The sequence below is a fragment of the Nyctibius grandis genome, chromosome 2 (genome assembly GCF_013368605.1).
Source record: "Nyctibius grandis isolate bNycGra1 chromosome 2, bNycGra1.pri, whole genome shotgun sequence".
In the NCBI taxonomy this organism is placed as follows: domain Eukaryota; kingdom Metazoa; phylum Chordata; class Aves; order Nyctibiiformes; family Nyctibiidae; genus Nyctibius; species Nyctibius grandis.
In genome coordinates, this window is record NC_090659.1 from 109,384,060 (window position 1) to 109,528,238 (window position 144,179).

A 144,179-nucleotide genomic window follows, 5' to 3' on the forward strand; every position below is an offset into this window, starting at 1 on the left:
AACCCATTGAAGAGTCCACCCATCCAAGCCCCGGGCAGCCAGTTTGTCCAGGAGGATGCTGTGGGAGACAGTGTTGAATGCCTTACTGAAGTCTAGATAGACTACATCCACAGCCCTGCCCTCATCTACTAAGCGGGTCACTTTGTCATAGAAGGAGACCAGGTTGGTCGAGCAGGACCTGCCTTTCATGAATCCATGTTGGCTGGTCCCAATGCCCCGATTGTCCTGCATGTGCTGTGTAATGGCACTCAGGATGATCTGTTCCATCACCTTGCCTGGCACCGAGGTCAGGCTGACAGGCCTATAGTTCCCTGGATTGTCCTTCCGACCCTTCTTGTAGATGGGTGTTACGTTTGCTAATTTCCAGTCAGCTGGAACTTCTCCAGTTAGCCAGGACTGCCGGTAGATAATAGAGAGTGGTTTGGCAAGTTCATTTGCCAGTTCCTTCATTACTCTAGGGTGAATCCCGTCCAGGCCCATAGCCTTGTGGGTGTCCAACTGGCACAGCAGGTCACTAACTGTCTCCTCCTGGATCATGGAAGGTTCACACAGCCCCCCGTCCCTAACTTCAGGCTCTGGGGGCCGAGTCTCCTGAGGACAACCGATCTTGACATTAAAGACCGAGGCAAAGAAGGCATTGAACACCTCTGCCTTTTCCTCATCCCCTGACACTACACTACCCTCCTCATTCAGCAAGTGGTGGAGGCTCTCCTTGACCCTCCTTTTGCTGTTGATGTATTTGTAAAAGCTTTTTTTGTTGTCTTTGACTGTAGCAGCCAAATCGAGCTCTAATTGAGCTTTGGCCCTTCTAATCTTCTCCCTACACGACCTGGCCACGTCCCTATAGACCTCCCAAGTTACCCGACCCTTCTTCCAGAGCAAGTAGGCTCTCTTTTTTTCCTTAAGTTCTAGCCTAAGTTCTCTGTTTAACCAGGCTGGTCTTTTTCCCCGACGGCTTGCCTTCCTACAGACTGGGACAGCCTGCTCCTGAATATTTAGCAATTCCCTTTTGAAGCATGTCCAGCCTTCCTGGACTCCTTTGCCCTCCAGGACCGATTCCCAAGGGACTCGGTCCACCAGCCTCTTAAACAGGCTAAAGTCTGCCCGCCGGAAATCTAAGGCAAAAGTTCTACTCTTGCCCCTCCTTACTTCCCCCACTATCAAAAACTCTAACATTTTGTGGTCGCTATTCCCAAGACGGCCACCGACCCTCACATCTCCCACTAGTCCTTCTCTGTTCACAAACAACAGGTCAAGCAGGGCCCCTCCTCTAGTGGGCTCATTTACCACTTGCATGAGGAAGTTGTCGTCCACACATTCGAGGAACCTCCTAGATTGCTTCCTCTCTGCCATGTTGTATTTCCAGCAGACATCCAGCAAGTTGAAGTCACCCACGAGTACAAGGGCCGGCGACCGGGCGGCTTCTGACAGCCGCTTGTAAAACGCCTCGTCCACCTGCTCATCATTCTTCTTGTGATGGTTCTGTCTCTGCTCGGAGTCAGGTGGTTGAGAGGGATGTTTGCTCACTCTCTAACTGTGCAGGGATGCAATACGACAGAAAGGGCAGGACTGGTGGGATTCCTGAAGATGAAGCAGCTTGTAGAGAGGGGCTCCCAGCAGGGTCTGTTAGCTCAGTGGTCTGAAAGGGAGTGACTCTTGAGACAGAAGGACTTGCCTGCAGGATTGCATCTTCGATTTTCCTGGAATATTTTAAAGACTGAGTTCTCAGCCCAGCTGTCCAAGCGACATGGTCAGGGAAGTGGTGTGATGCCATCAGTGGGAATCCTTTTCACATTTTGGGAAGAGGAGGAATTACCTTCAGGTGTGGAAGGAAAATTACTTTTAGAGTAGGGGAATTTGGAACTTCAGTAAGGCATTCGACACTGTCTCCCACAGCATCCTCCTAGACAAACTAGCTGCCTGGGGCTTGGATGGGTGGACTCTTCAATGGGTTAAAAACTGGCTGGATGGCCGAGCCCAGAGAGTGGTGGTGAATGGGGCAAAGTCCAACTGGCGGCCGGTCACTAGCGGTGTTCCCCAGGGCTCAGTTCTGGGGCCGGTGCTGTTCAATTTCTTTATAGATGATCTAGACGTAGTGATTGAGTGCACCCTCAGCAAATTTGCAGATGACACCAAGCTGGGTGGGAGTGCCGATCTGCTGGAGGGTAGGAAGGCCCTACAGAGGGATTTGGACAGGTTAGATAGATGGGCCGAGACCAACGGCATGAGGTTCAACAAGAACAAGTGCCGGGTCTTACACTTCGGCCACAACAACCCCATGCAGCTCTACAGGCTGGGGAAAGAGTGGTTAGAAAGCGGCCTGGCGGAAAGAGACCTGGGGGTGCTGATCGACAGCCGGCTAAACATGAGCCAGCAGTGTGCCCAGGTGGCCAAGAAGGCCAATGGCATCCTGGCCTCTATTAGGAATAGTGTAGCCAGCCAGTCTAGGGAAGTGATCGTCCCTCTCTACTTGGCACTGGTGAGGCTGCACCTTGAGTACTGTGTCCAGTTCTGGGCCCTGCACTTCAAGAAAGATGTTGAGGTGTTGGAGCGAGTCCAGAGGAGGGCGACCAAGCTGGTGAAGGGTCTGGAGGGTCTGACCTACGAGGAACGGCTGAGGGAGCTGGGGTTGTTTAGCCTGGAGAAGAGGAGGCTCAGAGGTGACCTTATTGCAGTCTACAACTACCTGAAGGGAGGCTGCAGGGGAGTGGGAGTCGGCCTCTTCTCCCGGGCAACTAGCGATAGGACAAGAGGACACAGCCTGAAGCTTCGCCAGGGGAGGTTCAGGTTGGACATTAGGAAGAATTTCTTCTCAGAAAGGGTTATTAGACATTGGAATGGGCTGCCCAGGGAGGTGGTGGAGTCACCATCTCTGGATGCGTTTAAGAAAACTCTGGACATGGCACTTAGTGCCATGGTCTAGTTGACATGGTGGTGTCAGGGCAACGGTTGGACTCGATGATCGCAGAGGTCTCTTCCAGCCTGGTTGATTCTGTGAACCTGGTTGATTCTGTGATTCTGTGATTCTGTGAAAGACAACCCTCACTACTGCTAGGTCGCCTGATTCTGGTGCTTGAATTGTTTTCTTCCCTGGTGTTAAGGGGCCATGAACAGATGTGTCCAACAGGAACTGGTCAAGTTTGGCAAAGACAAATGCAAAGTCCAGTTCCTGGGGCAGAACAACCCGATGCATTGTCACAGGCGAGGGACTGACCAGCTGGGTGGCATTTCTGCAGAAAAGAAACTGGGTTCCTGGATGACAACAAGCTGAACATGTGTCAGCTCTGGGACGCGGCCCAGAGAGCTTGTGCAATCTCTGTCCTTGGAGATGTGAAAATTTGGCTGGGCAAAGGCCTAAGTCACTTGATTGGAGTTTGAAATTTGTTCTGCTTTGAATGTAGTTGGACTACGTGAGTTCCTGAGGTCCCTTCCAACGCAGATTGTTCTGTGACCACAACTCACCTCCAATTTTTTCTTATTTTTTTTTTGTTTTTTTTTGTTTCTTTTCCCCGACCCTTGTCAGCAAGTCACTCACCTGTGTGGTTCCCTCACTACTCCGCCCCCGTGTCTCTGTTTGTCTTGCTTCAGACTGATGCTCTTCCAGTGTCTGTGCTGCTGGCACTGCCACGCTGGCTGGTTGCTGCAGCAGGGAGGGGAGAGCACGGGGAGCAGCAGAATGGGGCCAAGAGCTTCCTGTGCTGTTCATGGTCTGATTCCCTGTAAAGTTCCTTCCCTGCTGCAGGGGACAGGTGCTGGCAGTCTGGCACAGGACCACGGTTTGAAGGGGGTTGTTCTGAAGTCAAGGAAGGGAAAGAGAAATATCATGGAGCAGTGGGAGGGAAGAGGTGACACCTTCTCTGTCTGCTTCTGTCGCCGTATTGACACCTGGTGTCACATCCCAAGTCTCTGGAACAGGCGAGCATGGGTGGCACATGCCATGTGAAGCAGTATAGCTTGCTGGAATTTCATCCTGCCCCTTGTCTTTGCACTTCTCTCATGTGAAAATATATCCAGACTTAAAAACTGTAGAAAGAAATGGCCACTTCTAATATTGCTAATGGTTTTACCTGTATCCTTCTAATTTCCTGTGGGTGTAAATACACGATAGCCCTTGGTGCAGGGAGTTTCACCTGGTACTTTGTTTGAGTGCTTAGGGTTGGCTTGGAGGCCACCAGGCTGGACCTGTGTGCCTCCAAGTTCCTCCTAGGCTGAGGAGATTGCTTTGTGGTGTGGCTGTAAGCAAGCACTTTGCTGGCCCTAAAAATGCCAAGCCACAAAGCTCTGTGTTAGCACAGCCAGCATGTACACAAGGTGGACCAGCTTCCTGGGAAAGTGCAGGATCTCCTTCAGCCAGGCAGCTACCACGCTAATCCTTGTGCTAAATCAGGCAGGTAGGTTTGAGACCCACCCTGGCGCTGCCTTCTGCCCAAGACTGCCACCCACAGTGGGCTGCCAGACCCTTCTGCCTGGCTTAACCCCAGGAGGGGGAAAATGGCTGAAAATCCCACAAGGAGAGAGATGTCCCGTATCGCATTACGTTAGACGTCTCTGTCTCCCAAGTGCAAGGTCAAGACACCATCTGAATTTCGCCCTCTTGATGTCTCTTCAGGAAGTGTGGCCATTTGCCGTGGGCCACCAGGGTTCTGCTGCATCTCTGGGGGCGGCTGGTTGAAGACCTGGTCTTCACAGTTTTTCTGTCTGCAGGGACATGTGGAAGTTCAGATAACAGAGCTACAGACTTTGCAAAGGTTTCTTGACCCCCATATTACATTGAGTTATGTGAGAAGCAGAAGGAAAAATACAGTCCTTTTTCTTGGCAACAGATACTTTCACTGCTATAGCATGTTTTCAGAATTTAGGGCAAATTCTTCCAAAATGTCCTTCAGCAGGTAAAGTTCGCATGGTTTTCTGCTCTACAGAAACAGGTACGTTACTGTGCAGTCAGAACCAGCCTGCTGTGCTGGACAAACGCATCCCTCTCATTCCCTGTTCCTGATCTGAGACTGAATTGTGTTCAAGGCCAGGTTGGATGGGGCTTTGAGCAACCTGATCTAGTGAGAGATGTCCCTGCCCATGGCAAGGGGGTTGGACTAGATGATCTTTGGAGGTTCCTTCCAACCCAAACCATTCTATAGTTACAAATTCTCTCATTACAATCTGATTCCTTGTTTTGCTCCTGAGGCAACTCTAGCATTCCTGTCCCACTGCAGGCAAGCTGGAACAAAAGTGCTTTCCCTCAGTTTCATCCCATTTGTCCAGGTCCAGCCTATGTATCAGCCGATGCCTGTCAGTTACTCCCTGCTTCAGACAGACACAGTGGTGCTACTTCACATAGAGTAAAGCCACCAGGACAATGGTTGAGCATGCAGCCAATTTACAAAAAGAGATCACAATCCGTATGGTGTTGTGTTCCCCAAACCCTCCTCGCTATTACCAGAACAAATGAGGAGACGGCAAAGAACCCCGCGTTTACCTTGTCTTAATACAGACGAAGGTTTTGCAGTCTAAGGTAAAAGCAAACTTTCAGTGGGTGTCTGTGTGCATGACTTTCTCTTAAGTGGTTAGAGACAACGTCCCTGACAAATCTTACCAGATGTGATTACAAGATGCTGCGCCAAAAGTTACCATCACATCTGGATGCTGTCAGCTGAGCTAGATTTAGCACTTTGCATTGCAGCTACTTGCTTCAGCGGTGCCCTGGGTCTCGGTGCCATTTCAGCGGGATTCAAAAAAGAAATGACAGAGCTCAACTACGTGCTTAGGTTTCAGCTTAGGCATGTGGTAGTAGATCCTTTTTAAAAATTCTTCAGGCTGTTGCTGCTCACTTTTTTGTACTAATCCCCACTGGGGGGATGTTTATTTTATTAAAGATGTCTTTGAATAGAGACTGTGAGAATAAAGAATTAGCAAAAATTCTGCTAGTCTGACATAGTTTTAGTTTCTGAAATTCAGTAGAGAATTGTGTTGCTGCAACTTGAGGGTGAAAGAGGAAAAAGAAGATAATTTTATGCCATATTACTCTTCTGCCCTTTCCCACCCCCCTTTCTTTGTTCTTAAAGGGCTATTTTAATCAAACAATCACAAGATTGCTACAAAGCCATGAGCTCCAAATGTCACTGTTTTATGGGCTGGAAAAATGAATAAGTAATTTGTTGCAGACAATACTGTGTACTTTGCTCTTCCCCCCGTCCAGCTTGGACTGCAGTGACCATGGGGTTTTGTGCCTGCAAACTCATCTGCAGGATCCTGTGGCCAGCCTGTTCTGCCTGCAAAGCCACAGCTGGGGGAAGTCGGTGCGAAATTGCACTGGTTAGCAGGAGGTTTGGTAATGCAAACGTGCAGCCTACCCCTCTGAACTCTGTTACGACCTGGTCGCAACTAGTTCATAAATCCCTTGGAGTAAATTAAGGTGAAACGACACCAAATAACTGGTATGAAATGAAGAACAATTTATTAATACAGGGAAAGTAGCATGGTCATAAGCGTCCGGGGTTTCTAACGGCATTGAGAAAAGAGAGGAAAAGAAAAGGAAAAAAAGAAAGAAGATAGAGACTATGAGAGAGAGTAAAACAGATCACCACCCTTGGATCCAGCGATGTAAGTTGTCTGTAGAGTTGGTAAATTGCTTGCAAAGTTGCTCCTCGCTTGATAAATCGCTTGCAGGATGGGTCCTCAGGTGGGAGGTGGGAAGTTCTAAATACTAAATACTTTAGGTCATTTGCATGTGAGATAGCAGAGGGTGGTAACATCCCTCTTGTCTCCCCTCCTCTGCTCGCTTCTCATGCTAATTGGGACGCCTGTGCATTTGTAGTCAGATTGTTCTCGAAATGAGTAGGTGGTCCCCCAAGGGGTGTCTGGTGGTTGTGATCCCCCCTAATTGTGGTGTCTGCTCTATGACCCTGCTTCTGCACAAGTGTGGTTGATGCCTTGCAAAGTTGTTGCGCATGTAGATTGGCCCCAAGGAAAAGATACCATCCGGCCTCTTCAGGACTTATCTCTTCCTCCAGCCAGAGTTGTAAATCACACCAGTTAAGGCACATCAGGGGTATTGTTCTGTTCCCAAGGCCCTTATCTCTTGCAGGCCTCTAGCACCCATCCCCTCCTCCAGCCAGAGTTGTCAAACAAGTTGTTTAAGGCATACAAACTCTGTCCGTGACACTCTCACACATCTCTGCCCTATGGAAACTGATAGGACAGCCAAGGATTTTCTTCTTCTGAAACTCTGGGCTATTTATACAGTTAGGTTTTGGGTTTTCTCAATACCAGAACACTTCAAGACAACTTCAGTGGGAGTCATGAGATCTCTGCCACTTAACACAGGAAAGGCTACGTCTTTCCACCAAAGACATGTCCTGATGCTGTCCAGAATATGGACTAAGAGTGTGTTCCTCACCAGCACCTCTCCCATGTGCCTGGACAGCTGAGTATAGAGAAATCATGGTTCTTCTGGTCAAAAAAAGAGGAGATTTCTTTTCAGCAGCTTGACTCTGGCAGATGATATAGTGGTATCCCTCACAGCTGACCCTCCCTTTAGATCCCTGGTCTGTTGGAAGGCATGCCCAGTTCAGGCTGTTTCCTATATAATGCAGTAAGCGTATAAAGCTTGGGTGTCGCCTGATCAGCTCTCGACGGGGGACCCTAAAGAAAGCAAAGAAAGGTGGGGAACTGGGGCACTGTTTGATAGGCCCTACAGAAAAAAATATTTTGGAAGAGGAACCAGTGGAGAAATTGTTTCACATGCTGTTAGTAGTGAGGTTCCTGTGCTGGAAGAATATGAAAGAGCAAAATAGGCCTGGGTAGGAGGAATGACGACAAGAAGGGGATTAAGAGTAGGCAAGTGTGTTTAAAGAAGGTAGCTGCAGCAGCTCCCTCAAAAATTGATGAGCCATGGAGCAGCTGAGGTGGAAAGATATAAAATGTTGTCCTAAGCGTAATGGGCACTTTGACTTTATACTTGAAAAGCTGCAAGTGAGAGATTGGAAAGGAGGAAGCTGTTGGTCAGGGCATGAAGAGCAACGCTGAACATATGTTACCAGTCTCTTCTTGTCCAACGTGGTGTAACAAAGGGGAGGTAGGGGATGGAAAGTAGGTGGGGTTGAAAACTCTTGAGTCACAGACAGGGATGAAACTTGTGTAGCTGGGAAGGTAGAAACAGCAAAACAATGCAAATAGCTGATGGGGGGTATTACAAAGTGCCCAAGGGTGAGGCATAGGATCATAGAGAGAATCAGGTTGGAAGGGATCTCTGGAGCCATGTAGTCCAAACTACTGCTCAAAACAGGCTTAATTTCAAAGTTTGAGCAAGATGCTCATGGCTTTGTCCAAAATAACCTAAATTTTTTTTCGAAGATTGTGATTCCACAGCTTCTGTGGGCATTTCTCCACTAACCTTGATGCAAGCCAAAGAGGTTTTTTTCTGCTAGTGCTGATTATCAGTAAGAAACTTCTTCCATGGAGGCCTTTGTATTACCAGTTCCTGAAGTAATCCACGCAGCTCAGAGGAAGCACTTTCTATTACATTGCCATATATCCTACAGGGTGGCTAGCGCTGGGCGTTGTGAAAATGTTCCTGTTCCCTTGTCCAAAGACTAGAATAGAGTGCAATGAGTTGATGTTAGCTATCTACATTGAAGTCCTCCCTAACTTAAACAGGGTTAAGGGAAAAACAATTATTAAATGTTTATAAAATCTAACCAATGAAGGTGTTAATGCCAGAAGGGAGAAACCATGTTTAATGCACTTTCCCAAATTCAGACCTGAAAGATTTCTGTCCTCTTCTCTTCACCCACATCGCCATGGACCACTTGAGTTCTTCTGAGTTTTTCTTTTGAAGAAAGAACCATGAAAAACAGTGCTAGCTTTTATGCCCCAGATCTTATTTGGGACTTGCTTTGGTCTTCATTGAAATAATCTCCCTCCATTTACTTCCTGGAATTCTATATTTTTGATTTCCCTGACTTTTAATATTTGTTCCTCTGTCTTTCTTTATACCTTGGGAAACGGTGATGTCCTGTTCTTACGCCAGGACTGGGCATCTCCTTCCCTCGACAGAACAATTACAGAATATGAAACTTTTCCATGCGCTGAACCTTCTAGTCCATATGAATATAAACACAGATGTGCTTCATACATACAAGTAAGATTAAGGTGTGCATCTTGTGACTGGCTTTTGACTAAGAGAGTGGATTTCCATCCCATCCATGTTGTTACTGGATATAAGTAACTAGCTCACATTTCAGTCTTTAAGAGCTATAAGGCAGCGTAGGAAGTCAGGAAGTTACTTTAACATACTAAGAGATGGAAAAGCAGAGAGATTATAAGAATAAGTTATAGGGAAGAGCTTGGTGAATAGAAACCACAACTTAATAACAATAGAGCATGACAGCAGACAGTGGAGACTAATAGTGATCAGTTAAATGGCATGATCCCAGTGGGAACAATTAAAGTAAATGTCTATCAGAAATATTAAATATAGGCTAGAAGAACAGCAATCAGTCTGAGTGATAGGAAGATGCTGGTGTGCATGCAGGATGAAGAGACCTTCTGAAAACAATACAGAAAGTCATCTGTGGAGGTAAGTTTCTCCTAAGCAGAGCTCAGGCATGCTCCATATAAAGTGACCAGCAATGAGCATGTTTAGGGAACCATGTGCCAGACATTAATGTCATGCAGCTGTCACTGCATATAGCAAATGTTCTGCTTTATACGAAGTATTCCCCTGACACAGTATGGGAAATACTGGGTGGATGGGGAGGTATCCCAAACACTTACACTATGAGAGATTTAGAGTGATAACATTTTCCATACATCAGCAGATTTCCAGGTTTACCAGAGTCTGGATGAGTTTTCGTCTCAGAATTCCAGTTCAGATAGATAGCTTATACCTGTAAATATCACAGAAACATTTTCCATTTGCAAAAGGAAAATGGTAAAGCTTTGTCTAGAAATACTAAAGAAGATTAATAGTTACTGTCTTCAGTGTGCTTTGCTTTGTGTATTATTCTTGCTGCTACAATTAAGGATTTCTTGTCATTACCACTTTCCGTGTGTCACTGTGGTTTTCTAGAATTTATTGGGGAGAAAAGAGGCAAAGACATTTCATTCATCATTGCAAGTTCCTTTTATATGTGTTAATGCACTTTATATGAAGTGATTACACTGACAACAGCAGCATTTGGACCCTTTTTTATTATGCAAATAACTTGCCCTGCATTAACTAATATGTGTCCCCCTGGGGCAGAATCAGAATTGCATCACTTTGTCCAAACTGCTCTGAAAGATCATACCTGACATCTCAAGTATCCACAAATAAATCATTTTCCTTCCCTTGCCTGCCTCCTCACCAGATATTTGCTACAGAGATGCTTGTTGAATGCAGACAACTTGTTCCTGTGCCTGACAGTGCTCTCATCATCCACAAGCTACATACAGATTTCTAGGCTGAGCCACCTCACCTAACTTAAAAAGACATTGGTGTTGATGCCTACATCTCAGGTCAACAGCAAAACTCTCTGAATAGTTATCAGAGACAAAATGGGACTTTATAATGTTATTTATCTGACTGACTTTATTTTGTACAAAATATTCAATACCTCTTCTGTCAGATGGTTACAAAATTAAGACTTTTTCTTAGCCAAGATTTTGAAGCAGCATTGCAGCCTCATCTTCACTGACAATCATTTTACTTTTGAGAATGCCAACTGTTCTTCTTTTGAAATCTTGTTCTCCCCTTCCTCCTATGATGCTTTTCCTTCCTGAGTCTGCTGCATTTCTCATAACTTTTTGCATGTCCTTGAGTGCGTCCATCTGTCCTTCCTTCCTTCCGACTCCATAAGGCTCTGCCTCTTGTTCTTCTCTTCTTCTTATATTGATGTAGTTTCATCCACAAACAAAAAAATTAATTAGCATTGGTATGCAGACAAGCTACAAGTCAAACTCTCCATTCCAGACTTTTTTCCTTATGACAGATTAAAGTCATGGTCCTTTCCCTTGGCTACCTGGCAGGCACAACTCACTGTGACTAAAACAAAACTAAACCTCCAGTTGTAGGTTTTTATGACTTGCTTGCTGCAACATTTATTTTACTTTGGCCTCAGCAATGTAATCTTACCACATTTATATCTGGTTAGATACCTATATCCATTGTGCTGCTGCAGAGGTTATCTTTCCAGCTTCTCACTTTCATTGTTTTGCCACTCTCTTTATGTTCCTCCACTGACCACCTCTCTGTCACATCCTCTTTTTCCATTGTTTTCAAGGTCTTTGGGATGTATCATGAACCACAATGTTGAGTGAAAGGCAAGGAAGGTCATAAGAAGTCCTGAAAGTGAAAAAAAAAATAGTGTACGTGATACAACAGCCAGCAATACCAGCTTTCTGCATCTCAGACTTCTGGGGTGCTCCTGTTCTTGCCCAGTGTGTGCTTGTCTGTCTGTCTGTGTCTGTGCATGCAGGACCCTAGATGAGAGTGGCAGGTTCCTCCAGGCTCATCTGATCCCTGCTTTACTTCAGACCACTTCTTATGTCCTCATCCTTTTTTGGGCACAGAAGGCAACCCTTCAATACTGCTCTCCTTGTTCTTGTTTCTTCACACCTTCCCAGGAACTGCTCTTACACTGAGAAAATGCCTGTATTTCACGTGCTTTCCCAGTAAAGGGGGAGAGAGCTCTACTCTTAGCTTTTAGTGCTCTGATGCACCCCCCCATGCAGAAGCAGCTCTCGTGCTTTATAGCTGTCAGGGACCCCCGGCTGTTTAGGGCTACTGTGGAGGGGCAGCGTGTGCCGGTTCAGGGTGCTGTGCTGCTTGGCCTGGTGCTCATGTGTGCACTGTCTGCACTTGGTGCAAAAGGTAAGTAAGACTCTGGAAGGTTTTACTGATGGCTTTGAAGTTCTGGTGGATGGACCCCACTGTTCCCAAGGTAAGAGCCACTCCTGCATCAGTGTTACTCCCTTCTGGGCTGAAATTGGGAGGAAAGAAAAGCTTAGTTTTGAACTGTAAATAAGCAACTTGCCCTGTGGTCACTTCAATTCACCAGATTATCCAAACTGCTTGTGAGTAGTATGAATTTATGGGCATAACTAGGCTAGATGATGCCTGAGCTATAGTGAAACTTAATGAAATATAACAAGGGCAAGTGTAGAGTCCTGCATCTGGGCAAGAACAACCCCATGTACCAGTACAAGTTGGGGACAGACCTGTTGGAGAGCAGCGTAGGGGAAAGGGACCTGGGGGTCCTAGTGGACAACAGGATGACCATGAGCCAGCAGTGTGCCCTTGTGGCCAAGAAGGCCAATGGCATCCTGGGGTGTATTAGAAGGGGTGTGGTTAGCAGGTCGAGAGAGGTGCTTGTCCTCACCTCTACTCTGCCCTGGTGAGGCCACATCTGGAGTATTGTGTCCAGTTCTGGGCCCCTCAGTTCAAGAAGGACAGGGAACTGCTAGAGAGAGTCCAGCGCAGAGCCACGAAGATGATTAAGGGAGTGGAACATCTCCCTTCTGAGGAGAGGCTGAGGGAGCTGGGTCTCTTTAGCTTGGAGAAGAGGAGACTGAGGGGTGACCTCATTAATGTTTATAAATATGTAAAGGGCAAGTGTCATGAGGATGGAGCCAGGCTCTTCTCAGTGACATGCCTTGACAGGACAAGGGGCAATGGGTGCAAGCTGGAACACAGGAGGTTCTGCATAAATATGAGGAAAAGCTTCTTTACGGTGAGGGTGACCGAACACTGGAACAGGCGGCCCAGAGAGGTTGTGGAGTCTCCTTCTCTGGAGACATTCAAAACCCGCCTGGACGCGTTCCTGTGTGATATGGTCTAGGTAATCCTGCTCCGGCAGGGGGATTGGACTAGATGATCTTTCGAGGTCCCTTCCAATCCCTAACATTCTGTGATTCTGTGATTCTGTGAAGTATCAATATAATTTCTATACGGGTCATCTAAGCCCCAGCTCTTTTACTCTAGCGAGTTGCACAGATTATAGTAATTTATGTCAATGCATTTGGTCACCGAAACCCTGGATTTGTTGTTTGCTTTTATTTTAATGGGAAGCTTTTGCATGTAGATGGGTTGCTGTGGTTAATAGATAGCTGAGCTAATGTAACCAAGCATAAGAGTCATAAGTAAAATTGTGGGCTGCAAGGAAAATTAAGACATTTCAAAAAATATAATTTGTTTTTTATTTGTTCAAAGGAAGACAGGGTTTAAGGTTGCAGTATCCCTGTTGTACTTCTGCACTTGAGCAAGCCACCACTGGGGCGTAAATACTGTAAAATTATTAGAAACTTTGCAGTGACTTTAAGCTATATTAAAGGTAACCTTGTTTAAATTAGTCTAACCTGTGACTTTGCCATAATATTAAATATCTAGTATTGTGAGAGTTGACTCTCAAAACTAGACATTTTTCCTGTCAACCATAGCTGTGGCTTTGAAGAGCCGAGGATAACACAAGGAAGAAGCTAGAGACAATCCAGTGGGATTTCTTGTCCTGTCTGTTTCTTCTTCCCTTTACTTCCAGTAAATAAGATGGTCTAAGCATTTTATTTTAGGACTTCATCAAAAGCCTCCTAGGAATTGATGGAGAGTTGCCCCTCTGTCTTCTGCAAGCTCTGGATTAGCCTCTGAGGAAGGCGGCCTAGCCCATAGGGCTGGATGTGCTGGGTGTGGCATAGCATGAGAGAGGAGTGGAGGAGCTCCTAGGTCTGAGGGCATCAGGACCTCACTGTAGGCAGCCCCTCCATATAGGCAGCTTTATGGAGATACACCTGGGCACCGACTGGATCAGAGGCATAGAGATGGCTCTCTGACACGACACTTTTTTCACCCCCTTAAGCAGGCTATGCCTGTACTTTATCATCACAAAACAGCAACCCCAATGACAGTGGTAGTTTTTCCTTTGATTTTACAAAAGCAAAGGCAAGAACTTTCCAATTCACAAGCAAATAAGGTGAAGAGAGATGTGTCATTGCAATATTAGTAATTACATTTCTCCTTCCAATGCAGAAACACTCTGTGTTATCACTCTAATGTGATGGCAAGCTTACCTTTGTTGGAAAACTAATGCCCTTTATCTAAAGAATAAAAATAAATTCAATCTTTTATCACAACAATCAAAGATATCGAATGATGTATTTATTCTTAGCTATGTCTTTGTCTTATATTCCTATTGAAATTTAAATTAAAAGAAAAACTACTGAACTAAAGCATAAGACAGTAGAATAAATTAGTGTGAAATATATATTTTTGTAAAAGATTTTGTGCTTCTTCAGGTGATGTTCAGAATCTAGATCAAAACTGAAACAGTGTTTCCAAGGCCTAGTCAGAGTTTAGAAATTATTAACATTAAAAATAGCTCATAGTCTGTTGCTGAGCCATTCTGTCTTCTCAGCTAGTTTGTCTTTGACGCCTTGTACAAAGCACAAGATGGAGAAGCACATTTCTTATCGCATTCTACTGCTCAAACACGCATCAGTCCTTAATGTCAGGCTTCTCATACCCTTGGATGAGTTCAAAGTATAAACTTTCAACCAAGGAACTGCTAAAGCATTTATCTCAGGGAGACAGAGTCCTTTACAGTATGCTGCAGCTCTCCTCGGCAATCATCCCAGCTGCAATCTGGCAATATCTAAAGCTCTGTTAGAATAATTACAGTGAATCCTGCACTCCTGCTATTGGAAGGCAAAGCCTGCCTTCAGTTTTCCATTTTCAAAGCTCCCCAGCTTTTCACACTGCCTTATTCTTCTAGTTAAAGTTGGCAAGGATGAGAAACAGAGAAAAGGTTGTTATTCCTTTTTTCCCCCCTTGCCTCTTGATTAGTTTCCAAAAGTGATTTGCATGGGATGTAGTCTTGATACATACTTTTGTTCTCTCTAAATCTAGCAACACAAATCTTCTGTATTTCTTTTCCTCCCCCCCAATGAATCTTCTGTGCCCAGCATCCCTTTCTGAGGCCTAGTTTGTGTGTGCTGTCCATCTTTCCATCTTCATTAATGTACATGTTTCCTCTTTCTGGCCTCATGGCCTCTAAACTCTCACCCACATCAGACTTGCTAATATACCACTACTGAAATAATCCCTTGCCTCACAAGGCAAGTAATGCCATGCCTGAGTCCCTTGATATCCTCATACTTTATATTTCCCATTCAAATACTCTCCTCGGATTATTTGCTCCTCACTGCAGGACATTATGCGATGTTTCCCATATCCGCATTTTTTTACTTCTAACCAGCTCCTTTTATGGCTCTTTTTTAATCAAGCACTGGCTTTTAAAAGGATATTGGCCATCCTGGGGAGGGCTCTATGGGAAGGAATTATGTGAGATGTGAACCGTAGAACCTCAAAGAGAAGGCCGTCTCATCATCAGTTCTGCACTCCTCTGGGGGGTGATTAACTCACCAGCCTTGCCGCTGGCCAAATGCTGCTCGCTTGTTGGATGAGTCCTTAAACCCTCTCTTTGTCTTAGGTATCCACAGAGGAGCAAGCATGACCTAAGACCTGACTTCCACAGACCTGAAAGGAATTACTCTTAGAATTTAATGATTAAGCTTTAAGCCTACATGAATTTTCAGAGAGCAATTTTCCATTCCTGAAATCACAGAATCACAGAATCACACAGAATCACAGAATGTTAGGGATTGGAAGGGACCTCGAAAGATCATCTAGTCCAATCCCCCTGCCGGAGCAGGATTACCTAGACCATATCACACAGGAACGCGTCCAGGCGGGTTTTGAATGTCTCCAGAGAAGGAGACTCCACAACCTCTCTGGGCAGCCTGTTCCAGTGTTCGGTCACCCTCACCGTAAAGAAGTTTTTCCTCATATTTATGTGGAACCTCCTGTGTTCCAGCTTGCACCCATTGCCCCTTGTCCTGTCAAGGGATGTCACTGAGAAGAGCCTGGCTCCATCCTCATGACACTTGCCCTTTACATATTTATAAACATTAATGAGGTCACCCCTCAGTCTCCTCTTCTCCAAGCTAAAGAGACCCAGCTCCCTCAGCCTCTCCTCATAAGGGAGATGTTCCACTCCCTTAATCATCTTCGTGGCTCTGCGCTGGACTCTCTCTAGCAGTTCCCTGTCCTTCTTGAACTGAGGGGCCCAGAACTGGACACAATATTCCAGATGTGGCCTCACCAGGGCAGAGTAGAGGGGGAGGAGAACCTCTCTCGACCTGCTAACCACACCCCTTCTAAAACACCCCAGGATGCCATTGGCCTTCTTGGCCACAAGGGCACACTGCTGGCTCATGGTCATCCTGTTGTCCACTAGGACCCCCAGGTCCCTTTCCCCTACGCTGCTCTCCAACAGGTCTGTCCCCAACTTGTACTGGTACATGGGGTTGTTCTTGCCCAGATGCAGGACTCTACACTTGCCCTTGTTATATTTCATTAAATTTCTCCCCGCCCAACTCTCCAGCCTGTCTAGGTCTCTCTGAATGGCTGCGCAGCCTTCCGGTGTGTCAGCCACTCCTCCCAGTTTTGTGTCATCAGCGAACTTGCTGACAGTGCACTCTATCCCTCATCCAAGTCATTAATGAATATATTGAATAGTACTGGTCCCAGTACTGACCCTTGAGGGACTCCGCTAGACACAGGCCTCCAACTGGACTCTGTCCCATTGACCACCACTCTCTGGCTTCTTTCCTTCAGCCAGTTCACAGTCCACCTCACTACCCGATCATCCAGACCACACTTCCTCAGTTTAGCTGCGAGGATGCTGTGGGAGACCGTGTCAAACGCTTTACTGAAATCGAGATAGACCACATCCACAGCTTTACCATCATCTATCCACCGGGTTACGTCCTCATAAAAGGCTATCAAGTTGGTTAAGCATGACTTCCCCTTGGTGAAGCCATGCTGAGTGCCCCTAATGATCCCCCTATCCTTGATGTGCCTAGAGACAGCATCAAGGACAAGTTGTTCCATCACCTTTGCGGGGATGGAGGTGAGGCTGACCGGTCTATAGTTACCCGGGTCCTCCTTCTTGCCCTTTTTGAAGACTGGAGTGACATTCTCTTTCCTCCAGTCCTCAGGCACCTCTCCCGTTGCCCACGACTTAGCAAAGATGATGGAGAGTGGCCTAGCAATGACTTCCGCCAGCTCCCTCAGCACCCGCGGGTGCATCCCATCAGGGCCCATGGATTTATGGACGTCCAGGTTGCTTAATTGGTCCCTGACCCAGCCCTCGTCTACCAAGACAGATTCCTCCTCTATCCTGACTTCTTCTGGGGCCTCAGGGGTCCGGGGCTCCTCAGGACAGCCTCCAACAGTATAGACAGAGGCAAAGAAGGCATTCAGTAACTCCGCCTTCTTTTTATCCTCTGTCTCCAGGGCACCCACCTCATTCATCAGTGGGCCTACATTGCCTCTAGTGTTGGTTTTACCTGCAATGTATTTGAAGAAGCCCTTTCTGTTGTCCTTGACCTCTCTTGCAAGGTTTAATTCCAAGGAGGCCTTAGCTTTCCTAGTTGCCTCCCTACATCCTCTGACAACAGACTTATATTCCTCCCAAGTGGCCAGCCCCACCTTCCATGATCTGTACACCCTCTTCTTCCACTTGAGTTTGCCCAGCAGTTCCCTGTTTAACTATGCAGGTTTCCTGGTACCCTTTCTTGACTTCCTACCTGCTGGGATGCTCTGATCTTGAGGTCGGAAGAAGCAGTCCTTGAATGCTAACCAACTATCTTGGGCCCCCTTACCTTCTAGTACCCTGTCCCATGGGATTTCCCCTAGCAATTGCTTGAAAAGGCCAAAGTTGGCCCTCCTGAAGTCCAGGGTTGCAATTCTGCTAGCTATTCTGTTCCTGCCACATGAGATCCTGAACTCTACCATCTCATGGTCACTACAACCAAGGCTGCCCTCAACCTTCACCTCTTCAACCAGACCCTCCTTGTTAGTGAGGATAAGATCCAGCAGCGCTCCTCTCCTAGTTGGCTCATCCACCATTTGCATCAGAAAGTTATCATCAATGCACTGGAGGAACCTCCTGGACTGAGGATGGCTGGCTGAGTAGGCCTCCCAGCAAATATCAGGGTAGTTGAAATCCCCCACGACAACCAGGCCCTGTAATTGCGAGAAAAACAGATTCTTTTCAGGCATCCCAGACTGGGAAATTTTGACATAAAACCCTTTAGTAAATACCCTGTCCAGTAACTAGCCTAATGCTGTTTTTAATTTCCCATAAGAACCAGTTTCTGGCAGTTTCTAGCATGACCCTTTTCTTGAAGGGTTATGCCCTGTAAGAGAGCATGGTTTCTTTGAGGAATGCTTCCTATTGCATTTTTAAAATTGCTACTCTAATGATTTCTGCTGGTGTACTCACTTCACATCTCACTTTCCTCGCTCTGCATCCCATATTCTGAGGAAGAAGATGTTTTATTTATCACTGCCTCTCACCAGGCCACCAGAATGAGAGGATGTATTTAATCTGTCCCAATTGTCTGGTTCCCCGTCTTCCTTCAGATTGCTTCCTCTCAAATTGCCTTGAAGTTAAATTACTGCAAAGACATTGGAAACTAGCATCCATATTTAGAGCATAAGAAATATTTTTTGAGTCCTCCAACCAGTTTAATATCTTTTTTCATTAATGAGAAATGAATTAGACTCTGCTCCAGTACCAGCGCTCTCTGCTCTGGCCTTTATGAACTGGGATTTGCAGAGAGAGCCTCAGATGGTGCATTAAAAGGCACCTGGTTCTGGTAGGTGGTTGGTTTGACTTTCTATGGCACTGGCAAGACAAGGCTGTCACCTGCAACTTTTAGCACTGCATGTAGGCCTAAAGGCAGTGCCTATTTCAAGCCTGGTCACCATGTGAGGTTCCTGTCAGAAAGCAGATGGTTACTGCTTCTGGCGAAGTGCAGCCAGCGCTTCTGGGGGTAGCTGAGATCCGAGAGGGATGCAGCAGTCCTGCCCCTGGGCTTGACTTGGTTTCACAGTTATGTAGACCAGAGGAAAACATCTGTTACGGTACTTTCCCCTCTGCTTCCTCACAAAGTAAGGTGGTCTCCTTCTCATCTAGATTAATGTAAGCCTCAGAGAAAGAAACAAAGTTTCTAAGGGAGTCAGAGCATCACGTTGCCTGTATTCAACTAAAATTAAATGAAAAGAAACTGAATTGCATACTAAGATATCTCTAGCCCATATCACCTTGTTCCGCATTGCAAATATGTTTAGTGAAAGCAGTGATTTACCACGCCATTCATTAAAGATTAATTTCCTTGCATGAATGGTTCTTGTATCAGCGTATGAGGCACATTTTTGAACATGGGCTTGAGTTTTTACTATAAAAGATCTCTAACCCTTCTTTCTGAGGCAGTTCTTTTAAGAAGATACTAAAAAAACCACGTTTATTTCTCATGCATTGTTTTTTGGGTCTCAGGCTGTATGTGGCAAGGATGTAAATTTGGTGATCTACAGTGAAAAACACTCACACTGATTCCTTTTAATGAAGCAATGCTGATTATGAAGATTTAGCTTATCTGTATGCTTTGAGTTAGAGGAATTACTGTGATTAGTTCTGGCTCTTTCTGTTGATATGTCACAGATTAAATAAACACAAAGTCTGGCAATCTGTGGCACTATTCCCGTTCTCTCTAATTTTATGTTACAAAACCTGAAAGACATGGAGCCAGCTTGCAGGCCACAGTTACACTTACCACACCTGGATCCCTAGTAGGAGTGTTGTTAGGATGGCCAGAGCTCTTGCCTCACCTCTGCTCTTCCCAAGTAAATCCTCTCAGTTGAGTCAATCCACTTGGCATGCCAGGTAGGCTCCTGGGGGAACAGGCTGGAGAAAATACAGGGGCAGAAATCACTTCTCGCTACCCTAATATGTGCTTGGCTTTATAAGGCCTAAAGGCATTATAATAAGGCATTATTCCTGTGTGACCAATCCCTTTCTGAATCCACCACCCAGGCAGGATACCCTGCAGGGTTGTGTGTATCTCTGCCTGTGTCAGCAGCTCCCTAGGATGCTTCTGACAGTCAGGGTGAGAGCTTGAAACCACTTGAGGGAGAAATATCGAGTGGATCTTGACTATGAAAGATACCATGTTTGGTCTTTCCCACTCTGAAACTCCCAGGACATAAGAGGCCAAAGCACACACCGAAGGAAACACAAGGTCCTCCCACTGCATGATCTCTTTTCTGACTCAGTGGTATCTAACACTGTGACATATGCTTGAAGATACACTTGCTTGGTGTTGTCTGTGTGTTTGCAGTAACAGGGGCCTGGAGGGGCATTTGTGCATGAAAATGAGGTGAGTGGCAAGACAAGCTGGTAGTGTTGCGCTCCTCAGAGGGTTTGCTGTCAAGAACAGCGACAAAGATGGTGGCTTGGGATGTCAGGCACATTACTCAGACAGTATTTACAGCTATTTCTGGGTCAAGGGCTGAGGCAAGAATTGGATATGAAATTACCCTTCCCTCTTAACACAGTACTATAAAATAAAGAAAAATGAAAAGCAATTTCAGGAATTGTGGGGTGAAAATTGGACAGAAGTAAATTGTTCAAGCTGCTGCCAAAAGAGACAATTATGGACACTCTCTGTGGCAGTCAAATTCTCTTTACAGTTATCATTACAGTGCTGTAGTGCCTTGGAGCCCTTTCCATGGAGCTAGACCTCACTGGTCTCAAGAATTGTTTTCTGTGAGTGTTCACCATTTCTTTAGAGAAAGATATGCTCCCATCCGCGTGTGGTTTTTGATTCTCTATTGCAATGAAAGGAGGAGACTCTCCTATGATACTCCACACATGGAGTCCAGCTGGGAGTGTTGCGGCATCACCCTTTAGTTTGCTGGGTGCTGCCCATGTGAGTGTGCATTGGGCTGAGCAATAGCACTGCAGGAGAAAAGGGAAAAGACAGCTCCAAGAGCTCTGGAGCAGCCAAGGGCTGTAGCTTCTCTGTACAGAGTGTCTGCAATATCAGCTTAAGGTAGTGCTGCTCTTGTAACTAACAGGGCGATACAACTGTCTGTGGGACTAGGCTGTAACCTGGCTTATGAAACTGGCCCAGCTTTAAAAAGCAAAGATATGCTTTAATCTCACTTTAAAACCAAAACCAACCCATTGAACTGCATTGAAGCTCTGCCTAAGACTGACTTTTTATTGCATTGGTCTGATGCACAAGGACTGATAAACTAAAGTTCCAGGGTTTTAATTCCTGCCCTAGCCAGGTCACCTGAGTTAGTATTTATGTCTTGTTGTGGAAGTAGCTGATTTGAAGCTCCCTGACATGTGCACCTCTGGACCTCTCCAAATTGAGCAGGCATCAGAAAAACCTAACCATTTCTCTTAAATAATGTCTAAAAAGGTGTGCTACCAGACTCAGCAAAGCAAGGACAGGATGGGTGGTGTCTGCTTCCCGTGTACTTCCCATCTGATAAGTCTGTGTTTTCAACTTCTCAAAGGAAAAAAAAAGCATGTAAAAGCCCCACAAGAAATGAACTTAATGAGTTATCATTTCACCTAAGTAACAGCTTCCTCACAAAACATTTATTAGTAGTAGTTGTCATGAGAGAATGATTCTCATTATTACAGTCATGAAGCTGGGGTGGGGAGACGGGAAATGGATGTTTCCAAACCCCATCCCCTTGGTCTGCTGAACTACAGCTGAAGAGATCACTCGTTTTCAAAGTAGCTGAGCAAATCAACAAAATAACTATTGCTGAGGGGCAGACAACACATGATTTGCTATTGAATATGGAACAATGGGTGAATTTAATTTTCACTGCAAGCTGAGCTCTCATTTCCAAGGCAGCCTGTCAGGATCCTCAGTGTCACAGGGGCTCTTTTGTTGCTGCCAGGAGCACTCATTTTGATGGACAGTAGAAAGTTGTCTGTTTCTTCAACTGGGCCCTCACTGCACAATTCAGGCATGAACAACTAATCAGCCAGGCATTGCTATTGCATTGATTTTTGGGCAAGGTGTTCTATCATTTTATGGCATTGAGTTTAGACACAGTTGCTTTAATTTCCTGAGGAAACATAATGAAATTTCTATGAAATAAATAAGCTTTCCCCCATAATTATGTCGTTCTTTGTTTTTTTTTTTTTCTCTGCAATTTCTCCAGGGACCAACATTTTTGTTTCTTAGACAAGTAATTGAAAATTCCCGTCCCAGTCTAAGGAATCCCTCAGAATTGAATGTAAATGACTGCTCAGCAGTTCCAATGGCAACTGAAACCCATGTGGTTTTAAAAATGAACAGAATGAGAAACTAAGTACATTTTGACTTGGGTGTACCCCCTCTCTGTCCTCTCCCCAGCATCCTACTGGATATTGTGCTTCTTTAGTATGAAGACTTCAGAATGTGTTGTTAAAATCAAGGTAAGAACCCAGTGGCACTGTGGAAAAAAAGTTTCACATTCTCAAAGTAAAGAACCCCTTTTCCCTTGTGAAACATTGTCTTTCATTTAAAGAAAACTGCACAGGATGACACTGAATGGAGATTATTTTTTCCAGCCTTTTTCATATAAAAATAAAACATCAAACAGAGTGCTGAAGGCAAGCAGTGAAGGTTAGTAGCATGGAGGTTTATAACACAGGTCGGTTGGAGAGTCACCAGCTTCTTTCAGAGAAAGTGTAAAATGTGCCATTAAATGGGAAATAATAATTCATGCTGCAAGGTCAGCACCTCCCTGTAGGAGTTCAGCAAAGAGCAGTATCGCTGAAGCATTATTGTTTTATTAGCGTGTTTAATTTTGGCACTGAGAATGAGATGACTGAATAGAGGTGCCCAACTGACCATTAAAAGCGGTATACCAAGGACTTGCTCCCTAGGCTCACTGGAGATTTTTGAGCATGTGAGGAGCTCTCAGACATACTAATATCTTGAAAAAAAAAAGACTAAACTTTTGTTTTTGCCTGCTTCCTCTAAGAAAATCTTTTTCTTGGATGAGAAGAGGAAATAAGATCAAATTACATCATCCTTTCCCAAACTGCTGACCTCAAAATTAAAGTCAGCTCTCAAAAACCCCAACGGCAGAATGATCGTATTTATAAAATAGCTTTCTACTTTTTATTGTTCTTCAGTTTTTGAGATTCTAGAGTGCATTTGCATCATGGTTTCTCTCCTAAAAACAGGAGTATTGGAAATGTGTTTTTAAATGAAAATTTACAGTACCACCTTACTAATGATGTAGAGGGTTTACAGATATCAAGAATGACACCAGATACTGCAAAAGCTCACACCCTGCTTTGAGTTCTCTTCTTTGTCTGTAACTTCCTGCTGTAGAAAACAGGTTCCCTGTTCTCACTCCTGTACTGGAGGAAGAAATTGTCCACAGCTGTTGCTGTCCATGCTCTGCCACAGTTGCCAGGCTTTCTGTTCCCATGCAGCTCTTCCAGGTACTTCCTAAACTGATTCAGGCACAACTAGCCGGGTCAGCTCATGGACTATCAATTTTCTGTTTAGTTTTAATACAAATCTATTAAGCCAATATGCGTGGCTGTGGGCTGAGCAAATTAGGGAGCACCCACCTGAGATGCTCTGCTGGCTGCCTGGAGCAAGTGGTAACACTGGGATGGAAAGAAACCAGTTTGTTGGTAAGAGCACATCCCAGTCAGAAAAAAGGCTTTCCTTACTGGGCCAAAAAGGTGCTTTCCTTGCTTCTCAACCAGTCTACTTTGCTGAATATAGCTAAGGACTGAGCATAGCATTAGTCAGTCCTGCTGGAACGTCTTTTGTATCCGTTTGCTTTATAAATGGCTCCCCCAAAGGGGTTCATGTGCTGCTTTTCCAAATGGTGCCTATGAAGGTCTATCAGTTATTCTCTACCTAGTGGTGATCTACAACATGTTTTTCTTCAGATGTCGTTAACTGTCATAGCATAAATTGAACAAAGATGCAAATGCAATTTACACATTTAATACCACCATGGAGATGATGATTAAATTACCGTTATCACTTTGAAAACACACTGTCCCACGCAAATAGCTAACAAATTAGCCAAGCACTTCGCTCAGCCCTTTACCTAAATAATGTTATTACTTGGCCACTGTGAACACATTTGGTGTCAGACACATTAATAATCCTCTGATCTCATCCCAAAGAAATTATGTCTGATAAACATTTGCTTCACCTGAGATATAGCAGCCCTGTCACACACTGTCGGCCAACTGCAACTTGTAAGTGCTTGAACATCCAACTTCCCTCCTCCCACCCAGGCATGTCCCGAGCAGCCAGCACCCTGCCTTTACAGAAGCCACAGGCTAGCACAGATGCACCAGACGGGCTGCAAACAGGGCAGAAAGTGGCTGGCAGACCGTTGTGCAGGCGGGTGACAGAAATGCAGAGCACGGGGCGCTGCACAGCACTGGAGCGTGTGGCTGTCGGTTAGGCCGCATTTCCCTTGTTCACTTCCCATTAATATTGGCCCAGATGAGCAGGCCGGGGCTCACGCGAGGTAATTTCGGCCCAGCAGCAGGGGTGAGCCTGGAGGTCAGCACCCCCATCCCGGGACATCACGGTCCTGTCAGTCAAGTAGCACAGGCATCTGCTAAGCTGCTTGTGCCACGACACGTTTGCTGTGACCTTCACCTGCGAGGCCGTGGGAAGCCTTCATAGAATCACAGAATGGTTGGGGTTGGAAGGGACCTCTGGATATCATCTAGTCCAATCCCCTGCCAAAGCAGGTTCCCCTAGAGCAGGTTGCACAGGGTCACGTCCAGGCGGGTTTTGAATATCTCCAGAGAAGGAGACTCCACAGCCTCCCTGGGCAGCCTGTTCCAGTGCTCTGTCACCCTCAAAGTAAGCAGGTTTTTCCTCATATTCAGATGGAACTTGCTGTGTTTCAGTTTGTGCCCATTGTCCCTTGTCCTGTCACTGGGCACCACTGAGAAGAGTCTGGCTCCATCCTCTTGATACCCGCCCCTAAGGTATTTGTAAGCATTGATAAGATCCCCCCTCAGTCTTCTCTTCTCCAGGCTAAACAGACCCAGTTCTCTCAGCCTCTCCTCGTAGGAGAGATGCTCCAGTCCTCTGATCATCTTTGTAGCCCTCCGCTGGACTCTCTCCAGTAATTCCTTATCTTTCTTGAACTGGGGGGCCCAGAACTGGACACAGTACTCCAGGTGTGGCCTCATTAGGGCAGTGTACAGGGGGAGGATAACCTCCCTCGACCTGCTGGCCACACTCTTCCTAATGCACCCCAGGATACTATTGGCCTTCCTGGCCACAAGGGCACAGTGTTGGCTCATGGTGAACTTGTCGCCCAGAACTCCCAGGTCTTTGCCTTCCGCAGGCTGACTTTAATTTCGAAGCTGTGAGAGGAGTTGGGGAAACACTGTCATGAGACTGAGCGAGTTATGGCCGGGCACTGGCGAGACCAGAGGGGCTGAGAGCTGGCGCCCGGAGTGACCGGGGATCTGCCGCCTCACTCCAGGGAGGCCGCTGTGGAGCCCCGAGGGGTCTCGGCCCGGCGGGGAGGGCACGGTGTCCCGCGGCCCCACGGCACCGCCGGGAGGAGGAGCCGCCCCGCCCCGCCCCGCCCCGCCCCGCCCCGCTCGCCGTTGCCCGGGACGCCGTTTACGACAGTTTCCCGGGCTCGCCGTACGGCGGGGCGGTTGGTTTCCGGTGGGGACTGCTGTCCGGGTTTGAGAGCGGGCGGAGCTCGGCGGCGCGGAAGGAGCAGCGGCAGCCGGTGCTCGCGCAGGTGGGGTTCCCTTCCTGGCCCGGCCCGGCCTTTCCCCAGGGACCGCATGGCCCCCTCCCTCCCCCAGGCCGGGTGCTCGGGCGGTGTCTTGTGCGAGGTCTGTGCGCTCCTCAGGGCGGCCCTGGCCGCGGCCTCCCGCCTGCAGGCCCGGCAGCGGCAGGGGAGGGATGGGACGCCCTGGGGAGAGCCCCTTCTGCCCCGGGGGGGGCTGGGCTGCGGTACTGGGAGCGGCAGAAGGCAACCGGGAACTTAGTTTTGAGTGACTTCATGCGTTTTGCCACATGTAGCAGAAATACCGCTTGGGATTTCACTTATTACATGTTTCCGTGGTTACAGCTTTAGAAAGAGCCAAGATCGGCCTTCTTTACGCCCTCTCGTCAGATGTTTGTATACATTGATAAGATGGCCCCACCCCCACTTCCCGGCCTTCTCTAGGCTAAACAGTCCCAGCTCTCAGCCTTTCCTTAAATGAGACATAAAAGGCAACTCCTTCTCCTTGTCTTCCTGGTCTGTCTTTCCTAAAGAGTCAGTGTCCCTCCATTACAACATGCTGGTCATGGAGCAGTAATAACTTGAACAGAAGCGGGGACAGCCTGTTTTTGTGGAGCCAGGATGTTACTTGCTTGGTTATATCTTGCTGTAGTGTGAGCCGAGAATTAGGAGGCTCCCACTCACAGACGCTTTGGTAGAGTTGCTGTGACTTGGAGACCTGTGCTAATCATGATGCATTTTATCAAAAAATCTGCTTATATGCCATGTTTAGTACTTGTGCAGTAAGCTGCTGATTCTTGTAACTTGTAGGTAGAGTGAATGATAAAATAGTAAATGGCACATCAGTTAGATGACATTACTTGTTTTGAAATGTAAGGAGTGGGGGATAACTATGGAAAGAAAAGTGTAAGAGGAGGACAGGGTATGGAAAAAGTATGAGGTTTTGATGATGGGCTTTTGAGAGATGAAAGGACAAAGTAACCAGAAACCAAATCTTATTGGGCAAAGATATTTTCAGAAAAAAAAGTAGTGGGAAAATGGTCTGGATAACCTGAGGCTTACACAGTAGTAATGCCTTTTCTCAAGGCAAAGTAGGAAGACTGAGGATTTCAGGCAATATATTGTGTGGGTCCCTCCCTTGCACAGTTGTGGAACTGTTTCTGGCAATAGAAGTTCCCTTCTGTGAATTAACAAGTGTGGGGTGATCCTGCACTGTGTGCTTGCCCCTTTTTGGCAAGCAGTTGAAGGGAAATTCCTTTAACTTAGTAATAGTGAATCATACTGTCCTGCAAAAGTTTGATGTTAAGATGTCTTTTGCTCTACTTGTACTGCTGTGTGATATGTTTAAGAGTGCTCCTTTGCTCAATTCAACGTCTTGGATGTTCAGAAAATACTGTTAACTGGAAGAAAGTGAAACTTATGTAGGACACCATTATCCTACTTTACCTCTTCTCAATTGGTGCCACTTGTACAGCAAGGTATCTGGGGTAATGCCACTCTCTCAGAATCATAGAACAGCCCAGGTTGGAAGGAGCTCGAAAGATCACCTGGTCCAATGTTTTGTGGGAGAGGAAGCCAAGATGAGATTGTCTAGTGCCCTGTCCATACATGTCTTGAAAACCTCCAGTGATGGGGACTCCATCACATCCCTGGGGATGTTGTTCCAGTGATTGATTGTTCTCACTGTAAAAAATTTCTTTCTTATATCAAGATGAAACATCTTCCAGTGAAACTTGTACCCGTTGCCCCTTGTCCTCTCCATGTGGCTCCTTGTGAAGAGAGAGCCTCTGTCCTCTTTGTAGCTGCCCTGTAAGACTGGAATACTGTGATGAGGTCCACCCTGCCCCACCCCCACCCCAGCCTTCTCTTGTCTAGGGAGAAAAGACCTAACTCCTTCAGCCTTTCTTCACAGGGCAGGTTCTCCAGCCCTTTCATCATCTTCGTGGCCCTCCTTTGGACCATCTCCAGTTTGTCCACATCTTACTTGAATTGTGGGGGCCAGCACTGGACACAGTACTCCAGGTGCGGCCTGACAAGCGCTGAGTAGAGTGGGATGATCACGTCTCTATCTCTGCTAGTGATGCCCCTGCGGATGCAGCCCAGGGTCCAATTTGCCTGTGGTGCTGCAGCGGTGCACTGCTGACACCCATGCAGCTTGTTGTCCACCAGGACACCAGATCCCTTTCAGCAAGGCTGCTTCCCAGCCACACAAATCCCGGCCTGTGCTGGACTCTTGGGTTATGTTGTCCCAGGTGCAGGACCTTGCACTTGTCTTTGTTAAACTTCATACAGTTCTTGCTAGCCTGCTCTTCTGGCCTCTCCAGGTGTCTGTAAGATGGCTTGCCCTTCTAACGTGTCCACCTCACCACCCAGTTTGGTGTCATTGGCAAACTTGGTGAGGATGCTTTCAGTCCCATCATCCAGATCCTTTATGAAGATGTTGAGCAGTGTGGGGCCCAGTATTGATCCTGGGGCACCCCACTTGTGACAAGCTGCCAGCCTGGGTAAAAAACGTTGATAAATGGCTACTTTTTGTAAAAGCCTTTTACAGTCTCAGGCATTGTTGCAGTAGTTCATTAAATAACAATTTTCCTATTTTCTTATTTGTTTCTATTTGCATCAGCACTTCAACATGAAATAAAGGTGTTCTGTGAGGATGCTATTAAAAAATTTTGGTATAACTTATTCTTTGCAAACATCTGTGGATTATTTTTACTTCTTTTGTTTATACCTCTAAAATACTGTGAAAGTAAGAGATGTAGCATTAAACACCTTTGTGATGTTTTTATAGTAGCTAGATTGTGGTATTAAATATGCTGCGATCTGTGGAAAAGGTAATGAATTTGTATTTAACCTCCCATCATGTTTAGGTAACTCTCAATTCAGGGAGGCAGTAAAGCTGAGAAAGGAGGTTTGGTTGCAGCAATGAGCCAAAGCTACTGTCATGGAGAAAAGGTTGAAGTCAGGGATGAGAGCACTTAATCATACAGAGGATGTGGGGGAAAAAGGGACAGAGGTTGGTTTTGGCAGAGTTTGAGTTGGTACTAGAAAGCATGATATCTTGAGCATAGAGGCTACGCTTCTTACCATGAGGTTATGTCTCAAGAGGTCTTTGATGGTAATGTAGCTTCATAGGTCCCAACTCTCAGTGTTAACATGTTCTTGTAGGTTTAGATGCTGCTCATCTGTCTTGTTGAAGAATATTAGAAAAACTGGTTTGGAGGTTTTAGAATGAAATTAAATCTGGTATTTTTTCTTATCATTAAGATGTGCTGTATTACAAGGTATGTATATAGGATCTGTGTTGAATTTTGTGATTTTTTTTTTTTTCTTTGATTTGAACAAGAAATAGACCATCATTGTATTTATTGTTCAGCATGTTTTTAAAATGCCATGAATACGAATTACTTCTAGATGGAAATCTTAAAAACATATCTGCAACTTTTGTGTGATACTAAATAAAACCAAATGCACAACCCTAGTTTTGTGGAGGAAGGCAGCCCTAATTTTCTGTATACAACAGTGAGCTTGGAGTTGACTTTTATCACTCAAAACTAACAACTGGGGAGTAAATAGCTCTATAAAGATACCACGTCATTGCTCAGACAAAAGCTAATCAAGTGTTAGAAGTTGCTGGGAAGGGAACGAAGAACAAAGGAAATGGTGTCACAGACATCCTACTGATTTCTTTATAATACCAAATAGCGTATACAGTCCTGGTCCCAGCACCTCAAGGAGAACTGAACACCTTTGGAGAAGGTGGGACTAAAGGTGTCAGAGATGCTCTTGGTACAGACTGTCCAAGGAGACTAAAGGTTTTGAGATGGGGAAAAATAGGCTGAAAAAAGTTAATATGAGAGAGTTCTGTAAAATCGAAAGTGATATGGAGAAGGGAATAGAGAATTGCTGTCTGCTGTTTCTTTCAACACGAGAACTAGGTCATATTACGGCATTTGCAGGTAGCCAGCTCAGAGCAGACAAAAGAAATGAACTTTCAGCTGATGCACAGAGAACTTGTAGGGCTTCTTATATAGCATGTTGCAAATACTGACACTTCACTTCTATCCAGACAAGAATAGCCTAACAGCAAAAAATATATGTTGAAAGTTATTGACTGAAAAGCTGCTGAGCCTCAAATTGCTGGAGGATAACAGGAATATTTTGGAGATGTCTCACTTTGGGCTGAACCCTTTTTCCACTTCCATCAGCTTCCCTGGACATCACTGGACATTTTTCAGTGCGGATACTAGCCTAGATTCTCAATTCTGAGGATGACAGAGCGCTGAGAAACTCAATACAGGGAAACAGGATGGAGCATAATTTGTGAAATACTAGGCACTATGTCTTTACAAGTCCATTTTTTTGTGGAGCGTAGGAAAGGATCTTGAGACATCATTTTCTACATTAACATGGTTTAACCATTAGAGGTGCTTGGTCCCGATGTGGCTATTGAGAAACTTGTGCAGTAACTTTTGCAGTATGACTTTTCAGCTTCTTAGTGAAAGTGGTCGTTCTAGAGCCTGTGTTATTTTTCCATGGTGTTATCCTTCCACTTCCAAGCAACCTAAAGCTAAGTCAAACTCCATGACTTTCAGGGATTCTCTTGGGTGCATTGGGTAGCACTACAATGTACATTAATGATCAGATGTTTTTCATTGCTGTTGATTGTGGAATTGCTATGTTTATCATTATATGTATGTCCTTATACTATTTCTTTTCCTTGCAGTGAGAACTAAAAGTTGAAGTAAGGAGAAGACATGTTGAAGGTTGGTAGTTTCCCTCCCACCCCCCTTTCTGTACCAGAGTTTTAGAATGTGTTAGCAAAAGTGTATAATAAGCATTTTATCCTATTCAAGTCAATATGGGACAAAGGAGGCTATAGAGTGTCCTTTATCCCTATTTTGGCTGATAGAGAAATTTAGGAATGAAATTTTTTGTTTTTTTTTTTTAAAACTCATTGCATATTTCCTCTTCTCATTTATGGACTGAATAACCAAACATTAAGCTATGTAAAATGGCAACATTTTTAAGACTACTTGTGTAGCTACTCTGTTATTTCTGTGCGAAATCAATTTAGCATTTTGTAACATGGAGCATGAGGATGTCGTAGTTGCCATGTCAGTACTGTGCTATCTGCATTTCAGAAATGGAACTGACTTCGTGCCACCTTTTTGCTGACAGAATAACATTTCTGTCTTTGTTGAAGCTGAGGGACACTGTAAATTGCAAAGCCTGGAGAGATGTAGATATATGTAGACGAGATATATATATATATACACATAGATATATGGATATCTATATCCTATATCTTCCATATGAAGTTCAACAAGGCCAAGTGCAAGGTCCTGCACGTGGGTCGTGGCAATCCCAAGCACAAATACAGGCTGGGCAGAGAATGGATTGAGAGCAGCCCTGAGGAGAAGGACTTGGGGGTGATGGTTGATGAGAAGCTCAACATGACCCGCCAATGTGCGCTTGCAGCCCAGAAGGCCCACCGTATCCCGGGCTGTATGAAAAGAAGCGTGGCCAGCAGGTCGAGGGAGGTGATTCTGCCCCTCTACTCCGCTCTTGTGAGACCCCACCTGGAGTACTGCGTCCAGCTGTGGGGCCCCCAACATAAGAAGGACATGGAGCTGTTGGAGCGAGTCCAGAGGAGGGCCACGAAGATGATGAGAGGGCTGGAGCACCTCTCCTATGAAGACAGGCTGAGAGAGTTGGGGCTGTTCAGCCTGGAGAAGAGAAGGCTCCAGGGAGACCTTCTAGCAGCCTTCCAGTACCTGAGGGGGGCCTACAGGAAAGCGGGAGAGGGACTTTTTACAAGGGCAAGTAGTGATAGGACGAGGATGAATGGTTTTAAATTAAGAGAGGGTAGATTTAGATGAGATATTAGGAAGAAATTCTTTACTGTGAGGGTGGTGAGACACTGGCACAGGTTGCCTAGAGAAGTTGTGGCTGCCCCCTCCCTGGCAGTGTTCAAGGCCAGGTTGGATGGGGCTTTGAGCAACCTGGTCTAGTGGAAAGGTGTTCCTGCCCGTGGCACGGGGGGTTGGAAATAGATGATCTTTAAGGTCCTTTCCAACCCAAACCATTCTATGATTGTATGATATGATTCTATGATATAATTACATATGTAATATGTACTGGTACTTCAGAAAAGTGATGACATAGTACCATATAAACCAGCATTTGATAAAGTGGTTAAATCTTATATATTTAACTTACTTAATTGGGACAACAACAATTACTTATCACACACGTAGCAATAGTCAGTACTTAGCTAAGTTTGAACTCCATTTTTGTTTTTTATGTTTTGAACTTTTCTTAATGTACTCCCTTTTGAATTAAGTTAAAACCAGGTTTTGTCACGAGCAGGCATGAAAATCTTTCTTTTCCTCTGTCTGTTCAGAAAAAGAAGGTGTCAGAAAACAGACAAATGGAAAAAACTAACCGCCCCTTGGGGATACTCTGCCTGAAGTTTCATGCAGGGAAAAAGTTGCAAATGGCAAATGAGTTGGTAGGGTTTTTTTGCTTCCCTGCTTCTTACTGAGGAAGGAAACCCAGTCCTCATTTGAAAAATATGAAGTGTTTCTGAAATTTTTGAACTCCTAAAGATGTTCATTCGTTCATTAAAATATGTATATTATTAATAATATCAGTAAGTGAGAACAGATTAATGTCTTAAGTGTATTGATTTTCTCTGCTTTACTTAGGTTACTTTGATTACGGTTAGACTGCCTGCTGCTATAGCGGTGGAACAGAATTAGGAGAAAACTATGCAAGGCTTTATCTCAGTGCATTTTGACCGTCCTGCTTGGAAAGGCAAAAAAAAAGGAGATGCAGAGGGACTTTTCACATGTGGCTAATGTAGTCAAGACAGTTATTTGGTGGTTGCAAGCTTGGAAGCTTCTGCTTTTTGCTTTGGGAAAGATGAGATGTTCAACCAACTCACCTTAAGGAGCTTTTAGTTACAAAATATTGGAAATTATTAAGTCTGTCTTCTGTTCTACAGAGTATGTAGTTGGGGCTAAGATAAAAGGGAGCTCTTTAACTCTGGTTCTTGATCATTAGGATAGTGAGGAGTCTGAGAGAACCTTCACTGCCTCTTCAGAAGTAATTCTCCCCAAATTGCAGAGCTCAGGAGAAGACTCTGGGATTAGCTCACTCTTGCAGATTCCATATCCACAAAAATAAAGAAATTAAATATATAGTAGATTTTTAAACAGTTATAGAAATAGAATGGATTTATTTAGTACCTTTTCCTTTTAAAAGAAGCTGAACGGAAGTTGCTTCTTTTTGATTTTTAAAAAAAAAAATTATTTACTGTTTCATATTTTTTGCTGATGATGAACTTATACTTCTTTTGAAGAACCAAAATACTGCCCAACTCAACTCATTGATTGAGATTTCTCTTTTAAATTTTGGAAATGTATTCTTTTATTTGTGTAGTCTGTCCTCCCAGCTGCATTGATAGAACCCAGCAGCTGGTAATATTTATGATAATAATCAGTAATCAAATAATTAAGTTTTGACATGCAAATTGTTATTAAGCTCCAAAAATAGCGTCTTGTTTTGATGAGTGTGATGATTTGTGAACTACTGTTTTAGTTTGCAAGTTTAGAACAAGAAAATAATCTGATGGGTGTTTTGGTAAGTGCAGGGATGTGCCCTCTTCCTAGACCTGAATGCTTTTTTTTTTGTAAAAACGAGCAATAATTCAGTTTTAAATTATTCTTGCGCCTATGCTATGACGTGGTATTCTATACTTCAGGGTTGCTCTTCTGTTACTTTTTTTTTTTTCATGGACTTTGCGTCATTCACTCTTTGATCTCTGAGGGTGATGTGATTTGACCATTCCTTGTGGAGAAAAGCCTGTCTTTTAATTGTTAAGGATTACTAATAGATTACAAGTTTCTTTTGATAGCAGTACATATTGATTTAAGAAGAAAGTTGAGTGTAGGTAAATAAGACCTCACTCAGTATTTCAAACAAATAAGATATGTTCTTGAAACAACGAAAATAAAATGATACCTTGAAACAGGTCCATTGCACAAACAAGGAATTGTGTGTTTAGTTTTACTTATTTAGGTTTCTGAAAAAAATTGATTTGAGATGTGCAAGCCAATGTTTTTGGAAACATCCTGTTTGATGCTTTTGACTTAGACCTCTACCTATATTTTTGTTTTATGTTTTTAAATTATTTTCTTTGAAAATACAACCGAAAATGTAAAAAAACCCCAGTATGTAACAACATCACTGAGTTCACTGTATTTGAGCTCTAAGCAAGCTGTGAAATCAGCAGTTTTTCCTGGTGAAGTTTGATCAGGTATATCCTCATAAAAGCCGAACCGTTGGGTTGTTGCAGTGATTAGTGTTTGCCAAGGGGATGGAATGCTTTGGCAGTATTTTACATTTCAGTTTTCGGTGGAACAGTACAGAAATTTCTCCTTAGGCAGAAATTAATAGCAAAACATATCACTGTTAGGGTTTATAGAGCTGTTATTTGTTGGAAGTTGCTTCTGTGCTGTAATACTAAGCACCTCCTTTTTGTTCTTTCCCTTTTAAACCCTTTATGAAGTGTTACATCCCTGGCACACCCTGTTGAAGGAAATAAGCATATCAGTATTACTACGCTCACTTAAATCTCTCCGTGATATTAGGAGAGTAACAGCCCTGAGAAATGAATACTGCCTTTTCATAAAAGCTTTTTAGACTTTTGGCAAAGCACCTCTGTATGCATTTTTGCAAGCAACATCTTTGATTTAATAGACACGTCATTCTAGAAGGTGAGTGATGAAGACAGATGTCTTCATTGTTGTATTCTGTAAGTCCTTCCTCTAGAGCTCGCTCTGCCACAGGAGTGGGCAGGTCCTACATTAACATGAAGTATCTGCCTACAGTTTCCTAGCAGTCGTAGCTACCATCGTACATCTCTTTATCTGTTGTGTCTGCAGCTGTGCCAGCAGAAACAGTTACTGCCTCCCAAATGTTTCTGACTGAAGACTGACATCTCCTACAGTCTGCTCTTTAAATTGCATGTCTGACTGTTCTGTAATTATTATTGATCACAAGAAGCTTAAATGATTTAAGTGATGGTCATTTCAGTGACATGTCTTCTGTGCCTTTTGGCAGGCGAACATGACAAAGAGCAGTGACGATTCCAGCTGGCATGGCTGTGTCTGGAGGAGGTGGAGGTACATGCAGCACTCTGACTCAGTTGTGATTTGGCAAGTTGGGGTGGAAGCTAAGCCCTTTCTTACGTTCCCACTGCTGTCCTCCTTGGGAAAGCTTCGTGGATGTGACAATAATTGGAATATTGAGGGTAGAAAAACCAGTCTAAACATTATGAAAATAAGTGCGTTATTCAGGTAGAGAATTGGTATAAGAGCATCAGAACTGCAAGGAAAGGCATGTTCAGGTTCCCTGAGCTTTGGGGTGATGGAAGCTGGGAGAGTAATACAGGCCACAGCAGCCTTTGTGATAGCTTAATATTGGAACTGACAAATGAGTGGAATGGATTGTGTGATAGGATGGGAGGTGGTCCTGCCATTAGAAATAAAAGCTCATTGTTTAGATTTTGGGTGCTTTATGTTAATGTCTGAAGGACTGAGCTAGGTGTTATGTCTTTTGGATTTATCTAACAAAGCTGTTGCCAAAAGGAGCTTTTCCACACTTCTTCCTGTTCCCTTCCTCCCCAAAGTGCATGTTTTTTCCCTTGTTCCTTGTGCTTGAACTGGTGACCTTTCCAGAGGGCCAGCTTGGAAGCTTGATCTGCAGGAAGCTGCACCTTGCTCTTGGTGGGATTCATTTTGTGTCAGGGTAGTCCTTGAGGTCCCTTGAGGCTGGAGTGTGGGGACAGGCCGGTGCAGGGAAGGTGGTGGGAACATGCGTGTGGGAGTGTGAAGAGGAAAGGTATGGGAAGGGAACCTGGCCCTTCAGTGGCAGGTAGCCATTGGAGCAGCTTAGCTGTTGCTCTGTGTATTGGATGTTTTTGTGGCGCTGTATTGATCTGATGTTGTGCTGTGGGGTTTCTTCTGATTGCTTTTTGGAGAAAAAGGGAATTTTTCTTCTTTTGGATGGGGAAGTTGGCTTTTGAATGGTGATGATTGTCATCTGAAGAGCTAGAGGTTGACCACAGTTAAAGATGGGAAATTACATGGTCTTTGTAGTGGTATGGAAAATTTTCTCTGGCCTTGGTGAGAGCTGAAATGGTACGTAGAGTTGGGGTCAGGAGAGCGTTGGTCAGGGTTTCTGTGGGCTGGGGAGGGAGTGTTTTGGCCTCCATCCCTAGGTGAGGCCTGTCCACTTCTGGACATCTTTGGGGGACTGCCATGTAACAGCCTCCATTTATTGTGTGACCTGGACCTTGGCTGCTGGTGGTATCTTTGACCTTTTCTGCTTCTTCCTGGGATGGCATGGTGTCATTTTTACAGCTTTTGGTGTTTGTGTCTGCAGTGCATTACAGGCTGTTTGGAGCAAGTTTTATTCTTCATTTCGCAGATACTGTTGTCAGCAACCATGCAGGCTGGCCTTAATGACCTGCCTAAGGAAAACCAGAAAGCACTTCCCCTGAACTTGGTTTCCATCCTCATTCAGATAGGGCTGTGAAATCCTAGACCCTTTGGCCTGCTTGTGGTAAAGACTACAAAGTCTGGCTCTGTTCACCTTGGCAAGCGTTGCTGACATAGTGCTGTAGAGTAATTATTGGTTTTATAGCACCTTACCAACAGACCTTTGAGTGCTTTGCCAGCATTATACGTCGCCTCGTGTTTGTTGCAAAGGAGACTATGAGCAACTTTATTAGAGTATCACAGAAGTATGTATTGTAGCATGATGCCCTTCTTGGCAGATCATTGCTTGTAATGGTCCTCTGTGTTCGTGTGTAGCATGCTATTTGCATAATTTATGCATTACTTTGAAATAGAGGTGTTTCAGAAATGTAGCACCCTATATTTATGGAGGAAAAATGTAAAAATATTGCAGTGGTGACCTAAAATGTACCTAATGCTAAGTATTCATCTGTAAAGGGGAAAGGATAAATTGTTGGATATTTTTGTGGTATCATAAAGTATAAATTAACCTTAATATGAATTAAATGCTTGAACTTGCAACCAAAATGATTCTTTGATTCTATGATTCTAACTCCTGTGGATTGAGAGATGTGAAACTACTAGAGTTGGCCTTCGTAGCATAGAATGATAAGTCTGACAGGGGACTTAATTATAAAATGTAGAAGGAGAAAAACTAGTTAGATGCCAGTAAAAACCCTGCATGATTATAAAAGAGAAGTGGAATAGAAAGGTAAGGTTTGAAGCGAATAAAGTAGTGTAGACAGATTTTCCTTCTCCCCCTGCCTTGAAATGACTGGGGAGGTGTGTGCGTGAGGGGAAGCCGTTCACCAACAATAAAAATGAATATTGTAATTTGATGGTAGAAGGAGCTAGATAGTTTTTAAGAGATAAAGGTTTCACTGCTAACTTTCTAGTCTTGTGTTAAAATGATAATTTAGGTGAAAATGCAACTTATTTAATCTTTTAAAATCTCTAGGCAGCTTTCCCTTTTTTTATTTTACATACGGATATTGTTAAGAATCTTCTATATTTTGTATCTTTGTCTAAGAAGAAACAAACTTTCACCTGATGCTTTTGTGTCTGTCTCTCTCTTTAACAGTCTGGTGGTATTGCCACTACAGATTCATCTTGCCCAATCCTGTCTTGTTTAGTATTCAGGAGACAACAGTCTGCAGTTTGATGATGATTTCTAGTCATTCTGTGTTCTCAATATGTATTTGTATACTTCAGCCAATACGATGATCCACGTCTTTCATTAGGATCATGTACATCAATTACCTAAATACTTGCCTGTATTTTTTCTGTTTATTCTTAGATCTAATAAAAAGTATAAAAGCTCATTTTGTGCTTTACTTGTAATGTTAACTTCATTTTATGCAATATATATTTGTAACTTTGGTAACATGAAGGAAATTGTAATTTTATTTAAAATATACCTGTTATTCTAGAGAAAGTTAAGTGGCTAAATCTTCCTAGACAGGCAAAGAGCGTATTAAATGAAGACATGTTGACAAGCTGATCTTGATTGGCTTCTATTTCAGGTATTTATAGATTTATATGCCCAAGAGCTGCTGAAGGGTGGAAGGGAACTGTTGATTCCTGCTGAATCTGTTGACTAGAATTGTAGTAATATAAAATAACTTTCCTCCTGTTTAATCAGGTGTGGTGATATATTGCACTTTGGGATAAAGAGTTTTCTAATGGCAAGTTATATTTAAGTAAACTTGTTTGTGAAAGTCATGTTTCTGCTGAAAGTAATAGAGGGAACTTCATAGGCTGAGAAGGTCGTTATTTTATTGATTTATAAAAATCCGTGTCAGGAATTGAAACTGTCTGCAGTGATCATTATTTTTTTCAGAAGTAGTAGTAAAAGTATTTCTAGATTTATCTCCATAACTGGAAAGGAAAGAACATTCTGCAGTCCCAAATGCTAATCCTTATATACGCATATACCCTTTGAGGGCACGGACTTCTGCATTTCCAAGTTTTGCACCTGGCTGAGATATTTTCAAAGTTGAATGTGCACAAAGATAGGCTTTGTAACTTCTCAAATTAAGAGATAGTGATCTGTGCTTTGCAATGGAGTAATTGCCCAGATAATTTTTTGAAATAGAAAATCAGAAGTCCACTGTATCATATATGCGGTTCCTGAAGGTTGTAAGAACAGGAGACTTCTCAGAATGAAGAACGGAAGTTGAGTGTCTTCGTGTCACTCTTATTTAGGATGACAGGATGAAATGAGTGCTAGAGGAGTTGCAAAGCTGTAGCTTGAGGAAGGAGGGTGCATAATATGTTTTAGCTTAATATCTCCTTTAACAAGTAATCCAAAAGTATTTTTATTGCAGTCGTCTAAAAGGAAAAGTTTGCAAGCACAGTTCTCAGCATTGTGTATGACTGTGTCAGTGTGGCTTACAAAGGTGTGTCTGTAAGTAAATGCTACCGAACTCTGCCTGGTTATTTTTCTTCTCTGTTCGTCTTAGGCCAAAATAAGTTATGAAAAGGAGCAGAGGCACAAGCTGGTGAAGCATCTACGAGGTGATGATACATGGATGCTGGATGATGTGGACGAACCTGTGGAACAACTGGAAAAGGTGATGGAATTGTAAATCATGGAATTGTGTTGTTAGCTTTACAGCATTTTTATATGAACAGAAGGCTCTGAGGGCTTTAAAATGATCTTTAAAAACCTCCCAACTTCTGAATTCTTTATGCTTCGATATTAGCTATTTTATTAAAGGGGAAATAAACTTTTACTCACAAAGAGGAAAAATTTCTGTCATTCAATTCCAGCTTTAATTTCTACCAAATGCAAAAGAACGAGTGCTACCAGACAAGAATAGTCCCATGGATCTGGAGGATCCAAAGCTTCATAGCAGTCCAGTTTGTGGTCATTCACAGGAGAAGCCTTAATGGAACTCCTGAATATCACATCCTTTTAGTGTAGAAATCTGTGCAGATATTTCAACAAAGTTGAATATCTGTTGCAGATATTTCAATACACATCAATACAGATGTGTATTGATGATGCAGTGATTCCCGAGGAGATAATTTGACCGAAATAAATGTAGTGTAGAAGATATTCTATGTATAGTTATAGTGCCTTAGTTCCAGTGAGAAAGATACTGAGAGGGGGAAGAAAAGTCAATTATAGATGTGAGGCATGCACTCCCCTCCCTCTCCAATAGAAGAGAGAGAGGGTAGTAGAAGTAAAATGTAGCTATGTCCAGCTGTGTGTGTTTTACCTTTTCCAGTGTGGTTTGGTAAGTAGATTGTGATTGTTTTTCTTGTATGTGGGTGATTTGTTTTACTGGATCTGTGATTCTGTGATCTCATTTACAAACATTTACTTGTAGGAACATTCTGTGCAGAAAAAAAAGAAAAAGGATAAGCATTCAAAAAAAGCTAAGAAAGAAAAGAAGAAAAATAAGAAACAAAAATCTGAAAAGAAGGATGACTTGCTTGATAGTTCTTCGGTAAGTAAGAATCTTTAAAATACTTCAAATGACAATTTTAAAACCTGCACCATTTCAGTCTCTGTGGGTACACAGGGTTAGTAAAATTAAGACTCGTTCTTGCCATTTTCTATTGGGAGAAACTGTGGCAAAGTTTGTCGTTTTAATATATCAAGTATTCAATCAATTTAAAAGATGCTGTCATGTCAGTGCTTGTGGATTTTATAATAATGAATTCACTCATTAGGAACTAAGGGATTTATAGTTTTTCAGCAGAGAGAAATTGAAAAAAATTGTCATTCTAGGATAGAGTGGAAAAATTCATAGGGTGTCTGAAATTGCACATACTTGCCTTTGATTTTAAGCATGAGTTACTGCTGCCTTTTTCCATGGATGTTCAACCATGGAAACTCCCAACAACATGGGAGTTGAACGTGGGTCTGAAGGAAGGCTCAAACTTGTGCATTTGAATCTGTAAACAGATGTCTTCGCATTGAGGGGCACTCTGGCAAAACAGTATAGAGACTGCACTGGAAATCTGGGTCCTGCTTTCTGGCCACGTTGTGTGAAACATCCTCCCAGCATTTTGGTGCAAGTCAGGTAGCACTGTGTTTTTGGTTTTTTTTTTTTTTTTTTGTTTTCAGAGAGTCTCTTCTATTGAGTGAGGGAATGTGCAGTATGATGAGATTTATTTTCCAGGGACTGATATTAGAAGTGAACTATGCTTTTCAGTGTGGGAAGTAACCTAAGCCATAAATGTCCCATGTTTCCCATGGGAGTCATCAAAACCCCTCAGATCACATCAGTGAGTCCCAGGATACTGCACAGTCCTGACTGGTACCTTCGATCCAAAGTCTGTTATTCCCATGACAGGTTCATGTAAATAGCAAAGAAACTCTGTTCAGTGGAGTCCTATTTGCTTCAAGTGTAAAGTCTCAGTACACTGTTTGCATGTGCAAGTGTAAGGAAGTTGGATATGAAAGTAGGAGGGGATAGCATGTACAGTGCTTTATATTGTACTGTGTTACTGATTTTACTTTTTTAATGTAAAATGTGCTTAGTAATGAATTTAGATTTTTTAAATTTTGTTTTTGTAATGCCATAAAAAAAATTGGTTTTGGTTTTGTTTTTATTCTGACAGTTTTAACTTTAGCAGTGTTACACTAATAAACTGTCAGTATGAAGTAGTGTTACATACTGCGATGTGCTCATGAAGTGTGGTGGAATGTTTTGATCATGAAGGAACAACCTCCTATGGGTATATCAATATTCTATTTTTATTAATTATCAGTATTTTAAAATAACAAACAGTATTATATTAGTAATGCTTAGTAATCAACATCAATTTTGATTATCAATATACTTGGTAAGTATTCCATTTTATTAACATACTATTATATGTTAAGGTGTTATTATTCTTTACATTAAACTCTATTTTTAGGATTCTTCAGTTGAGTGGGTTGAATCAAATGTGTCACAGTCAGATAATACAGAAAAGGCGTGGAAGGTCAACAAGCAATCAGATGCCGTGAAAGAACCCTCCCTGCAGGTGAGCAGTCTAACTACTCCAGAAATAATTTCAGCATGACCAAATGTGAAACATGCTGAGGTTTCTTGACAGCTCTTTTGCAATGTGTTGGACAAAACTTATTTTACAGACAAATGTCTTTTTTTAGCTGGGTAAATGTTACATTTCATTCATCGGAAGACTTCTCTGCCTAATAGTTGCTTAATATTTAACAAGGCACTACGCTTAAAGTTGCCTAGCACCAATTGCTTTCATCATGTTTTGAGGCTCTAGCAACTCAGCTTGATTTTCTTGAAGAGGTCAACTTAAAGATCTTGACCAAACATGTTATTCTTTCTGCATAATTTCAGTGGCTGTGCTACAGTTGAATGAATTTTTGCTTCTGTGGTGCTTAAACAGATATAAAGAAGAGAGGGGTAGAACTTTTCAGCCACAATATTTATGGAATCAGTGCTTCTTTTGACCTTCCTAGGTGAATTCTGTGCCCCGTAAGCAGTGTTTATTCTGCAAAATGGAGTCATTCTGAAATGAACTGCTGTGATTTTAGTAACATAAATGTAGTTACATATCATCCTCAGTTGTGTGAAATGATTATTTTTAATTCAGTGTCTAATTCCACTCCGGAAAAAGTCTGTTTCTCATTCTGAATTTGTGCATATTGTTAAAAGAAGTAAAAAGGATCTCTGAATCATATCTATCTTCTTGGAAAAGTATATAGTGAAGAAATACAAATCCCTGTGTATGTCATGATAATTTATACTGCAAAAAACATTTTTTTCCAAGCATTTCTTGTATCATGTGTGCCCTCAGCTTGTCTGTTTTTGGATGAAGAGTGTGCTTTTGAAAGGAATTTCCTGGTCATCCCTACTTTTTGTGTTTTGGTTCACATTATGAAGTAATCTTGGAGCACGTAAATCCATTTCCTGTTGGATTAAACTAAATTAGAATGTATGTTCTCAAAGTGCACCTAAGGTGCTCCACGGGACCAGTCTTAGATTAGTCTAAAGTGCTTACTTAAAAAAAAAAAAGGGGGAGAGGGGGAAAGAGGAAAAAAAAAAGCGGGGGGGGGAAGGAAAAAAAAAGAAACCCCTAGACTGCAGATCTGAAGCCTATATAAAAGATTTTGTTCAGTGGTATCCAGTGACAGGACCAGAGGCAACAGGCACAAACTGAAACACAGGAATTTCTGTCTGAACATCAGGAAACTCTTTTCTTGTGAGGGTGACCTGGCACTGACACAGGTTACCCAGAGAGGTTGTGGAATCTCCGTCCTTGGGATATATTTACAAGGTGTCTGGACGTGGTCCTGGGCAACTGGCTCTAGGTGGCCCTGTCTGATGACCTCCAGAGGTCCCATGCACATGCACTTCTGTTGATCCACGTTGCTTGCTAATGTGGACGTATATACTATTGAATCACTTGAAGATAGATTATTTTTCAGTTTCTTCTCTTTCTTAGAGGAGATCTGAGAAGTGGAATGTTATGTTTCACCTCTGAAACTCTCTGGTGTGTTGCCTAATATAATTTTTTTAATAACAGAGAAAAGTGTGACATATAGCATCTATTCAGATTGACAACTCAGACTTGAACCCTACCGGAGATATGAAGACTCTTCTGCAAGGACGTGTTTCAAAATAGGTGTAATCTTGTCATTTTGGTTGCTATACTATCCACAGAAGTGTTCCAAATACTTGTTACAAAAAATGTGTAACTGTTTAATTTGAGGGTGCAGTTAGTGCCTAGGTATCTGAGGTGTGAACTATGCTCAGTTAGTTATTGCAGATTTTGTATACGGTAGAAGAGATGTAGGAGGTCATGAAGTCAGAATTAGCAAGATGAAAAGGAATTGGTCTAGATGTACAGTGTTCATTTAAGTAAATAATAAGCAGTCTATATGGTTCGCGTGTTTACTAGTGTCTTAAATACATTGTGAAGATGTATTTCAAATTACATAGAGATTTATGAAATTTATTCGTGTAAGTGAATATTAAAAAATTGAAAGATTGGGGTTCTTAAAATCGTATTTGCTTTTCATTAAAGTATTTCATATGTGTTCATAAAACCTATACTGTTTATTGTAAGTAACATTTGTCAGTAGTTGTGGTGGTTTGGTTTGTACTGAAGCCATGTTTTTGTTGGGAATATGAAGACTGATTCTTTGTGTTTATTTTAAAGAGAGAAGAATGGATGAATTTAGACTTCATGTCATTGAAAACCACGTCAGTAGGAGCTGTCAGAGGTGAAAGACACAAAGAAAAAATATTGGAACGACAGAAAGCTCAAGAACTTGAGCAGGTAGGAGGAATTAATATATCAACCTTTTTCTGCATCTTACTAAATTTTGTGTGATGAATGAACCAATGAATTGGTTCAAATATGTAAGTCTTTGTATAGTTTTTAAACTAATGCCCGATGTGTTGTGTGATAGTGATTTTAATTAAATTGATAAGTTATTTGTTCTGTTTGAGATGGGAACGGTTCATACAGCCGGCTTATTTTGTGGAGAAATGCCTTTAAGCTATCTTCTAGGTAAGGAGAAAGTACTAACAAAAGTGGCTAAGTTCTGCAATATTTGAAGTGCTTCTGAGATGTTTTACTTGATAACAATGACAGACAGTTGGTCTGGCCTTCTTCCCCATGGTGTGTGTGAAAGAAACACCATTGTTTTGTGTGATAAAAGCTTACCTAAGTTTCTGTGTTAAAGCGTAGGGTTCTGAGGCTTGTTTTTTCCTGAAGAAAGAATTCAGAGCACTGTCTGTGCCTTTCATGCTACAGTTGTGCACAAACACAAGTGGATTAGGGTCTGGCTGGTGAAGGGGTTGCTGTCATTAAACTAGTTTACATAGAGTAAACTAGTTGCTGGCTGCTTTATTTGTTCATTCAGCTACTTAAATGCAATGTAGTCTGATCTGAAAACATAGTTGCTGATCGCTATCTGGTATTTACTTGTCCTCACATCTCACGGTAGGCCATTTGTTGTTGCTGTGAGGTTTTCCAGTTAGATGTGTTGTGGCTAGGAACCAGATTGACCCGGAGTGCTGTTCTTGTGTAGTATGCGGAGCTTTGGTTATTGTCTTTTGAGAGGGGATTAATCTTTTTGGTTTTTCCCACATAATTTTTTGCTGAACATTTTTCCTGAACTGTTGAAGGACCATTTAATGTTGAGATCTTAAATGACCTGAATGTCAGCATGTATTATATGGTTAATGACAATTTATATGTATTCTTGATCCTAGAAGAATATGATTTTTTTTTTTTGACTCTTCCACCCAACCACTTGCTCTCCATGCAGGTCTATACTTTTGTGTTTTCTACAACAAAATGTCTGTCCTTTCTTTGATACCCAAAACAATGCGTACAACAGATACATGCAGCATGCCAGTGGTCGTGATGAGTTGATGACATAACATAGGCAAATTCAAAATTTTGGCAGTGCTAGGAATGCCGAATCAACCCTTTTCTCTAGTGGACTTCCTTGCCTGCTTTCAGAGAAGTCAGTTGACAGAATCACAATATGCGACCTAGTTTGAGGGTGAAAAGCAGTAACTTGAGGTAAAACTAAGAGGCCCCATACAAGCAGTGCTTCAGACGCAAGTGCATGTTACTGCTACACTGGCCATGGAGTCAAACAGTAAAACTGCTTCTGTGTAATAAGGATGCCAACTAAGCACATGTTTCAGAGCTTTGACTCAGGATGGAGTTATGTTTATTTCTACCTGTCTTTAGATAGCACAAGTTATGAGTAAGCTGTTCTATTCCCACACAAGTCTCTCAAAATTTATCAAATATTCTAGAAAATACAAACTATGCTATGCACACATTAAAATTATTTCTGTTTTAGGCCATGGTGTCTGAGAGAGAACTCAATCCCTATTGGAAAGATGGTGGTACAGGTTTGCCACCAGAGAAGGATGAAGCAGCTTCACTTAAGAAAGGTAAACAGCAACTTTTAGTAATAATCGTAAATTTCTGACTCCAGGCTCTGGTCTCTGTGTTGCTAACAAGTTACTACTAATGTCGATATAAAGGGATTATGAATAACATGTAATCAAGTAAAATCTGGAGGAAAATTCAGTAGTGAATATTGGGATAATATCATAGTATGTTGTTTTGCAGAATTTCTCTTCACTGGTTTTTAATCTTGAGTGGTTTGACCTTCAGTATTTTTACAGAAATTCTCCATTTTGAACTAGTTAAAGGAAAGCATGATTTAACCAAGAGAAGATAAATTGTTGTCATCTCATTTGGTTCCTTTCATTCCATTACACACATTATAGTTTTAAAATATTCAACCGCAGAAGTCTGAGTCACATTAAAATGAAGTACATTACAGATGCAGTTTGCGAAAAATATTATTTCTGTAACCTTTTCACTTCTTTCCTTACCCTGGGGTTTTCCTGCCTATTTCCAGCAAGAGCAGTTAGAAAAATGTTTTTCATAATGTCATGAAACGTTTATTATGTGATAAGAAGGTCCTTGTATTCTGTCAACAGGGAACGGTAGGGTTGCTGGCTTTTCTCTTTGGGAGCCTTTCCCTGTGGACAGTCTGTCATTAACCTCATGCCCACTTTTAGGAGTCACAGAGATCAGTGATCTGTAAGAGTTGACAGGTATCAGTCAGTATGTGTCCTGAATATTAAGACCTCTGCTAGCTTCTCAAATGGAAAGCAGTGGGTTACTCATTAATTTTCTGAGAAGGGGGATGCACTTGTTTGTATGTAAGGGATGTGCCAAAGAAGGGACACAGAAAGAGGAAACAATAAGAAGGTCTTTAATTTCATAAAAAAAACCCCACAACTTCTCATACGTCACAACTGTCTGGGAAGCTACTTGTTGCGTTCTATGACAAAATGCAGAAGCTTAAATTAAATCAGTGGTATTACTGAGGTATATCCAGCATTAACTTATAAAAACATGTAATTGTGTTATTATAATCTTTCTATTTTTCTTTTGCATCCCTTCAGTTTTTACATTAAGTTTAGATGAAGGTTTAACATCACATACAGAGTAAGGTTAAGTAGGAATAACTTCTGAGATATAAAACTATGACTTCTAATTGTTTTCTACTTTAGTTACAGTGGTAGAAGATGCTGGATTAAGTTGGTTACGAAAATCCTACCAAAGGATGAAGGAGCAGGCTGAGAGAGAGAAACGGAATTTTGAGGAAATTGTAGCTGAGAGATACGGGGTAAGGATCTTCAATTACATTTTTTCATGCTAATAGGTGCTTGGAAAAGGTTACTTTCATGTAAAGGCACAAATACTTAATGTGTAGTGTAAGACATAAGGAAAGAAGCAGGAAAGAACAGCCTCTGAAACTTCTCTCAAGTGAAGAAGAGTTTAAAGCTACTCAGCCTTTTATATGTTTGTTAAATATTTTTTAATATATGGGATTCTACAGCAAATTTAAAATAATTGTCTTCTACATCAGGAGGTTCAAATGATTCCAGTTACAAAGTACCTGAGTGCTTCCAAAATTATGATGTATACTAGAAGATATATTTTGTTCTCCTGCATGTAGCGGATAATAATGTATGTTGTGGTTAATAATAATGCCAAGATAATTTGGAGAGCTGTGTTAAATTTTACCAAATATGAATCTTCTGGTCACTTGTGATCTGCTCAGTCCAGATATATTGAGAAAGCTACTTGCTTCTGAAGAGTTTAAAAGTCTTCAAAATTTATTTTTAATAAAAAACAGTCTGCCATAACAATATTAACTCTGTAAAGTCTGCCCTCCCTACATATTATATTATTGTCTTTAAAAGCATTGGTCAAAGGCGTGGGGTGTTAAATCTTGGCCATAGCATTACATTTCGGTTTTCTGTGGGTTTTTTGATTGGGTTGGTTTGGTTGTGTAAATCTTGGATAAGACAGTATCACTTCATACTATCGTCTTTGACCTGAATTGTAGTAACTCCTGAGTGATGAAACCACTGTGGTCAGCACTGGTAGAACTATTCAGTGCCAGTGATTGTAAAGAATATTATTTTTAAGAATCTTTCAAAAGAAACTAGAGTTCAAACAGCTGAAACCACTCTGGCTGCTGAAGTACAGGATAGTGATTGAAAGAGATCCCTGCCTCATTTGCTTCAATATGTTAAAAAAAAAAAAAAAAAGTAATTGGTGGCTTTCAATTCATCTCAAAAGAGAGAAGAAGAACATTCCATGTTTTGCATAATTGCCTAATGGATAGAGTATTTGTACAGAAAGCCAGAGACAGGGGTTCAAAGCCCATTTCAAACTAAAGATTTTGAACTAACTCTCCTGTGTTTTTAAGAGTTTAACTAGATTGTAAAATGGTTTACTGGGAACATCCATTGGTTCTATAGAAGCTGAGCATCTGGTTAGCACAAATGCAAAGTTCATGAGTAAGAAAGAGGAAGTCCTTCTCCCTAGCTCAAGCCCCTCATCTCCCGGTTGCCAGGAGGAGACAGTTCTGAGGCTCTGGTCCCTGTTCCCTGGAGTGCTTTAGCACTTTGCTTTAGAGCCACAGGATGAAAGTTAGAAATAGTCCCAGAGAAAGGATCAGAAAGCCTTCCCAACAGAGCTTCTTAGACATGAGGCTGTAAGTTCCCTTTTTTTTTTTTTTTTTTTACTGGTCTTCCTTTCCACTCCGTGGCTCATGCCTTGCCCTTTGCACAGTGACTCATTTTCACAGAATGGTGCCTTTCTTGTAATACTTTGTAGGGAGCTTCACAATAACCCATGATCTTAAAAGCAGTATGACTTTTTTTATTCTTTCTTATATAGTCAATGGAGGTATTTCAGTCACGATTAGAAGAAGCTGAAAAAGTTGCATCCAGAAAGGAAAATTATAGAAGTGGAAGATGGAAGAAAACTGACTATTCAGGAAGTGAGAAAGAGAAGAAAGAACAGCATATGAAAAAGGAGACACGAGATGAAGATAGAAGCAGCAACACGTTTTGGGGCTATACTAGGAAGAAGTATGGCAGGGACTGGGCGCAAGGAGACAAAGGTTACCAAAGAGATATGTCAAGAGAAGACCAAGAATGTGGACACAATAGCACGGACTCAGTATTGAGAGGCTACAGCTCCAAAGCAGACAAACACTTTGATGAAAAACGAAGTCAGGAAGAGAGTTCAACTCTAAGCAACATGAAACACAAATTTCTGAAGCCGTCTGAAGATGATGATTCATCTTATAGTGCACCTAGAGACTACAAGTCACAGCAGTCCTCTTCCAAACTGCCGGTTCAGAGCTCTCTAAGTAGCCGTTTCCAAAAACCTAGTGAGGATACTGCACTGTGGACTAAAACACACACAGAAGATAACAATGAGAAAATAACGTTTGATCAAAAATCATCAGGTACTGGGGAGCAAATTGATGACAATAGTTGGGAAAGAACTCCAAGTGATGAAAAAGAGAAGTCGCAACAGGACTACCCAAGGAATATCCCTGAGAAGAGACAAACATTATCTGACAGTAAAACGTCATGTTCTAGGTATTTTACAAACATCCTTACTTGTCTTTTATTTGCTGTATTTTTCATGGCAAAGTATACCAGAAATTCTATTTTCTTTGTAACGGTATTAGACCTGATCATGTCGGATCTCTTTAGTTAGGAGGAAGCTAGCCTCACAGCTAGGGGCAGCTAAAACAGACTGCTGTAGAAGTAATGAACATCTCCTACTTCTCTGGTCTCCTCAGCATATTTGAGAACTGCTAATGATAGATTATTTTCTGCTTCTTTCTAATGTTAGTTCACACTGCAGTAAAATTGGCCTCTTAAGCAAAAAACCTGCAAAACAATTTCTTAACTGCTGTTGAATTTATAAAAGGTAAACTTGAAATGTTAGAAAATGCTGACTAAAAACTGAAATAATTAATACAGCAGGGATAGGTTTGCCACCTGTGAGATGAACTCACATGCTAAAGTAGTAGCATATGAAAAATAGTAGAAGGCATTGATTAGAAAAGTGCATTTTCTGTGGAAGAGAGGAAAGATGAATAGGAGTGGGAAGAAGCACAAACTAATATGCAGTAGGAATTTCAGTTTGCCTGACTTGCTTTAATGAAAGGCAACGGAGAGTAGTAAGGAGAGGTGGCTAGAAAAGTCAGTTATAGACAATGGAGCTTTTGCTCTACTTGAGGCCACACCAACAATACTGTTCTCCAGTATTACCAGCTTGCTGGTTCTTCCAGTGATATGAGTAGTGTGGTTATTACTGTGAATGCTTTCCTTCAGATCTTCCCAATAATAGGCAGGCATCATCTTTGCTAAGTTGTGGGCAATGGGAGAGGTGCCTGGGGACTGGAGGAGAGCAAATGTCACTCCAGTCTTCAAAAAGGGCAAGAAGGGAGGACCTGGGTAACTATAGACCGATCAGCCTCACCTCCATCCCTGGAAAGGTAATGGAACAACTTGTCCTTGGTGCTGTCTCTAGGCATATCAAGGATAAGAGGATCATTAGGGGCAGTCAACATGGCTTCACCAAGGGGAAGTCATGCTTAACCAACTTGATAGCCTTTTATGAGGACGTAACCCGGTGGACAGATGATGGTAAAGCTGTGGATGTGGTCTGTCTCCATTTCAGTAAAGCATTTGACACAGTCTCCCACAGCATCGTCGCAGCTAAACTGAGGAAGTGTGGTCTGGATGATCGGGTAGTGAGGTGGACTGTGAACTGGCTGAAGGAAAGAAGCCAGAGAGTGGTGGTCAATGGGACTGAGTCCAGTTGGAGGCCTGTGTCTAGCGGAGTCCCTCAAGGGTCGGTACTGGGACCAGTTCTATTCAATATATTCATTAATGACTTGGATGAGGGAATAGAGTGCACTGTCAGCAAGTTCGCTGATGACACAAAACTGGGAGGAGTGGCTGACACACCAGAAGGCTGTGCAGCCATTCAGAGAGACCTAGACAGGCTGGAGAACTGGGCGGGGAGAAATTTAATGAAATATAACAAGGGCAAGTGTAGAGTCCTGCGTCTGGGCAAGAACAACCCCATGTATGAGTACAAGTTGGGGAGAGACCTGTTGGAGAGCAGCGTAGGGGAAAGGGACCTGGGGGTCCTAGTGGACAGCAGGATGACCATGAGCCAGCAGTGTGCCCTTGTGGCCAAGAAGGCCAATGGCATCCTGGGGTGTATTAGAAGGGGTGTGGTTAGCAGGTCAAGAGAGGTTCTCCTCCCCCTCTACTCTGCCCTGGTGAGGCCGCATCTGGAATATTGTGTCCAGTTCTGGGCCCTCAGTTGAAGAAGGACAGGGAACTGCTAGAGAGAGTCCAGCGCAGAGCCACGAAGATGATTAAGGGAGTGGAACATCTCCCTTCTGAGGAGAGGCTGAGGGAGCTGGGTCTCTTTAGCTTGGAGAAGAGGAGACTGAGGGGTGACCCCATTAATGTTTATAAATATGTAAAGGGCAAGTGTCATGAGGATGGAGCCAGGCTCTTCTCAGTGACATCCCTTGACAAGACAAGGGGCAATGGGTGCAAGCTGGAACACAGGAGGTTCCACATAAATATGAGGAAAAACTTCTTTACAGTGAGGGTAACTGAACACTGGAACAGGCTGCCCAGAGAGGTTGTGGAGTCTCCTTCTCTGGAGACATTCAAAACCCACCTGGACGCGTTCCTGTGTGATGTGATCTAGGTAATCCTGCTCCGGCAGGGGGATTGGACTAGATGATCTTTCGAGGTCCCTTCCAATCCCTAACATTCTGTGATTCTGTGATTTTTGGAGACTCCATAGGGACACCTCTTTAAGGTGGACAAGTAAGTATTCTTGGTTGGAGTATGCAAGAAGGATATGATTTAGTTGGAAACAGCATTTGATGAAATATGAACACGTGTAATTCCTTCTTTCTAATATACTTGTGTCAGTTATTTGAAGAAAAAACTTCTTATAGCAAGATCTAACAGCTGTGTCATATGGCTGATGGCAAGTGGGAGTTCTGTAGTGAACTACTAACAATAGGAGAGTTTTGGTGATCATCCAGAACTCTGAGACTGAGTGAAGGATACCATGTGAAGACCCTGCACCATGTTCTTACTTGATTTATTTGTTTACTCTTTATTTTGGGGTGGGGGGAAGCTGGGGGAGCTGGGTGTTGCTTTGTGTGTGTAGTGGGTTGATGCCATTGAGCAGCTAAGTGTGTACTCAGCTGCTTGCTCATTCCCCCTTCAGCAGAGGGAATCAGAAGAACAAAAGAGAGGAAAAAGTTAAACTGTCTTTTATCCTATACATAACCAAATGAAGGAAAGAGACAAAAACAAGTGGTGCAAAGGCAGTCAGTCACTCACCACCTCTCACAGGCAGACTGATGCCTAACCAGTCTCTGAGCAGCAGCTATTTTGGAAAGACTGCACATCCCAGCTTTTATTGCTGAGCATGGAATAGCTTTTTGGCCAGTTTCGGGTTGGCTCTCCTGGCTGTGTCCCCTTCCAGCCTCTTGCCCACCTCAGCCTACTTGCTGGGGGTGCAGAGTGAGAAACAAGAGAAAGCCTTGAGGCTGTGTAAGCACTGTTCAGCAACAGATAGAACACTGGTGTGTTATCAACACTGTCACCAGTTAAGTCCAAAGCACAGCACCATAGGGGCTGCTGTGAAGAACATAAGCTCCATCCCAGCCAGACCTAGTAGAGTATGTAATTATTGAGTAGAAGTCGGTGATACCATTGCCTCATATTGTTATCTAAAAGAAGCAACTACTCCTTTACAGTCTTTTTTTTTTTTTTTGTTAAATAATGGTGAATCACTTTTTTTTTTTTTAAATTGCAAGTACAAAAACTGTACCTTTTAGCTTTTGGTTACCACATGTAGTAAGTGCAATGCTAATTGTAACTGGACAGAACTGCAAATTTTGGGAAACTGGATTGTGTATGGAAGTGGTTTGCTTATTCAAGTTCAAAGAATTCAATTATTATGATAGAAAAGATAATTCTTTTCCTCACAGAAGAGAACTAAGCTTAGAAACTATTTAGCTGGTTGTGCATCTTTGATATTTTAATTCAGTTTCTTAGCCAATACAATTACTGAGCTGATTTATTAGCAAAGAGCAGATTACTTAGACCTCGAAAACCATATAGCCTCTGTTTATTGGCCTTATTTATTTCGATGTTCTTTTTAAGCTGACTCTTAACTCCTAAGCTTCTGTGTGTTTGAGAGAGCGTCTTCCTGTTTCCTTCAGTGGGAATTGTCTTTTTTTTGGTAGAATTTTGTAGAAAATTGTGGCTCTTGGAACATTTCAGGTTTGGATATGTGGGGTAGCTATCTATTGGGAATAATTTATATGCTGCTACTTCCTTCTTCTTCCTGAAGTTTAAAGTCTTGTAATACATGTAGTCTTTCAGGTGGTGTTTCAGTCAGTCACAAAAAGTAAATCTTCATTGACATGAAGGCTTGGATTAATAGGTGTTGCTGGTTCAGTTCCTCATCTCTCATGCTGACAATGTACCTTTTAAGTTTTATCCCTTCTGAAACACAGAGAGAGTTTCTTCAGCCTGTAAATCAAAGTGTTTTAAACAGTTATGACACAGATTAATTAAAAGTGCTGATTGGATGTCCAAGGGATCTCCCCAGAGGAAAAGTCCATCCAGCTAGCGTTTGCTGAAAATCACACTTAAAAATGTGACTGCCTCAGAGTTTAATTTGTGACAAGTTAAAAAGCAAAACCAAACAATGTCTCTAGTCTCAAAAAGTTCAGACGATGAATCAAGTGCTAACGTCCCTTAAAAAACCATGTATGAAGTAATAAACATCTCTTGCTTCCTTTACTGAGATAGTTTGCCTTGTTTTGAAAAATATAGGGTAAGGAGAAGTGAGATGTTAATCTCTGAAGGTTCTGCTTCAGATGAAGTTAATGTAAATGTTTCTGCTGAGTTTTTGGGTTTTGGATTGGGCATCTTCAAAACAGATAAAAGTAACTTTGGCAGTTTCCTCAGGGCTGGGGAGATCTGGCAGTTACAGATGACACCATCTTTAAAGTTCTTCTGTCCTTCAAATTCTACAGGGTTTAACCATATTGAGTAGTGAGTGAATTATCTCTCTCTTTTAATAGCAGGGACCAATATCATGACTGTATTTACGTCTCTTTTGTGTTAGATATTTTACTTTCAGAGTTAGTTGGTTTTAGTGTTCCTAGAGTTAGAGAAAAGTACACCGACTTTTTAATATTAAAATTAAGATACAATACTATTTATTACTAGCTGTAGCTTCTTTAGGGAAACTTCATATTTTAAAAATGGTACTAGTTAGTTTTCCATGGAAACTCTACCATATCAGCCATAACATCTTTAGAAGCAAAGATTGTCCTGTGAGCAGATAAGTGTGGGCATATAAGTAGTTTTCAAGATATGCAAGGCCACTTGGCGTACAGGAGAACAACTGTGAAATGGGTGATTTTGCTGGAGCTGAGAAGTAAAAGCATAACCAAAGCCAGAAAGGACAGTTACAGAGTGGGTTTAAATTACTTTTTCTGCTTCTCTTTTCCTTGCTTTTTGTTTGCTTATACCTGCTACTGGCTCTTAACACTTTTTTCATGCTGAAAAGTGTTCATAGATAGAATTTTTCATTTTAATTGATCTCAAAAGTAAAAGGAAACATACTTCATAAAAAAAAATTATTCAGGCTTTTTGGTTTCAGAGTCCTTGGCAACTTCTGACTGCAAATGTATTTTTATAATTTGTTGTTATCAATTATTTTGACAATAGGAGCATATGTACCAGTACAGTAGGCATATCTTACTTAATTACACAGGTGAATACTACATTGTTTTTTCATGGATTTAGTGCTGCCGATGTTTTACAGACATATATCAAAGGATGAGCCACCTCGGGTCCTTAGTGAAGAGGAGATGAACAGACTGGGAGCGAGGATTGTGAAAGCAGAACTCATGGGAGACATGGTAATGTCTTTGAAAAATTTTCATGATTTACTGCAATTTTTCTCTAACGCTCACAGTGATTTAGTTGTTAAAAAAAAAAAGGTATTGATTCAAGCAAATAAAGTCCTGCAAAATTTGATCATGTAGGATTTGAAGATACTGCTTTTGTTGTAACTTATGCTTTAAATGCCATGAGTCTAGACTTAGACTAGAATAGAGGATTCGGGTCCCCAGGTTTTGCAGGCTAGGCAGCATATCCATAGCCAGTTGTTCTCTGCCTTTTTTATAGGATTTAATGTCTTTTTATTAAGCAGAGAGCAGGTGAAAACTACAAAGCTCCCAGTCTGTGTTACCAGGTAGACAGTGTCTGGAGCTTTTGTTATTTCATCAACTTTGTCACAAGTAGATGCCTGTGTGCCATAGCTCTGCTGCATAAGCATACTTATACTATGAAAATATAAAACTGAAAGGAACCTCATAGGCCATTGCATCCAGCTCTGCAATGAAAACAACTATGTAATGCTTTATGGTCAGTTCCACAAAAAGTCTGCCCTGAATGAGACTGGGTCCATGGAGCTGAGATGAACAGCTGCACTTTTAATGTTCATTTAGGAGGCTTGTTTCAGACAGCAACCTGAAGAATCAAGAATTTTCCTCTTCTGGAACACTGTAAACTTTGGAAGTATGGTGTTGGGGTTTTTTAATTACACTAAGTATGGCTATAGTGAGTTAACTGCATTCAGTAGTACTGCCTGGAAGTTTCGTTTGTAACAAAGTCATAGTCTGTTAGTTTTTAAGGTATGTTTTACAGGTGCTTGCTCTGAATAGCTGCTCTTAAGGAAGTATCGCTGAAATTTTTTTAAAGGATATAATAAAATAACATTTTTTAGAAATTAATCCTATCACTATGGGCCTTTGGAATTTTTTTAGATTAATTTTTAGTGCACTTGTTTACCTTGCCTCTTCTTATCTACCAAAATCTACATCACTAAGAAGTGATAAGTAAGACATGTTACGACTGCAAGTGCCAAGTTAATATTTCCTGAGAGCCGTTGATTCTTTGATTTGTGGGACGTTTTAGGATGTTTGGCATATGAATTTATTGCTGGATTAGGACATGATGTTGATTTTTGTCAAAGCCCCTATCACATAATTTAAATTTTGTTAGAAGAAAGTGTCAATTTTATAAATATTTTCTTTTCAAACTGATTTTACATTATGGATTCTTTTCCCACAGACTTTGGACACAGATGTGTGTATGTAGCTTTATGAAATTTGAGCAAATACACTTTTTCTAGAAATCCTATCCATTTGAAATCTTATCAACTTCAAAAGTGAATTAAAAGTAACTTCAAGCAGTGTATTTTCTACTAAGATATAAGGAGTGTTAATGATTTACATAGATGCCTCCATGTTTTAATCTGTAATTTTCCTAGTTAACATAAAAAAAAAATCACACTTGTAAGGAAAAAAAATGTTTATGAATGTAATTATATGATAGATTTGTGAGGGACTGGTGTTAGTCACTTAAGATATTATTTTAAGACATTTTCCTACTGGGGAAAAGGATTGAAGCTGTCTTATATACTAGTTGCTATAAAGTACTGGGGAGGGAAAGTTTTCCAGAGGCTCTCATAGAGAGCAGCAAAAATTTTAAAACGTTTTTTTTCTACTGCTCAGCTTCAATAGCATTGTCCAAATAAAAGTTTGGGCACAAGTCTGAATTTTTTCTTTTCAACCTGACAGTAACTGAATAAGAATAATTTGAATAAAAATGAACAGGTGTTCTGTGGGGAAAGTGTGATTCTTGTAGTATTCTACTGTTTTGTTTTGACCAAAATAATGTAGCAGAAGCCAACGTTACAATTTTACTGTTAATTTTAGGTATACATTTTTTTAGATATGCACTCTAAATTAGCCTAGTTAAAAAAAAACAAAAACAAAACAACCACAGTATAAATAATAAAATGCCTAGTCTTTGCCTTGTTGCTCTTTAAATATGGACTTTCTATGATCAGATTGAAAATGCAGCTTGTTTAAACAAGTTCATCCCCATAGACCAGAGCAGATGGTTGTATAACAGCACGTTATACAACCTTGATGAAGGAACAGAGTGTCTTCTCAGCAAGTTTGCTGATGATACGATGCTGGGAGGTTTGGCTGATACACCTGAAGGCTGTGCGGCCATTCAGTGTGATTTGGACAGACTGGAGAGCTGGGCAAAGAGGAACATAATGAGGTTCAACAAGAATAAGTGCAGAGTCCTGCACCTGGGAAGGAGTAATAAAATGCATCAGTACAAGTTAGGAGGCGATCTGCTAGAGAGCAGCTCCGTGGAGAAGGACCTTGGAGTCCTGGTGGACAATAAGTTATCCATGGGACAGCAATGTGCCCTTGTGGCCAAGAAGGCCAATGGTATCCTGGGGTGCATTAAGAAGAGTGTGTCCAGCAGATGGAGGGAGGTCCTCCTCTCCCTGTACTCTACCCTGGTGAGACCTCACCTGGAGTATTGCATTCAGTTCTGGGCTCCCCAGTTCAAGAGGGGCAGAGATCTACTGGAGAGAGTCCAACGGAGGGCTATGAGGATGATTAAGGGACTGGAACACCTGCCTTATGAGGAAAGGTTGAGAGACCTGGGGCTTTTTAGTCTGGAGAAGAGAAGACTGAGAGGGGATCTGATTAATGTGTATAAATATATGAGGGCTGGGTGTCAAGAGGAAAGGGGCAACCTCCTTTAACTTGTGCCCTGCGATAGGACAAGGGGCAATGGATGCAAGCTAGAGCACAGGAAGTTCAACCTCAACATGAGGAAGAACTTCTTTTCTGTGAGGGTTACAGAGCACTGGAACAGGCTCCGCAGAGAGGTTGTGGAGTCTCCTTCTCTGGAGACTTTCAAGACCCATCTGGATGCATTCCTGTGTAACCTGCCCTAGACTGGTCCTGCTCTGGCAAGGGGGTTGGACTCGATGATCTCCAGAGGTCCCTTCCAACCCCTAACATTCTATGATTCTGTGTCCTGGTGGCCGGAGCTCAAGGTTGACCATGTGGGACAAATTAACTCTGAATCTGTTTTTGTTACTGACTTGCTGCTTGGCGTTGATCACATGACTTAGTTTTGGGACGACAAGCATGGGCGTGATTGTTGGAGTCCAGTCGATGGAACTGGCAAAGTGGTCAGAGTATAAATGGTTGTATTTCTTATGGGTTGATAGGTGGTCATCTGACAATTCTTAGTGAACAGAGATATTCTAAAATGCTTGTATTTACCTAATAAAGAGATGGATGAGAGAGCAGGAGCATCAAAACCAATTTACACAAGACTGTAAACAATCCTGATTTTCCACTTCTTGTCCATTTTAATACCCAAAGTAAAGTCTTAAGTGCCCAAGTTCGACAAATGGTGTAGAGAGATGTGAAAATGCATAGCAAAAATGTATGAGAGATATTTCCCTAGACCCATTGTGTGTATGTGTCTGTGTATGTATATATATAAAAATAAATAAAAGGCCATATACCATAATCTGGAAAGGTTATACACTTGATGTGTTCAGGCTTCCTTATTTAGCTTCCTATACATAAAGCAGCATTTATGCTTAGCTACACAAAGCATTTATTAGTATAATTGGATAATTGTTAAGCATAATTTTTCTGGTGTTTTTGTGGCTATATATGTTTCTATACTTTAGATACCTCTGTTCTGAACAATTTTTTTTTATTTTATCTCCATTAAAAATTGTGTGAACTATGTTGACAGGTTTTCTTTAGTCTTTTGTGTCATGAGTTTAAAAAAAATACATCAAAACATGAAGAAATTAAATGAGTAGTTAATTCTGATATAAAGGCCTCTGAAAGTTTGAAATGGTTAAACTAATGGAGTACTACCACTTTCTTTGAAGGAGTTAGCTTCAGAACTTCAAGCAGAACTTGACAATGCACGCAAATTGAGGGAGACTCAAGGGCAGATTCCAGCAAAGTCTGACAGAGAGGTAAGGGGAAAATATTCTTCTTTTCTTTGTGCTAACACAATGGTAGAATATAGGTAGCAACTGAATTATAGAGAACATGAAATGTACTTAAGAAAGTTACAAGGTGTGACTTTAGATGAGTTACTGCTCAAACTGAATTGTACTTTTTGATGGTAAACAAAACTTTCTTCATTGTACTTTAACAACTTCCGTAGTTTTTTTTTTTTCTGGTAATGCTTTCTCAGCAATGATATGTATCTTCCATTAAAAAGAAAACTGATATGTGTCATGTTGTTGACTGTTTGCCCAGGAGGCCTAGACCTTGTTATCTGGAACCTAGGCTGTCCTGCCTTTCGAGGTCTGCAGTGACTAACATAGGCACCAAAGCAGGTGATCTGCATCTTGCTTAGCTTGCCAGGATTTGGTGCTGTCTGTTACAGAACTCTGATGTCTCTGAAGAAGCTGACACTTCAAATGTTGTTCTTTTTAAAGGGTGGTATTCAAGAAATGTATAGTAATCTTTTGCCATACCAACTTTGATATTGCTACAAGGAAACAGTATCGATATCTTCATTTATGAGCTCTGTCCTCATGTTGGAGAGGAGACTTTTAGGCAAAAACTAATGTTCTTGTCCAATTTGACCCCAATTCCACAGTGAAAATCAGCTGCAAGTCAACTGAGTTTGAAAAGTCACTAATAATTTTTTCGAAAAGGCTTCATCTCAGACCCCATACATTGACTAGTATTTCTCCAGTCTTCAGAAGACAGACTGAACTGGAAATTAATGTGTGGCCTTTTGCTGACCACATTGTGACAATGGTATTAATGCATAACGTGTCAGTCCTTGAATTCACAAGAATTTAAGATTACAAAAGCTCTGTGTAGGTAGACTCTGCTTTGTTACAGTGCAATTCTTAGGCATGTTTTTCGTGTATATACAAAAAACCTGAATAAAACAGATCAGAGTTGTGTAATTACACAGGAAAAAATCCATTCAGATTTTAAAATTGGAAAGTAGAGGGCATGTTATGCATGGTCCTCAAAAATGTTGATAAAGACCTATTCCTTAGAAATTGAGTCATGAATAACAATTTTGATCAGCCTTAGTTTTAAGTGTAGTCTGATTTTTATCTTAATTTTAATGAAAGGATTTTTAAAACTAACAGCATGTAGCCATTGCAAAAATACCAAATGTAAACACTACTTGAATTTTCAGAAAGGAAAAATAATTAACAAAAAACAAGTGAAAACATATTTAGCATGAGGCCTCTCTTTCTAGCTCTGTTCATCCTGAGGGCAATTCATCTCACAGCTTGTACTTTTACCAAGTGATAGGCTGCTCTGCAACAGGCAGATTCCTCCCTACATGTAGAAACACCAAGCTCAGCGATGCAAGAGTTTGGAGATTTAAAAGGATAAACTGACAAAGAAGAAATAGTCTGCATTCTCCTGGCCTGACATGGGTCCTAATCTATCTCTGGACTGGCATCTGAAAAATGCATGAGTAGTCCAGGAGGAGCCTTACTGAAAAAGAAAGGTGTATTATAGATTTGGCTAGATTGGAAATACCATCTTGCTATCCTAAAGCCTCAAAGGGATTGACTTTGTCATTTCTATTCATGAATATGCTATAGTTATGATTTTTCTTTTATCTCGTGTGCCTGTCCGTATTCAGTTTTACACTCTTGTGTGCATATTTACTCAAGCTGGGTCTGAGGACTTACAGGGCATGTCCGCTCCTTGTCCTGCATTCCCTTTAAACATGGTGCAAAAAGTTGTGAATACCCCTAGTCTGCCCGCTCTTTTTCTTCCTTTCCCGTGAGAGCTTGACTAAGCCCCCATTGACCACTTTAGTGTTGTGTTTGATATAAGCTGTTTTGGAAGACTGAAGGGATTTAAAAACAAGGCTCTTTCCTCTCGAGGTGTTGGAGCAAGTCCAGAGGAGGGCGACCAAGCTGGTGAAGGGTCTGGAGGGTATGACCTATGAGGAACAGCTGAGGGAGCTGGGGTTGTTTAGCCTGGAGAAGAGGAGGCTCAGAGGTGACCTTATTGCAGTCTACAACTACCTGAAGGGAGGTTGTAGTGAAGTGGAGTCGGCCTCTTCTCCCAGGCAACTAGCGATAGGACAAGACGACATAGCCTGAAGCTTCGCCAGGGAAGGTTCAGATTGGACATTAGGAAGCATTTCTTCACAGAAAGGGTCATTAGACATTGGAACGGGCTGCCCAGGGAGGTGGTAGCGTCACCATCTCTGGATGTGTTTAAGAAAAGACTGGACATGGCACTTAGTGCCATGGTCTAGTTGACATGGTGGTGTCAGGGCAATGGTTGGACTTGATGATCCCAGAGGTCTCTTCCAACCTGATTGATTCTGTGATTCTGTATCTTGGATCCAAAATGTTTACCCTTGTGAGTTCCATGTTGGCTTTTGAGTGTGAGCAGTCACAGAATCACAGAATGTTAGGGATTGGAAGGGACCTCGAAAGATCATCTAGTCCAATCCCCCTGCTGGAGCAGGATTACCTAGATCATGTCACACAGGAATGCACCCAGTTCAGCAAAGCTGACAGTTGCTCTGTCCTAAGTCCTGCCCCTGTGGTAGTTGCCAGCATAGGCTTACTGGTTTTACCGCTTCAAACTGATTTTGGACTGTTGGGACACAGGCAGTATGTGTTGGGTACTCCTGTGTATCAAGGAGTGCCTGAACCGCCCACATGTTCAGAAACCATCTCGTAACACAAGAGAGGCTGATTTGTGAATGTATTTGATACTGTATGAATCTGTCTTGCTATAATTTTGACCACCAAAGTGACAATCTCAATCAGTTCAGCCAGCTATATTCCAGGTATGGTACCTGAAGCAGTTTCCACAGAAGTGCTTTCCCAAATGGATGTCTCATTGATCCCAAAGTTTGGTAGCTTTGCCTCTGCTACCAATAACAAACATGAAGCATTTTGTTTCAGGCAGGTCTGTCTTTGGTTCCTTTGAGCAGCATGGCCAATGTCATACTGAAAGGTCCTGATACGTGGCTTTCCCTTATTTTCACTTCTGTTGGGAGAATTGGGGAGATGAATTGGGAAGCAGTGAAGGCAATTCTGAATGCATCTCACTAGGAAGGTTTTTTTCCTTCTTGATTAATTGAACATGGATCAATTTCCCAATTCAGTTCACTGTGTGACTGAATGAAAACTTGTGCTAGTATAAGGGAGTGTGCATGGGTGGCTGGGGTTTGTACAGAGGACAGGATCAATTCTTTTGACAGCAGTTCTGGTTTATTCTGCCTTAAAGTGAGCAAGAAACTACAGACTGAAGGGACTGTGAAGTGGTAGCTTAAATCCTGGGTTTATTTCTTTCTTTCTTTGTAAGTGAGAATAGAGGCAAACCTAGCTTTTATAGTTTGTTTGATTTAGGCAAGAGTTATACCCCAAGCAACCCTAAAATTGTGGTTTTGAAGTACAATTTTCAAATACTAATGTTTGGTGTTTAAAAACCTTACATTTATCAGCTGATATATTTCACCAAGTGTACAGATCCTGGTAAAACCATTTTGTTACTAGTTTTCGTTTTGGCTGAAGTCATCCATAGTTTTAGGACCTGCTGTTTGTGATGCATTTAGATGTTGCAAGTAGAGCTTTCCAACTGAAAGAAGCCAAAAAGCATGAATTTATACATCTTTCTGAACCTAGAATAGCAAGAAAATTGTAGAAGATACTGAAGCAGAAGAGAAGTCTATAGCTGCATCTTGAGTAAGCCCATGTGGGTAATTTTATAGCAAAAAATTTACCTTGAGGAAGAGGATTGTTGTTGGGTTTTTTTCTTTTTATTTCCTTCTTTGTTCTTGGTAGTTAGTGTGATGTTTCTATTAAATAAAGTGAACACCCACAAATAATAATGTGATAGATTTTCTGTGTATGAAGGTATCCCAGATTAAAATTCTGTGCAGGCTAAAACATGTTTGGATTCTCTTGATATGGAAAAAAAAATAATAGTAACTTTGTCTTAAACCATTTTTCAACAGTATTGAAGCAGTTTCTTTTATGCACTACCAGCCCTCATTTTGCCTGTCTTAACATTTGATTGGTTTTCAACTGCTAGTCTTCCATGTGTCCAAAGTGCAGAAAAGATGAAAATGTATTAGTTGAGTTCTTCTTAAATTGTTTGCAGCTTTTGAGTAGCTTTATAAATGGAATTCTTTTGCCTGAATTGAGATATGAATTTATCAATAAAATCTGTGTGGCTGGAGAGGTTAGTTATTTATAGATATTCCTTTTGAAAGCATATGAGTAGCTGTAATCTCGATTTTTGGTAGTTCATGAAAAATACTAGGGAATGTTGTTTGGGGATATTGGTTCACTGAAGCTGTTTAGGTTTTTCCACATTATTTTTTTTTTTTTTTCCCCCCATCATTTGTGCATCATCTTAAATATTTAATTTCTTAATTGCACTTTTTCCCTCTTCTTTCCTGTAGCTGATTTTTTTTATAAAAATATATCTATAAATAAACACACATATACACACATATATGTGTATGAAAACTAAATAAGAGGATAAGTGGTTTTTAACAGCCTCTGAACTGGTGAGCTATCATAAGTATTTTCCTAGTTAGTTGCCTGAATATGCAGTTAAGAAGATACAAATTTTCTGCTCTTCAGTAAGCAGAAGGGCTGTGAGAGGACACCACTATGTATCAGACTGCTGTAAGTTGAGAAAGCTCCTCAGTAACAATTTGGGGCCTTAAAGGCTATTGTGCTTAAATACTTGGGTCACATGTATACAGCTACAATGAATGCATATGCAAAGACCCTTTTTAAAAAGATGAATTAAAATGTAGATTGTGCTTGTTTTGTCTTTACATTTGAGCAGGAGGGAGCCTTCAAAGTCTACGGGATTCAAAAAATTGGGTGAATATGCAAAAGTGGCATTTGGTCCTCTATGTACAGTCTGTATTTCTGTCATCTGGAAGTGCTACACAACTCCTTGATTTGAGCGCATTGGTTATGAGGATGCTACCTTTGCCATTGTCAGTACCAGTCATAACTGACATAATTTATTCTGTATTTTTACGTAACAAAATATATCTGGAACATTAGCATTCCTTTGAGGCAGATCATTTGCAGTGTTTTTTGGTGGTACAAAAATTGGGAGGTAAAAGAGCAAGAGGCAGATTGAAAGCAAATGGAGAAAAGGTGATTCTTCACAGGATGGTTGCTCCAGGATGTTGTGGATGTTGGAAGCTTAAGTAGATTCAAGGAGAGACTGTACAAGTTCATGAAAAATAAATCCCTTGAGGATTATACAGAAGTGATGTCTGGCTCTTAATTGCTGAGTTGCAAATGCTTGGAGGCATCCTTTCTTTTTTCATTAGCCATTCACTTTTGGCTACTGCAGGAGAAGGCATGTTGGGCTTTGGTTTGATCCAGTGTAGCTGCTTTTATGTTTTAATCGGCACATGGAAAGCATCTTTATGACGATTCTAAATAATTTATGATGTGCATTATTTGTTTGGTTTGCCTTTTCAATTTTTTTTTTCCAGACTTTTTCCCATCTTTTATCATACTTCCATCATTATGCTCCCTGCATAAGAATTAGAGTCAAATCTGCTAAATGAAAACTAGTTTTCTTTTGCGCTGCTACAGGCTGACTTAATTCTGTTTCTGTTTTTTAATTAGGAAACATATTGACGTGATACAAAATTAGGTAAATCTAGACTCAGTTCATGGTGGTCGATGAATGTTGTATGAGTGTATGCATCTTTTAAAGCTGTTTTCCGTTTCAAATGAAGTATGGCCTATAAGAAAAAACCTTCTCAATGCTAAGCCGGTTACTGGGTTCCATAGCACTTAATCAGTATGCAGAAGACAGAAAGTAGTCTCTGCTGAGCGATTTCTAGAGACAATTCTTAATAATGATGAGTTGTGTTTAAAATACAAAATCAATAAAAAAATTGAATGAAAGGTAGAAGGTGATACTTTAAGCAAAATAACATGGTAGAGGATATACTATCAGAGAGTGTTGAAAAGAAGAGAGTGGAGTTCTGAAAAAGTAGGGAGAAACAAATACAGACGTTTATCATAGAATCATAGAATGGTTTGGGTTGGAAGGGACCTTAAAGATCATCCAGTTCTAACCCCTCTGCCACAGGGAAGCTGGAGAGGGGCTTTTTACAAAGGTAAGTAGTGACAGGAAGAGGGGGAATGGTTTTAAACTGAAAGAGGGGAGATTTAGATTAGATATTAGGAAGAAATTCTTGACTGTGAGGGTAGTGAGACACTGGCACAGGTTGCCCAGAGAAGCTGTGGATGCAGTGTTCAAGGCCAGGATGGATGAGGCTTTGAACAACCTGGTCTAGTGGAAAGTGTCCCTGCCTGTGGCAGGGTGGTTGGAACTAGATGATCTTTAAGGTCCCTTCCAACCCAAATCATTCTATGAATCTATGGTTCTATCTACCAATTTGATAGCCTTTTATGAGGACGTAACCCGGTGGATAGATGATGGTAAAGCTGTGGATGTGGTCTATCTTGATTTCAGTAAAGCGTTTGACACGGTCTCCCACAGCATCCTCGCAGCTAAACTGGGGAAGTGTGGTCTGGATGATCGGGTAGTGAGGTGGATTGTGAACTGGCTGAAGGAAAGAAGCCAGAGAGTGGTGGTCAATGGGACAGAGTCCAGTTGGAGGCCTGTGTCTAGCGGAGTCCCTCAAGGGTCGGTACTGGGACCAGTTCTATTCAATATATTCATTAATGACTTGGATGAGGGAATAGAGTGCGCTGTCAGCAAGTTCGCTGATGACACAAAACTGGGAGGAGTGGCTGGCACACCGGAAGGCTGCACAGCCATTCAGAGAGACCTAGACAGGCTGGAGAGTTGGGCGGGGAGAAATTAATGAAATATAACAAGGGCAAGTGTAGAGTCCTGCATCTGGGCAAGAACAACCCCATGTATGAGTACAAGTTGGGGAGAGACCTGTTGGAGAGCAGCGTAGGGGAAAGGGACCTGGGGGTCCTAGTGGACAACAGGATGACCATGAGCCAGCAGTGTGCCCTTGTGGCCAAGAAGGCCAATGGCATCCTGGGGTGTATTAGAAGGGGTGTGGTTAGCAGGTCAAGAGAGATTCTCCTCCCCCTCTACTCTGCCCTGGTGAGGCCGCATCTGGAATATTGTGTCCAGTTCTGGGCCCCTCAGTTGAAGAAGGACAGGGAACTGCTAGAGAGAGTCCAGCGCAGAGCCACGAAGATGATTAAGGGAGTGGAACATCTCCCTTCTGAGGAGAGGCTGAGGGAGCTGGGTCTCTTTAGCTTGGAGAAGAGGAGACTGAGGGGTGACCCCATTAATGTTTATAAATATGTAAAGGGCAAGTGTCATGAGGATGGAGCCAGGCTCTTCTCAGTGACATCCCTTGACAGGACAAGGGGCAATGGGTGCAAGCTGGAACACAGGAGGTTCCACATAAATATGAGGAAAAACTTCTTTACGGTGAGGGTGACCGAACACTGGAACAGGCTGCCCAGAGAGGTTGTGGAGTCTCCTTCTCTGGAGACATTCAAAACCCGCCTGGACGTGTTCCTGTGTGATATGGTCTAGGCTATCCTGCTCCGGCAGGGGGATTGGACTAGATGATCTTTCGAGGTCCCTTCTAATCCCTAACATTTTGTGATTCTGTGATTTTTGGAGACTCCATAGGGACACCTCTTTAAGGTGACAGGCCCCTTCACAGCTTTCAGTGAAGGGTGGAAAATAGCTTCAAATTGAGATTAATAAAGTTGTTTATGAGATTTGACAAAGGCTGTCCTAATATCGCCAGATTTAGTGATGTCCCCTTTATTTACTTTAATTTAATCAACCGACTTACCTAAACATCTTCATAATGTAATCAAGAAGCTCTCAAGCTTTTTAATTTTGTTTTTTTTTTCCTTAATCTTTTCAGGAAGTTAAATACTTATGTTTCTGATGAAGAATTTCTGCCTTTTTATATGTGTGTGTGTGTGCGCGTATATATATATCTAAGTCTGGGAAGGCCCCTTTGAAGTGGGAATGTACTATTGTCCCTGTTTTGGAGTGAGCTGAGCTGATCTGGCTCTTGACAGGACATCCATCATCTGAACAGATGTCTGTCAGCTGAAAAGGTAGTAACTTCCATTCCAAATGAGAAGGTAGTTGGTGGGAGCAGGTGAAGGTATGGGAAGACTGAGAGCTGTGTGCATGAAGGGAGTGATGTGGAACAGCACTTAGCACTCCCATGCTTTACTTGTAGGCAACAGTAGTGTAAGCTGCAACTGTAAGTACCAAGAAATGGAGTTTGCAATAGCTGAGGTGTAATTAAGTATTTAAGCAGTCATTTGGGAAATGGATATGTTCATTCTGCTCCCTGGTATTTTTTCTGAAGGTCTAGAATCCATGGGAGTGCCTTCATCATTGAGCTGTATGATAATGCTCAATTTTCATGCATGCTGATAAATTCTGTCTGGCTTAATGAGTCCTCCATGTCTATTCTTCACTCCTGCTGTACAGGTATTCCAGGCTTCCTCGTCCTCCTCCTTTCTCAGCTTTGTGGGTAGGGAAGTTATAGGAGATAGGTTTGTAATCTTCCTGAGCTGCATTGAAGTTAAATGAGTGAATGATATTCCTCCAGAATATTTTTACAAAAAGGTATGTTTTTCTGAATTAAATCTGTGGCCGCAGCCCTTTTTAATGAACTCAAGAGTGTTAATGATCACTGGATCTGAACTAAGTCAACCAGGGATAAAACTTAGGGATAAGGGTGCTTAGTCCAGGCATTCTGATTGTGGTTGGATATAGAATTGATGTTAAGCCATCCACCTCTGGCAAAATGGGAGCAGTTTTGAGCATGCTTGGAAGCATAACTTGATATGACTCTAGAACTCCCCTGATGAAAACTTAGGTGTCCATAAGATCTTAAGTGCTGAAGGGTAGACTAGTAGTTCAGGGATTACAGTTTTCTGTCCAAACTAAGATGACCTCACTTGTAGGTGATTCCTTGAGGCAGGTGTTTGCTTCTGGTCTTACAGTTCTGAAGATACCCAACATAATACGGATTTACACTATTTAGCAAAATGTTCGTATTGTACAAGGAAATTGAGGGGTCTCCTCTGTGCTGATACGAGTGATAGTGATTTTACTATCCATTCACCTGTCACTGGCTGACATTGAACTGCAGGCAGGCAATTGGCAGCTTGCTTCTTGGGTTCTGATAAAGAAAAATCAACATTACCACTAGTTTTCATATTAACCTTCTATCTATGTAAGTATCTATGTCTAATGGTAAGGATCACTCCGTGAACTTCTTTCTTTCTGATACCCAGCATTTAGTGTGTTCACAGCTGTGCTGTTTTCCTCTTTGTAAAATAATCTCAGAACTGTCAGTCATAGCTTAACAGGGTTTTTTGTTGGGATGTTTTTCTTTTTCCCCCTTCAGCTGAAGTAGAGATTAGGAGCATAATGCAGAATGGACATGCACTTGTTTTGGATAGCATCCCTATGTAGGTTGTGACATGGCTGTTGTGATACCTCTTCAATAGTGATCTGCCTTTCAAGTTTGAAATGACAGTTTAAAAAACTCAAACCAGAGGATTAGTTCTGGGTCCTCTCTTCTCTTGATTTGGGTCCTGGGACATGGTGCTTTGTGAACTCCAGTATTAAAAAAAAAAAAATTGTGTTCAGAATGCTCATAGAGATAATAAAAAGAAAATGACACCGTTTAGTTTCCTGTTGGTCTTTATTCAGTTTAAATAAAAGATTTATGTCAGACAAAGGATTCAGTTGACTGATTGCACTATTTCTAGATCAGGTAGCTCCTGTTTAGAAGTTTTGAACTCTTATACCAATTTATGGTAAGCATATTAAAAAAGAAAATACATAGTCGTCTTTTTTTTGACTCGTAGGTCATAAAAAGGTCTCCATGCTTTGTCAGGTAATAGTAATTGTAAAGTAGCTGATAAGATGTGCATTTAGCTCTGTTTGTTTCATTAGAGAAAACAGGTTAGAACTTGTTGACTGCAATAACAACAGTAAGCAAACTGTTTTTTGCTAAAAATAAAAGATTTCTTGCTGATATCTGTTGATTACAAGGAAAGCAAAGTCAATGTGGAGACTTGCAAAGCTTTACATCCATTGTAAATAAGCACTTGTAGTATGTTGTGAAGAACACAGGAAGTCTGCTTAAAGGCTGTTTTGTATCTGTAACAATGTTAAATGTTAAAATATAGAGTAGAAAATTGCTGAAAAACTTCTAACTGATAATACAAAAGATGTTAATCTGAAAATACATTTACAAGAAATCAGTTTCTGTTTAGTTTTATGGAGGGGAGAAGTGATAATTATATATATTTTAGTATTTGATAAAACTGATTATTTCACTCAGCCATGTTTCAAGGCTACATACTTATATCATTAAAAAGAATAAGACTTAGTTCAGAATGTTTTTCTACTGTATTTAGTCCAGAGCTAGAGCGGTTTTGGGAGAATGAATGGTTTAATCTTGTTTCAGTTGCCCATTTCCCTCTGTAATCTTACTGGTTTATGGGATCCTTTGAAAATGAGTTTTTTTGCAGTTCTTCTATGGGTAGTAAATTGGTGTAATAAATCACATGTGCATGATTAAGGGTAGCATTTTGGCCTCTAGCATTCTCATTACTTTGTATAATGTACAAGATGGAAAATACAGCTCAGGATGTGATTAGCTGGCTCACAAACTCATTTTTTGACTTACTGTCAACCAAGGATCCTAAGGTTTTTTTCTACAGAGTTGCTCCTTAATCTGTCTTCAGCCTTTGCCAATGCATGAGTTTGTCCCCAGGTGCAAGACTTAGCATTTGTTTGAAGTTCCTGTCAGCCAATTGTTCCAGTTTGTTGAGCTCCCTCTGAATGGCAACCGTACCCTCAAGTGTATCAACCATGTCTCCATCCCACCTATTTGTCGTCTCAGCAAACTTGCTGAGCGCGTATTCTGTTCCATTGTCCAGGGTGTTGAAGTTGTGTTGATCCCTCTATCAGCCCCTGAGGAATGGCAACTCTTAACAATGTGTTAGTTAAACTACGAGGAGTGCCAGTTAGACCTTGGAGTATTGACAACCTTTCTTTGAACCTGGTAATCCAGACAATTTCCCACCCATCTTGCAGTCTACACATCCCTCCAATTTGGTAACAAAAATACTATGAGACTGCATTGAAAATGTTGCAAACATCAAAGTAAACAACATTCCCAGTGCTTTTCTTGTGCACTGAACCAGTCGTCTCACCACAGAGGGCAGATTTATCAGGTGTGATTTGCCATTTGCAAATCCATGTTGGCTGTTCCCAGTCACCTTGCTGTTGTTGTGCTTTGAAGGGGCTTCCATGAAGACTTGTTCTGTAATTTTTCTGGGGACTGAGGTGAGGGTGGTCATCCTGTTGTTTCCCAGGTATTTCTTCATCTTTTTGAAGGTGACTATACATTTACCTTTTTCCAGAGGCATCCACAGATGACCACTACTTTTCAGATGTGATAGGGAGATACCTCTTGTCTAGCTTAATCAGTATATGCATCCTATCTAGATCCACAAACAAGCATATTTCCACTTTGCTTAAGTGGTCCTTAAGTTGATCCTTCTTTCCTGCAGGTAGTACTTCTCCAAACTCTACTGATAGGCACTGGGGCCTGAGAAGCCTGAGGGTAGACCTTGCTGATAAAGACTGGCAAGATATTGAGTGTCTTAGCCTCTTTCATCTTTCATGTCCTTTGTCACTAAGTCTTTCTTCTCTTTCAGCAGTGGACCTGTGTTGTCCTTGCTTGTAGAAGGATTTCCAGTACGCTCATAGAACCCCTTCTTTTTGTTCTGCATCTCTTGCTAGTTTCGGCTTCAGCTGTGGTTTTCCTAATTCTATCCCTGCGTTGCCTGGAAAGTGCTTCTGTGTTCTTCCTGGGTAACTTGTCTCAGGTTCCACCTTCTGTAAGCTTCGTTTTGTTTTTGTTACAAGTTCCCCGTTTAGCCAAATAGTACATCAAAGGGACCCTTCTGATCCTCTGTGGAGGTTGTCCTTGAAGATGAACCAGCTCTCGTGGGCACCTTTGTTGTTCATGACCATCTCCCATGAGATCCAGCCAAGCAGATCCCTGAGTAAACTGGAGTCCATTTTACTACAATCCAGGGTTTTTCTTTGTTCTGTTACTTGCTTTGCTCACTTCACTTAGAACCTTAAGCTCCAGTATCTCGTGGTTGCTGCAGCCAAGGCAGCTGCTGACTTCTGTGTCCCTGATTAGACTTTTTTTTAAATTTATGAGTAGAAAAATCTGTAGAGCAGCACTCCTAGTCAGTTTGTTCAGCAGTTGTGTCAATACTTGTCCTCAATACATTCGAAGTCTGGATTGCTTCTGCCCTACTGTGTTGCTCTTCCAGCAGATGAACTGGTGGTTCTATTCCACCATGAGGACAAAGGGTAAGTGTGTGAAAGCTTCCCTTGTTGCCCTGTGCTGTGTGTGCCTCCTACCTCACATCTCCAGCACCTCAAGAGCTTGGTTTAGTCAGGTTTGGAATATATCCGCCTTATGATTTCCAAATTTCTTTCGGTATGTAGAAGCAGTAATTAAGTACAAGTGTAGTTTATGTGAGACTGAATGTGCTTGTCATCAAAAGGCAAATGACTTATTTGGCATATATCTGGTAAGCGCTTGTTTTTGTTTCCATATATTTCAACACACAAACAGATGATTTCAACATTGTAATTTCTGCCTCAGTCTATAATTTAATCAATGTACATCTACTTACCTGTTTTTCTTCTTCACCATAGAGAGAGATACTTCTGTTGAGCTGTTTGTATCTCCTATTCTGCGTATCCTAGAAACAAGATTAAAAAATTTTTGGTATTACATTGTGATAAGTGATCTGTACTGGTGATAGGTGCACTGTTAGGGAAAAAAAGACTGATCTAATGGAATGTGTTGAAAAGCAATAGCTAATGTTTTGGCTAGTTTGTTAGCCAAGTTTTGAAAGGAAAGAAATACACCAAACACAACCCCCCAGCACCCATAATCCACAAAAAGCCCAGAAGCGGTAATGTGCTGCAGCTTTTCAGATGGTTTTCAGAAATACACCGTTACATTGGTGGTCGTGTATATTAATTCAGTATTATCTATTTAAGTCTTCAGAAGCATTGTATTGCTTCTGGGGATGAAGCTTTATGAGAAAGAACCAAGAATACAAACTTGGTTCTTTTTGGAAAGGGTCTGTTAACTCTGCACTTAACTTGCTGAATATATTTTTAATATTCTGTTCTTTTTGGATGTGGAAAAGAATACCTTGTGTAAGGTAATACTGTCTCTTTGAACTGTAATGAACATGCAAAATGTGAAGAATCTGTTATTTAATCTTTAGGATTTTAAACATTTGTTTAGTGTGGATTAGGTGTTTCTTTTGGTTTTGTCTGTATCATCTGTTTTAAAATATATCTTAAAACCTGACGCAGGCTTCAAGCCGTCAAGAAGATGAACAAGTGGTCCTTGTCAGAACAGATCAAAGTGGAAGGGCATGGCCTGTGACCGCACCAGCTGAACCACAGGAGCCAAAAGGAGGACGGAGAAAGCGACAGATGGCAAGTTTTACAAATGTGCATATTAAAGTGTAATTCTGAAATGATTTTGTAGTTCTACTTTTATCATGCTGTAATTAATGAGTGTCTTATCAGAATGTCAATAGGTAGTTAAAAAGTTCCTTTCAGAAGATGATTGTAATTAAGTGTTAGAGTACATATTTATGAAGGATATATTAAGTTTATTTCCAGACTGCGTTTCCCTAGGGATCACTTTAGGGCTTACTTAAATGCACATTCAAGGAAAAATAAGTTTTTCAGATTATCACAGTCTCTTAGCCAAGTAGTTTATATTACATAAAGTTATGTAAATAATGGAGATTAGCAGAGGTGAATATTTCCAAAATAAGAAAGATTTTACTGAGATACTCAAGTCTCAGGGGCTAATTTTCCTTTTCTCCTGATCAAAAATACTGCTACTGCTGATAATAAAAATTATGACCTAATATTTGTAATGAAGTGCTTTGGGGAACAGTGTGAAGCTTGGAGGCTGGAGCAGTGTTTTGTTGTTAAGATATTTGCTTGCAACAGTAAATAAACTAATATTTCGATCCTTTTGGGGTAAGAGGAGATGACAATACCTCATATTTCTAGCAAGTATGTTCTTGATTAGTAGGACAGCTCAGTTTGTAACACTGCTATGGAGGAGTAAAAGGCACAAGAGGGTGAGGAATTGGTTGTCATCTTCCTGTTTTTTCCATTTTGGAAAATGCCATCTCTGCTTTATGTTAATGACCATTCCCTATGCTCCTTCAAGATTTAGTTTAGTCCTACCCTAAAGGACAAATTCTGTTCTTTTGTGCAGTCTAAGATGGCAACATTTGCTAGCAGAGGTACCGCATTTATACAAGTTTTCAGTATTGTCTGTGATTGCTGTGTTTCAGTAGTGTCTGTGACTTGACAATTCAAAAGCTTCTGTAAATAATTATTTTTTGGAATATTCCATTTTTGTGAGCTAATGATCTATTTCAGTGAATTACTGAATGTTGTAGCTCTGATTGATAGCTTAAGGATATAAAGGATATAGCGATTGTGGGAAGAGGCTATATTTTTATTTAGACCTACTGATGCAATTGAGGAAAGGGGAAGATGTTCTTTTCCTTAGGTCAAATGAAGCAGCAAGCCCAATTGTTTCAGATGTGCTTAGCTTGATTCGTGATTCTTTAAACTTGTTGAAATTTTGTAGTTGATCTTTCTCACTAGGTTAATATTTATTTTCAATATGTTTGTTTCCAGGTCCCTACTCATATAGATAAAGAAAGAGTAAGGTATTTTCAGGATGATGATACTATGAACCTGAAGGATTTGGTCAAAAATGAGAAGATGAGAACAGCAGAGGATCAAAACTCACTGTTCATGCGTATGGCATCAAAGGTAAAGTGTCATATATATGGCTGCTTCATAAGCATTTTTTTGTTAGAAATATCAGGAAGGACATGAGGCCTTGGTGCTCTAGGTGTGTGGCTTTTGGTTGAGAATTCTGGTTGTCTGGAATAATAATAAAGTCTGTTGTAAGATGGTCCTGGCAGATGTTATGAAAGTGATGGAAACCTGCATGCATGCAGGATATGTGATGTGTTCAGTTCCTTCATAGAAGTGATTGTGCTGTTCCTCTGCTTGTAGAATTTGATGCTTTTGAGGTGAATACTTTAGAGTGTGTTGCACATTAATAGGTTACTTATACCCAACAAAGCAGGTTTTCCCCATATCAGTGACTAATAAAAGCAGTATTTTCTTAGTGTTTAGAATGTCTCTTCCATCTAAAAGTTACAAGAATCAATGAGTTTTGAAGCAAACTACCTGAAATTCTGTCAGGATGTCCTGGATAATGAGATAATTCATGCTGGTGGGCCACACAGATTTATATATTATGGTTCTGTAAGTGATTCCAGCTCACAGACAGGTACTGCAGTGCAAATGGAATGAATAATTTCTGTCATCCAAACTGAATAACAGAGGATGCTTTCTGTGCTTATTATGGAAGTTTTTGACAGAGGTGATTTCCAATAGCTACAACATAGAGTTTCTGTAGCATGCTTCAAATTTTACTAGGTTACTGCTCCAGTATTTTGTGCACCACTGAGCAGGTTTTGAAAAAGCTTGTTAGGATGGAATTAGTATCATCACAGACAAAATTTGTTTTTCCATTTACGTAGAGGCAGACAAGATCCTGGAGAGTAGGTTTTGGTTGTGGTTTTTTTTTTCTTCTTAAAATTCTCCTTCTTCAGGTGATACTTGAAAAAATCGAAAAAGCCAGGATAGTGCCCAGTGGAAAATATTTAACCTGATGCTATAAACTATCTGGCAGGAAATTATCAGAACTTTAGAAAGTAGTGTGGTTTATGCATCTTCTCATTCAGCTGCTTCTGGTAGAAGTTCTCATTCTCTCCCACTGGCATACTCAAAGAAATGATGCTCTTGAGCTCCAGTTAAATAAACGCGTCTTGTTGCCAGTATTTGATTTCCTTCTTTACCTTCCCTTCCAAAAAAAAAAACCTCAAACACATAAAACTTTGCTTCAAAACCTGTATAACAGTGCAAACTATTAACTATAGTTAACTTGCATATCTGTCATGCAAACATTTACAAGTAAATGAAAATGTAAGGACACAATAAAACTTTGTACTGTCTGCATCATAAGATAACAAGCATAACAGAGAGAAATGGTTGCCATTTTCCCAAGGACGTTATTCATCTTAAATTGTATTGTCTCCATTAAGTATTTTATTTAGAAGAGGTAACTTCTGTGAAGAATGGTGGTTAGGGGTGTGTGCTTATGAATGTCTATGGTAAAATGTAAGTGGAATGGAATTTTAAAAAAACTTTCAACTCAAGGCTATGCATTGAAGGTGAGTTTGTAAATCAATAATAACATGTCTTTCTGAAATTGTTATTAATGTGCTCAGTTTGTCCTGTGTTAGTCTGATTTTTTCATGTGACTGCTTCCACTGAACAGTTTACAGGATTTTGCACTCTGATTCTTTTCAGAGATGTGAAAATAAAACCAGGCTAATTTGAGCTTCCTGAATTTGGTAATAGCAAATGTTTGCAGTGCCTCTCTGAAGACATAGCGGAGAGTGCTCTCAAAAAGGGAAATATTTTTTTGCTTGGATTTTTCCAAACTCAAATGAAAGGCCATTCAGACTGTATAAATGCACACGTTTCTTCACTTCAAACTGGAAATAATGTTTGACTCTTAGAGCATGTTCAGTTGTCCTTGGTTTAGTTTTTGTATTTTTGACATTATATTATGTAATTATTAATGCTAGGAAGACTAGCAAACTTCAAGGGAGATCAAAGATTTCTATACTGTTTAGTTTTGTAAGCCTTCAAAGGAAAAATTCTAATAATTTTTCTTTGTAATTTTTTTTGTTCTGTTCTTTTTTTCTGTTCAATTTTGAAATGCTGTCAGTTTTCCAAGTTCTTGATGACTGAGACACTTAATGCAAGAGGAGCTATATGCGATTCACTCAGCCCAGTATTCTGTGTCCAGCTGTGACTGCTCAGGAGAAAGACTAGAACAGGTCACAGTTCCAATGATGCAGCCTTTGGGTACTTTACTGGCCTTTAGCAATTTGGAAGTTTTTATGGTACTTCCTTACCTGGTATTCCTGTCTGCTTTTGGTTTATGGATAGTTATGTTAATTGAGGATTGGACTGAGTATCCCGTTACTTCCTTTCTGTGGCTCCTCATCTCCCATTCTATCATCTATACCTGTTGCTAAAAGGTATGAGCTGTGATTATTGAATTTGAAGAAAACAGAAAACCAAATCCTGTATGCATAACATCTTTGCTTAGCATTCTTGTACCTGCAGCCAGTTCCTCAAAGGTTTTAGTTACTTGCACTGTGAGGGTTTCTGGGACAATGTGAAATTTGATCTGTTTAAGAATGGTGCAGAAATGGCCTGGATCAGTATGTTGCTGTTGTAAAAATAAAGATTCTGTACAAATGAAGGTGAACTTTGGCAACTGAACTTCTGCATCCATGTAGCAGAGGAAGATGCAATATAGTGTTTTAGCTTTTCTAAAGAGGCAATTATGAAGAAATGTGGAGTCTATTTAGTGGGAGTTTAAGATGAGTACATAAAGAGAAAATGCTTGCAGGTTACGAGGGACTCTCTAGTACTCGGTGCTAATTGCACATGTATGCCACTGGTGAAAACATTCTAAGGGAGTGAACACCCTCCCAAAATGGGATAAAACTTTATTTAATTGTTTTTATTTAAAAATAAATCCAAGGGTGGGTGAACAGAAGAATTAAGAGCTTCTGGAGATTAAAAGAAAAATCAAATCCAGAACTCAACCGTTATTTAAAAAGTACTTGCCGTGTCCAAGTAAGGAGAATGAAAAAGAGCTTGAGCATAGCAGGCTTAGAAGTAAGCTTTGATAAGAAAGACTGAAAAATTATCTTGAGGGAATTACTTTAAGTAATTATTTTGAGTTTACTAAAAGCATAAAACTAGGAGTTAAATTCATTGGAAGCAAGAAGCCTGCAGGAATGCGGTGTTGAAAAATCCTGATCATGGGATAATTAGAGCATTTTGGAAAGATAAGTGCATGCCAGAAGAACTAATGAACTGTTTGCATTAGTGTCCTCTATAAATGAGGTCAGGATGATTCTTTTGCATGAGCCATTATTTACAGGGAATAAATGAAAAACTGTCTCAAGTAAACAGTGTCAGTAAATGACTGTTAGCTCAAATTTATAAAATCCATTATTTTGAAAAGAAACTTGAATTTGAGATGAATATTAACAAATGACTGGAACCTATTGGTCCTCACTTAAGTGGTTTGAAAGAAGTCAGGTGTGACATGCTGAACTATGAACTGCTGAGTATAGTCTTCATTCATCCTGAGGAACAGAAGATGGCCAGTATAGTGGCAATCTTTAAAAAGAAAACAGAGGGCAGGAGTAAATGGTTATTTTTTATTATAAAAAGAGATTACCAATGGATTTATCACGAATCTCTTCTGTTCAACACATGCATAAGCCATCTGGAGGAAGAGATACTTTATGACCTGACAGTTTGTTATTGTTACATAATTATTCAGGACTGTCAAAAATAGAGGTCATTGTAAATTGTAAATTATAGAATTTCAAAATACAAAGCTGGGATTTTTCTAACATTGTGAAACTTATATCTGAACTGATTCTTAAGATTCACTTTAGAGAGTTGCTGGAGAGACATACGTATTTTAGTGGTGTGAGTCATCTGTCCTATTTTGAATGCCATCTGACAGGCATTATGGGTATAAAAGGAATTAAGATGTCTAGCTCAGACACAGGAGATTATGCTATAGATCTCTCAAATAAGGAGAAAGGGATCCCGCCATAGTTATTGAGGCAATTCAGATGAAAGTCAGGGTTGATGAATGCAAAATAATGGTAATTGTGAAGCTGAATGAACTATGCATATACCACAACAGGCTGTTACTGCTTGATTTGAGAGTCATTGTGAATCCGCAAACATCATCTTGGTGCTGGTGAGATTGTGAAAAAAGGGAATTTAGAACCAATTTAAAACATATAAGGCTACTGTAGTGCACCCATGGTGCACCCATAGCTTGAATGGCACCTAAGCTCGTAAAGCATACCCTGTGGTCAAAGGTACAGAATGGCGGCCGTCGGAAGAAAACCTAAGGAAGCTAAAATTTCTTCAGTTGGGCAGGGAAAAAAGGCAGCTGTAGACTGGAACACACAGCTAGCATAAAAGTTTAATAGAAAACAATTATTTTTGTTTCTCATATGTGAAGTGGTCACAGAGCAGAGTTTAACATGAAGAAGAGTTTTGTTTGTTTTTTTCTTTCAGTGGAGAAGGAAATCGTAGAACTCATGCTGTAGAGCATGAAATGCTGCGGAGGCCTGAATTGTGAGTGGGAGGAAAAAGGATACAGTGCCTTTGTGAAGTACAGTTTCATTGGTAAATGTTAAATAGGGACATGTAGGTAGGATTTTGGCTCAGGATATCCACAGTGAATGCTGAGAGCTGCAAGCGTGTAGCAGAAGTGTCAATTCTACGCGCTTTTTTTCTGCTTTTCCCTGTACGTTTTAGACATTGCTGGAGATTGATTTTGCAACTTAAAATGATCACACTGGGTTAGAGCGAGCAGCTGAGTTTAGTGTGTTTCATTCTAACGGTTTCTTTCTTTTTGTTTGACTTTTGTTTGGTTTTGTTTTGTTTAAGGATAAAATTTTTAAATAATGTTACAGGAATGTATTGTGTTCCCTGGCTTATGCAACTGCTTTATTTAGGACTTTTTAGAAGGGCATGTAGTGATAGGATGAGGGGTAACAGTTTTAAACTGAAAGAGAGTAGTTTTAGATTAGATATTAGGAAGAAATTCTTTACTGTGAGGGTGGTGAGACACTGGAACAGGTTGCCCAGAGAAGCTGTGGATGCCCCCTCCCTGGTAGTGTTTAAGGCCAGGTTGGATGGGGCTTTGAGCAACCTGGTCTAGTGGAAGGTGTCCCTGCCTGTGGCAGGGGGTTGGAACTAGATGATCTTTAAGTTCCCTTCCAACCCAAACCGTCCTATGATTATTTTAGTTTGGGAAGGCTCTGAAGTTCCTACTGACTTCAATAAGCTTTGGATCAGGTGCTATGTACTGTGTTTCTTTTTTGTTACTAGGCAAAGATGCACTACATCACATTATTTTACTAGAACAAGCTGCTTGAATGAATAGCTGACTCTCAACTAATCTTTTGAGACTGAGCCATATTATTTATTAACTAAATATGTGCTCCAAGTAGATGTTCTTGTCAATTACTGTTCAAGATGAGGTTGTTCTCTTTTGGCTGTACAAAGATTCTGTTGCAGTGGATTTTTAGTTCAAATTTTAATTCATAGTACTGAAATCCTCCAGTCCCATGCAATGTCACATTTAGGTTTTGAAGGTATTTGTGTTTGGCTTTCACAAAAAGAAGCAATCATAGATGTCAGTTCTTCTTCTCTGTTAAAATCTGAAATACTTTTAGTAGTTTCTCTACAGGTGATTCCCAGCTCATGTCACCACACAATGCGATGGTCTTCCCCAGATGGCGATTGTTTCTTGATCCTAAATTAAGAAACTGGCTCCTAGGCATTCTGAGTTTTCCATGTCTTTCCATGTCTGTAGAACGCATTCTTGTTCACAGCATTACAGGATCAGTGTTGGTGCTGAAGTGTTGGCAGCAGTCTGAAAAATTTGAGTGTGATCACAGATATTCTAGATGGTTTCTTTATGTACTTTATAAACCTATGCTACAGAGTGTATCTGCATTATGATCTGAGGGCACAGTGAGACAATCTTCAAAAATCTTGCATCTCTCCTCAGTATATTCAGCAAGGTGTTTTTATGTCCAGCAGGAAGTCTAGCAACCAAACCTCTTTTGTCAGTTTTAGTTTGATAACAGTACACAAATTTGACACATACGAATTACTTTCTGTTTGTGCCTTCATTTGAGAAGTGGAAAAAAATATCCACACAAATGAATCTGTCATCTTTCAGAAGAGCAGTCTAGCAGGAGGAGACTGCTGAAAGTCTGTAAATGATATCCTACCTAGGATGGGAGAGGGGAGATCCAACTCCTTAAATTCTGTTGAATAATTTCATTCATTTTAGCAGTCTGAACTGCTTTTGTTGAGTGCTTGTTGTGATTTCTTAGGCATGGCTGCTGGGATAGAAGAAGTTATCCATTGCAGACAAAGCAATTGCTTTTAAAGAATGAAATATAGGGCATATTTTTACCAACAACCTTCTTTAAGGATCTCTGTTGCACAATTGCTTCTCGTTACAGTGTTGTTTTTGCTTCTAATGTCAAACCTGATGCCAACATAAATTGCAGGAGAACGGATGTTTGAGGGGTGGTTCATCCTTGGGCTCAGTTGGATGCCTCTTTTCAACTGAATGGAAAATGAACCAAAATTTGTTTGAATTACCAAAAATATTTTTTTTTTTTAATCTGTTGCATTTGTTACTTGTCTTAAAATTGCTGGCTGCTCAGCCAAGTAAAAAGAAAAGTTAGACTACAAACTTAAGGAGCTTCTGCTACCATAATATAGCCAAATATGTCTGGGTTTTTTTTGTTGTTGTTGTTTAGAGCTTCTATGTTATGGTCAGATTATATTTTCCCCTGTTGTCTGTATCTTGTTCAGTCCAGTGAATGTTCAGTGTCTGGCAGCAAGGTGGCTCTCCAGTCCTTACAACTCTTTAGTTATGCAGTGTGATCACCCTTATTGCCACCGTTAATCCAACATGGATTTAGCAATGTGAACAGAGGAGCCTAAACCCTCCCTGTCTTCATCACCTCAGTCTTGTGCAGCATGTTTACTCCTACTCCTGTGATGTGTTGGACCAGCCAGCAGTGTAATTCCCTGTGCAGTTGTGGCTGTGGCCAGCTGTGGTTACCGCTAAGCACAGAGACTACAGCACTATTATTTCCTTCATGGATTTTCCCAGGGCTTTTATCACTTTCCCAGACTATGCCAAAAAGACAATTCCAGCCACGTGGCTGTTGAGGACAGGGGAAATGGGCACTGCTCTCACAAATGGGAACAGAATGAGAAAGACGGACTAGCATATTTTCCAGCTTTTGCACAGCTCAGTGTTCTGCTCCACATGAATGTCACTTTCCTGATATTTAGTGTTTTATGGTCTTTTGAATTATATACAGGCTGGTTGTTATGAATCTCTGAAGATAATGACATAATTGCAGTTTTGTAAAGGGAGATGGTGATGTTGAAATAGAGAGATATCATTCATAAAAGGATTTACTTTCTTAAATGGGACTTGGAAGAAATGTCAGTACATAGACCCAAAATCTCTATCCATGAAACTTCTGTCTAATCCCATTGGCAAATGAAAGTCAAATGAAGGTCAAAGAACGTGATCTCATGCCTGACTCCCGCACAGATTCACAGCCTGAACATCTGTTGTGGTCAAGCTGTACTCCTCCTTACAAGTCTTTTTCCCAGCTGTAAAGTTTCCTTTTCTCAAGAGCTACACGAGATCAGATGGAGGGAGTATGCTGTCTCTTTGCTATTTGTTTGCCTGTTGAGCCTGTGTTTTAGATTTAGATGAAAAGCAAATTCTGATTTATCATTCTCCTCTTGCCCATTCTTCTTTTTCTAGTCATGGTTCTAATACAACACTGGCTTAGAACAGACCCTTCTGTTCACAGCAGGCTGATGTGGATGTCAGTTGTCTCAAACAGTTTGAAATACAGCCTTTCCCACAGCTGTCCTGTGCATGCTGTTATGTCAAACTTAAGAACATAATGAAAAAGCTCCAAATCTTTAATTTTCAGTGGTGAAAAAGCTTTTTTTATACAAAAATTAAAACCCCAACACTAATCACCTTGATATATGGAAAACAGCAGGCCTTAAAGTCTGATTCTCTCTTATTTCACTGTTATGCCTAAAGGAAAAAAAACCTGTTTGAAGTTACTGTATTTCTACTTTTTGCTTTCTTCAGCTTGGAAAGCAGATTGGGGTCTCACTGCTACAGAAGCATGACTACAGGATACAAAATTCAACAAAATATTTGAAAACCAATTTTTTTTTTTCCTGCCAGTTTTAGAGTACAAAATAAGTGTGAAGTCTTAGGTTTTCACTACTGATAGCTTTAAGTAACCTGTCTGTACTTCCTTTTGCCCTTGACTGTTGTAAGTAGTTCAGTTTTCCCAAATTCATGCTGTTAAGACTTAATGTAATTCTTTCACTTATGTCAATAGATGCTTGTGGGTGTATAGAGACTAATTTCTAGAACATTACCTCAATAGAAATTACCTTCTACTTGTATGCATAAATTCTGCTAAGGCTTTTTTTTTTTCTTTTTTATTACGTTTTACTAAAAGAAAGTAAATTTGTGTTGTTGAAAGAAAGATTAATTTGTGTTGTTGAAAGAAAGATTAATTTGTGTTGTTCATCACACCATTTACATTTTGTCTATAAACTCATTTTATTTAAAAACCTCTGCAGTAATCAATAATGTGAATTTAAGCAGTGAAAAATACAGAACTATATTAGTAATGCTGACCTTCATTTATGGATTTAGTAAAGAGATATGCTGGTATTACATGTTTGCAAAAAGAGAATTTGCATGTTGACTTTCCTTGGTTCTGAAGTCTTTAAAACGGAAAATTGCTTTCAGCCTTATCATTTTTACTTGCTTTGCAAACCTACCTCTTGCACATCTTTGCATTTCTGTCACCATAAACCAAAATAATAGTCTAGAAACACTTTAAAAGCTGAAGTGAAAAAAGCAGAATGTTGCTGGTGCTACTGTTATGTAGTAAAACTTTTTCTTCTCTTTCTTCACATGGTGAAGCCATTGAAGCACAGTATTTAATAGCCATGATAAAACTCTAACACAGCTCTGGTGCACTGTTGCTTTTTACATTTACTTAAAGATATATGCATATGAATGGTTTGCTGTAAAAGAATTAATATGAAAACTCAAGAGAAAATAATTTCCAACACCTTGCTCTGCATTATGCTACATTTCAGTTCAATGTGCTAAACAACTTTCCCTGTATATTGTGTGGACACAAAGTTATTGCTGTTCCTGCATGTGGAAACAAATCAACAGCAGTGACAGCTGGGTTAGGAAGGATGACCTTGGAACAGGAGGAACTGTGTAGAAGCAGCCCGTACTAAATGGCTGCATAAGCATTTGGCATTCTTCGTTTGCAGCAAATCTTGTAATCTTAACATCATGAAGACTTGTGCAGGACAGTTTTTTCTAGGCATTTAAGTTATGGCCAGGGATAACTGTGAAGTTAAATGCTAATCACACTTTTAATAGCAGAATTGTGTGGCTGAAGGTATTTTGTTTGGCTTACATTTCATTTCATTGACTTGTATATAAAATTTTATCTGTCCTAATAAGTAATTATAGCAAAATCTACAGTTTTCATTTCAAATAACTGAAGCAAAAAGGAGCGTGGTCCCTAACCATTAAGCAGTACTCTGCTGTTTGTTTATTGCTTGACTTCTGCTGCTCAAATGTGATTCTGAACTACCTTGCTCATCAACATGATTAATAATATTTTCCCGTCAATGTCATAGGCCTTAAAAACACTCTGTGTGTTGATAATGTTAAATGTTAAAATCCTTTGATACTGTATTTAACATATTATTTATTTCACTGGGATGATAGGTTTGGGAAATGCCTATATGCTGAATTATATGTTGAATTAAACCTACAAGTTCAGATGTCTGTGGTTGTAGGGAGACTGGAGCTGTAATAAAATGAGCATGAGAAAATTCTGCCTTGATTTGGCTTGAGCAATTGCTACTTGAGATCTGAAAGACTGTTTTCTGAGGTGATTTTGTTGTAAACAATAAGTGCTAAATGCTGAATAAATTTAAATGTGATGAGATGTATTCATATGTCACTCAGGTTTATATACTAAAATAATAGTTTATTCTTCCTTATTGCAGCTTCCCAAAATATATTATGAGTACAACATTCCACAAATATTAACTCTGTCATTTAAAGTTGAAGACGTCAGTGTTGCCATGGCAATTAAAACCAAACTGATACATATTATACAATCTATAGACTTTTTCCACAAATTTTCCAAGCAGATGCACTTTTATTAGTTTATATGGAAGTAACTTTAACTATGATTGCGTTAGTGAGAAAACAGGAAAAGCAATTCAATAGCTGCATACAAAATAGAACAAGAAAATGAGCAGAAACGTATATGTACAAAAAAAAGCTGAAAATAACCCACGCTAGAAAGACGCAGGTGTATTTTGTTACCGTGCTAATTGTGTTTAATGGAATTCCCTGTTTCATCCTCAAATTTCAGAGAAATTCAAAGAGGGAAAAAAGTGTACTCAGGGTATTACATAGGAATAATCCCTAATGATTAGGAGTTCTGTCTCCTGAGGTTTCCTTTCAGTATCACAATGACATTAAATTCTTTAGTAGGGCTTTCTTTCCAAGGGGTGCACCCAAAGAGCAAGTAATAGCAGAGGGAGAGACAGGAGACACAATGTGCAGCACACTTCAGATGGCGTGTGTAGGCAGCCAGCAGTGTGTAAGACTCCAGGAGTTTTACTGTAGCTATAAGAAAAACAAAATCAGTTTAAAATTAAGCTATGAGATACAGTTCCATTGTCAGAAAAATGGGGCTGACCCTGGAGCGTACCTGACACATCTACAAGAGCTCCTTTTGGAGATATCCACATGCCAAGGTGCCTAATGGCTTCTGTAACATGAAAAATGAAAAAAGACGGCAATTATTTTATGAAAAGAATGTTATATAATGAAATTATTTATGTAATATATTCATATTATTCATGCTAATTATAATGTTAAGAATTTCATCAGCAAATACAACATTGTAATTTTTCCCTCTCTCAAATCATTCTCCTTTATGCATAGTCAGATGCTGATCTGTTTCTGAATTCCTGTGCTGAAAGGTTAGCGATCTCTCGCCTTGTTTTGGGTTTTGGCCACATTTGCACACATTAAATCTGTCCAAATGAGAGCCCTAAGGATGACTTTTATCTGTTCCTGAAAGAAGTTTGGATGCCTTCCCTGGCTGCTGTTTAAATTTTTGTGTATTAACAGGCTTTCTTGGCCAGGGCAAGCAAAACTGTGATGCCGTCCCTGTTGGTTAAACCAAAACTGCATCCAGGTTGTGGAAAAGGGATCCCCTGTCAGATGGATGGTAGAAATTTCACGGTGGTATAATTACACCGCGAGGTGTAGGAGGCTGTATCATTTTGCCTGGTGTTGAGTCCCAAAGCCATCTGTGTATTCTCTGGTTAACCGGTGCTTGCCAAAAGAGAAGGAAAAGTTGGAAAACAGAAGGGGCATATGAAGGATGAATGTGGCAGGTGAGCCCAGAACAAAAAAGTGAAATGAGAGAGAAAAGACAAGGGACTGTGGAGATGATCTGTCTTAAGAGAACATCAGTTTAGGTTTGCTCTTGGTTTTGGCTAGTGTCTGATAGAAACAAAGACTTCAGGTGCATCATCTTTATAGATGTCTGAACTTCTTATATTAACTTTAGGCAGTTCAGTGATGTTTTTTTAGGACATCCCAACTTAAAACTGATACATAAAAGTGACTACCTGCTTCTTTCCGATCTCTGTGCAGCACTTGAAATACAGCGAGCACAGCATCCAGCACAGTGAGGGAACTGAATGCACAACTTGCAGAATGCATTGGCTTTCACATTTAACAGGTGTGATGCTTCAGCTGATGCAGAACAGCAACTTTACAGCGAATCTAATACATCAGCATAGTTCCTGCTTTGGATTTGTACTAGCTCTGTCTTTTGTATGGAAGAAGATATGTATGAAAGAAATGAGTTTTTAAATGATTACTTGCTTTCCTTCTGGCATTTTGGAGAACACTCTCTTCTTGTTCTTTCAATTCCCCTTTAACTTGTTAGGAGAGATTTTGTTATAGCCAAATAATACAATTGGCAGAACACACTGGGCACCTTACTGTAAAAGTAAGAGTATAAATTTTTTGAAAGAGAATTTCTATTTTCTTCCTGAATAACTTCAAAAAGGCCAATATGTGGAGTAGCAGTTGAAGAGTACTCTCTAGTCTACCATGGTAGCAGCTGCATTTTATTTTATTTCAGTTCTGACACATTGATGTTTGGCGTTTGTAGAATTCAAGGGATAATAATACTTAAGGAATTATGTCTTTTTCATTGCTGTTGGCAAAGAATGTGTTAGTGATGTTCATTGCTTCTATTCCAATATTGCAGACTAAATGTCTTTAGTGTTTTTTTTGTTTGCTTTGAAGGCAGAAAACATTGCTGAATGGATTTTCCCACATACATTCATATCATATCTTATTTCAGTAGGAACACACAATTCTTGCTGAATGATATTTTTGCCTGCTTTTAGGTTTCTGTACTTCCTGAACTGTTTTGAGGTATGCTGGAAGGACACTGTGGTAATACGGGATTTGCAAAGAAATTCTTATTCCTTTCATCATTGTTGTTTTTAGAGGTGAAAATATATCCTGTTTTAACACTCTCTTAAAGTCATCTAAAGGATGTGATAAAACACAGCAGGAAATGAAGATTCAGGGACAGGGTGATGATCTGTGACTTGGTCTCCTTGTCTTAGAACTGCAATATAATGGCACTGTGCATTGATGTGCTAGCTTATGACTTGAATAAAGGTCTCGTAAACTTCTCCTTAAAGGTGTGAAAAAGGGGGAAAAAAATAACCCCTGATTTTTCCAGTTTGTCCTTGTCTGCTTTCCTTCAGCAAGGGAATGGTATAGTGCTTGAAGAGCATCCAATTGCACGTGAATTATTAGTGACTAGGCTTTTTTTATTGCGCAAGCAGGTTGAAATGTTTCAAATAACTTTTTTCTTAGACCCTGCTTATTTCAAGCACTTATTTAATGTCTTTGAAGCTGGGATGTGTGTTGCTTTAACTGCCTTGCATTCCTTATTATCTTCTGTTATTAGTTTGTATTGCAATGAGATCTATGATTTTGTTGCTGGTAGAGAGTCTGTGGTAGAGGTAATCTGAACCTGATCTGTGAATACTTCTTCTCTAAATATTCCTTTACTATGACTTCTCTCCCCAAACTGCTGCATTGCTACCTACCTTTTCTTGTTCCTTTACTTCTCCAAAGTAATCTTATGTTTATTTTACTTCCTTCCCCAATGTGCTTCATCTAATTCTGTTGACCAACATATATTACGTCACAAACCAGAAGTGCAATGTTGTCTGGCTCCCATGGCTTCTAGCTGTATGAAGAACTCTTCTACGCATATTTTTATTTCCAGGAAAAATCCAAAATTTTGTGTAAGACTCTCCACTGACTGACTCTAGCCTGATGCACAGACCTTGGGGTGGGTTTCAGGCTGCATGAGGAGCTTACATTGAATGAGTGATGTATACATATGATTCCACCTATGTGTATAGCCTGTTTAGTAATACTAGAAATGATGGTATTATTTAATCTTTTTCACCGTTTCCCTTCACTTTGAGGACTTTTAATTTTGAATTCTGAAATATTACCATTGGATTTGCAGGAAGCACTAGGACAACTCTCTGGTGTAACTGGGGAATCTTTGTCACCATTTTTTTTGTGTGACTCCGATTTTTACCAGTGGTTTGTTTTTTCCTTTTCCTTTTTTCTTTTTTTTTGTTTTTTGTTGCATTTGTAGCTTGTTTTGTTAAGTCTTCTGAATTGTGCTTGTTTTCATTGACTCCTCCACTCAAGGTCATGTATTGGATTTTATATTGCTTCAGACCTACTCTTAGGTTTGAGTCATTGAATTATATTACGTTGAACGTGATGCAGAAAAGTACAATTCCTAAAGAACAGCAACATAATTTCTTCTTGGTCTTACTGAACTACCATTTGAAATGTAGTGATCTTCTGTTGGTCATGACTGTACCAGGAGAAACCAAATCTGATCTTTGCTTTTTTAGTTTACTGCTTTTTAGGTGAGCATTCTCTTTTGGGTCCCAAGTGTCTTATTGTATATAGCACTTTATTCACTGTTGAAGAAAGACATCATCCAGCCCGTTTAATAAGATGAATATTTATTTCATCACTAGACAGAATTCTTGACTTGTGTTCCTGTGAAATAAGGGACTTGCGTAAGAGGATCTGTAGAGTATTTTTAAGGTGTTTTGAAAGGTACTACTATTTAAAAGAGGTCGTGCATAACAAATCGGGAATTTCCATGACTACTACTAAGGGCAAGCAAAGCGAAATAGTAATGGTATTCTGTGCTACCCGTGGTATTCCTGATATCCAAGGTGTTTTGATTTCCATACTTCCTTTTCTTTGTAGTCTGCCAGCTGTCTTGTTTCATCTGTATTTGCATTCTCATGGCAGGTTTTTTTTTCATTTAAAAAACAAAAGTAAACTTTACTTTTGGTAATAACAAAATGGTGCCATTCTGTAGGTAGTGCTTATTGATGTTTCTTCTACTGAAGCTCCAGTTTTACCTTTCTTATGCTTATATGACAGAAGAACAGAGACTTGATTTTTGACACCCAAACCCCTAAGTATTTTTCCTACAGCTCAGGAATCTCCTGTTTATTTTAAATATAGATTACAGCATTGTAGTAAAACAGAACAGGAGCTATTGAACTCTTGATTTTAGTGTGCAGTGGCCTCCAGAAGGAAATGCACACAAGCAGTTAAGTGTATTATAGCTAAATAAAGTAATATTAAGGAGGCTGCTCCTCAGTTGTTTGGTAATGAAAGTACTGAGCATACACAAAATAAGCTATTGGTCTGTGTTAGAGAATTGCAGTGTTCAGGGAAAGCAAGAGCTGTTGTCTGTCTTTTGGGAGGGAAACTATCTACACTACAAAATAAAGTCTGTATTTCTTTTCATATCAGATTATCTACACAAGCTACGCCTTGGATATTTGGAAGATTTTCTTTTGTTTGGAGACTGTGTTTCAATTATGACAGTATGCCTTCAAAATGCCTTCAGCTAACATTAGTTCTTTGCTAGTGCTACCCCAGTCAATATTCTAAAATATATTAGGACTTCTTGTAAAGACACTTCTACTATTTCCTTAGCAGTCCTTAGAGCAAAACTACTCTTACATAAATCTGCCAAGGTTCTGAAGGACCAGCACCTCCGATATCAAGAAATCTGTATAGTGTACTGTTTTTTTCCCCTCCCTGTCATTTTGATAAGGAGGTTATTGAAACTGTTCAAGGTAAAATTACAGTCAAGTACAGCATGAAAATATTGCAGCACTGGGATTTCATTTAAAGAGAAAAGCTTGAAAAAATACTTTTGAATGCTCTTTACATTTGCTTTAGCTATACATGTTGAATGTTTAGGGTATTAATGGCACACAATTATAAAGTTGTGTAGAGCAGTCAAAACAGAAAGTGGAGAAATACTTTCCTAAGTCCTTTAAAAAGTTAATCTTTACAATCAAGACTTGCTAGATCTTGATTTAGGCAGGATGTCATGGGATTTGTTTGTCAACAAAATAAAAAGAAGATTGATAAAGCCTAATGCTATATATATATAAAAAGTGTTCTGTGAGTCATGAAGCTTAGTGAAATCTGCTGTCATTTGGGTTTCAGTCCCATGACCCCCACACTTTTCTTGCTTTCCTTTCCATTCATTGTCTCTTGCTGCCATTGCTGTAAGCCCACCTTCTTACCATGTCCTCTGTCACCTTGCATCACCTTCTGTTCCTCCAGTTCCTATCTACAGACTCCATGCCTCTCAAACATTGTCTAGGTTAGATGTATCCAGTTTGTGTGGGTTTCCACTATGAAGAACCTGTAAGATACCACTGACACTCAAGCATGTCTTCATAACAAATCTAGTATTTTCAGAGTTTCCTTGTAAATGTGGCACATTTAACTAAAATGTAGGCATTAATGAGCAAACAAAAAACCTGTGGATCATTCAGCCTTGTTTCTGGTAATGTGCTCCTTGTGTCTGTTATCCATATCTAGCAACAGGTGCACTCAAGAAAGACTAAACGTTGAAGACAGAGACTGTTTTCTTCACAAAATGGCTTAGTACTGTTCACTTGGTAAGAATAACTGTTGGCATGTTTTCACAGAATATGAATATGAGGTTCAAAATCATGGTCTAGTTATTTCACAAGAGATGATTTAGTGGATAGTGATAGTCATAATAGGAGAGGAGGAGGGGGAAGACTGAAGAAAGATATATGATAATATATGATTTTAAAAATTGTGCATCTATTTAAAGCTGATGTTATGTCAAGATAATATTGAAATACCTAGTCCTTAACTTGAGATGAAATATAGTACTATACTCTTCACACTGCTGTCACACATCTGTATTTTAATACCTATGCTGTCTAAGATTGTTTATGACTGCTCTCAGGAGATGTACCTGATGATTGCATGTGCTTAGGTGCCGTATGGAAGGAAGCAATGCTACTGCTTACGCACTTCATGCTTTTCTCATTAAAGGATGCTACAAAGAACTAAGTATTTATTCTTGCTTATTTATATATACATGCATTTTTTCTGTGTATCTTTTCAGCTCGTGGAAAGAACTGACAGAGAGTACTACACTCTGGATGACATGTTTGTTTCCAAAGCAGCCAAGAGAGCGCGCAGTGGGGAAGAGGAAGAAATACAAAGAAGAAAAGCAATACATGAGCACCAGCAGCTTGCTGCACGCATGGAAAAGTGCCCATACTGCTTTGATAGCAGTGAACTTCCTAAACATCTTATTATTGCAATTGGCACCAAGGTAAGCAAATACCAATTTAACACAAATGTAAAAATAAAAAAGTAATAAAGGAAGGCAGTGTTAATGTTAGAGTGCCTAAGATTAAGAACAAAATTGCTTCTATGAAATGATTTATTGTTCTGCATCTTATTTTCCTTGCCCTTCCAATTGATTTCACAGATTCCTCAAGGATAAGGGAGGGGAAAAATAAATCTGTCATGGATTATAAAGCTAATCTTTGATATCGGAACTTCAGTTTTGTGGATTTGTGCAAGACAGGAGCAATAATGAAAGGTCTGAGTGCAGAGATTAGACTGTAGGGGAATTTGTGGAAGACTAAATCAGACTTCACTGGAGGAAATTTGAACTGGTGAAGAACTGTATCTCAATAATAAGGAAGAAAATTAAGTGGAGAATTCCATTTTTAAGCCTAAAATCCTTTGAAATAGACAGAAGTTTGGTACAGGGAACCTTCTTGTTTCTGTTAATGCTTTTAAAAGTTGCATAAATATTTGGATTTATAACAGATGAAATGCTTCAGTACAGGCTTTTTTTGTCATTCTTTCTCCAAAGTTTTCATTTATTATTGATGTTTTTCATTTGATTTGAAACCTTTTATAGGCCAAGGAATTAAATACATAGATATTCATTATGGTACATTGCACTTATTTTTTTTATAGATAGATTTTTATATATATATATATAAAAACATGCATACAGATATGTAACTGTGTGTGTGTATTTATCTGTGTATATGTATGTGTTTATATATCAAACAGATATATATGCAGAGATATATCTATGTATGCATTTATATATATATAATATTTTATTAAAAATGCATACAGATATATATCTCTCTCTCTATAAAAAAATGTATTGTAATGGACTAAACAGTGTGATTTCATAATAGTTAGGATACTGGTTGGTCTATAAGGCTGATATTACTGCCTTGTTGGTGGAGCTGCTGTCTGAATACTACTAGTTCATTGGAGCTACTGATGGATAATGGGGCCTTTTTAAAAACACTAGAATTACTGATACCTTGCTGTAATTGGAAGGTAATGGCTTCTATAGGTTTGAATTTTAGCAAATGAGGTATTTTTTAGCCTTAACAATGGGGAGGTTTTTAACACTAGAAAAATGGGCACTTCAGTTTTTGTTCACTTTTTATAGGTGTACTTGTCTCTACCAAGGAACCAGTCCCTCACTGAAGGTCACTGCCTGATAGCCCCTCTACAGCACCATACTGCAGCCACTCTTTTGGATGAAGACATTTGGGAAGAAATCTGGGTCAGCTGAGAAACTGTCTCATGTTCTAACATTTTTGTAAATTAACATTGTTTTGAATAATAATATACTTGTCATAAGTACCTGTTTTCACAATTTCCAGCCCGGCAACTCTTTTCTGATTCTACTAAGGGGCAGAACATTCTTGCATTATGAATGGAAATCAGTGGTCAAAAATTGAAAAAGGGAGATGCAGGATAAACACTGAAGAAAAGTTCTCATTTATAAGCACTAGAAAAAGTTGCCCGGAATGCTGCAGAACCTCTGTTGTTGGAGGTCTTTGAAACCAGGTTAGAGGAACATCTGTCGGGGGTGACGTAGGTATGGCTGATCCCTTACAGAAAGTGGAATAACTGGCTTGGCAGTTAGGATTTTCTTGGGAATGCCAAGGAAAAGAAAAGGATTGTCAGGGCAGAAAGATCACTTAAAATGAAACATAAGCTGAAGATACGTTGTTTACATATCTTCAGGTTTTTTAAGCTAATCTGGGTTTTGAGTGGATGTTGACTGAGAACTCTCTCTTCTTCAAATCAGTGAGGTCCCTGTTAGAATCCAATTTCCTACTTTTTTGAAAGGAATTATTAGAGTAAAGTGCCAAGCATGATGGGTCATGCTTTCCAACTCTTTTATGAAGACATTTTGAAGGTTTTGAGTTCTGTTTTCTTTGGAAAAGGAAAATGGAGGGAGGAATGTAACAAGGTTCTGCCTAAGAGATTGACAGTGATTGGTCTTCCCCCCTGCCCCGCCATCAGGATTATTACAAGGGAAAAACAACTTGCGACTTCTTATATCAAAATGTTGGATCCTATTTCAGACTAAAAAAAGGCTTCATTGCCTGCAGTTGCCTAGATTTAAAAGCGGGTTAATTCATGAGTTTGAAATGGTTTAAGTAACGTTGATCTTGCCTCAAGCCTAGCAGATGGATTCTCTGACTTTCAAAATTTGCTCCTCACATTGATTCTCGTGGCTGCTGTAATTTTTATGCAGTGTTTCCTAGGAAATTATGCTCCTCCCAAGCAGGAAGGGAAAGAAGTTATTTTGTATATGACAGAAATGCCTAAGAAAGTTGGATATGAAGCAAATAGATAGGTCAAAGGTTGGACTCAAAGATCCCAGAGGTCTCTTCGAACCTAGCTGATTCTGTGATTCTGTGATGCAACCAGTAGGGATTAGAAGGATCAACAGAGCATGAAGAAAAGTGATAAATATGTTTCTTCTCTATTTTCTATTTATCCTAACCTCTTTTAACTAAATAGATGATAATTTTTCTAAATTTGTATGAGAAGGAAAATAGGATAAAGAAAAGATAGGCAAATGCAATTCCTATATTTAGTGCTAGTCTTTTTCTTGCTAGAAAATGCAACTAGTTGGTAAAACCATTATCCATTGACCCTGTGAATACTTCCAGCTTCTATGTAATTCAGTAGGAGGAGTCGGAAGGCTTTAGCAGGAATATAAGCATAAATTTACTCAGTGACTAAACTAACTTTCTGATGCCAGAGCCATATTTTATATTGCTGTTGAGGGAAAAAAAAAATTATCATACTTTAAATATTCATAAAATATTGTGTTGAGCACATGTTTTTGCCGGGATATTTTTTTAAGATACATTTGAATAAAGCAACAAGGGTTCTTTTATACTGTATGCCTTCTGGCACTTGAATTTAACATAGTGTGTTTTAGACCGATGTGCTCACTTGCCAATGTGCTCACTTAAGTAAATATGCATGTAATTTCTTTAATATGAAAAGATATAAATCTTTACATGTTCTATATTGCCTGTGAACGGTTACATACATCAATGTTGTGTGCATCTGAGCATAAGTCAAGCCCTGTTATTTGCTCTTATGAATGGTTATGTCCTTTCCAGTCCTAATTATCCTTGATGTTTTGGCCCACTCAGAATTTGGAGGAAAAGTGCAATGTATTTAAAAATGAGAAATTGCCGTCTGGGAAATGTTAGCTAACATCTGCAGATATTCTAGGCTTTTCAGTGCATTTGTATTTTGGTTAATATTGCAGAGTAGCAACCGTAATAGTCCACCTCAACCTTTGGTTTAATGTTTCTCTTATCTCACCATAGTTGCTTGCTTTGGTGTATTTCAGAAGTTGAGGTCTGGGGGCCAGGGTGAGCAGGAGAAGACAAGCTATTAATTCAGAGTTGTCTGTCGCTCTGTGCAGTGAAGTCCCATATCAGTCATGGGACGGTGATCTAATCACTGGGCAGTATCTTCTAGCTATGTTTCATTGGTTGTGTTAGGACGGTGGTGGTAGCGTTTTCTTGTCACAGCATGGAGCAGCTTATTTGTGAGGAAAAATTCAGGGTGCAGGGGCCTGCTTTGGAGAGCTTAAATATTGGCCAAGTTTCTTAGACTTCTATTTGATTCATACTGTGCAAGATGACAAAGGGATGGGGAGAAGAGAGCTCAATTTCTAGTCCTGTTGCATTGAAAACCTGGTAGTGATTTGTTTTCCATCTGTTTTACTTCAGTACTTGCTGATGTTTATGAATATGTGTATTTGCTTATGCTTGTTTGATGCGGGCATTCAACAGCATCCTGGCTTGTATCAGAAATAGTGTAGCCAGCAGGACTAGGGAAGTGATTGTCCCCCTGTACTCAGCACTGGTGAGGCCGCATCTCGAATACTGTGTTCAGTTTTGGGCCCCTCACTACAAGAAAGGCATTGAGGTACTGGAGTGAGTCCAGAAGAGAGCAACGAAGCTGGTGAAAGGGTCTGGAGCACAAGTCTTATGAGAAGCGGCTGAGGGAACTGGGGTTGTTTAGCCTGGAGAAAAGGAGGCTCAGGGGAGACCTTATCACCCTCTATAACTACCTGAAAGGAGGTTGTAGCGAGGAGGGTGTCGGTCTCTTCTCCCAAGCAACAAGTGATAGGACAAGAGGAAGTGTCCTCAGGTTGCTCCAGAGGAGGTTATTAGTTGATATTAGGAAACATTTCTTCACCGAAAGGTTATCAAGCATTGGAACAGGCTGCCCAGGGAAGTGGTTGAGTCACCATCCCTGGAGGTACTTAAAAGACGTGTAGATGTGGTGCTTAGGGACATGGTTTAGTGGTGGACTTGGCAGTGCTAGGTTAATGGTTGAACTCGATGATCTTAAAGGTCTTTTCCAACCAAAATGATTCTATGGTTCTATGATTCATCAATTCTCCATTTACATTAAGATAGGAAATCTCAAACCTTTAAACGGATTAGCCTCTTAATTGTGGTGTTTGTACTTCTAAATGATGCTAATTAAAAAAAAAAAAATCAATGCAAAAAGGACAACCTATGAGTTATGTGAGTCATAGAGCTATGGTACCTGTGGTCTGTGAGGCTCATATGGTTTCAGTGATTTCTTGACTTACACTGTGGAAATGGTACAGGGAGCACATATAATACAAAGATCTTAATTTTTAAAAGGGAGTTTTCAAGATCTTGAGGCACTTTCAGAAACATTCACCCCATCACAAAGTCAGATCTTTTATGCATTTTAAAATGAGTCCGAATAAGTCTCTGAAATCATCCCTTGTGCTTGATAATTTAGTTCAGCATTGACATTGTAAGCTGTAGAATGATGCTCCTGCACATCTTGGATACAAATACTGACTGCCAAGGGTCAGGGAGCAGCAAGAGCGGGCTGCTCCACATGGGAGGCAAGGCAGGGGTGGGTGGAAGGTGGCGGGCAGGGCAGGTGGGGGAAGTCACCTCACTGACAAGGTGCAGTCCCGTGGTACCAAAGCTAGGAGAGGAGAGTGGGGCCCATGACAGTAGGCAGGGTCAGCCACAGCCCAGTGATGGCCAGACAATCTGCAGTGATGAGTTAGGTTCAAGAGCAAGTCAACAAGTCAGGGTCAACATCAGCCAGACACATGGCTGGGTACAGGCATCCCTGAAACTTAGCTCAGGCAAGGACCAAAAGTGAGGACCTGAGCTTAATTGCAGCTCCTGAGTAGAGGAGGGCCAGGCCCTCACTTCTCACAGCTCTTTTTTTCCCCAGCTCTTTCTGCTGTGTCTGATTTCGGCTTATAGCTGCACCATGTCAGAGCTGCCCATCTGCATGGGCAGCCAGAGCCCCGGCAGGTACAAGAGGCTGCAGAGCCTGTTGAGTGTCTGCAGGGCTCTGGCACTGGGTCTAGCAGATTTATGAATTGAAATACACTTTGAATAGGTGCAGCACCTAATCCGTAAGGGGAACTGGTAACACAGGCCAGGTCTATTACGGTGTTGCATTTGGTTAGCTTCCATACAGTGAAGATGGTGCTTACAGCCATGGCTTTCTTTGGAGGCAGCGTTAATATTTTCCTTAAAGGTCAAGCAAGTCTAGTGGAAATGTAATTTTTTTTTTTAAAAAGCTGTGTAGTTGGAATGAATAGTGGAAGGATAATGGTATCTAGAGTCAATACAAGCCAAGACATTAACTTAGAAATTGTAAGCTTGGGACCTACTGTTAAAACCGTATTGTTTTATGGAGCATCACAGTTATGAAGTTGAACATAGTTTTAATTTCAACTGTAAAAATATGTGATATTTATTAAAACTGAGTTTGTAGTGTTCATTATAATGCATATTTCACAATAGTTTTCTAGACTTCCTATCTTTGTATCTTAGGAAATATAGTTCATGTTAAATTGTTGAATAATACAGAATTTTCCTAGTATGTTTGCTGCTGTTATCAATTTTATTATGAGTTTATTATGAATATAATATGTTAATGAAATAATATAAAATATTGTATCTGAAAGCTTTGAAAAGCTAACTTAAATTACACTTTTTTTTTCTTTAAACAGATGTTCAGAAACACATTAGTGAAAATGTTTGAAGCTAAAGACTTGGACTGTGTGTTCCTAGAAACAAACATGGGTATGAAGAAACGTTATCACATGGTATATGAATGCATTCCTCTTCCAAAAGAAGTAGGAGATATGGCTCCAATCTACTTTAAGGTACACAAAAATATTTTTCTTAGGTCATTTGAATGTATTTATTATAATTCACCTATTTCTGGAAAACTTTTTTTGATATTCAAGTACTATTTTTGAAAAGATGGATTCTTTGATCCTACTTCTTGATCCATTCTTTGATCCTATTCCTTGATCTTAAAACAAGCCCTGTGAGGTAATTCAGTTTTTCAGGTCGTTGATGGAAGAGCTTTATGTCACTGTGCAGTTGCCTTAAGTCTGACTGCACTGACAAATACTGGAGGAAGATGAGAGAACTGTAGTTTCTGGAAGTGCTGTAAGGATTGCAGTGCTTCTCACTTAAGTCCTGTAGTATAAACGTAAAACCCCAGACATGTTCCTTGACAAGCATAAAATGAGAAAATAATGTCAGCTGTTTTAAGAAATACCAATATATAATGTTTCATCCCCATTTTATTTCGGTAGGCCCAAATTTTACATGTGTCTTAGGTCTCTGATGGACATTAGACAGCATGATAGATATTTCTTCCATAGCTTTTCTGGCCTCTTTCCGCTGACTCTGTCAGGAAAGGCTCATTGAACTTTCTGCCTGGAACTGAGGCCTTTCGGCTTTCAGCAACTGGATCATGATTTACCTTTTATAAGTAAATTATTTTATTTGTCCTTTGAAATATTATTTTTGTTTTCTGGAAATAAATAATGTGATTGGTTTTTGATGAAGTGTAGCAGTCAGTAAGATGAACAGCAATGCAGCAGCCTGGTCTAGTGGAAGGTGTCCCTGCCCGTGGCAGGGGGGTTGGAACTAGATGATCTTTAAGGTACCTTCCAGCCCAAACCGTTCTATGATTCTATAATGAACTTCTGCCACATTTGACACTCTCCACTTGGTTATTTCATTGCTATATGCAAGTGCTGGTAAAACTTGTATTTTGTCTGAATGCTAAAGGAAAGATGAAGTACAAGATTTAATGCAATGTCATGTGCATAAAACTTTATTTCAGAAGTTTCCACCGTTAAAGTACACAGCAAATGAAATTTAAAATGTGCCTACACTATGCTACACTATACCCATTTCCATACTATGGGGGATACAGAGGCAGCTTTAAAGGTTTTTAAACACAATCAGCCTTGTAAGTTGGATTCTCCTCTTAGTGTTTAAAAGAGAAACATAAAGAAAAAAGGCTAACATGCTGTAATGAATTCATAAGAGGTTTTGTATGAGCTTAGTAAAAAGAGAATGTGACCTTTCAGTTGAGACTTGTTAGAGATAATTTGTGTCAGGCAAAAGTTCAATTTCAAAAAAAAAAAAAAGAGGAATAGAATTAAGTCAGTTTGAGGATATTATATGATGCTTTTACAAAGTAAGTTTGTTCTGGAAATCAGAAAGGTTGCCAAAAATAAAGTTACTTTGTTAAGAAGTAATTGGTACTTGCAATGCAACGTACTTCACTACATTGCAAAGTTAGTTCTTTGCTTGCTGTATGAAGGACTATTTTCACATTTAGATAAAATGATTTTACAGAAAGCTATAATGGAGTCTGATGAAGAGTGGTCCGTGAACAAGAAGTTAATTGATCTTTCTTCAAAAGATGTTCGGAAATGTGTAAGTAATGAAATGTATTGAACACTGAATTTCTCAGCAAATTCTTCTCATCTTTTTTCGTTATTAACTGTTTCAAAGAGAGATGAAAGGAACACAATTAGATTAGTGGATCAGGGGATGGCATGATGAGAATTAGAGTCTGAATGAACTCCTAACTGACATTAGGGAAAAGATTCCCATTTATTTCAGCAATAGGTAGACTGAGCTGCAAGCATTGGTTGAGAACAAAGCTGGCACTTTGAGGACATGTACCAGCATAATTTTCTTGATTAACTTTAAGAATTAAGGTAGATCAAAGATTTGCAAATTACTTTATGGGAAAAAATATGATGTCTTTTTCATTGACCTAGAACAGCCTTTTCTGTTGCTAAGTTTATGAAGCAAATAGCATTATAAGTCTTTTCTTCTAAAACAAGGGAATAGTACTCTGTTTCCTGGATACTAAATGGAAACATCTTTTTATATACAAATCTTAAAGGAATAATGCGGAAACTGTTAGGTTCAAAGTTTGTTCCATCTTTTTAGTATTAAAGTGAAAGATGTGTAGTATATAGACTTTACCACTGGTAGACTTTACCACTACTACGTAGTAATAATACTTAATTTCTGAAAGTGCCTTTTACTAAATATAGCGCTTTTAGACTAAAAAAATCCTAGTTTGTGGGAGAAAGAGGAGTTGGGTTTTAATAATGAGACATGAAGTCTGATACGATGAAGAGGGAGATTAAATGCAGAAGAGTGAGGGATTGGGTGGCTGTATGGTAGGAGAGTTTGGAATGTTGTGGTGACTCTTGAACTAAACCAACAGTGGTAGCAAATGTAGCAAAAAGACCACATTTATTCTGCCATGTAAGCTGAAATGTCGTATAAATGTCATGGGAGTCAGTTATGGGTCACCTTATTCAAAGCAGTGAGGCTTCACCTGGAAAATTTGAGTCTGGTTTTGGGCACAGCATTTAAGACAGTTACAGAAGAGGAGAGCATAGGTTAGAAAACTTAACTAAACAAATTGGTTTAGGGGTTGTGCAGTCTAGGAAAGAAAAGGCTGAAATGGGATGTGATGGTAGTTTTCTGTGTGTTGTAGATTGTTTTAAAGAAGATAGTACTTAGTTGTTTGCTAGCACTATTGGGTGCAGACAAGAAGGAATTCAATTAATTAGTAGCAAGGACTTTTAGGGCAGACTTTAAACTTAATGTGGATGTAAACAGAAAACAAAATAAGCATGTTTTGGCTATGTTCTGCTCATTGGTCTTTCAGAATAGGGAAAGCCAACATCTGTCACCAATGAAGTATAATTTTCTTGACACATGGTAGGGCATCAGGACATTTGATTTCTTTAAGAATCTTCTTAGCCATACATTTTTGTGACTATTATATACCCATTTGAAGGTAGGTGAGTTTTCAGATTTCAGATTCTTTAAATTAATATAATGCATCTGAGTGTAAATTGTTACACAGTTGTGTGATTTTAACATTATTTTAGAGTAAAAGAAATGCCTGTAGCCTTCAGGAAGATATGAGAGTGTAGTTTAGAGACCGAGCTGAGGTTTGGGAAGTTGGAGAGTTGTATTAGGAGATGGTGGTGCCTGGAAGGAGGGTCAGACATGGCTGAGACATGATCTAATGGGCAGATTGTGTGCAGAAATTGAGGCTGTGGTATCCAGAGGCAGAGCCTAAGCCTCCACCCTTGCACAGTGTCAGGGCCTTCTCTGCTTCTTCCTCTGCTCCTTGCAGCGAGGGCACTGGCTCAGCAATGGGCTGGGAGGGGGCACAGCCAGGAAAGCTGACCCGGCAGCAAACACTGTTCAGCAATAGCCAAAACACTGGCATATTATCAACACTGGTTTAGTCACCAGTCCAACACACAGCACCATATGGGCTGCTGTGATGAAAATGAGCTCCATCCCAGCCAGATCTGATACATTGCTAGGCACAAATAAGATAAAGCTGACATTTTCCTTAAGGTGTCACCCACCAACCCATTTTTTCCTTATTTAATGTTTTTTTTTTTAGTTCATTTAAAATGTTTTATGTTTCTTGCTACGCTACATTGCCCCTCTGTATTAAATCGTAATTATTTTTAGAGTGAATTTTCAAGCAATATATGGAACATGCCTTGTGAAAATTGAGCAGTTATTTGGACTGTAGCAGAGGAAATGCTTATGAATTTGAGACTTCAAGTCTTATCTGTACAGGAACATCCTCAACAACTGAAAGAGTAGAAAATAACTTCTTGCAGTGAAATAGCAGAAATTACTTGCAATACTGTAGCAATAAGTGAATCCACTTCTCACTCTGTCAGACTGAAGGGTCTTTCCTTGTGGCAGGATAACCAGCGTCTCCTCTGTAGGCTGACTGAATTATTAAATTATCCAATTCAGCAAGTTCATGATAACTTCCAGTCATGTAGTGGGGTTTTCTGGCAGTGTATTCTCCGTAGAGGTGTCTCGGCTTCCCCCTGAGTGTCAGTGTTTCCTCTGGGTAAATGTTTCCTGTTACCACACAACACTTTATCTTTAATAAATGCAACTTGCTGGTGGTTATCTTAAAATTTCTACTCAACCCATGTAATTCAGAGGCATGGAGCCAGGAAGGCATTTGCTCAGTGTGCGTGCTGCTGCCTGGTCCCTCCCTGTCTCTTACCTGGTGCTGCAGCGGTGGCCTCTGGAGGTTCTGCTACCCAGCAACAATCATCTTATCAGTTTTCAGTGTCTTTTTATCTAGTTGTTGTGTGTTGTTCTTTCCCCTTGACTGTTTTACTGTTTCTCTGTCACAATTTTATACTACACATACTTGGTTTGAGAGGTGGTTTAAAATAAAATGTGATACTATCACCTGTAAAACCATTTTCAAATTCATTAAGTTGTGGGGAGGTTAACTAAATGCCAGTCTGTTAAACATGTAAAAATGTGGTTTTGTGTGTATAGGTTCCTAAAGGATTTCCATACTTTTCTGTGGACTTTGGCCTTCAAGGAGGATTTGCTCATGTCATTGAAGATCAACACAAGTTCCCTCATTATTTTGGAAAGGTATTGTCGTGTAAAAGATCACTTTATCAATTATACTCTATTTTGTAAAATTTATGTAGTTAAAACAGATGCTGCCAGAACAGTCTCTGATGTAGCTTATCCCAATTTGTTAGCTGGCTTTTCTTGGTGAGTCATTATAACTTAGCTTGTTGAATAAAGGAATAATTGATTTCTTCACTGGCTGATACTCAGAATGTGATTCTAGATCCGTGTTTCTTCTGAATTAATAGGAACCATAGATATTTGACATATAGTCTAATAGATGGAAAATACTTGCATCTGTTTAAGAAGAAGAAAAAAAATACCTTTTTCCATGACCATAGTATTCTCATGCAGGTGCACTGGCTTCTGCTTGTATAAATTTACAAACTTACAGACAACTTCTAGTATAATACATGTAGTATAGAGAGCATAGTATATACAGGAAGACCTGCAATAAAATCTTCCTTTCTTTATTATGTCGCAGCAAAAAAGTCAATATCGCAAAAACATTAAGAGTTATTGGGGACAAATATAACTTATTCAAGATGAGTTAAGAGCAAAGTGGGCAACTTTCTTTTTTCTGAACTTTTCTCTTTTTAGTCACAAATATACATTAACAGTCTTGCAATGTTAGGATATTTATGCAGTGTGTTGGTATGCTGTACTTAAAAGAATTTTGCTGAGGCAACCATCTAACAAGTACAGTTCTAATTTTTTAATCAATATATTTTTCAGAATTTCCAGTTTTAATAACTAGCCCTTGAAGAAAACAGTGACAAAAAATTTCATAATTTGAAAATATATATTTCTGTGTTTTATGGTAAAATAGTGTTAAGTTATGTGGTAATTTTGCATTTATCATTCTCTATCTTTGTTCTACTTGCAAAGGAAATCATTGGTGGCATGCTGGACTTGGAACCGCGGCTCTGGAGAAAAGGAATCAGACAGAATTTTGAGGATCAGAGGAAGAAGGTATTGCAGTTTGCACAGTGGTGGAAACCATATGACTTCACCAAAAAGAAAGAATGAGTACATCCCTGCAGTCAAGGACTATATAAGACGTAAATTATATTAAAGGATATTTCATATGTTAAGAATAACACCGGTGTGTTGTGTATTGCTAACATATTTTAAAACCAAGGATATTGTTTAATTGACTGTTTCTGGTTTAGACGCTGTGTGGGTCACATGAACCTGCAAGCCTGACAAACCACAGGTGTACAGTGTTTTTAGTTTTTCATTTTTTAGTTGAGCCAAGAGAGTAATATCCATGTAGCTATTGGAGTTCTTCAAAAGCAGAAGCTGCATTTTGGAGTTTTTATAATCTTTGAGGCAACTGATTTTTTTTTATATTGTGTTTAGCATAGAGCGAGTACTTAATTATCACAATGACATTTTGTGGAAAATGGTGTAAATTTTAAGAATATTTTGATTAATACAATACATTGTTGCAGAAGGAAGCTGTACAGAAAATTATTTTCTGATTTTGAGTCCTTGTGTTCTTTAAGTTGAGGTCATTGCAATAATACAAATGTTCAAGTATGATGTGATTGATAAACCTGCTGCTGCCCCCCTGCACAAGAATTAATGCCATTTGCTGTACTTTCTTTCAATATGAAGTAGTATTTTCAGCCTGACCTGTTACATGAAGGATGATGAGACAGTCCACAGCTAGTGGCAAATGACAGCTTTAATGGTAACAGTTATGATGACAATAAAAAACAAAAAAAAAGAGAGAGGAGTGGTGAAGAACCTTAAGGAAAACCAATCTCCAATGGCCAGAAAACAAGAAAATCATCTTAGGGATCATCCTAGTTGACTCTTCTCCCCGGGCATCCTCTCTAGGGTGGCAGGTGGTCTGCCATAGTACTTTTCTGATAATAACAATATAGTTTTTGTCATGAAACTCCCTGCTGGTTGTTCCTGCTTGTGATGCTGTTAGTGCTGATTGGAGCACACTCTGATCAGAGGCGAGTGTTGCACGTTAATTGATTGTTAAGTTTTGTGTGTGGATGTCACTGGGAAATGCCTGTCTGCTGTTTAAATGACTACTGTCTACCATTTTATTCACTAGGTTTTGGTTTTTTTCTCTTGTGTAAAAGTTACAAAATGGGGGTAGGAAAGGGTGAGGGGGGGGAAGGGAGATTCTCGCATCAATGCCAATCACTTTCTGTGGGAAATGTGACATAGCAGGCTTGGGCTTTGCAAGTGCAGAGCTGGGAGAACAGGACAAGGGCAGAAGGACAAGGATTAAAACATTGCCACAGAGTCCTCCCAGTGGGTGAGGGAAAGGGTGCAAACTTGCAAACAAAACACTGCAGTGCTACAGGGAAAGGCTCTGAATGGCAAGTAGAAGGCCCTTAGCATAGCAGAGGTTGAGGCATTGTGCAAGTGTCCCAGCACCTTCCCACTTTTTTCTTACTGAACCATTACCCTGTACAGCTCTGTTACCTATTGTGAACTGCTCAGATTAAGAAATGCATCACTGAATATTACAGGGTTGAACGAGTGTTCATTTCTAGTCCCTTGGTGCTCTTTTGCAACTTTCCTGAAGAGTTAGTACTTTTTTTTTTTTTGGCCATTTTGGTAAATAAGTCTGGTAGAAGTAGAAATCTACTGTGTTGTGAATTATTTTCTGTAGGATCTTTTGTAAAGTTTGTGTCACTGCAAGAGAAATAACTTAAAAATAAGCTGTCATGATAATTTTAGTGATTTAATGTCTGATTTGTACTATGCAAGCTGTGGATAAAAAGGGCCAGTTCTACTGTTCTCCAGTAAGTTTTGATCTTCCTTAGGCTACTGGGGAGATTACAGAGCAAACAGGACATGAAATAGTAGCTGCTAGTAGTCGCTTAGAATGTGGAAATGCTGATGCAGGAAACTGCACCACCAAAGTGCAGTCTTTGGTGATGTAAAGCATGACTAAAAATCGTTTTCTCTGAAAGCATGTGTTGCCTCCAGTCGCATCTGCCCCCGTGGAGGCTAGCTGGGAAGCGGCAGAGGTGGCTGTCTGTTAAGGCCATGGGAAAGTCTTTATCCACTGCTGTGCTGGAGATGCAATTTTTCTAAATGATCTCACTTCTCTCAAAATTTGTGCTCCCCAAGAGAAGCGCTGTACTTCACAAAAGATATCTAACCTGTACGTAGAAAAGTCTTTCTCTCTGACTTGTGGTCTGTGCGTATTTTATTATTCTGGTTTCAGCAAAACTACTGATATACTTTGGACCAGAAAGGACTCTGAAATATGGAGTAAGGGTAACAATCTCAAGCTAGTCATAGAGGAAAATGTGCTTACCCTATTAGCAGTTTTCAGAAGGAGAAACTGCGCTTACCACATGCACTGAGAATAGTATCTTTTAATTGGTCAGAGACATGCATATCTTCAGGTTAAGCTGTTCTTCTTCATAACTATCTCTAAATATTCATGAGGCCATCAGAGTGAACACAGCTTGTTAGGGCACTTATGTGAAAGGCATGGTATGCTTAGACTTCAGTCCTTACTCTTATAAATATTAAAATATTTTAAATAGACCTCCTTCATCCGGAAGCCAATACCTAAATTCTTTTGGCACTAAGAAGCAGAAAATGTAAATTCAGTTGTCTTTAGGGAGAACAGGGATCAGAAGCTAGATTTCTTACGTTGCTATAAATGTGCTTCTATGTACTCTTTGGTGTAACCAGGGTGGAAAAAGGACTTCTCTCTTCAAGTGAATCTATGTGTGTGATTTAACAGGTGTTAGAACATAGCCATGTCCTGCTCTGTCAGACAGGAGGATTCTTGTGTGTAAGGTGTGCTGCTGCTCTTCGGCTCAGTGCCTGGCATAAAACGCAATGTTTCCCTGCTATCAAATCAGCTTTTTCCAACTCGGAGTGCTCCCCTCCTTTGTATTTCTTTGCTATGCTGAAGGAATTACATCCTCTCACCTGCATTCCCGTTCTTTCTTCGGTTTCAAGGAAGGTGTGCTGCACCAGCACAGCACCATTGTTGCTGCTTGATCAAGCCCTGGGTGAGATCTGAGCAGGCACTCAGACTCCAGAGCTTTTTATTCAATTATATTTGCCACTAATTTCTCTAGAGAGAACCAGGATGGATGCTATAGTCAAGCAGATCATCTGCCTCAGGCCTTGATACTTTGAAGATTCCCAGCCTGGGTCTATCTTGAGGAAAATGAGCTAAACAGGCTCCTGTGAGATGTTCGCTTTCTTTGCTTTTTCTTAGGCTGTACCATTCAAGCTGGTATTCCCCAGGCCCATGTGGCTGCTTGTAGAAAGCTGCCTGATGCATGAGGCAGTTGTCTTCATATTAAGGACCCACATTTTGAGTTGTTATTTTTGCTCAAATTTAAGGAATGCACCATGAATTTGTACCACACCATTAGCTACAAAATGAAGTGCAAAAGCTGCCATGGTATCATTATCCTTATCTGTAACCAGTGGTTGGTTGATGTCAAGGTGATTGCCTGCAGTAATTTGTTGATGTAAGCTGAGGTAATGTAAAAGTGAGGTTGATGTAAGCTGAGGTAAACTCAGCTAAAATAGAAAGCAAGGCTTTCTGCTAGTTACTGGTGTTCTTCCACACACGTAGTTCTCATATATGTCCACATTCCACTTGCTTTTCCCTTTTATGTTTCCCTTTGGAGTAAGACAGTGCAATGCTGCATTTAGTGCAGTTTTGGTGTAAGAGTGGTGGTTGTTGCTTTGTACTTGCTAAAATACTGAAAAAGAACAATGTGGATTTTTGTTACTTTGCTAGATCAATATAGCAACATTCAGTCTTAGGTCTCTTTGGTCTGAATTTTTTTTTCCCAGTTTGTTCATGAATCCAAAGAATGAGTTATTCCCAGAGTCCTAATCAACGTGATTTAGTGGGATTTTACATACTGAGTTCAACCACCTTGTTTTAAATTTCATGCAAGTTCTGACTGGAAAATAACATGTTAGAAGAAATAGTAACTCTCATGGCAAGAGATCACAAATCTCTTGCAATCGATGAAAGAAGCAACATTTTGATGGGTCCCTTAAGGGTTCTGTCTTTGTTCGAAATTTCTTCAGCATTTCCTGTCTTCTGCATATGTATTTTTATCATTAAAGCATGTTTTCTCTTTCTAATTCTAGCTGGACTGCTGGATGAAAATATGTGGAGATGCAGGCTGCTATACTTCTACTTTAAGCGTAGCTGTTTTGGAAACAAGATCCTTATCCTATATCCTAGCTAAAAGTGCCATTTTTAGCCTTTACAAATCAAGGCAGCCTGATCCAGCATAAAGGAACAGACTTCAGAAATCTAAGCTTGCTGACATCATAATTCTTATGTGCATATTAATGTAGCTGTGTGGTAACATTACTTTTCTAGATGTTGCATGTGTTTGTCGTTTAAAGTGAGAAGGAAGGGTAACATGCAAGAAAGTCATGCTGCTACACGCTTTGCAGGGAAGCTAGTGTAAATTTTACCCCCAAGTTAAGAACCACTGGAAGGTGGTTCTGAAGGAACAATTAAGCTTTTCTCAGGTCCCAGATTTTAAAGCTAATAATACAGTCCCAGGATTGTCCCAGGGAAATCTTTGGAAAAGAGTTATCTGTCATTGTAAAAGTTGATGAATTTGTAGTTGTATCCTGCTCGGTGATCAATCTTGCACAACTGCCCAGTTGTCTCTGTTTATTTTGAGACTTATGATAAAGCATCTGTGAAGTACTAGAACTATGTTTTATAAGGACTGCGTAATTGCAGGATATCTTTAACTACTGGCATCTTTACCCTCCCTGGTGTCCTGCCTCCTAGGTGTGACCTAAGCATTGTACGCAGAGAGCCCAGACACATCACACAACGTGAAATGAGTGTGTTCATTACATTATAGAAAGCACATTCTGAGCTCATTCCACAGTGCCCAAGCTGTATGTGCCTTTGTACATATGGTCTGAGGGCAGCTGGTGGCCTGAAATGGCCATGTATTTGGAAACTGTTGACTTAGGAGCAGGAGAGGATCTGAAGATCACAGGGAGTCATGGGCTTCACTATGTCGTACTCTTGTACGAAAGGCAAAAAGTGTAGTGGGCAGGGGAGGGAATGACTAGGAGGATATTCCACCAAGAGTGGCAGTAACCCTTTCACATCCGACACACTGATAATACCTCACTGAGATATCGTATCCACTCTTGAGACTTCCATCACATCTTTATGAACCAGAGCACAAAAGAATAAGAAGAACAGAAAAAACAACCTACAAGAAAACGTGGAAAGAATACGCACAGTTTAACCTGACAACTAGAATTTGGAAAGACAACTTAATTGCAGTCTTCAAACATGTAAAAGAAAGCTCCAAAGAATGAAATAATGCTTCACACATTCATAACAGACAAGACAATAAATACTGGACTTGGATCACAGACAATTCAGATTGAAGAGTAGGAAGACAAATGTTTGATGATGAAAAGAGTGAATACTGGAATAGGCTGTCCAGGAAGGCTGGGGATTTTCCCTTCTCAGAGATCTTCATAGAGAAAACAGATCTAGGAATGCCACAAATGTACCTCATCTTGTCTTGGGATCAACTAGATAAACTTATCTCCTGTCCTTCTCCTCTGATTCTATGGATGCCACAAACCACTTATGAAAGGCTTAAGGTTTATAATTTTAAATTCTAATTCTGCTTTCAGATGATTTTTTTACAGTCCCATGAGTCAACTACAAAATTAAGCAGCAATACTATATTGCGACAGCTAGAAATTGATGCCACGTCCATGTGCACCCTGCAATATTTGTGTACAATGGCTAAACTGTTGCCCTGCTATCACTTATATCATTGCTGATGGACTTGCTGCAACTTCTGATACCATTATTCTTGCTCTGGATGTGGGTGGTGTGGGCGTCACAAGTAGCAAAAGCAATAGGAAGGGTGGCTTTAGAAGAGTCAGAAACCGATATCATCTGGGAAAGGTGAGGTGGAAATGAACTCCAGGATTATGTTCTGTGTTTCCATGGGGAAAAAATGGGCTGAAAATAAGACATTCCTGTAATACCATTCCCATTCGGGTCATCTGCCTGGCCGTGTCCCCTCCCGACCTCTTACATACCTCCAGTTTATTCACTGGAGGGGTAGAGGGAGAAACAGAGAAGGCCTTGCTGTGCAAACACTGCTCAGCAACAGCTGAAACATTAGTGTGTTACCAGCATTGTTTTGCTCTCAAATCTAAAACGCAGCACCACAGGAGCTGCTATGAAGAAAATTAACTCCATCCCAGCCAAAACCAATAGAGATACATGTATTTTTTGCAGGGCTCTAGGAGAAGAATGAACATCAGGTTCTACTCAGACTTGTACATAGTTTGACTATCTGGTAATCTTATAGGATCAGAAGATAAGGTGGCAAATCTCTAATTCCTGAGCTGTTTTTCTCCCTTTAAAGACTGTCACTACATTTCAGAAAGTTGGAGATGTGCTAGATTCTGTCTCAGACTTAAGTGAGTGCCCCTTTGCTGCAAAGCAACATTTCTTCTGTTCCCATCTATTGCTGTTTGTGAATATGCTTGAAATGGGAAGAAATGTTTTTTACACACTGCAGGTGGGTTTCAGAACAATGTTAAAACACTATTATGTGTCCACCTGTGAGCCACGTGTCCAAGTTCACAAAACAGTCTTGGCCTAATCAAGAAAGTTAATGGAGCCTTAGAGAGTGATTCCTCTTGTGCTACTGTAGGTGACCTGATGGGTTAATTGAAACATTCACTAGGCTCTAGTGACAGTATTGTTTGGGGACCAATGCCTACTATTATTAGTTTTATTATGTAAAAGCAGACTAAATTTGGCAAATATCTGTCTTTTAGCCAAGAGAAGCACTTGATGGGAGGTTTAGCCATCAGTGTGGCTATGCCTGTATAGTATTCGTCTTTCTTCCATGTGGGTGCAAGGAATCCTTCAAATGTTGCAAGGTACCTCTGTGTCAAATAGTGATTTTTACACTTAGAAATCCGAGGTTTCTTTTGCTTGTGTTTTCTTCAATCAATCAGAGCACTAAACCTTAGTCTGTCAGCAAAGAAAACTTGGTCAAAATCAATCCATTTCAGTGAAATGGCTCAGCTTTATTGAAACAACTTACTGAATTAAACTTTGTGGCTGATGTTCTCAGCAGTTCTCTCTCGACTTATTGTGTGTTCAAAATTAATGTGGTATTCCCATATTTAGTATTTTTAGCCAACTGCATTTAGAGTGGGTGGAAAGCAACTGCCCACGTAAAGCAGATCTGGAAAGCTTGAGGTGGATCCTAGTTTGGCCCATACTTGTCTTGGGGCAAATGACCTACTTTGCCCTTTGCTATCAGCAGATAGCGAGAGGACCACCATCCAGCACAAGTTTTGAGAGACTTAGTTGAAATTACGTGCCACGTGTACTTGCAGTGATTTCCAAACAGATTGGTTGAATTTAAAAGTATATACTGCTGGCCATTCCCAAGAACTCCGGGGAAGATGCTATCTGTAATTACAACATAGATTTGGGATTTTAAAAGCCCTAAACAACTTAATATGCTTTTGAAGGCAGAGAATGGACAGAGAATTTGGCTATTATTTTACAAACAGGACATGCTCCTCGAGAGATTTCTGTGAACCAGCTCTCCACTTTTCCTGAAGTGTAGTCTTTTGTGTGAAGCTTTTGGGTTATTTTCTCTTTAGAGCAAAAATATTTTGGCCAATATCGGAACAGAAGCAGATGACATGGAATTCACCTCACATCTCTGTGAGTAGTTCTTGTCTCTGTATATAGTTGTCTGGAAAGTAGCATTTTGTATTGCCTACTGAATATGAAACATTTTAAAAACTTTGTTTAAAACTGAAAAAAACAGTGAAGGTCTCCAAGGAAATCTTAATCCTCAGGGCTTTCATCTTCGCAGTTCTTTACAAACATTAACTTCATATGTCTGAAGGCTTTGACCAACATAGCTACCTCTGACAGCTGCGAAACTGCTGTCCCTTTGGACCAAGTGAAATTTACCCCCACGCCTCAGCTCATCCCCTGCCCCAACCCAGCGCTTTGGGCTTTGGGTTTCTGAGAGTGCCCAGAAGGTCCTCTCAGATCCCAGGTCCTTGTGCACCCCTGAGATTCCATTCGCTTCAGTTGATCACATCCTCCTTGAAGTGCTCCTTGTCCACAAGCAGCGTTTTAAATGATTTATGACTCCACAGTCTTTTATTTTTAGCTTCTGTGGAAAGCTTCCAAATCAAATCTTGGTGGGAACTGCTGTCTGTGGTAATTTTGTTGGCTTCCTCTCCACTAATGAAAAACAAGTTCAGTTTTGCAGTTAGGCGGTGTGGTTGTCTTCCTTAGTACATTTTTATACAAATCAAACGGGAATACAGGTAGATGAGAACAGTAATATGATTCTGGTGTATTAAATAATTAACTTTAAAAAGGTTAATGAGTCCCTGCCTAACAAAACAGCAGTGCTAGAAAGCCTGGATTGTCTTTTAATGATGGGAAGAGAGGACAAGCAAGCAGGTTGTGAGGACTCCACCATTTTTTTTGCTCTTGATTAACAAAAGAGTTTCACAGCATTCATAGGGAGCGAGTTTGCTGTGCAGTGAGGATGCTCACTTCTCCCACCCATCTTTGAGCCTATTTATCACATTTGGTTTCTGTGGACTGCTGTGATTTAAACATTGATACTTATTTTTAAGGTATCAGAGAGGTATCACTTGTATCACTTCACTGCCTTAGTGGGGTCACACCTGGAGTACTGTGTCCAGTTCTGAGCCCCCCAGTTCAAGAAAGATAAGGAACTACTGGAGAGAGTCCAGCGGAGGGCTACAAAGATGATTAGAGGACTGGAGCATCTCCCTTATGAGGAGAGGCTGAGGGAGCTGGGTCTGTTGAGCCTGGAGAAGAGAAGACTGAGGGGGGGATCTCATCAACGCTTACAAATACCTTAAGGGCAGGTTCCAAGAGGATGGGGCCAGACTCTTCTCAGTGGTGCCCAGTGACAGGACAAGGGCCAATGGGCACAAACTGAAACATGGGAAGTTCTGTCTGAATGTGGGGAAAAACTTGTTTACTTTGAGGGTGACAGAGCACTGGAACAGGCTGCCCAGGGAGGTTGTGGAGTCTCCTTCTCTGGAGATATTCAAAACCTGCCTGGATGCGACCCTGTGCAACCCACTCTAGGGGAACGTGCTTTGGCAGGGGGTTGGACTAGATGATCTCTAGTTCCAACCCTAACCATTCGATGATTCTGTGGTTCTATGTGAAAATATAAGCAAATGAGAAGGGTTTCATCTGAACTAGAAGGGGCGGGCTAGTTTGTGAGGTGTTCGGTCATCTGGTGGCAGAATGCTGGCTTTATTTGCATTAGAGACTAGACATCAGTGGCTTCCTTTGCATTCCCACTGGTACCTGCAACCTTAGTCTGCAAGGGCTCTACATGGAGAAGCACAAAAGGCAGTAACAGAATGAAATCAGTATGGGACATGTTTGCATTCAAGGAGACTCAGGACTCTGAATAAGAGATTTTTTTTTTTTTTTTTCTCTTGAAAAAACCTGAGAGGAGCTGGAAGCAAGCTGCTGAAAGATGAACAGACCACATCTATGTTGCTAATACGTGGCCTGTTATAACCCAGACAGGTAATGCTGACAATAGTTGCAGCTTCCTTCATTTGCTTAGTATATGTTATACCAGCATATATGAATGTGTGTGATGTGTCTTCTCCAGCCAGTGGTGGCAGTGCCGGAGCTGGAGTAGCACACCCTGCTCTGGGCTCCACAGCTCTGGGATATGGAGGTTTGGCGAACAGGCTGAAGAGCATTTTTTGGGAATGGCACAAGTGGAGTTACTCTGTTTTGGAGCAGCAGAGTGCACTAAATCACCCTCAGAGTCCCTCGTTGCCCATGGCCTGTGGTTTCTAGGGAATTAGCGCACCTCCTTTGCTTGACAGTTCAGTTGTTTTGTCACAAGAGTGTAGGATTAGGAAAGGGATATTTTTGTCACCGATTCCAGGAGAACTCCTCTGTAATCCACAAGCATCAGTCTTGAATGTCTGTATTACAAGCCATTTACACAGATTTATAAGTCTAAACAAAAAATGATCAGCAGAGATCCAGAAAGGCTATAACAATTGCAATTTTACAGGAAATAAGCAAGAGAAAATAAGTGGCATCATTTTTTTTTTTTCCTCAGTAGCAGGAACTGATGCTGCTTGGGAATAGAGTATGACTCATGATACAAAGAAGCACAAGAAGTCAGGCAACAGCTAGCCATGAATGTGGAGGCAAAAAAGCATGTGTAAGGATTTCCATTGTCACTGACAGACACTGGACATCCCATCTCTTCCTGTAGCCTGGCTCTGGTGTTTCACAGGAAAGTAAAGAAATAGTCCAGGGATTGGTTTTACACCAAAGGAGGCCAAATTGAGTATGGTTACTCTGGGGAAAAAAATTGTCAGCAACCTTACCCATCCAGCAATGAATTCCTTTTAACTGGAGAACTCTAGCTTAAGGTCCCCTGCATGAAAGACCATTCCATTAACAAGTATTTTGCTAATAACAATACAACGTTTCTTAATAAATGCTTTTGTTAAAAGAAATCTTAGTTTCTCTGCTGCTCATATAATTTCCTTTGCTTTTATAATAAGGTGATTCCTCAGTTCTGTTGCTACCAGTCCTGTGTGGTCTTTTGCACATATGGGCTGCATTATTTATGGCAATAAAATGGTGATGTTTCATTTCCTTAAATTAGCCTGTATGTCTTACTTGAGTCAGAGAGTCATCTTTGTACAATTCCTGGTTAACGTGTTTTAGAATCATGGAAGATTTCTGGCTATGTAATTTTCATTATGTGTTTATTCTAGTTGCCCACAGTAAGTTTGCTAAGTTGAGAGTGCCAGCAAGAGCGCTTGTCTCACGTGATATCATGCTTAGCATCTCTGTATATAAATTCCTCCTAGTTAAGTAGACTGGCACTGCCTCATCTTGGGGAGTCCTTGGAGGCTTGTGCTGTTCCCTTTCCTAATAGGGAGGGGTCTTGGGGACAGGGTCTGTTTATTGGAGATGGGGTGTGTGGTTATTGATCATCTCCCTCTTCTGAAGGAAGAAAATTATGCAAGAAGACAGGTCTTGGGGAATAGTCTAAATGTGATCACTCTCACCTGCTCAGGGAGTATGTTCCACATCTGGATCAGCCTATTAAGGATATTTACTAACGAAGCCCTAGTGTGGTGACACAGCAGCCAATTATTTTTTGCACTGAGTTCCCACTTGTTTAATGACAGATGGCAGGACCTTTTAAAACTACAGGCCTGACAGGTTTGTGTTAAATCTGTTATTTCAGTTTAGTCTTTAACAGCATGTCTAAACCCCAACCTGAATCCCCAAATATAATCACATTACAGACCAATTGTTTTGCTTGCTGAGTCACTTTGTCAGTTTGACAGCATGCCTGGCAGAAAATTTCGATTCCTTTCAATTCTTTGATTAAAGAAATTAATTAATTCAGAGTTTTATTTTATTTGGAGATATCAAGGTCTGACTCTCCCACTGATTCATAGTCCCGCTGATAGTCACTGGTGGGATTCATTCTCTCTCCAGCCCTTTGAAGCTGGAGAGATCTCTTTTGTGGTAAACGTAATGAGCAGTCACACTTCTGGGCGAAATCCTTCTTACTGCCATGCTGGGGAACAGATCCCTGGTCTCCCTGTATTTGAAGACCTACTCCCAGCTTATTGCTTGTATTGGCCAGAAGTTGACTGTATTTCTCTCTAGCAGCCATGAATACCAATGCAACAAGGAGTCATAAAGAGGAAGTTGATCCTTACAAAGGAAGGCTTCCTGATGGATTATTATTTAAAATGGGGAATACAAAGACGTGTAGACAGAGTTTGGAGATGGGAAAGAATCTTTTAGATTTGAACAAGCTGTTCTTGAAGTTTGAAGTTAGCAAACATTTATAGTGTTTGAATTTCTGCATATTTGGTTGCTTAGACAAGTTGGGTATCTGCAGCCTCTAGTGAAGGATGAGAACTGTTAACAGAAAAATACTGTTGTAGGTCTCTGTTTGATATATGTTTTTCTACTCATTATAATGGGAAAAGAATAGTATTAGCATTGGCATTTTAAAACTGTTTCTCAAATACAACAAATACATTATGATTTAGAATTTATGAATATTGTATTGCTATCAGCATGCTGCAGAACAAATCAGCTGTTGTGCTGGCTATTGCCCGGTCGCATAACTAGGCTACACGTCACAGAGAGTTGAAGCTATAGCCAAAAAAACCCTCAGAGCAGAGGAAAACTCATACTTTCCACTCCCATTTTGCTAATGAGGAAGGACCCACAGAAAGATTAGAGCTTGTGGGAGCTGCCACTTAACACTCTGCAGTCCCTCCTGCTCAGATGTGGTCAGCACAGGGAAACGTGTAATGGGAGGTGTGATCTGCTTCTAAGTTATGGAAAGGAAAATTATTAGAGATCTATGTAAGAACATAACTGGAATGTGTGGGGATAAAATCAGAAGATCGAAGATGCGAAGTGGATCTAGTGACTTGTAGGGTCATAAAAGACCAGGAGAGAAGCTTCTACACCTACACTAAGAGGAAGGCAATGAAAGCATGGCATCATTGCTGAGTTAGAAAGAATGGCAAATAACTGATGGTGCAAAAGACAGATGAAGTAATTTTGGCTTCTAACTTTGTAAAAAAGATTAATTTTGACTAGACACTAAATACAGTTAAGTTTTCAAAGAAGAAAATAGTCAAGTCAGGAGTAAGGAAAGAAGAGGTAGAACAAAATGTTTGATAACTTGCGTGCATGCCAATTGCTGAAAAATCAGCGAGAAACTATCTCGATGGTTTGCAGTATTTGGGGGACGTGAAAATACTATTACTGCAGACTAATAAATATTTACAGAGACTTTCAAGTATAGTATAATGTTACAATATGTGTAAAATTGCCTAGATCTATGGCCCATAGCTTTGTTTCTTTTGTCAAAGACCTTTTTTTTTTTAGAAAAAAGAAACTGATCAAACTTTCAAAAATAATTAATTTTTTGAAGTTCTCTGCATGGGAATCTTCACACTTCCTAAAAAGTTACCTTTCCCTCTGAGAAAACCTTGCAGTATTTCTACTTTGAGTTTTCTGTCATTATGCAGTGTGGGGTTTCTACGAGACAATGGTCACGTACTGAACGAGCCATGTCCAAGGGGGTGGTAGTAGGTGGTGATGAACTGACCAATCATAACGGCGAGCAAGGACCTTGGCTACTGAGACAAGCGAAATATGTAGAAGTCGAAACAAGATTGATACAAGAAGAATGTCATGACAGCATAGTATGGCCTGTTAGCATAAACCAATTAGAACTAATATAGAGGCGCGTGGACAAAGCATGCTCACCAATCATATTAGTACATGTAAGGTATGTTAACCAATTAGGATTAAGACGACACGCACACAGAGCGTGCACGGTAGTGAAATAGTATAAATGTACCCTCAGATACGCGAATAAATGAGATTTGCTTAACGACCATATTGGTCTGCGTGCATTTACTCCGAGCCCTCTCGTGGATTGCGTCGTGGAACTCTGCTACGATAATGCAGTCCAAATAAAATTCATCTGTGAAGAAGTTCTTTCAGATGAAGCTTTACTGCCCAAGAAAAAGAGTACAATTTTCTATATCCTCTTGGTGATTTGTGCAGCAGAAAAGTTGTTTTGAAGTGCATAAAACCTGCTCTTTGTGCTGGGTCGTTCTGCACCCTCTTGTGGCCATGAGGCTCCTTTTTTAGTCCCAAATTCCCTGAAATAGATAAAACACATATTGCCACAAGAAGCAAAATGTTCAGATCCTGAAAGTCATCTGTATGCCCTCACCCTATAACCAAGTAATCCACATCTGTTTCCAAAAGGATATATTCAAATAACTCTACATTTTTATGAAACGTTTCTCTTTCCTTCCACAGTGCTCTGCCACTGCTGGAAAAAAAATAATAAAAACCCCTCATCTGTGACAGTTTATGTTTAATAGCTACTGTAGGCAGACAGGAGTCCTACAGTACTTTCTTGTCACCTTTGACAAGTTTTGTAGTGTCACAGAAAAATGGCCCTTGGGAACTAAAAAAATGAGCTGTGGTTCTGTGTCTGCATCTTCAAACTTTCTTCCTTCTGTTGGGACAAGCCCTCTGAGAGGAGAAATTGCTTTTGTATTGGAAGAATTTATGTATTCTTTCCAAGGCAGGCATCAATGAGAGGTAATGAAGGTTTGAATACCTTGGTACTTGTTTATATTTGTTTCCAAATAAATCACAGAACTGCTTGAAACTTTGTACATGCACTGCCCATACATGGAAAGAAATGCCTTTCAAATGTCCATCAGCACCCTCTGGAAGAGAACCTGATATGCAATTGTGGATGGTAGATGCATTTCAACGAAGATCCCCTGCATTTCTCTTGAGTCTAGTTTTTACGTTGAACAGTTTACCTTTCTTCCTCTGAGAAGCCACTGAAGACAGCGTAACCCATGCTGGCAAGTAACCCTCAGCCTTCCTTTCTTCTATAACCTTCAGAATTTGCTTGGAAATTAATTCTGCAGTTTCACTAAGCAATGTAGCAAAAAGTGTAGGCTTTTCAGTACTCAATGGTGAGATGCAAGGAGTAGAATATATCTCATGTTAAATTTAGGGGGGTGATTTAGCACTAATATAGGGAAGGTGTCTAAACTCCTGTTACAGCCAGTACAGTTAGTGGAGTTGACAGCCCATGGAGTGTGGGTGGTGTTTTGGGGGTGAGCCAGTGGACTCTAAGTGGTGTCCTGACTGGCACTCCATGGGCTGTAATGGGAGCTCAGACACCTACCTCACGTGTAGACATATGAGACAGCATTGTAGAAACTCAAATCCAGGAAGGCTGTACCGTAGCCTGTATTTCTATGTAGAAAACTATTGTAATGATTTTTTTTCTCCTTTGTAGGAGTTACATCCTATAGAACGTAACTTTTCTACTGTGAGTCTTGCAGCAGCCATCAGGATAGTATTGCATTTCCTTGTCTTAAGATATTAACCAAATTGAGTCTTATTAAAGATGGGGAAGTTTAATATGTTTCCCATATTGAATGTTTAATGCTTGTTAATATAGTTCAATGTTCTAATGAGAGATGGGGACTGTAGAGAGAACCGAGGGCTCCTCTTTCTGAAGGCACAGGATCTTAACTGAGGCTAGCCCCTAAAAACTGAGGGTAAGTTTTCACATAAACTAGTGGTTATATTTCAGAAGTCAAAGGCATTGGGCAGCATCCCAGAGGACTTGCAGAAGAAAAACATGTTTCAAAAAGCAGGCCAGAGACTAGGTGTAGGTCCCCAGGGACCTACACTCTTCTATCTCATACCTTGGAACTGGAAAGAAAGCAAGTAAACCTCTAAAGGTTATATACATAGGTAAAAAAAAAAAAAATACAGATTTCTCAAGTCTTTTTTTTTTCTTTGAACAGCCTGCAGAGTAAGCAATAGATATATGTGGAATTTTAATGATTCTGTAACTCCTGTGTGATAACTTCCATAAGCAATCTATGAGGATAATGAAATCTTGAAAATGTTGGTACATTCCGCTATTCAATTCCTCTCTTTGGTCTCAGATAGCACTGGGATCCAGATGATTCCTACAATGCTATTAAATGTCATGTGGTTGTTAGGTTTTACAAATCACAAATATGTGATTTGTAAAGCCTTAGCACAACCCTGAAAATGTGAAGAACAGCAAAGAGGTAATTTTGGCAGAAAGGAAATTATTCTGAACTTCTGTTCAAATCCCCAGTCAAGATAAAGGACATCAAAAGACTATTTTGCTCAAGATGGGATGAGGCACTGTGTGTAGCACCACATGATGCTACTGGAGTGTAGTTCTGCCTTTCACATAAAAACAAGATGATCACATACCAGAGGTGGTAAAAGAGAATGAGGAATGTAGACTGGACTGTGTTTAGATTTTGCTTCTACCCTGCTCATTGTTCAAAGGCTCAGGGAAATATCTATGGCTTGTGCTCTTTTTTCAGAGAAAGACTGATGGAAGTAAAAAGAAGTGAAAAGGTAGGGAAGAGGAAGACTGTGTGCAAGATGGTGGTGGATTTTGGATAGAAATGTTGAAAAATTGATAAAGTTTGGCCCAACTTCATTGGGACAACTCCCTGCAATAGGATAGTGAAGATCCAGCAAAGTTATGTTGTCTGCCTCTGTGCTGTCCTCTTGCAGAAGAGATGTAACCACCTATGGACATCTTTGGCTGACAGTTAACCCATTATTTCAGATAGGGTATGTATATATGGAGGATCTAGTATTCCTTGTGGCTCATATTTCTGGATGCACTCAAGAACCCAAACAAAAATAAACATTTCCAGAAGATGTTTTTAGTGTACCACTTGCAGCAGTTTAATACTATGTAAAAATACAGCAGGAAATAGATTTTTTTTTTTTAAAATAATGTACAGCTGTAGATGCCAGGAGTTTGGTTGTGGATTCATGACCACCTACATTTGCTAAAAAGTCTATCTTCTTTTTAACTGTAGTTCAAAAGATTGAGAAGAGCCCCTGTCTCTGGGCTGAACAGCCCAGGATATGGCATCTGTCCTCCAATGTCACCAAACAAGTAGTAGCCCAGATATTTCCCAAAGTTTGAGAAGATTATATGGTTGTCGTATGAATCTTGACTGCCACTGTGGTTGCAACTATAGCAGAAGAATGGAGGTTTATGTATTGCTTGGGTTTTGTTGGTTTGTTCCTCTTTTTTGAAGAACTTTATTTTGGTAGAACTACTCAGCACTTTGGACATGGTATGCAGTCATGTTTTAGTCCTAGTTTGCTCATTCCTGATTATATAGATTTCAGACTACCAATTCACAGTTTTCTGCTAGCATGATGATTTTCTTGTCTCATGGTTATTTCTTTGATGAAACAAAAGTGCTTTCTAAGAACAGAGAAAAAATACATTATTTTATTACTCCTCGGGCCTCCAACAGGATCAGACAAGAACTACTGTGATTGTACTGAACAAGAGCAGTTTCTGTCCCAAATATATCATTATCTGTGGGAAAGGAAGGACTATTAGCCTATTATTTACAGATCAGAAACTGAGGTACAAAGAGATAAGTTTTCCTGTTATGCTGCAGCTGTGATTATGGGTACTTGTATTCAACCAGATTGTTGTGTGTGTTCAATTCTTTCAGCTTCTTTCAGCTTCAATTCAGGGGGAAGGTCCTTCCAGCACATAGAGGTAAGTGGACCAAAAGAGCATCTGGTTCATTAAGTTATCTGGTTAAGGACTGTTGAGTATGGGAAAAAAAACCACACCCTAAATAATACCCCCAAAACAAGGAAAGTGATAAATTAAACACAAGGACACACAAACATTAATAAGCAGCTAGTAATGGAGGCAGCAGAGAAGACCAAAACTCTTGGGTCGCTGATCAATGGGCCAGTAAAGGAACTACCCAGGCACAGCCTTGAAGACATCAGCCTCAGCTTTGTCACTTACAAAGAGGGAAAACATGATTATTGTGAGTGTTGTTGGATATTTGAGGGGGCTTGTGGGCCTGTACAAAGCTTATTATGGGATATCAGAAGGGGTTTGTGGGATTACGTAAAATTTATTACAGGAAGTTTAGGGGAAGGGAAAGGATCAGGGTGGATATGTAAGGAACAAACATGAAGAAATGGAGAGAAGGAGGGCTAAAAAGGGCCAGTTGGGTGTAAGCCACTGCCAATCAGTGTGCTTGTCTGACTGAGCCTTGTGCTTAACCACCACATCTATCCTATCTTCTTACTAAATCCTTTCCTGAACCATTCTTTCTTTGTAATATCACTGTGCTGTGTGTGAGTGCTGCAAGGTCTAAGTGCTTGCAGCTGGAGAAGGGGCTGTGGGTCACAGTGCCTGGGGGTCTAGCTGTCAGCCACTGGTTTGTGTGCAAGAGGCTTAAATGCCAGCAACTGGGAAAAAATGGGTGTGTTGATATTTCCCCAGTGAATTTAATCCTGGGTGCATACGTGCACATATTTGCCAGCAAACTTTGAATTGGACTAGCTGGAGGAGACCTGCCCCTGGAAAGACTTGAGGACTGAGATGGTGGGCTGGGTAAGGGTCCAGGGGTCTGGGCATGGATGTTAGGTGGACTGAGAGCCTGTGCTGATATTTGAAGGATCCGTGGGTGTGGGGTGCCTGTGAGATGAGCATGTAAGTATGTGCATCTGTTTCGCTAGTGAGCATCAGGCTGGGCGAGCCGGTGGGTAGGAAGAGACCTGTATATGCGGTAGTGAGGGCCAGGTTCAGGTATGGATGTTAGGTGGGCTCAGGGGCTGTGCTGACATCTGAGGGATCTGTGACTATGAGTGTGCTTGTGAACCTGGAGAGCGAAGGCATGTGTGTTCTTACTAGTGGGCTTCAGTCCTGACTAGGAGAGGAGGGATGGGACTGAGCAATTGGTGCCTATATGTGGGTGCTGTTGGTGTTTGTGGGGGTGCTGGCAAAGGCTGTGCTGGCTGGCAAGTCTGCATGGCAGCCCGTGTCAGTGTCCTCTGTGTGTGTGTGTCTGGGATACGCTCTCAGCCCCACCACTGTCTGAATCTGCAAGCATCTGAGATATTTGAAGACTACTTTGTAGTTGACTGGCATTCCCAGGGGCTCTAAGTATATGGTATCAAAGGCATGGACTTAATTAAGTGACTCTTAAAACAGTGGCCATATGGTATCCTGCTTCCCTTGACTGCAATGACATCTGCTAACAATAAAAGGAAAAAAAATGGTCATGTCAAAGGTTGTGTGCTATTTCCATGAGTTACAGAAAACATCCCTTCCCAAAACTCCCACAGCACTGAATGTAATGACTTATCGCCTCTGTTTAATACTTAATTACAAAGTTTCTGTGTAGGGTTCTTAATTTTATGACAACAGCTCTCACTGGCATCAACTTCATAGTGATTCTGCTCCATGGCATGTTTGGGTCCGAGTATGGGATTAGGCCGAGGGCAAGAAATACCTTGGGATTTCCAGTGGTGGAATCCTCTGGCATCCACAGCTCCAGCACCTACTGACTCATAGCTGAGGAGAAACTGTGTGGAAAATTCCAGGGAAGCTGCTGCACATGCCAAGCAGGAGAAGCAATAAAACTCTAAGGTTTATGGCAGAACTGGGTGATGTATGTTGTGGTACAGCCAGAACCACATGAAGCAAAAGGCCACTTCCAGGTACGTATTTCATCATCACACGCTTCCCACAGTGCTGCCAGACAGAGCATCTTGAAAATAATGCTCTTTTACCCCATGTAATTTGGAAGCCAGAAGGAATTGTTGTAATTATCCAGTAGAGTGATGTCCAGCCTTTAGCTGAAACTTGCTAATAAAATAACCTTGTTTTTCTGACTGCATCTGATTAGAGCCTAATGTGTGCTCCTACCTGTGGAATAGCCGTGATTAATACTTTTGGTGGAGGTATTGATCCTGTGATAGGAGATCCTGCTAGTCAGAGGAGACACTAATCCCAAAAGAGAGGCATGGCACAAAAGGTGAAGCTGCTCTAGAAGTGCTGGGAAAGTTGATCAGAGGGGATGATGGGGCAGTTCCAGCAGCCCTGAAAAATATGCTGTGTGAGCTTGCTGAGGCTGCTCAGAGAAAGTACAAAAATGGTGTCTGAAAATAAGAAGGAAAAGGAAAATTTGGAAGAACAATTGAGAGAAGAGGCTGAGAGTGAACTGTTTCCCTCTTAGTTTCACCTCTGAGCAGTACAAAGATTAGGAGAGACTGAAAAGTTTTGAATAGGTTTGAGTCATCTCTTCTAATGGGAGGGGGGTGCGAATTATTCTTCTACAGAGTCTTCTCTCTTCTTCAGGGTATGCATCTGGGTCTGGGAATTAGTCTGACTAACTGCGGTGGCTTTAGGCTTGGCAGAGAAAATTGTGATTGCATTAAGTCTGCTTGCTGCTTTAATACAACCAGAAGGAAATGTGTTTGGGGTAGTTGCTGAGCTTGCAAACACCCACTTTTGATAATTTTGGTTCCAAAGGTGGCATGTCTTACCACTGAATAATTACAGTGTTATTCTAATTAATCTGGACCTACAGATCATAGTATTTCTGAAATACTTTTTCTCCATTAATTAGTGCTTTTAACTGTGTGGGTAGGTACAACAAAGGCTGCCTTCCCCTGGCACAGGATATGCTCTAGCTTCTTTTAATATGATTTTCTGAAAGAAAGTAAAATCTCATTTTCTTTTTTAAACCTTGATTTCAAAATCATTCTTTGTGAAACTGTACTAAGAGGAGTTTCTCTAGACACTTAAGTAAAGACTGCAGAAAGAAGTAACTGACTTCCTGTGCCTTCAACCCAAGGAGCCGTGATTCTGTGATTCTGTGAGCCGGAGATGTTGGTTTTCTACCAGCCTTTTGACCAAGACAGTGTGGGTTGCCTGACACGTAGGCTGCAGCCTAGCAATAAAGATTTCCCAGCAAGTCCGTAGACAATACTAGCTCTCAACTTGCTTTTTCTGTGCTGTTCAGGACAGTATCACCTACCAAGGACTTGCACTAATCTATCAATTACGTTTTTATATTAAGAAGCCCCAGCACATTTTGATGCCTAATGTAATTTATTCCTCCTGTGCAAAGGAATGACTCAGGTTCTTGTAGCTGTTGTGGCTGACTTAAAACATATTACTCACTTTGCATGAAAAATAATGTTGGAGGCATATGACTCCGTAATGGCTGCTCTGTGGCCATTTTGTGGTCTTTGGCTCACTCCCATTATAAATCTTGTATTTTTGAGGTATTTCCAACTCACTCATTGAAAATTGCATCGACCTAACGTTCAACATTCAGGATGTTGGTTAGAAAAATTGTCCAGGAGTTTAAAAAGATGCAGGTGTCTTAGTCAAAGGTAAGCTCTCCTGAGACATAACATTTCTTCTCAGAGCTGTTGGGGTTCACATGAAAAGCCTTGGGGAGGGAGGCAAGAGCAGAAATCCCACAGCTGTTTGATGTAGTTTGAGGCTCTGGGTAATCTCCTACATTAGACACCTTATATACATAATAAGATTGTGCCTGGCCCAGACAGCTTACAACCCAAAGAAAGAGAGACACAAGGAGGTGAAAGAGGTCAGGGAAAACTGAGTTTTGTGAGTACCAGACCAAACCGCCCCTGCCCAACTGCAGAGTTGTTCTTGATAACCTGGAGAAATTCCAGGTGCTTGTATCTTTTTGCCATCATTCTGTTGGTGTACAAATAGTGAACTAATGTTCCTTAATCCCCATTACATGAAAGGCTTGGTATAAGTGGTCCTAAGAGGTTTAAGCAGGACTAGCACAATTTAAGGTGAGCAGTGAACAGATGTTCTTCTTTTAAACTGAGTTTATCCGTAAGAAATGTGCTCAGTAAGCTGACAGTGTTTCATGCGTACTGGAGAGCAGAATCGGTGTGCATTCTGGATCTTTTAGGATGTGTTTAAAATTGGTTTAAGTAAGTCAAAGTCCATTTACACAAAAACTAGCCTGGTAGTACAGTGGAAGGTGGGATAGATGATAAGTACATTGGAACTAGGAACCTCACAATTTGCTATGAAGTTGCTCTAGATAAAGAAAAAGAAGTGTCTCCAGGGATATCATATTCATATGCATATGAGCAGAGAAGTGCTGGAGGAAGAGCATGGGAGAGTCATGCCAGCATTGGGCAGCTGCAAGAGGACCTTGTCTGGCCCCACCAGAGCAGCACAGGCTACCTTGCCTGTCTTGCTCAGGGCACTGTGTTGCATTAGTAACGCAGATACTGGTAATTTGTCCTGCTTATCTTTCCTGTTAGGCTATGATTTTAATGTTTGGGGTTTTTTTCACTTAGCTTCAGCACACAAGCCATTAATGAATGTGTCATGCCAGCAGGGCTGCTTCATTATCTGGGCTCCAGGCAATCCAGCCTGGACACCAGTTCCTACCATACTGCATCGTGTGGAATTTCTATGGGTTACTTAATACAGCAAATACAAATGACAAGTTAGGTGGAGATATTGAACCTGAACTTTGCATGGGAATTTTTCAGCCCAAGAAAACAGTAATATCAGAGTGGTTTTATGTTCTTTCTCCCTGCTGCAGTTAGTGGGAGATGGTACCTTGTTGTGGTTTAACCTGGCAGGCAGCTGAACACCACACAGCTTTTCACCTTTTCCCAGTAGGATGGGGGAGAGAATCAGGAGAAAAAAGGTAAAACTTGTGGGGTGAGATGAAGACAGTTTAATAGGCCAGAAAAGGAAGGGAATATAATAATAATGATAAAAGAATATACAAAACAAGTGATGCACAATGCAATTGCTCATCACCTGCTGACCAGTGCCCATCCAGTCCCTGAGCAGCCACCACTGCCCCTGGCCAACTCCCCCCAGTTTTATTGTTCAACGTGTTCAGCATGACATCATATGGTATGGAATATCCCTTTGGCCAGTTTGGGTCAGCTGTTCTGGCTGTGTCCCCTCCCAGCTTCTTGTGCACCCCCAGCCTCCTCACTGACAGGGAATCATGAGAAGCTGAAAAGTCCTTGACTTAGTGTAAGCGCTGCTTGGCAACAACTAAAGCATCACTGTGTTATCAACTTTCTTCTCATCCTAAATCCATAACACAGTATTATACCAACTACTAGGAAGAAAATTAACTCTGTCACAGCCGAAACCAGGACATATCTGAATGTGCTACAAGAGCGGAAAGAAAGAGGTGTAATAAAGGCATCAGTTCAGGTTTAAAACATCTTCTGTACCTAAGTGGAAGATGCAAGATGACACTAAGTAATTTTTAGGCCTATTACCTTATTACAGATGACAGAGGTGCATTTAGACAAATCTGTATGAGCAGACAAGCAATATTTAGAGAAGAAGCGGAATTGGGTGCTTAGACAGTAGTTGTTTTTTGACAGGCCTTTGTTGTGAACTAGGAAAAAAGTAGCTGCATAATGAGACTTTGGAATGTGTACTACAACTGCAGTCAAGACACAGATTCTAGCAAGACATTGAAATCATAGCACTTTCTTGGTAACTTGGTCTTGTAAAACCAGATGTGACTTCCACAAATTTGGGGCTTGGAAGCACCGTGAGAACAGCAAAAGGCGATGGCTGCTTTCTTGCAACAATCAATTTTCTTTTTTTTTTTTTTTTATAATATACTTCAAAATCATGCTGTGATGTTTTTTCCTTCTATTAAGACTCTCCCCCAACAGTACCACCATTGTAGCTTGGTGCTAGGAAGCTTCCAAAAGATACCCTTATCCCCTGAAACAGGAAGACAAACACTGTCCTCCCCCAACAAAACCAGGTGCATAGACATTATAGCTTAGACAGAAAAACTCTAACCACCTTTGCTAAAATGTCCTGGTTAAAGCATGTTACTGAAATGGTTATGAAAGCTCCAGGTGGCTGTAAAGAGCTGCAGTGCTGGACCTGGTCTCTCTGCAGGCCAGGGAACAGGTAGCGTCCCTAGAAATGTGTCCTTTCATCCTCTTCAGCAAGGCCACCTCCAGACCTTGGGAAGGGATCAGCTCCATCGTAGATGTACAAAGAAACCTGCTCTGGGTATTGGCAAATTGGCATGGGTGTTGAGATGTCCCTCCACTCTCCTGGGAACAGCAGCATTTGAAAGATAAGTAAGAGACTGATTATTCTTAAATCAGCTTCTGAAACCTGCGTAGGGAAGGCAGCGTCACTCCATGGAAATGTCCCTGCAAACACTGTGGTGAAGCTGGGCAAAGCAAGGAAATCTCAAACACAGCAATGAGCACCAGAAAACGCGTATCTGAAGTCACGGCTGAGGCTGGTCACTGTTTCTGTTAGAAAGATCAAGGAGAAGATGTGAAAGGTTAGATGATAAAAAAAGAAAGGAGGAGAAAATATTCAGGCCAAAAGAAATGAGGGACGGTACTGGTTTGCATCAGGAGAGAGTACAGCCCATTTTTTACCTAATGGACTTTCCTGAGGTAAGAAATTACGTCACTTTGTCTTGAAATGACACTTGACAAGGGGCAAAGTGTCTTTCATAATCTCATTTAATAAACTGTTCAGCCCACTTAAATATGCTTTCTGTCTGCTATATCCACTGGAAACATGTGCTTTAGCAATTCATTAATGTCCCTTCTAATTACATGGATGTAGGCAGCACACTGCTACGACCCTGCAGAACCACAACACAAGAAATTTTGTTCTATTGCTCAAAGTACACGTTCTTTTCTGAAAAGGGGCACAGAAAGGTCAGAGGGATGTAGCTGTTTGTACCCTCCCTTGGATTTATTGGAATAATTACTTGCTTGTTCAGAATTAACCATTACTTCGGTAAGGATTTTATTACAGGTCAAAGGCACACTTGTGGAAGCAAAATCAAATTTCCTACTAAAATAAAAAATAACAGATAACATCAGATACAGTATTTCTACTTCAAGGGAAATATAAATAAGTACTTCATTAAAGATGTTCTCAAAGGAAATAAGCCAGCTTGTAAGAGCTCTGAACTTTGAGGACATTTGCTCAATGTGGAGCCAAGTTCAAACTTTGCAGCTCTGTCTCTTTTTTCTGAAGGTTATGTGGTGGCTCAGAATGAGAATGCTGATAAGCACCGGAGAGCTTCTAGGCTGCAATGAATGTCTCCCAGTGCAGTTTATTTTCTAGTTTAGACTGGAATCCAACACTTGCTGCTTTTAGGGAGGAAACAGGAAACTATTCAGGGCAGTTTTAAGGCTGACTGCTGTCATGAAGGTAGTTTGTTTGAAATGCCCAGTGCCTACAGGTGAGTTCACAGAATCACAGAATGGTTGGGGTTGGAAAGGACCTCTGGAGATCATCTAGTCCAACCCCCCGCCAAAGCACGTTCCCCTCAAGCACAGGGTTGCGTCCAAGCGGGTTTTGAATATCTCCAGAGAAGGAGACTCCACAACCTCCCTGGGCAGCCTGGTCCAGTGCTGTCTGACATGAGCATTTTGCAAGGCTTTGAAGACAGCTATTTTCCAGCTTTAGTATTAATTATTTCAGCTCATATGAGCTATAGGCAGTTTTAAGTCCACTTGTTTCAGAGTCTGTGAAGTGGCTCGTGCTGCTTGTATCATGTGTCAAAGATGTCCAAAGGCTGGTAATGCACTGGGGGAACCAAACCTTGGAAAGAAAATGGGGAAGAACAAAATGTTGTATGTCTTCCTTCAGTACTCCTAGGAGAAACAGTGGGAAAATTTCCAAGGGGTTTTCCATCCTGCTCATTACTCATATTTATTCTTTCACTCCAGGAAGGGTGTCCCAGGTGTTGTGACAGCCGGGGGACAGGTCTATGACTTCTAAGAAGTGCACTGTCACCTCACTTAGCACACGAAGAGGATGCCTGCAAAGGTGTGTGCTCAAATTGCAACACAGATTAGAGCATCGACCATCCTTCTGCTCCTTGGTTGCACAGTGTCAAGTGCCACAGGGGTCCTGGTCCATTACTGGGGTTTTTACGTATTAGATCTGTCATCAGAATAGACAGCTAAAATGCAACAGAGCTCCTCTGATAGTACACAGACTATCAGATGCAAATAATAAAACGTGAACACTGCTCTGGGCAGCTGTCACATCAGTGCTCCTGTTCTCCACATGGCCCTGCATTTTGTGAATAAGGAGAGGTTTGAGAAAAAGCAGGCATTGTCCTGTGTCTAGCACAGAAAGAGGATTGGGTAGAAAGTTGTGCACAAAAATCTGATGTAGAAGAATGTATGGGAGGAGTGGGAAAGCAGTGCTGAGCCCTGGCGAGAGAGGGCTGAGGACAAAAGTAGGTCTATCTTTGCAGACTTGCTCTGAACAGATACGAACATGGTGCTGCTTCTGCTCTGGACTGGGTACTGGATAGCTATGATGAGCATGGTGCTGGACTGGTAACACTGCTGGGAGGTGATGGCTGTGGCTGCAGGCTCAGTGCTCTGTTAACCACAACAGAGCTAACTCTTGGCTGTCTATGGACAACATGGCAGTACACTCCAGGAGATATTCCTGTTGGGTACATGTCTAAGCTGTGTAGAGGCCTTTGTGGTCTGTACTTTGCTTGCTGGAGTATAAATGACATTCCATTGCCTTTACTACCTGTTCCCTTAACAAAGATTTTAGCTTGAGGATATTCCCTGTTGCACTTCTTTACTGTAATGTAGCTCCATTGGCTCTTCTCTGACTGAATCAGTCCATATGGGAAAGTAACTGGGACTTTCTGAGGAGGAAAGCTGGTTGCTTGCTTGGGTAGAAAAAGGCCACCATCCCTCCACAGCTACAACACACTGTTTACAGAGGTGAACCCTAGGTGTTATATTTTAGACCCAGCCCCTATCCTCCAGATGCTCAAAACCATACATATGTTTGAATAACTGACATTACTACATTAACAGTGGCTGTTGCATATAAACTATACATTTTGCAGAAGTGTTGCTGTGAGTGTCTTCACATAAAATTTTGAGCACCATGCATGCTCTGCTCAGTAAATGGGGGAAGAGTAGATGTTGCTTTACATCGAAGGTGCTTAAAGGCAAAATAGGCATGAAGTGAGGGGTGTAAAATTAAACATCTCAACCAGCCCTTGCTGTGCATCAAGGTAAATAACTGCACAAGAAGCACGACCATTATTGAAAAATCTTGGGTTTGCATCTGGTATTTCATTCAGGTTTTCCTGAGATGAGAGGGGCCACACGCTCCTGTGAACGGACAGAAAGTGAGCACTTGACATGAGCCTTGGCACTTCTTGGTGGACTGCGGTGAGCCCTGGGGTTCACTGTTGAAGAGTAGTGATGTACACAGTACAAAATCTGACATTACTGAAATAATTAATTTGAAAGAGTAATGGACATGGGTTTCTCTTCCAGCATTTCACTGTTAGATCTTCTCAGCCCGGAAACTAGAATATTTATTATTCAAGAGGACCTGCCATTGCATTTGGATTCAGCTCAATCAAGAGTTTTTGTTGTAATGGGGAGGGTTAAGAGCTGAGCGGGAAGACCACAAAATGACTTCTAAGACTAGTTCTCTTGGAGGAGATGCCTGTGTAGAGAGAACGTCTCTTTCATGTTTAATGCCATGTAAAGTGCTGTGTACAGCAACTCCCTTAACTGAATGAGTAATATGAAAGTGATATAATAATACAAAAGTAATATAAAAACCTCTTGAGACATTCATGACAAGAATCCCATCTTTTTTGTCTCAGTGTATTTCAGAGTGCCCTAGGGGAACCTTTTTTTTCCAGGAGAAAAGCTGAGTTATGAATTTTCTACTACACCTAATTGAAAATAGAGAATCCCATAACAGAAACCTGAGCTACCTCAAGAGTGCCTTTATCTCTTAAAAGTGGATACCCACCCATGAGGATATGTGACCTTGCTGCCAGTTCATGTACTCAGTGGTTCTCTTTTTATATTAGATCTGATGCTTTCCTGAGACAACAGATGGCTCTGCGGGGCTTACCAGTATAGGTATGGAATAAGATCTGTACATGGTAACCAACCAAACAGGCAATAAAAATATAACCACTTGGAGTTTCAATACTCTGTTTTCAATGGCTGGATGGAAAGAGTTAAACATGTGTGTAAATATACCTGTTGTGAGGCTTCTCCTAGCTGCATGACAAGTGGCAGGCGGTTCATATGGATGCATAAGAGTGAATGATGGCACTGTTAAGGCTTCAGAAACCACTGGAACGTCTGGACTCCCAGCAGGGATTAAACTAATGCAACACTGAATTAGCTATGTCTGTGTGTTCAGATAGTCAATGTGTGCACAGAAACTATCAGCTCGCAGGTGCTACTGAGGACCATTCACAATCTTCCTAAGCAAGAATTACTTATCAGAGAGAATACCAAAGCAAGCAAATTTCAAATGTGTGAGTGTGGGAAATGGCTATGAACTTTCCAGAGTTAAAGATGTTCTGCCTGCCTCCTACATCTTTCTCAGATTTTTACCTTCTCTTTGTACTCTTGTTACTGAGGAAAGGGTTTGTTGTTGAAATCTTTGTAATTCACTCTGGAAGTCTCCTCATCCTTGCCATTTGTTCCTTTGCTCCCCAAGTTCTCCCTGCACATGTGGACCATATGACCCTCCAATCAACTTGTTCCTGTGTAATACCCTGTGAGATGTGGGTTTGTGGCTACTCCCTGTCCCATACTTGTTTTCATGGTCAGTCCTCACATGTGAGGTATTGCTTACAGCCCTGGAAAGCAGGACAAAATATGAACTCCAGAGAAGAGCTGAGCAGCTCTTGATGCTGAAGGAGATGGTGGTGGGTTCAGGAAAGGTACCTATATGATGGTGCATTTTTAACTTCACTGCACGTGAATTACTGCAGTCTTGGAAACAAAAATCCTCAAGGTACCTCATTTGCAGCAGGCACCTGGAGATGTTGAGACGCTGTGCTGAGCAGGCTAGAAGGAGAGGCACGGAGCTGGGGCCAGGAGCTGCATGGTATATTTGAACCTATTAATGGATGGATGAATGAACTTATGATAGTCATCCCTCCACATCCTAAGCATTATAATGGAGAGAGGGTGAAGAGGTCCCCTTTCCTTTGAAACCACAGTTTCTGCCAGGGCAGATGATCGCTCTTCTCCTTCACTGTCCAGTCCTTACAGTCCTGCCTCCTGCCTTACCTACAGGTGTGGGGATCCTCTGTGCTCACTCCCAGGAATTTGTTAGGTTATAAATTTGTTATAAAGCCTAACCACAATGAACACAAAGACCCAGCGAGGATCAGAGTGGCAATGGCAGGTGGAGCAACCAAAAACCTCAGCAGTGCCAACAGAGCCCCAGACCTGTTCCCTCTGATTGTTGGAGGAGAGCGACCAGCCCCAGGCCCCTGGTGAACCCCACCAAGGCAGTGGTGGCACCACCCCCTTCCCAGAAGGCCCTGCAGACTGGCAGGGGTCAGCGCCTGCAGGGATGTGGGGCTCACAGGGGGGCTGCAGGGGAAAAGCATTTGGGGATGTTGTACAACTTCTTATGAGGTGTTTAAGGGGTTTGTGGGAATGTGCAAAACTTGCTATGGGACGTTTAGGGGAAGGATCAAAGGTGGTTCTACGGAGGGAACCAGTGTGAGAGAAAAGGGGCTTAAAGGGGCTGGCCCTGTGTGACAGCTGTCTGGTCAGTATGCTCATCTGACCGAGCCCTGCCCCTGATCACCACAGCCTATCCCACAGTTTTGCTAAATATTCTTATGTAATGATGTAAATAATTATTTGCTACTACTACTAATTACTCTTACATTCTTTCTATCCACTTTCTGTGTGCCATACGCTCTGCTCTGAGGCCGTGTGAGAGACCACCGGCAACCTTCAAGCCAGACTAGTGGGCAGCAGCATGAGAGCTGCGTACCTGCAACTGGAGTGGGACCATGAACCTCAGGGGCTAGAGGGTACTGGTGCCAGCACCTGGGGAAACTGGGGCCTGAGGCCAGCACCTGGGGCAGATTGAGGAGCTAATGCCAGCTAGCAGGGAGACTCATTTTCCACGTGTGAGTACGTATTTCACTAGTGGACATCAGTCCTGATCAGCCAGAGAGGAAAAGTATCTGCCACCCGTGTTGTTCATGTGTGTGTGAGCACTGTGCGTGCATGTGTGTGTGTGTGTGTGTGTGTGAGTCTATGCGGGTGTAGGCACAGTGTAAGGTATTGCTCTCTGTGCTCATCAGTGGCTGGCCTTGTGTGTGCACGTGCACCTCCTGGTAACCCGTCCTCAGCCTCACTGCAGGCTGGACCTGGGAGCAGGGAGCTGCAGTAACCTCACATCCACTGGATGGGGCAGGAGGAAACCCCCTGAGTGCTGTAGCCGCAGGATCTGGCTACCCTTTACAAAATGTGATGGAGAAAAATGCACACTGCTCCTTGTGCAAGGACAGATTCAAGGTTTAATGGTAGATCACTTTGTAGATGCTGGCATAGGGTGGGGGAGTTGGGCTCATTCACAGCAGAAGACTCTCATGTCATTGAGAGCAGTGTCATCCCACTTTCCCTGCGGTTCCTCCACCTTTGTCTGGAGCCCACAGATGGCCCCGGAGGTGCAGCTGCTGCTCCATGGGCCAAAGAGACCCCTCGAAAGTCCCCAGCCTTCCAGCTTTGCCCCATCCGAGCAGGCAAACCTCACGTTGTTGGCTGCTGTGTCGTCACGCAGGTGCTGCCTCCCTTCCACACGCAGCGAGAAGGAAACCAGCTTGTTGCTGGGGCAGAGCTGGGCCTCAGTCCAGTTACCCCACCTGACAGAGAAGAAAACAACTCATCAAGATGTGCTCAGCCTCTGCTGTGCTGCAATCAATGCTGCAACTCGCCTGGGATCCTAGCAGTCCTGGGACAGAGGACCTACACAGGGATGGTGGGTTTCTGTGAGCACCTCTCTCACTCTGCTTCCCCATCAACCCCTAGATGCCTGGCCACCATCAGCCCTGGGCTGCCCTGTTGCTGCAGGACCCCTTGGGAATTCCAGCTGCTTTGCTTTGTCCCATCACTTAATATCTATGGTATCCTTTTCAAAGTGAGCATTTGAGGAAAAGGAGAAAGTACGGATTTAAGATCTGCATTTTTTAGACTCTTCTTCATCTTTCAAAGTACTGTTCTCTTCCCTGGGACCAGACCTCTACCTTAAGAACTTCACATTTTTTGGCCAGGGGGACCTCACCCACCTCCTCAAGCCGGGTGGGGAGCCACCTTCACAGGGAAATGTGGGTGCCTATGGAGAAACCATCATGTGAGTTTTCCTTCATGCTCCCCAGAAGCTGCTGCCCTGAAGGAGGACAAGAAAGCAAAGACTACTCACTGCCCCACGGAGGACTCGATGACTGTGCCATCAGTGCAGAGCAGGCGGATGCCGTTCAGAGCCGTGTCATCGCCAAACAGCCAAAATCCCTGGTAGGTTTCCACCTTAGAAGACGGGAAGAAAATGGGAGAGGTCAGCACCCTCCTCCTTTTAAAAGAAGAGATGAGGTGAGCCCTGATGATGAGGGGTGGTAGGAGGCCCTAGGGACAGAGCCAGGCACAGGTAGTGCTGCTGAGCAGGGCTGTGAGGCAGCTCTATGGTGTTTCCCAGGGAGCCCTTTTCGCTGTTGCCCACCTCTGTTTTTTCTCCAAACTGTGGAGCAGATGCTTTGGACATGGGAACTCTTGGTGACTGCTGTCCCAGGCCATGCCCACCCTCTCACTGTGTGCTGTGACACCCAGAGCTGGAGAGCTGGCAGGTGGGAGTTGTCCCAGCCCCTTGGGAACAGGCTCTGCAGTACCGACCCCAGGTCTTGTATTACCCCGTGGACTTCTCTGCTAAGAAATTGCTGACTGGCAGAGAGCCTAGAGAGCTACTCTACGCTAGAGATTTCTTGCTGATAAGACTGCATAAGCAATGCAGATACAACACAAACTGCTGCGATGAGACAAAGTGTTGTGGTCAGCCCTGCTGAAATAACATCATTTCACAGCAAGGTTTTTACCCACCCCAAAGAAGGAGTGAAACCTTACCTTCAGTTCAAATCCCTTAGCGTAGCCGCTGGGGCAAAAGTGTTGGTGCCCCCAAGAGCCCCAGGGGCCTCCGTTGGGCACCGTGAGGATGGACTCATATTCCCATGCCTCTGTGCCTCGGAGGCAGCAGGAGACCAGCAGGTAGAGGACGGCTGGGATCAGCAGCTGCATCTCAGGGAACCTGCTCAGTGCCTCACTGCATGGAGGTGATGGCATGGGGGAATTTATGAGCCAGAAGAGTGGGTGGGAGTCCTTGGGAAGTGTCAACAAACCCCATGGGGAGTGCTAGTTGTTGCTATGTGCTGCTCCTGTTGACTGCCTGTCTCTCAGCGATGGGGCCACCCTTGCCAGGCAGAAGGGGTGTCACTGGTATGTGCTGGCTGGAGGGTTTGCAAGGCTGTGAAAACTTGTGGACGTGAGGGAAGGGAAGGGGGGACAGAGTTGGGACCACTCCCCAAGGGAGTGCTGTGGGATTGAGGAGGGTCCTGGCAATGCTGCAAGGAGGGTGTTGGAGAGAGTGAGGTGGGAGGAGGAGTGGTGGACTAGAAGGGGAAGAAACCTCTGAAGGGGCTGAGGCAAAATGGAGGTGGAGGGGTCTCAGGGTCCTTCACCCTCTGGAAGTCTGCCCTTGCTTCCTCTTCCTCACTTTCCTTCTCTCCTCACTGTCCTACTGGGGCTGAGTAAAGTGCCTACACTGGAAGCCATTGCATTTTGCTCTGGGACACGCATTAAGTGTAGGTGACTATGTAAAGGGTGTCAACCTCTTCTCATGGGGCAAGTGCTCCAACTGCCAACCATCTCATGTGGCCTTTGCTGAACTCGCTCTAGTTTATTTGTGTCTTTCTTGTACTGGGGGCAGGGGAAACGGGAGCAGAAGTGCATGCAGTCCCATCATCCCGTGGACTTGTGCAGACACAGCTCCCAGCTTGAGAAGTCAACTGGAGTTCCTCATAAGAGTGGCAGCAACCGCAGCAAGAGCAATGGGCCACTGCCAGGTACCCCATCCACTAAGGAGCTGTGAGTAAGTGATATGATCAGCCCTCTTCATTAACCATGTTGGCTGCATGATGAGGCTTTCAGGATATGTGGGAATTTATGGCTTTATGGTGGAGCAGTGGCAGAGACACCTAGAACCATAAAAGGATCTTAAGGAAAAGCAGTGAAGAAGAGCTAGGTGGGGGAGGAGGCCTCAAACTGGCTGACACCAAAAAGGTAGAGGAGTTTTACAGTTTGTAGTTACATCCACAGAGCTGATCCTTGCTCTGTTTGAGTCCTTCTTATTGAGACGGTCTGTTTTCTTTGTCTTCTGCTTTCACACAACTTCTCTTTCCTCTCTGTCGATCAGTCTGAGCTCCAGGCCCAACAATCCTGCCACTGTACGTGGGAGAAGAGGGATCTTGGCTGGGAAAAGACCCTGTTCAGCATCTTTAGTGATGTTTTTGTTGCTCTCTTTTGGCTGCCTGGGGAGGAGGTGGTCAGAGGTAGTGGCAGCGGGTCAGTGGTTCTGTGATATTCCAGCAGGAAGCAGAGAAAACAATTCACACTAGTCATTAACTCTGCCTGTGGGAGAAAGCAGACACCGTATGCATTTTATAACTTCAGAGCAGGGAGCTATAAAACAAACAAGGAACTAATTTCAGCTTTATGTTTCCCTCTCTTGGCCCTCATTAATTTTTAACCCTTCCAGAGCGATGAGCCTCCTTCTTCAGTCAAGGACAATTCCCATCCCCCCCTGCCCCTAGGAAATCTTCCCAGCTCTAGGAGTAAGGCATGGACTGGAGTGAAAATGCTGGGATCAGTATCAGCAGTTGAATTTGTGCTGCTGGGGTGCAGGCCCAATGAGTGCTTCTGGATAAATCTGCTCGTGCATGGAACCTCCCTGAGTAAATCTGGTACACATCAGCAGACCTCACTGTAGCATATAAACTGGAATAAGAGGTCTGTAGTTACTCAGATCACCCGTGGAACAATTTTTTAAAACTGACCTCATGTTTGCCCCTTTAGCCTTCAAGTAATTTTAAATGACATGTTATCCATCACTGCTACGACCTTAGCTCTTTCGGTTTAGAGACATCTTAGACCTCTTGAGTGCTTATTATAAGTTCTAGTTATTGCTATTCACTCTGTGATTTTTTTTTAATCTCTCTTCTAAAGTACTTTCAATTTCTACCAATCTTTCCTAAGATCCCTAGCCCCCCAAGAGTGGTTGGAACCATCTGAACACAAAGTTTCTTCCACTATGAGCATTGATGCAAATAAATCATTCAAAAATGGCCATATCTGCTGCGATCTTCTTTTATACTGTCAGCTGGTCCTACAGATTTTCTGACAGGCTCCTGAATCTTTGATGTGAAGAAATGTTATTAGTGTTAATTCCCTTTGCCATTTGTTCCTCAAAGGGCTTTTTGTCTGCTCTGTTTTTATGTGCAATCTGCCACCAGATATGTTACTTAATATTTTTTCCATTTGGCCACAACTTTAGCTTTCACGATTTCCCACAGCCTCCTTTACCTTACAGTTTAACAACGCCTATTTCCTTTTACCCTTCCTCAGGTCCTTGTTAATAAGTTGTGTGCGCTGGCCCTGTTCTTCCAGCACCATAACCTTCAGATTGCTCCTGCTGTCAGTCAGTGTGCCAGCTCTGGGGTTTCCTTTGCAGATTGCAGGAAGAATGGAGAAGGACCCCTTGTAGGGTCCACGTCCATGGTTTGTCTGTGAGCAAGGGGAAGAGAGAGCCAGGAGCTGATCTGAGCACTCCTGAGGACTTGGTGACAGAGACCTGCTGCCTCACCTCAGCCCTGAGATGGCAGAGATGGGCATCCTGCAGGTATGAACATGCCCCATCCCAACAATGGTCTATACTACTTTTTATTAGATTACTCAGAATTTTTTTAAGAAATAAAATGCCACTGAGGAACATCATAACACAAATTACAGCTGTTGCCCGAGGAAGCTGGAAGGCGGTCAGCAGCTTTTCCCAGGGACTTGCCTGCCCGTTGCCAATTTGTTCCTACCTGATCATGAGCAGAAATTGTGGCTGCAGCTGGGGTGGGGAGTGAGGGGCTGATGCTGCCCCACAGCCCCATGGAGAGCTTGTGGGGAGGGCTTTCTGCAGATCTGAAGAGAGAGGAGAGTGCCAAAGTGAACTGAAATTAACTGAGAATTAAGTACTTCTATTCATGTATGAAATCTGCTAAGAAATTCCTTGCAGGTGGTGAGCCCTGGGGACTTTATCACTAGCAGAGTTTTGCTGGTATTTCAGACCAAGCAAAGCCATAGCTATCCTTGGACGATCTATTGTTGTCAGCTCTTGTTCACTTGAAGAGTGAAAATAAACAGATCTGACAAAAGAATTTTTCCTGGGAAAAAACCTTCAAAACTTGCCTGGGTACAACCCTGAGAAACTTGATCTTTCTTTGAAGTTGGCCCTCCTTTGAGCAGGGTGCTCAGGTTCTGTGAAAAACCTGCATCTGCTGAAATGTTTTCTGGGACTGAACTGGTATAAATCTAGATATATAGCAGTGTTACTGACATGACTGTGAAAGCAAAACTCTTCTCTAGGCTTGTCCTCTGAGTTAGTTCTAAACACATTTCCTTCTTGATTTATGTTCTTCCTTCCAGTTTACATTCTCTTCTCTACTTTCATCAATTTCCAGATGCTATCTCGTCCCTTCTCTTTCCTAAGCCACACAGATTCATCCTTTTGAGCTCTTCCTTTGCACTTCCTTCTGATATTTTCTGTGTTGTCTGGGAACTTTGGACATTTGAAGAGTTAAGCCCCCATAAGTGTTGTCTGCAAAGTCTCTAAATTCTTCTTTAATAACATCCCTCCAGTCTTGAATCTGAGTTTCAGGTATTCTTTAAGCTAATACACACCAAAGGCCTGTTTGCTGATTGCAAACCAAGGTGAAGAACAAAAAAAAAAACAAATGAAAATACCTCAAGCACAAAGGAATTCTCCTTGTGAGACTGGATATTGAAAGTACAAGGGCAGAAGGGAGTTCATGGAAAAGGGAGGTTTTTTTACTGTCACTGCAAATCCCTTTGTATAGCCACAGGAGGAAAAACGCATAATCCGTTTGCTACCCCAGGAGCCTCCACAGGCACAGCAGGGATGGAGCTGTGCTGTTCAGCTCCTTTGTGCTGAGCACGGCAGGAAAAGTGCAGGCGGGCAGAGGGCAGCTACAGCAGGATTGCGTGATGACTGTTCATCTTGAGCCTACTGGCAGAGCAGTCACTGGGTATCTCCCAGCTTTGGCAATGGGGGAATTTATACTCCGGCAGCATAGGGTTATCCAACCTTTATAGCCATGGCTGGTATCTGCTCCTGTGTCCTCTGAGAGCAGCTGTCAGGACGAGGAGAGCCACTGCTCTGTACAACAGCAAGGCAGGAAAACTGGCCATGTTTGCTGAGAATGAGCTGGGACAGTTGGGCAACTCCTTGAAGTTCATTGATAGGAAAAGTGGATGTTAGACTGAGTGTAAAACAGGTCCTCAGGTGGCCAAGCAAAGGTGCAGCCAGAGATCTTCTATGTTTTCACAGCCCCATTTGCAGGGCTGATGACTATTTCTGTTGACCCTCAATGTTAGCAGCGTCCCCTTTTGTGGGCTCCCCCAGGCTCCCTGTTCATCTGTGCCACAGCCACTGCATGCACTGACCTCTTCCATCTTTCAGCTCCTGTCTCTCTAGGATATGCTGGTATACAGGAGGTGATCTTGATTTGGTGGCTATGTGACATGCCTGTGGCATAAAGACATGCATTTCTGACTTGCTACTGACTAGGACCTCTAAGTTGAAGCAGACGACATGCATTATGTGTTGGGTTTTTTTTTTTGTCCTCAGATGTGAAACAGGCAATAACCTGAGTTTAGCTTTGTTTGCTGATATCTCTTGCTTTGTCTTGTTTCTCATCAGGCCCTTTGTATTCTGTTCTCATCATGAATCCTCTTGACCTGACCAAAACCAATTTCCACAGAAAATCTTCATGAAGAATGAACAAAGTGGCTTCTGGAGAGAGAGTCAGTAGCAGGGAAATGTTGAGCCAGGTCATTATTAATGGTTGCCTATAAAATAAGTAACAAGCTTATTAACTTTGCAGACCACAGCAAGCTGGAATAGGCTGCAAGTACTTTGGAGGACACAGCCTGAGCTTGACAAATGGTCTTGTCAAATTGGAGAAATAGTTTGAGAAAAATAGGATGCGGTTCTGCAGGGACAAGTGTGAGCTCCCACCTTACGCAGAAATAGGCAGCTGCATGAGGAAAACTGCCTGCATTAACATCACTCTGCAGAGAAGGGTCTGGGGGTCGTAATGGATCAAAGGCAAATCATGAGTCAGCGGCGTCAGGTTGTCTCCACGCCGAGATATATGAACCAAATTACAGCCTGCAAGACAAATGGAGTGATTTTTCTTCTCAGCATGTGTGAGTTCCTGGTGGGGATGCTCTGCTCAGCTGAGGGCACTGAACTTCCAGAAGGATGTGGCCCAGTTGGACAGAGTCCAACGGAAAGCAACAAAAATGATCAGCGGTCTGGAAAACATGACCTGTGAGGAACAAGCGTGAGAGCTGGGACTGCATAATTGAGAGATGGGAGGAGTGGGGGTAGGGAGTCATGGGAAGAGAGGTTCAGTTAGGGCTTTGCAGCTGGTGCTGCTGTGGGAGCATGTGGGGAGGGCAACGCAGGGAGCACAGGGGAGGAAATCTACCCCAGGTTTTCCTGCCTCCTTCCTCATCGGGCTGCCTCTGTGCTGTGTAGAGACAGGCTGGGGCCAAGGTGGGCTGCAAGGAGAGTCAGCATGGAGGGGGGTCTGATGGCTGTAGGGGAACCCCTGTTCAAGGAGGAGATACAAAGAATATGGAGGGGAGGTAGGCATTGCTTCAGAGCCTGAGAAAGCACGTTACAGTAGGAGGGCTGTCACCTGGGGTCTGTAGGGAATGAGAGGATCATCAAGTCCCCACACCCTGCATTACAAACGGCTCATGGCCACTGCGGGGGGGCGGGGTAAGAGCCCGCGACCGTGCAAAATACTGCTGCAAAGAGAAAGGGAATGACCTGGTCTCTGTCTAGCTGAGACAAAGAGTAATGGATGAGCATTGCAGCAGGCCGAGACTGGACATTGGGGTGCACTTGATAACAATGATTATGCCTAGGGAGGTTGTGAGATCTCCATCACTGGAGGATTTTTGGCAAGGTTTGAGTAGATGTGCATCAGGGGTGATTAGCACGCAATGATTGCTTTGGAGCAGGAATGCACTAGAAGACCTCCTGAACATCCTTCCAGCCCTGTTTGCTCTAACTAAATGATTCCTTGTGCAAGTCAAGCGGTTCGAAACAAGGACCCCACCCTGACCATCTGCTGGTGAGTAGGGGCAGAGCCCCCAGGAGCTGCTTTCTCCTCTGGAGACTCACTGGGCATGTAGCTGCACCTGAGGCTGATGGGGATCCTGGTGGGAACAGCACGAGAGAAGAGCCTTGTGGGGAGCAGTGCCGCTGCCATGGACACAGCTCTGCTTGCAGACCCTATCTGCTGTCAGTGCTCACCACAGGGACTCTGCAGCAAGAGGGTCTTTGCTGAAGCATCAGTTGCTGGAGGTGTGAGCAAATGGACTGAGGTGGGAGGGAGACGCCACTTCTCCCCCTCAGCCACGCACAATCACGTCAAATTTGTCTGTAAGCTTGTTGGGGTCAGCTCTCCCTGCGGCCTCGCCTGACTGCTTGCTTTGGCCCTGGCCCTGCTGTGCTCCCAGGCAGCAAAGCCTCCGTCGGTGTTGCGAAGAGGGAAGTGTGAAATGGCAAGTGACAGGCATTTATGGGAGCTTCACACCAGCAAATGGGTGAAGGCTGCTGCCAGAAGCACCATTAATATAAACACACCATGAACGTGTTTATTTTCTTTATTTTTGCAGGGTAAAATTGGGAAAAAACTGAGAATATGAGCAAAGGCAGTGGGACAGCTGGGATCTAACTGTTTACACAAACTGTTGATGGAGAATGTAACCAGGGTCATATATACATTACAGTATGTGCTGCATTTATTAGATTAAGTATATGAAAATATATTTTAGATCACATGTTATTACATGCATTATGTTTTACTGTGATCATAAGCCTGTACTGAATTTCCCAGCTCCTCTACATCTAGCCAGCAGAATGGAAGTACTAAATATTCTTGAACTTTTATTAGTACAAGCTGGACTAGGGTTGCAGATAAGAAACTGTTGGACATCAAATTCTTGCTGCTTTCCTGACCAGTAATGTGAGCCTAGCAAAGGGTAAATATCCCCCAAGCAACAGTGAAGAAAACAAACAAGGAAATAAATCCTGCCTAGCACTGACATGCAAGAAATACCACAGAGCAAATTTTCTAGGGCTACTCGGCACTTCCCTCTAGCTACAGTATTGTTCGTGGAGCTGGGTGAGCCCAAGTGTGCCTGCCTGAGCTCTGGCATAGGTCTGACCTGGGTTGGGATGAGGAAACACCCTCTCAGACTGGCATCAGCCCCTTTCTAAGGTAGGGATAAGAGGTGAAAAGACATTTGGGGTTCAAACAGGGGAAAGAGAGTAGAAACAGTGGTTTTGTCCTCAGATAGGAAACAGGTAATAACTTGAGTTTAGCTTGGGCTAGCTTGGGGTGAGTTTCTCTGCCATTGCCAAACCTGGAGTAATTATTCAAGCGAAGGAGCAGGACCCACACTGCTTGTGCGTCCTGGGAAATGTTCATTTTTGTGAAACACATCTGTAAAACTGCAAAGTCTCCCCATGCTGGGTCCCTGGTGGTGCAGCAGCAGTGAAATTCCAATGTGGGAGCAGGGGCAGCAAATCTCCAATGCATCAGTAGCAGCCAGTGGTGTGGCAGCGGCTGGCTGACTCATCACTGCTGCTCTCCTCTGCAGAGGTGGCATATTTTCTGGTTAGGACTCTGTAATAGTGAGCCTCCTGGAAAAATCCTTCTGCTGCCACCGACTACAAGGGCTTACTTGTACATTTTGTGAAGCTGCTCTAAACACAGAGAGCTAATGGGAAAAAGCTTCTTCAGACCTTGTAGGGGAGAATAAAGGGTTTGCTAGTACTCTGAACACTGTAGGAGAGCTGGCCACACCCAACTACCTGCACAGGAATTGCTTGCAGGACATGTCAGGCAAAAGTAAAATAAGCCATTATCAAGATGGACAAAATGTCTGTGGCCCCAGCCTGGAAAGCCAGGCTGGGAGTACTGTGGTTGTTGCAAAGGGAAGAGGGGGATGGCTGGATGGTGGCTATTGATGGGGGAAGGTCTTCCTGCAATCGCTGCCTCCATCTTTCCCATCTCTTCTGGTAGCAACTGGAGAACTGCGTTGCCCCATGCCTCTCCCATCCTGTCACCTCTTTCCCAGCAGCAGAGTGTGGGGAAGTGACAATTACTGCAGGGAGGAGCATTGTGGCCCCGGTCAATGCTTCCAAGTGTCCATCTGCCCTGGCACTAACCAGAATTACAAACCTTCATCCATTTCTTTCTCCCAGCTCTGCCTTTTCCTCCTAGTCTTCTTTTCCTGTGGTAAACATGAGCATACACCATATCTTTCCCTTTTGGGGTCTCAGAGTTGAACTTTGCTCTGCTGCAAGGAGATTTGGGTCAGCTCTGCTTTGTTTTATCAATCCATGTTCATTTCTGCAAAAAGTATAAAAACTGAGGGTTGTTGTTGTTGTTATTATTCTTATTAAACACCAGGTTTATTATTACAACCTGCCTAAGAAAGATACCTCTGACACCTGGGGAAAGATTTCCAAAGCCAAGTTCTTTAATGTATCAGACCAAGCATCAAAGCCCCCAGGTCTGACTGGGGCCATGCTTGTCCTTTCTTTCCCCTTTCTCCCATTTTTTTATTATTCCTGACATACCTGAAGAAGGCATTTTCAGGGGCAGGTATTTGAATTCTGTATTATCTCCAAGTGAAACTGAATGCTGTGAAACACATGTAGTTTCCATCTGCCCTGCACAGGGTATACTGTGGATGTCCTTGAAGGCTCAGATGTTCCTCCTGCACCTGCCTATCCCCATCCATTCCTCCTCAGCTGTCCCACAGGGAGATGCACCACAGCCGTCCTGAGATGGTCTCAGCCGTGCGTTACCTTGTGGGAGAGGTGTTCTGCGGAGCCTCTTCAGCCATCGTTTTCCCTGAGGTCTGTCCAACACCAGATGCGTTGACAGCTCTGCATTGGCAGCTGTATTCTGCTGTGTTGAGACAATTAGCTCCTTAGTGAATAAATCCTGATGGTGTGAGCAAGGTCTCTCAGGCTGGAAGTGAAAACAAGTGAGGAGACGCAGCACTGTCTTGCAAACACCAATTACTGCAGGGGCACAGAACTACACTAGGTACATTTTCCCATTTTCCTCTCTCTTGCACTCCTATAGCACCCTCCCCAAATGCTTTCCTTGTCCTCCAAGTAACCCAGCCTGCTCCTTTGCTGTTGCAAACTCTCCTTTGTTTTTTTCTCACACTGCTTCCTCAGTGAACTCAATCTCCATTCCTCCTCTGGAGAGATGAGGGCTGTCCACCTTTACAGAGAAGGGGCACAACTCACATGTAAGTTCCCATGACTAGGTTTGGGCTGCTGTGTGGCAGGAGGGAAGAAAATAAGTTGCAACCCACATCAATAACTCAATGACTTTGATACCTGTGCAGTAAAGTCAGGTGCTCTTCAGAGCTGTGTCATCACCTCTACTTTTAGCAGACTCCGCCTGGGAGGAAACAAAGATCTAATGACAGAACAAAAGACTGGAAGACCAGAAAAAGTCACCTCAGTTTTATTCAGGTGTTCGATAAAATTCTGTGCATCTTTTGATTTAAATGAGCCTCTTAAAAAAATTCAATTAAAACTGAAGTTGATACACCACATGGTTTCAATACCAATCCACAAAGCCAACTGTTTCCTGCATTTTTCCTTCTCATACAGGCTGTAAAGCTGAGGTCCTGGACCTCGTCTGGAAAAAAATGAGGGGGCTGCCTTGCCCTTGCCTCCTCTCTCATCAGCTTGTTGTCCCCAGGCTCCAGCAGTACATTCATTGCTTGCAGCAACACAGAGATCATAACAGCTCCAAGCAGCATGGGAGGGGAGAGCTCATGCTTGATTTGCATTATTTTGTGCACTAAGGCTTCCCTTTGACTGAGGAGCTTTTCGCTAATAGATCCCTCACTGGCAGAAGCCAAGGTCTAATTACATGATAAAATTGTGCAGATGTGGCCATAGAAGAGACACACGCTGTTAATAGAGTATTTTTCCACAGTGGCTTGTCCCAGTTTGGAGAAAAAAATAAACTGTTTCCCTTTTTTTTTTTTTTGGCTCGTGTAACTGCATCTCATGTAGGCACACAATTAAAATGAAGAAGACCTCAGCCTCACTGGTGAAGCTATTATGGCCAAGCTGTTTAGACCTGTATTTCAAGAAACTCCTTTTTAAAATTACTTAGAAAATTAGACACTCTAAGAGGTAAATTGGAAGCTCAAGAACTAGTGTAGCATGAGTGACCAATTATTAATTTGATTTAGTATTTTTATGTAATTAATTTAATACTGAGGACAAGACAGACTCAGCAAAGTAATGCAAGAAAATGTTTTTTGAAGAGATCAAGGGTGGGACACAAAGACTGGGGATGGGACACAAAAGTGGGACACAAAGACCCACTCCAAAAGGACCTGATATATGGGAGTTCCATCTAAGTGCAAAAAAAGAAGGGACCACAGCATAGCAAACAGCTAAGAAAGGGAGATTTTTCACCAAGGCACTCACCTTTTTTCTCTGAAATGAGAAATCAAGCAAGAACCCAAGAGAGCAGCTGAAGGGCCAGTTGTGTTTGCTCAGGCAGGGTGACAGAGTGACAGCCAGGGACACACAGACCTGCCCTTTTGCTGCAGCCCACACAAATCTGAAGGAGTGAAAAGCGTCACTGAGAAAGGGCTTCGACCTGGAGGTGATGCCATAAAAAAAAGATGTCTGCTTTCTTCTCTTTTGCTGCTGTTCCTGATATCCTTCCTGCTACATCTACATGGCTGCTCCTGTGTGGTGGCAAGGACCACCCTACAGGCACTCTCCCTGGTATCCCCTTTGTCCCTGTGCTGAACATGAGGGTCTTTCCCACATCTAGAATGAGTATGTTATGA

At 41.5% G+C, this 144,179-nt stretch overlaps 2 protein-coding genes across 4 annotated transcripts; one reads left to right on the forward strand and one right to left on the reverse strand.

Moving 5' to 3' along the window:
- The first annotated feature begins 25,560 nt into the window (after window positions 1-25,560).
- Window positions 25,561-102,409, forward strand: CWF19L2 (CWF19 like cell cycle control factor 2). 3 transcript variants are annotated; one of them, XM_068424939.1, is made up of 19 exons: window positions 25,561-25,645; window positions 30,363-30,402; window positions 38,685-38,795; window positions 39,558-39,677; window positions 41,098-41,205; window positions 43,360-43,479; window positions 45,026-45,119; window positions 46,257-46,372; window positions 47,938-48,650; window positions 53,953-54,049; window positions 57,925-58,014; window positions 71,453-71,578; window positions 72,812-72,949; window positions 89,566-89,778; window positions 90,934-91,050; window positions 95,836-95,991; window positions 97,490-97,570; window positions 100,499-100,600; window positions 101,471-102,409. In XM_068424939.1, exons 2-19 carry the CDS (start codon window positions 30,394-30,396, stop codon window positions 101,609-101,611), a joined length of 2,652 nt encoding a protein of 883 aa, XP_068281040.1. In that variant the 5' UTR covers window positions 25,561-25,645; window positions 30,363-30,393; the 3' UTR covers window positions 101,612-102,409. The 3 variants fall into 3 exon arrangements, with proteins under 3 accessions (XP_068281040.1, XP_068281041.1, XP_068281042.1); XM_068424940.1 differs by having other exon boundaries at window positions 46,263-46,372; XM_068424941.1 differs by lacking the exons at window positions 25,561-25,645; window positions 30,363-30,402; window positions 38,685-38,795; window positions 39,558-39,677 and adding an exon at window positions 40,172-40,256.
- A 29,084-nt stretch (window positions 102,410-131,493) lies between these two features.
- LOC137660603 (vitelline membrane outer layer protein 1-like) lies at window positions 131,494-133,208 on the reverse strand. The gene is made up of 3 exons (XM_068395539.1): window positions 133,038-133,208; window positions 132,346-132,449; window positions 131,494-131,788 (listed from the first exon to the last, which is right to left on the reverse strand). Exons 1-3 carry the CDS (start codon window positions 133,206-133,208, stop codon window positions 131,494-131,496), a joined length of 570 nt encoding a protein of 189 aa, XP_068251640.1.
- Between the last annotated feature and the right edge of the window lie 10,971 nt (window positions 133,209-144,179).

Bases quoted from the DNA above. Each gene is read 5' to 3' on its own strand.
- CWF19L2 (XM_068424939.1), top strand. The intron at 38,796-39,557 runs GTGATGGAATTG...ATTTACTTGTAG, and splicing joins CTGTGGAACAACTGGAAAAG to GAACATTCTGTGCAGAAAAA. The intron at 95,992-97,489 runs GTACACAAAAAT...ATGATTTTACAG, and splicing joins TGGCTCCAATCTACTTTAAG to AAAGCTATAATGGAGTCTGA.
- LOC137660603 (XM_068395539.1), bottom strand. From the start codon at position 133,208: ATGCAGCTGCTGATCCCAGCCGTCCTCTACCTGCTGGTCTCCTGCTGC. The intron at 132,450-133,037 runs GTAAGGTTTCAC...CCGTCTTCTAAG, and splicing joins CTAAGGGATTTGAACTGAAG to GTGGAAACCTACCAGGGATT. The intron at 131,789-132,345 runs GTGAGTAGTCTT...CTTCTCTGTCAG, and splicing joins ATCGAGTCCTCCGTGGGGCA to GTGGGGTAACTGGACTGAGG.